Raw genomic sequence first — 144,179 nt, 5'->3', positions numbered from 1 at the left:
TTTTTTAGTATGTTTATTTAAAAAAGAGAAAATATAATGCCTCACTTTGAACTTCTGCTTATGCTGCTATTCAACATACCCTATGTATGCCATTTATGTTGATATAATTTTTGATAAATTTTGAATCTTGGCCCTCTTTGCCCTTATGCTTCCTATTTTATCTCCATTTCTTCCTCACCTGCTCCCTTCTCACTGCCCTGTCTCTTTTCCTCTCCTTATTTTTCCATTCAAAAATATGCAGTGAGTGCCTGTTATGTTTCAGTCCCTTTACCACGTGTTACATAATAGGTATATAAATATAGGTTACAGGATGTCAAATGGAACTTTTTTGATGTCTTGAAATTTTGGCTGAAGCCACAAAGCTGAGAAAGAATATGGATGGTAAGTACTTTTATGTTCTTAAAAAACGGTGCTGGCCGGGCACGATGGCTCATGCCTGTAATCCCAGCACTTTGAGAGGCTGAGGCAGATGGATCATGAGGTCAGGAGTTCGAGACCAGCCTGATCAATGTGGTGAAACCCCATCTCTACTAAAAATACAAAAATTAGCCGGGCGTGGTGGCATGTACCTGTAATCCCAGCTGCTCAGGAGGCTGAGGCAGGAGAATCGCTTGAACCCAGGAGATAGAGGTTGCCGTGAGCCAAAATCGCGCCACTGCACTCCAGCCTGGGCGACAGAGCAAAAACTCTGTCTCAAAAAAAAAAAAAAAAAAGTCCTAGACATATCTGTGAAAGGACAATAAAAATCTGAGGACCCCAAACTCTGCCAAAAGGAAAGTTAAGCTTGATAACTGAGTCATGCAAAAACCGTCTTCCTTTTGTTCCCAAACAGCTGTGATTTCACATGCTTACTTTATCTAACCTAAAATATAGATCTACTGAGTGCAAGATGAATGTGTAATTGACACCCCCCTCCCAACTCCATTCTTTTCACATGTAAACTGTAGGTCCATTGAGTGTTAATCAGAGCCTCACAAGAATGCAATCATTGACGTCATTGCCTACTCACCTCTTTTTTCCTTTCCTCCTTCCCCTCTGCTCACTCTTCCCCCTTTAAATATTGAAGTCCTCAAAACTCTCTTTGGAAAAAGCCCAGGACACAGATCGTGCTGTGTGTGTTTCTTTTTCCTGGTTGCATTCTCAACCTGGGCAGAATAAATTTCTAAATCGACTGAGGTTTGCTTCAGTCACCTTTGGGTTACTTACCTGTGTAGAGCTTGTGAAAAACATATCAAAACCAGACTTCGGATTTCATTTCCAACATGTAAAGGACTTGAAAGTCCCACTCCTTTCCTTACAGTAATAAAAAGCTGAATAAATGGAAAATAAATCACTTTTCTTGGACCCATCAGAGAATAGAGGCCATAGGACAAACTGCCAACCAAAAAAATCTGGGGAAACAGGCTTGTTTAGAAACACACAGCCAAGATTTGCTCATCTGGAGCAGAAGCTGCCTGGAGCTCTTGACTGGTGGGAGCCTTGACATGAAGATTTCAACAAATTGCTGGAGGAGTGTGAATTAGCATAAGAGTGAGAAGCTCTTGGGGATCAAAGTCTTAGTAGGACCTCCACAAAAATGTGGGCTTCACATCCAGGAATCCCAGCAGGTTCTCACAGGAAAGCTCTGAGAAAGATCCCCTCCTGGCTCTGGAGCAATCACTGTGAAATAGGGCCAGAACCTTCCCCATGCAAAGGTTTACCCTCCAGGAAAAAGGAGTCTGCCAGCCTTAGCCCAGCTGCAGGAAGGGTATTCCTCCCTGCTGGCTCTCTCCAGCCCTGCTGTCTCACCTAAGGGGAAACAAGATTCAAAATGGGCCAGGGCTTCAGGAGAGGAAGAGGAGATGGGAAAAGCTATACACCTGGACAAACACTTGTGAATGTCAGCTCTCAGAAGCAGGGCCTCCAAGGCTAAGGTTTAAACAAAAGATAATACAATATTATCCCTCCCCCTGCACCTTGCCTCTTCACCAACAGAGCTCCAGTATAACAGTGGATCGCAGCTGCAAAAGCTACAAGACATAGGCTGTCTCTGAAAAGAAACACTTACGGAAACCCAAAGACAATACAGGAGGCACAAACAAGTACCCAAGAGGAATTTGAAGCCTCTGGCATTTAAAGCTACAGCAAACATTAAATATCGCCCAACTCCTAGCCAGATTAACATAAATCCCCACACCAAGGGCCTATTTACCTCAGTTCCTATAACCCAATAAAACATGTTCAGCTTTCAAGAAAAAGTTACAAAGCATACCAAAACCAAGGAAAAGTACAGCCTCAAGAGATAAATTGTCAGAACCAAACTCAGATATGACACAATTGTTTGATTTGTCAGACAGGAAATTTAAAATAACTATGATTTGTATTTTAAGGACTGTAATGGAAAAAGTAAATAATATTCACAAGCATATGGATAATGAAAACAGGGCAATGGCAATGCTAAGAAAAAAATCTAGAAATCGAAAATGCCATAACAAAAATGAAGAATACCTTTGATGATATTCTCATCAATAGACTAGATACAGCTGAGGAAAAATTTTAAACTCAGTGAGAGTGAAGACAGGTCAATAGAAATTTCCCAGAGTGAAACACAAGAGAAAAACATAATGAAATTTTTTTTAAAAAGAAGCAGAACAGAACATCTAAGAACTGTACTTCAAAAGCTGTGTCAGATGTGTAATTAGAATATCAAAAGATAAAATAAGGCAGAAGGAAGCAGAAGAAATACTTAAAGTAATTATAGCTGAGAACTTTACAAAATTAATGGCATACACCAAATCCTTACTACAGTAGAATCGGACTAGAAACAAATAACAGAAAAATAGCTGGAAAGACCCTAAATATTTGGAAGTTAGCCTCACACTTCTAAATAACTGATGGATCAAAGACCTCTCAAAAGAAACTTAAAAATATTTCAAACTAAATAAAAATGGAAATACAACTTACCAAAATGTATGAAATCCAAGAAAAGCAGTGCTTAAAAGGAAATTTATCTCATTAAATGTACTGAATAGAAAAGAAAAAAGCTCACAAAGCAATAACCTAAGCCTCCACCTTAAGAAACCATACAAAGAGAGCCATTTAAGCCTAAAGCAAACAGAAAAAAAAAATAATAAAAATTATAACAGAAATCAATGAAATTGAAAACAGGAAAACAATTTTTTAAAATCAATGAAATGCTAAGTGATAAAATCGTATCATATAAAATGCTCAATTAAAACCAGAGAAGGCAGAAAAAGTGATCAATAAAATTGATTGTCCTCTAGCCAGATTAAGGGAAAAAAAGGAAGACACAAATTACCAATGTCAGAAATGAAAAAGGAGTCATCACTACTAATCCTGTGGAAATTAAAAGGATAATCAAAGACAGCAAAGCCAGTTCAGCAACTACTCTTCTCAGCAACCACAAAAGAGAACTGGAGTTTTAAAAGGAGCTTGAATGAAGAGGCACTTTGAAGTGTGAGTTCCTGAGATCAGAGAGCACTTTACATTTCTCCTCCCCACCACTTCCTCCACTGTCCTTCCCCACCACCACGTTCTGACGGCATATTCTCCAAACAGGTTATTGGTGGCAAACTAGGAGATGTCCATGAAGATAGGGAATTTACAATTTCATGGTCCAGCTGGAGGCTTGCTAAGCTGCCAGGATCGTAGGCAGCATTTGGGTAGAAATGCTATTGAGAGAACTTGACATGTGTCCACAGGGGTTTCAGGCCTACATGAAAAAGGTTCTTGCCTCTTGGTTGAAGAATTCTAACTCCAGAAGACTGATTAGAGCTGCTCAGTATGGCAGGATCCTGGGAAGCGATTCAGCAGTTGGTCAAGCAGAAATGTAATGTGGTGGGTCAAGAAGCACAAATGGATGTTTAAGCCTCCTTAAAGCAAAGAGGGTTGCCAGCCAGGTAAAAGAGACCCCTGCAGAAAGAATTTGTAAACATTTACTACTGGTGTACAGGAGGTGGGATATGCATGCAACTCAATGAGAAATCTTACCTCATTGGATAATGGTGGCATAAAGGGGCAGGGCTTCCCAAGACTGCCAAAATCGAGCCCCTAAGAGAGAGAGCATTTGGACACCTTTTATTGCAGACATTGACAGCTGCATCACATCAGCAGCCATCCCACCGTTCTTATGACTTTATTCCTGCCTGTTTCTTTCCTCCTCACCACTGAAGCGTGCATGGAAAGCATCAACAGAACAAGATATAAGAAGAGAAAAAGTAGATCATACCTCCCCACCCATCCTTTCCAGGACAGATCTTAAAGAGTCTTTGATTTAGAGTGGATTCAACTTTAAAATCTCCAAAAATGAGATTTAAAATGACTGCAAACCATGAGATCTGCTAATTATGCTATTAAAAGTTGGGAAAGGGTGCTCTGGCAGAACACAGGAGTGAGAAGAAAAGGCAGCTGTCTGCTGACCTGTCCCACTGAGTGGAGCCACTGAATAATCACGTTACCAATCATTGCTTAAAGAATAGTAGAGGGAGTTGGACATCTGAAAACCAAGGGCTGTAGCTATCACATAGTTGATTCTCATTATTCACAGTAGTTAAGTTCTAGAAAACTGTACAAACCCTGAATTTGTGAATACTGAACCATCGCTCCCAACAGGAAATACAAGTTTAGGTTCCTAAAAGCCTCTGGTGATACTTTTGTCAACCCATCAGTACTCAACCTTGTTTTATGTGTGTTTCGGTTTAAAGGTACCTTATTTTATATTATATATGTATATATGTATACACATAAACACACACATGCACACATATATATGTATAGTTGATACATATACACTGTAACTCATTCCTGAAGGAAGCTTATGTAACACACATATTTTCTCCGCAAGGCACATCACAGTCTCTTGGCTTAGCAATATTAGACAGCACTTCACCTGGAGGCCATTTTAAACACCAAAATCACCAAACAAACATTCCAAAAATGCAAAAAATGTGATACTAAATGGATTGTAAAAAGGACAGTTGTTTACAGTATGGGAGCACAAACAAGAAAGCACAGAGTTCAATCTTGTTCAACCTCAGCTAAAAACATGCATGTTGGGAGACTCAAATTTTTCATTGCTTTTAGCATGTCCACAAATGACCATGAAAGCACCACAAGTGTTGATTTGGGAGTTATAGATAAATTTTAGCAAGTAGGCAAATTCACAAATATGAAATTCATGAATAATGAGGATGAACTGTACATGCTGGATCTGGGGTGTGGGAGGAGACCTGAAACCCCACACTTGCCATTATCCTGGTTTTCAGTATTACTCTGTCTAATAATGGTCAAGTCATATCATTGTTTAAATAAATTAACATTTTCTCTAATTTTTTAGCATCTCTGATATGCTTATTAGCCCTTGGTGATTCCTCTTCTGTAAATTGCCAGTTCATATTCTTTCCCTTTTTGTCTGCTAGGATTGTTCATTTGCAGTTCCTTCTCTACGCCAGGCACTAACTGCTTATTGATATTACATACAGCCACCTATGACCATACCAGCCTGAATGCACCCTATCTCATCTGATATTGCATACAGCAAATATCTTCTCCCAGCTTACCATCTTCTTGATTCTGTCGTTTTGATGGAATCAAGCCACTAGTTTGTTTTCTAAGTTTTGATTAAGAAGTTCCTCCCTCTTTGGGAGGCCGAGGCAGGCAGATCACCTGAAGTTGGGAGTTCGAGACAAGCCTGACCAACATGGAGAAACTCCAACTCTACTAAAAATACAAAATTAGCCGGGCATGGTGGCGCATGCCTGTAATCCCAGCTACTTAGGAGACTGAGGCAGGAGAATCACTTGAACCCGGGAGGCGGAGGTTGCGGTGAGCCAAGATCATGCCGTTGCACTCCAACCTGGGCAACAAGAGTGAAACTCCATCTCAAAAAAAAAAGAAGTTCCACCCTGCCCATAGGTTATAATAATATATTTTTCTGCTTTTAATTTATATTTCATGTAGGCTTTTAATCCATCCAGATTCCACTTTTATATGTGGCATTGAGTACTAATCTATTTTTTATATTCTCCACATGTTGAGCCTATCTGTTTGTTCCTCATTAGTCCTCCTTCATCATATTTTAAGTTGTTGTATCTACGTGAGTCTGTCTCTGGACTCACTATTTTGTTCCATTGGTCTTGTCTGTCCATGCACCAGTACTAATGGTTTTTCTAAGTAGAGCTTTGTAGTTTTATTAATGCCTCATAGCAAAGGCATTGTTTTTAAGATTGAGTTAAACGGACTTTAGACTTTAATTCCATCATATAATTTTTACATGTATGAAAGTTCACTTAAAAATCTGGGTTTTAGGGGTATTGAACACATTTATGGGTTCTTTCAAGAAGATTTGACATCTTTATGATATTAAATCACCCCCTCATCCTATGCAAAAGAATAGAGTGATAATTTATTTGAATGATTTTTAATGTCTTTTAATAGTTTTAAATTTTTTCTCCATAGAGGTCTTGTGCATTCTTGGTTAATTCCTAGATATCTTTACAGTTTTTGCTGCTATTGTGAGTACAATCTTATTAACCATTTTTTTCAAGTTGATTATTACTTATTAGAGAAATACTTTTGATTTTTATAGGCTGTTCTCGTATCTGAGAAAGTTGCTGATTTTTCATTAGTTCTGATAGTTTATCTGTTGAATATGTCAGGTTTTCTAGGTAGGTGATCATATCATCTGCATCACCTCCAATCTTTACATCTCTCTTTTTGTTTTGTTTTGTTTGCTTTGAGACGGAGTTTCACTCTTGTTGCCCAGGCTGGAGTGCAACGGCGTGATCTCGGCTCATGGCAACCTCCGCCTCCTGGGTTCAAGCGATTCTTCTGCCTCAGCCTCCTGAGTAGCTGAGATTACAGGCATGCACCACCATGCCCGGCAAATTTTGTATTTTTAGTAGAGACGGGGTTTCTCCATGTTGGCCAGACTGGTCTCAAACTCCCGACCTCAGGTGATCCGCCAGCGTCAGCCTCCCAAGGTGCTGGGATTCCAGGAATGAGCCACCGCACCTTTACATCTCTTATTTCACTTTCTTTACATCTTTACATCTCTTTACATCTCTTATTTCACTTTCTTTACATCTTTACATCTCTTTACATCTCTTATTTCACTTTCCTTTCAATATTGGTTAGGATCTTCACTAGTGGTAATAGTGAGCATATGTATCTTCTTGTTTTTAAAAGAAATGTGCATAAAGCTTCTTAATTAAGTTTAAACTTTATTATAGGTCTTTTGCTATATAAACTTTATCAAATGAAGAAAGTTTCCTCCCAGTCCAAATTTTCCAAGGGTTTCTAAACTTATAAATACGATTTTTCAACTTTGTGATATAACTTGTATAAAACTGGAATTGGGACAAATTTACCAAATTTGTACATAAAAAGTTTGGCAAACTTTACTGCATGGGCTTGTAGGCTTTTGAGAGGGAGGTACTTTGATCATTATTTTCACTCATTTAATTCACATTGGTTGATTCAAGTTCTCTATTTTCTCTTGCATAAATTTTATTTTTTAATTTTAGACTCAGGGGTTACATGTGCATGTTTGTTATGTAGGTATATTGCCTGATGCTGAAGTTTGGGCTTCTAAATGATTCTGTTGCAAAATAGCGAACATAGTACCTGATAGTTTTTCAACCTTTACCCCTTCTCTGCCTCCCCCTTTTTGGAATCCCCAGTGTTTATTATTCCCATTTTTGTGTGCTTATGTACCTTATGTTTAGCTCCCACTTATAAGTGAGAACATGAAGTATTTGGTTTTCTGTTTCTGCATTAATTTGCTTAAAATAATGGCGTCCAGCTGCAAAGTACGTGATTTTGCTCTTTTTTATGGCTGCGTAGTATTGCATGGTGTATAGGTACGACAGTTTCTTTATCCAATCCACTGTTAATGGACACCTGGGTTGATTGTATGTATTTGCTATTGTGAATAGTGCTGCCATAAACATATGAGTGCATGTGTCTTTTTGATAGACTGATTTATTTTCCTTTGAGTATATACTCAGTAATGGGATTACTGGGTCAAATAGCAGTTCTATTTTTAGTTATTGAGAAATCTCAGAACTTGTTTCCACAATGGCTGAATTAATTTGCATTCCCACCAACTGTGTATAGGTGTTCCCTTTTCTCTGCAATCTCACCAACATCTGTTTTTTGCTGACTAATAATAGCCATTCTGACTGGTATGAGATAGTATCTCATTGTGATTTTGATTTGCATCTCTCTGATGATTAGTGATGTTGAGTATTTTTTCATGTTTGTTGGCCACTTGTATGTCTTCTTTTGAGAAGCGTCTTTTCATCTTTTGCTCACTTTTAGTGAGGTTATTTGTTTTTTTCCTGTCGATTTGTTTAAGTTCTTTATAGATTCTGGATATTAGTTCTTTGCTGGACACATGGCTTGCAAATATTTTCTCTCATTCTGTAGGTTGTCTGTTTACTCTGTTGATAGTTTCTTTTGTTGTCTTGCATTAATTTTTAAACTGTATATTTTTCTAGGAATGTAGTAATTTCATTCCAGTTTTCAGTTATCATATAGCTATTTATAATACTCTTTTATTAATTTTAAATCTCTTTTTTTCTGTAATTGTTTCCCCTTCTTCTGTATTGAAAATGATGGCTAATGCAGCTCTTTCTTCTACACTATATTGCCCTTATTAGAAGTTGACGTTCCCGTATTTATTTTAACATGTACATAGTTTTTTTCTAGAAAAAAAAATAAAGCTTGACCTTGTTAAAGAGGCTGCCTTTTCAACAGGGATGTTCACTGTTGACCCTCCCAAGGCAAGTAGCGTAGCCAGGTCCTGAGACTTAATTTGAAGCTGAGGTAAGGGCTAAGGCTGCTGCAAGAATGATTCGATAGGGCCAAAATTCAGAAAGTACTGAGATTAAAAGATTAGAGACCCAGATGCTGTGATTGTACAACCTGATTTCTTAATCTATCACCTGCATGCAGCATATGAGGCTTCTGAGTGTGAGGACAGCATTCTGTGACTGCTCCCAAACAGCACAGAGTTCAGTGCACACATCTGAACTGAGGCTGCCACTCACTGCTGAATGTGACCTGAACCCTGTCTGAAGAAAATGGGCCAATCCTTAAAACTCAAGAGGTTTCATACACATCACATACACAATTCTTACTCAGGTCATCAGAAGGCACTGCATGGCAGTATTTGCTTCAGCAACTATCCTTTTGGGGCATCTTTCCTTTCTGTTGGTATGACATCGCACCTGTTAGGGAGGAGTCTCTCTTTTTCTATTGTTTGGATTCATTTCAGAGGAATGGTACAAGCTCCTCTTTGTACCTCTGGTAGAATTCAGCTGTGAATCTGTCTGGTCCTGGGCTTTTTTTGGTTGGTAGGCTATTAATTACTGTCTCAATTTCAGAACTTGTTATTGGTCTATTCAGGGATTCGACTTCTTCCTGGTTTAGTCGTGGGAGTGCATATGCGTCCAGGAATTTATCCATTACTTCTAGATTTTCTTTTTCTTTTTTGGGGGGGAGCGGGGCAGACAGAGTTTCCCTCTTGTTGCCCAGGCTGGAGTGCAATGGCACGATCTCGGCTCACCGCAAACTCCGACTCCCGGGTTCAAGTGATTCTCCTGCCTAAGCCTCCCGAGTAGCTGGGATTACAGACATGTGCTACCATGCCTGGCTAATTTTGTATTTTTTAGTAGAGACAGGGTTTCTCCATGTTGGTCAGGCTGGTCTTGAACTCCCAACCTCACGTGATTCGCCCATCTCGGCCTCCCAAAGTGCTGGGATTACAGGTGTGAGCCACCATGCCTGGCCAATTTTCTAGTTTATTTGCATAGAGGTGTTTATAGTATTCTCTGATGGTAGATTGTATTTCTGTGGGATCAGTGGTGATATCTCCTTTATCATTTTTTATTGTGTCTATTTGATTTTTTTCTCTTGTCTTTTTTATTAGTCTGGCTAGTGGTCTATCTATTTTGTTAATCTTTTCAAAAAACCAGCTCCTGGATTGATTGATTTTTTAAAGGGTTTTTCATGTCTCTGTCTTCTTCAGTTCCACTCTGATCTTAGTTATTTCTTGTCTTCTGCTAGCTTTTGAATTTGTTTGCTCTTCCTTCTCTAGTTCTTTTAATTGTGATTTTCGGATGTTGATATTAGAGCTTTCCCGCTTTCTGATGTGAGCATTTAGTGCTATAAATTTCCCTCTAAACACTGCTTTAGCTTTGTCCCAGAGATTACGGTAAGTTGTCTCTTTGTTCTCATTGGTTTCAAAGAATTTCATTATTTCTGCCTTAATTTCGTTATTTACCCAGTAGTCATCCAGAAGCAGGTTGTTCAGTTTCCATGTAGTTGTACAGTTTTGAGTGAGTTTCCTAATCCTGAGTTCTAATTTTATTGCACTGTGGTCTGAGAGACTGTCTGTTAGGATTTCCATTCTTTTGCATTTGCTGAGGAGTGTTTTACTTCCAATTTTGTGGCCGATTTTAGAATAAGTGCAATGTGGTGCTGAGAAGAATGTATATTCTCTTGATTTGGGGTGGAGAGTTCTGTAGATATCTATTAGGTCTGCTTGGTCCAGAGCTGAGTTCAAGTCCTGAATATCCTTGTTAATTTTCTGTCTCATTGATCTGTCTAATATTGACAGTGGGACGTTAAAGTCTCCCACTATTATTGTGTGGGAGTCTAAGTCTCTTTGTAGGTCTCTAAGAACTTGTTTTATGCATCTGGGTGCTCCTGTATTGGGTGCATGTATATTTAGGATAGTTAGCTCTTTTTGTTGCATTGATCCCTTTACCATTATGTAATGTCCTTCTTTGTCTTTTTTGATCTTTGTTGGTTTAAAATACGTTTTATCAGAGACTAGGATTGCAACTCCTGCTTTTTTTTGCTTTCCATTTGCTTGGTAAATATTCCTCCATCTGCTTATTTTGAGCCTATGTGTGTCTTTGCACATGAGATGAGTCTCCTGAATACAGCACAGCAATGGGTCTTGATTTTTTATTCAATTTGCCACTGTGCCTTTTAATTGGGGCATTTAGCCCATTTACATTTAAGGTTAATATTGTTATGTGTGAATTTGATCCTGTCATCATGATACTAGCTGGTTATTTTGCAATTCATTTATGCAGTTTCTTCATAGTGTCGGTAGTCATTATATTTTGGTGTGTTTTTGCAGTGGCTGGTACCAGTTTTTCCTTTCCATATTTAGTGCTTCCTTCAGGAGTTCTTGTAAGGCAGGCCTGGTGGTGACAAAATCCCTCAGCATTTGCTCGCCTGTAATGGCTTTTATTTCTCCTTCGCTTATGAAGCTTAGTTTGGCTGGATATGAAATTCTGGTTTGAAAAATTCTTTTCTTTAAGAATGTTGAATATTGGCCCCCACTCTCTTCTGGCTTGTATGGTTTCTGCAGAGAGACCCACTGCTAGTCTGATGGGCTTCCCTTTATGGGTAACCTGACCTTTCTCTCTGGCTGCCCTTAACATTTTTTCCTCCGTTTTAACCTTGGAGAACCTGATGATTATGTGTCTTGGGGTTGCTCTTCTCGAGGAGTATCTTGGTGTTCTCTGTATTTCCTGAATTTGAATGTTGGCCTGTCTTCCTAGGTTGGAGAAGTTTTTCTGGATAATGTCCTGATATGTGTTTTCCAACTTGGTTCCATTCTCCCTGTCACTTTCAGGGACCCCAATCAATTGTAGGTTTGGTCTTTTCACATAGTCCCATATTTTTTGGAGGCTTTGTACATTCCTTTTCATTCTTTTTTCTCTAGTCTTGTCTTCACACCTTATTTCAGTAAGTTGGTCTTAAAACTCTGATATCCTTTCTTCTGTTTGATCAATTCATCTATTGATACTGTGTATGCTTCATGAAGTTCTTGTGCTGTGTTTTTCAGCTCCATCGGATCATTTATGTTCTTCTCTAAACTAGTTATTCTAGTTAGCAGTTCCTGTAACCTTTTGTCAAGGTTCTTAGCTTCCCTGCAATGGGTTAGAACATGCTCCTTTAGCTCAGAGGTATCAGGGGAACCAGCCCCCAATATTTCAATATAGGTTCCTTCTATTTTTCCCTAAGCGCCAGCTTGTCTGAGACATAAAGAGAAAGAGTACAAAGAGAGAAATTTTACAGCTGGGCCTCCTAAGGTGTCATCACATATTGGTAGGACCGTGATGGTGACCTCGAGCCGTAAAACCAGTAAGACGTTTTTAGGGATTTTAAAAGGGGAGGGGGTGTACAAACAGGGAGTAGGTCACAAGGATCACATGCTTCAAAGGGTTATAAAGATCACAAGGCAAAGGCAAAATTAGAATTACTGATGAGGGTCTATGTCCTGCTGTGCATGCATTGTCCTGATAAACATCTTAACAGGAAACAGGGTTTGAGAGCAGAAAACTGGTCTGACTTGAGAGCAGACAACTGGTCTGACTAGAATTTACCAGGCTGGAATTTCCCAATCCTAGTAAGCCTGAGGGTACTGCAGGAGACCAGGGCATATTTCAGTCCTAATCTCAACTGCATAAGACAGACACTCCCAGAGCGACTGTCTACAGACCTACCCCCAGGAATGCATTCCTTCCCCCAGAGTCTCAATTATTAACATTCCTTGCTGGGAAAAGAATTCAGCGATATTTCTTCTACTTGCACATCCATTTATAGGCTCCCTGCAAGAAGAAAAATATGGCATTATTCTGCCCGACCCCACAGGCAGTCAGACCTTATGGTTATCTTCCCTTGTTCCCTGAAAATTGCTGTTATTCTGTTCTTTTTCAGGGTGTACTGATTTCATATTGTTCAAACACACGTTTTACAGTCAGATTTCATATTGTTCAAACACACATGTTCTACAATCAGTTTGTGCAATAGTGGTCCTGAGGCAACATACATTCTCAGCTTACAAAGATAACAGGATTAAGAGATTAAAGTAAAGACAGGCATAAGAAATTATAAGAGTATTGATTGGGGAAGTGATAAACATCCATGAAATCTTCACAATTTATGTTCAGAGATTGCAGTAAAGACAGGTGTAAGAAATTATAAAAGTATTAATTTTGGGAACTGATAAATATCCACAAAATCTTCACAATTTATGTTCTTCTGCCTCGGCTCCAGCCGGTCCCTCCATTCAGGGTCCCTGACTTCCTGCAACACAGAGGAGTTTGTTATTACCCACCTTCTGAAGCCTACTTCTGTCAATTTGTCAAACTCATTCTCTGTCCAGTTTTATGCCCTTGCTGGAGAAGAGTTGTGATCATTTGAAGAAGAGGCATTTTGATTTTAGGAATTTTCAGCCTTTTTGCACTAGTTTTTCCTCATCTTCCTGGATTCATCTACCTTTGATTTTTAAGGCTGATGATCTTTGGATGGGGTTTCTGTGTAGGGGTCTTTTTTGTTAATGTTGATGTTATTGCTTTCTGTTCGTTAGTTTTTCTTGTAGCAGTCAGGCCCCTCTTCTGCAGTTTGCTGGAGGTCCACTCCAGACCCTATTTGCCTAGGTATCACCAGCAGAGGCTGCAGAACAGCAAAGATTGCTGCCTGCTCCTTCCTCTGAAAGCTTCATCCCAGAGGGGCGCTGACCTGATGACAGCCAGAGCTCTCCTCTGTGATGTGTCTGTCGACTCCTGTTGGGAGGTCTCTCCCAGTCAGGAGGCACTGGGGTCAGGGACCCACTTGAGGAGGCAGTCTGTTCCTTAGCAGTGCTCAAGCACTGTACTGGGAGAACCCTCCTTGTTAGGATCCACTGTTCTCTTCAGAGCACAAAGGCAGGGACGTTTAAGTCCACTGAAGCTGCACCTTCCCCCAGGTGCTCTGTCCCAGGGAGATGTGAGTTTTATCTTTAAGCCCCTGACTGGGGCTGCTGCTTTCTTTCAGAGATGCCCTGCCCATTGAGGAGGAATCTAGAGAGGCAGTCTGGCCACAGCCACTTTGCTGCGCTGTGTTGAGTTCTGCCCAGTCCGAACTTCCAGGCCTCCTTAGTGCTATCAGGGGAAAACTGCCTACTCAAGCCTCAGTAATGGTGGATGTGCCCCTCCCCCACCATGCTTGATTGTACCAGGTGAACTTCAGACTGCTGTGCTGATAGCGAGAATTTCAAGCCAGTGGTTCTTAGTTTGGTCAGCTCCATGGGAGTGGGACCTGCTGAGAAAGACCACTTGGCTCACTGGCTTCAGCCCCCTTTCCAGGGCAGTGAACGGCTCTGTCTCACTGGGGTTCCAGGCATCACTGGAAACTCCTGCAGCTAGCTCAGTGGCTGCCTGAACAGCTGCCCAGCTTTATGCTTGAAACCAGGGCCCTGGTGGTGTAGACACATGAGGGAATCTCCTGGTCTGTGGATTGCAAAAGCCATGGGGAAAGTGTAGTATCTGGGCTATATAGCACAGTCCCTCACAGCTTCCCTTGGCTGGGAAAGGGAGACACCCCTACCCCACTTCTTGCTCTTCCCGGGCAAGGTGACACCCCACCCTGCTTCTGCTCACCCTCCGTGGGCTGCACCCACTGCCTAACCGGTCCCGACGAGATGAAGAGGGTACCTCAGTTGGAAATATAGAAATCACCTGCCTTCTGTGTTGGTCTTCCTGGGAGCTACAGGCTGGAGCTGTGCCTATTCAGCCATCTTTCCCAGCAATTCAAGAATGTATTAAATGTGATCTGGGTACAATGGTGTGAGCCTGTAATCTCAGCTACTTGGGAGCCTAAGGTGGAAGGATCACCCTTATTTGCTCACCCTCATCCTTATAAGGATCACCCTTGCTATGTTTGAGTCCAGCCTCACAACATAGCAAGACCCCTTCTCGAACCAATAAAATCATGTCATATATTAAATGTGAAAGCAAGGAATACTATATTCACTTTTTTAAAGGTAAAAATTGGGGTTTCTCAGGCATCTTCATTACAGTTAGAACAAGTTTCAGATTAAAAGACAACTCTTCTGAATTGTGCTGTTGAAAATGTTCTCCACTCTGAGCTTCAGCACTGTGAAGGATTAAACTACTATTCAGCAAATATTCATTCCCTTGCTCTTTGAGGTTCAGGCAGAGTATAATTCCATGCTTCATTGACCTTGGACTTGGTTAGGTAAGGTGTCTTGCTTTTGCTTTGGACAGAGGAGCTTCAGTGAAAATGATGTAAGCAGATGTCTTAAGCGGCATGGCAATAGGCTGACTCACACCCTAAAGCAAAGCCTCTCCTGTAAGCAAAAAAATGAATACATAAACAAATGCTTATCTTTGTAATCCCTAGAGCTTTGGGGTGGTTCCTTGTGCAATGTTATTGGGCAATAGCTGGCAATTACAAATATTATTTACATTGTCTAAGTATGATTCTAGGTAAGTATTTACATTGTCTAAGTATGATTCTACCTGAAAGTAGCTGAACTGTCAAACCAGAAGATGTGGAGCTCCACCTTGAAAAGACTTGGATGAGATTATTCACCTAGAGAATGACCTGTTTTGTAAGCCTGGAATTATATAGATTACACTGAATCTTATGAAACTGAAGGCTCCATAGATTACCATTGGCCTAGCTTGATTTTTTTTTTATTAGTGTACTTTAAGTTTTAGGGTACATGTGCACAATGTACAGGTTTGTTACATATGTATCCATGTGCCATATTGATTTCCTGCACCCATTAACTCATCATTTAGCATTAGGTGTATCTCCTAATGCTATCCCTCCCCCCTCCCCCCACCCCACAACAGTCCCCGGAGTGTGATGTTCCCCTTCCTGTGTCCATGTGTTCTCATTGTTCAATTCCCACCCATGAGTGAAAACATGCGGTGTTTGGTTTTTTGTCCTTGAGATAGTTTACTGAGAATGATGATTTCCAGTTTCATCCATGTCCCTACAAAGGACATGAACTCATAATTTTTATGGCTGCATAGTATTCCATGGGGTATATATGCCACATTTTCTTAATCCAGTCTATCATTGTTGGACATTTGGGTTGGTTCCAACTCTTTGCTGTTGTGAATAGTGCCGCAATAAACATAGTGTGCATGTGCCTTTATAGCAGCATGATTTATAGTCCTTTGGGTATATACCCAGTAATGGGATGGCTGGGTCAAATGGTATTTCTAGTTCTAGATCCCTGAGGAATCGCCACACTGACTTCCACAATGGTTGAACTAGTTTACAGTCCCACCAACAGTGTAAAAGTGTTCCTATTTCTCCACATCCTCTCCAGCACCTGCTGTTTCCTGACTTTTTAATGATGGCCATTCTAACTGGTGTGAGATGGCATCTCATTGTGGTTTTGATTTGCATTTCTCTGATAGCCAGTGATGATGAACATTCTTGCATATGTTTTTTGGCTGCATAAATGTCTTCTTTTGAGAAGTGTCTGTTCATGTCTTTCGCCCACTTTTTGATGGGGTTGTTTGTTTTTTTCTTGTAAATTTGTTTGAGTTCATTGTAGATTCTGGATGTTAGCCCTTTGTCAGATGAGTAGGTTGCAAAAATTTTCTCCCATTCTGTAGGTTGCCTGTTCACTCTGATGGTAGTTTCTTTTGCTGTGCAGAAGCTCTTTAGTTTAATTAGATCCCATTTGTCAATTTTGGCTTTTGTTGCCATTGCTTTTGGTGTTTTAGACATGAAGTCCTTGCCCATGCTTATGTCCTGAATGGTAATGCCTAGGTTTTCTTCTAGGGTTTTTATGGTTTTAGGTCTAACATGTAAGTCTTTAATCCATCTTGAATAATTTTTGTATAAGGTGTAAGGAAGGGATCCAGTTTCAGCTTTCTACATATGGCTAGCCAGTTTTCCCAGCACCATTTATTAAATAGGGAATCCTTTCCCCATTTCTTGTTTTTGTCAGGTTTGTCAAAGATCAGATAGTTGTAGATATGCAGCGTTATTTCTGAGGGCTCTGTTCTGTTCCATTGATCTATATCTCTGTTTTGGTACCAGTACCATGCTGTTTTGGTTACTGTAGCCTTGTAGTTTAGTTTGAAGTCAGGTAGCGTGATGCCTCCAGCTTTGTTCTTTTGGCTTAGGGTTGACTTGGCGATGCAGGCTCTTTTTTGGTTCCATATGAACTTTAAAATAGTTTTATCCAATTGTGTGAAGAAAGTCATTGGTAGCTTGATGGGGATGGCACTGAATCTATAAATTACCTTGGGCAGTATGGCCATTTTCACGATATTGATTCTTCCTACCCATGAGCATGGAATGTTCTTCCATTTGTTTGTATCCTCTTTTATTTCATTGAGCAGTGGTTTGTAGTTCTCCTTGAAGAGGTCCTTCACATCCCTTGTAAGTTGGATTCCTAGGTATTTTATTCTCAGCAGGTTGTTCAGTTTCCATGTAGTTGAGCGGTTTTGAGTGAGTTTCTTAATCCTGAGTTCTAGTTTGATTGCACTGTGGTCTGAGAGGCAGTTTGTTATAATTTCTGTTCTTTTACATTTGCTGAGAAGAGCTTTACTTCCAATTACGTGGTCAATTTTGGAATAGGTGTGGTGTGGTGCTGAAAAAAATGTATATTCTGTTTATTTGGGGTGGAGAGTTCTGTAGGTGTCTGTTAGGTCCACTTGGTGCAGAGCTGAGTTCAATTCCTGGGTATCCTTGTTAATTTTCTGTCTCGTTGTCTAATGTCTAATGTTGACAGTGGGGTGTTAAAGTCTCCCATTATTATTGTGTGAGGGTTTAAGTCTCTTTGTAGGTCTCTAAGGACTTGCTTTATGAATAATCTCAAGCACAGTAAATAAAATAAATCCACACTTAGACATGTCGTGGTAAATGTACTAAAAACTAATGACAAAAGTAATCTGCATCGTAACTTGAAAAAAGATACCTAAACAGAAATGACAATTAGTCTGGACAATTGAACTCTCAAAGGCAGTAACTGAAGTCTGAAAGAGTGAAATAGGATATTCAACATGAGAAAAATTAACTGTCAATATGAAACTATACAAAATATGTTTGCAATCTACTCATCTGACAAAGGGCTAATATCCAGAATCTACAATGAACTCAAACAAATTTACAAGAAAAACACAAACAACCCCATCAAAAAGTGGGCAAAGGACATGAACAGACACTTCTCAAAAGAAGACATTTATGCAGCCAAAAGACACATGAAAAAATGCTCATCATCACTGGCCATCAGAGAAATGCAAATCAAAACCACAATGAGATACCATCTCACACCAGTTAGAATGGCCATCATTAAAAAGTCAGGGAACAACAGGTGCTGGAGAGGATGTGGAGAAATAGAACACTTTTACACTGTTGGTGGGACTGTAAACTAGTTCAACCATTGTGGAAGTCAGTGTGGCGATTCCTCAGGGATCTAGAACTAGAAATACCATTTGACCCAGCCATCCCATTACTGGGTATATACCCAAAGGATTATAAAACATGCTGCTATAAAGGCACATGCACACGTATGTTTATTGCGGCACTATTCACAATAGCAAAGACTTGGAACCAACCCAAATGTCCAACAGTGATAGACTGGATTGAGAAAATGTGGCATATATATACCATGGAATACTCTGAAGCCATAAAAAAAGATGAGTTCATGTCCTTTGTAGGGACATGGATGAAGCTGGAAACCATCATTCTCAGCAAACTATCGCAAGGACAAAAAACCAAACACTGCATGTTCTCACTCATAGGTGGGAATTGAACAATGAGAACATATGGACACAGGAAGGGGAACATCACACACCGGGGACTGTTATGGGGTTGGGGGAGAGGGGAGGGATAGCATTAGGAGATATACCTAATGCTAAATGACCAGTTAAAGGGTGCAGCACACCAACATGGCACGTGTATATATATGTAACAAACCTGCACGTTGTGCACATGTACCCTAAAACTTAAAGTATAATAATAAAAAAAATTTACAGGAGAAAAGCAGTAGAAAATAAGAGATGAAAAAGGTCCAGGTGAAAGAGATGAGAGGAAGAAAAAGTCAGGAAATCTTGGAAAGAAAGCTACTAATTTTTAAACACTCCAAAAAAAAAAAACAAACACGAAAAGGAAAGTTTGGTATTTAGAAGAGCTACCCTGAACATCACCACCTTCTAATATGCAAGAAATATACTTTCTCATAAAAAAAAAAAATACAGGAGAAAACTCTCAAAGTTAAATCTCATGCAAAGTTATTTTAAGAAAAAAAAAGGGAACAAAACAACACCTTTAACACAATTAAAAGAAGCATGGCAAAAGAATTGCCCATAGAACAGGTCAAACTGTAACTTTCTATTTTAAAATTAGTCAAAAACAACCAGGCATGGTGGCTCAATGCCTGTAATCCCAGCACTTTGGGAGGCTGAGGCAGATGGATAACCTGAGTTCAGGAGTTTGAGACCAGCCTGACCAACATGGTGAAACCCCGCTTTACTAAAAATACAAAAATTAGCTGGGTATGGTGGTGCATGACTATAGTCCCAGCTACTTGGGAGGCTGAGGCAGGAGAATCGCTTGAACCCAGGAGGCAGAGGTTGCAGTGAACCGACATCATGCCACTGTACTCTAGCCTGGGTGACAGCGTGAGACTCTTATCTCAAAAAAAAAAAAAAAGAAGAAGAAGAAAATAATACAAGAAGGAACATGACCCAGAAACTAGAACTAGAAAAAGTCAGACATAAGTTGACATAACTAAGGAAAGAATCCAAAATAAAAGGAAAACTGATTTCAGAAGTGAAGATTAAGCTAGAAGTAACACAAGAGTGAATAAGCACAACAGGTAATACCTTAAAAGAGATAGTTAAAAGGGGGAAATCATAAAAATCAAAGCTAAATGAAAAATTTTACATGAGTATTTATAACAGCATATTCATCATAACCAAAAAGTGGAAACACCACAAATGTCTAGCAACTGATGGAAGGATAAATAAAAAATAGCATACCCAAGGAAACATTATTCAGCAATAAAAACAAATAAGTGCATGCCATGATATGAATGTATCTTGAAAACATACTAGGTGCAAGAAGCCAGTCACAAATGCCCACATATTGTATTATTCCATTTATATTAAATGGTCAGACTAGGCAAACTCATAGAGAGAAAAGTTACTGATTGCTGGGGACTAAGAGAGTTGGGAGGAAATGGGGTATGATTACTTATGGGTATGGATACCTATAGTATGGGGCTATTAGAGTGTTCTAAAATTGATTGTGGTGATGGTAGCACAACTCTGAATATGCTAAAAACCATTGACCTGTCCTCTTTAAGTGGGTTAGTTACATTATATAAAAGTTATATATCAATTTTAAAAGTAAGTAAATGAAAAAAGGGATTTGAGAGAAATTGAGACTAATATTGAAGATAGGCTAAGAAGATTCAACATATTACATGAAAGGAGATTGTGAAGAAAACCAAAACAAGGGAGCAGAATATTTAAACTAAAATTCTAGAAAACTCTCCTAAAATATAAAATAGATTTGAAAATGTATGTTGAAATAGCATGCCATATACCTGATAATATTTATCCAGAAGACTTGACACCAATAATTATTCTAGAAAAAAAATTGCTGGGCTTTCAGAAAACTAAAAAATTATTTGAATATCTAGACAAAAATATCAAGAAACTTACACGGAAACAAAAATGAATTATCTCGACTTTTCTACAGCAACATTTATGCAGGCAGTAATTATGTAACATATTCAAGATACCAAAGGAAAGAAAGTGTGAGCCAAGGATTTTTATATTGAGAAGAATATTAAGTATATAAAGCACAGATAAATATGCAATCAACATTCTCAGGGAATACTGTTCCTATGAATCCTTCTTGTGGAACTACTAGAGCACAAGCTTCAGTCCAGGCGTGGTGGGCTCACGCCTGTAATCCCAGCGCTTTGGGAGGCCAAAGCAGGCAGCTCACTTGAGGTCAGAAGTTCAAGACCAGCCTGGCCAACATGGAGAAACCCTGTCTCTACTAAAAATACAAACTTAGACAGTTGTGGCGGCATGTACCTGTAGACCTAGCTACTCAGGAGGCTGAGGCACTTGAATCACTTGAACCCAGGAGGCAGAGGTTGCAGTGAGCTGAGATCGCACCACTGCACTCCAGCCTGGGCAATACAGCAAGTCTTGGTCTTGAAAAAAAAAAAAAAGGAACACAAGCTTCAGACAAGCAAAAAAAAGGCTATTAAAAACTGTGTAGTAAAGAATTTAGTCTTGCCCAAAAAGAGGTCTGGTCCTTGCCCTCACATTCTAGGAAGCAATATCTAGGCCCTTGGCTATCATGCCTGATGGTAGTATCTTTGTTTTCCTGGGGGGATGGGGTCACACTGGATTGTCTAGCAATATGACTTAGAGGGTGGGTTGGGCCTAAACTTAGGGTAGGAGCTGGCCACTCCAGAAAGAACAACAATGTGATTTAAGGTAAGGGCTTTGAGTCATCTGGTATCAGTTAAACTGGAGATCAATCACATGGGCAATCAATCAGTGATACCCTCGTGGTGGAGCACCGATAAGTACTCTGAACACCAAGGTTGGGTGAGCCTCCCTGGCTGACAAAACTGCATCTCGTCACACATCAATGCCAGAAAAGTAACACATCCTGACACCATGAAGAGAGGCCAATGGGAGCTCCATTTTTGTTACTTCCACAGATTCCACCCCGTGTGCTTCTTCTCTTGAGTGACTTTAATCCATATTCTTTCCCTATAATAATGATAATTGTAAGTATAATAGCTTTAGTGAGTTTTATGGGCCCTTATACCAAATCATTGAACATGAGTATGGTTTGGGAAACTCTTCTACATTTGCAGTTGGTGTCAGAAGTGAGGGAGGTCTTGTGTGAACCATGTACTCTCTAACAATTGTAGCTGGCCAAGCCCTTGCAGACCACAACATAAGGATTTGTCAGGCCAGGCACAGTGACTCACTCCTGTAATCCTAACACTTTGGGAGGCTGAGGTGGGAGGATCACTCGAGGCTAGGAGTCCAAGACCAGCCTGGTCAACATTGTGAGACCCTGTCTCTACTAAAAATACAAAAATTAGCCAGGCATGGTGGCACACATCTGTGGTGCCAGCTACTTGGGAGGCTGAGATACAAGATGGTGCCACTGCACTCCAGCCTGGGCGACAGAGTGAGACTCTGTCTCAAGAAAAAAAAAAAGGATTCGTGGTAAGCATTAGAAATATAATTACTATTAGAAGATTAAGTAGGAGTTAAAAGGGAAAAAGTCTGGTTCGTAATGTCTGTTTGCTCAATTTAGATATTGTATAATTATAAAAATAAGGGGAAATGGGAAGAGCATATACCAAAAATGTTCACTCTTGTCAGTAGATATATTGAGATTGGTAATATTATTATTATTCTAAAACTTGTGTGTGTGATGTGTGATTTGAAAAGAATGAGTAATTATCATTTCAATTCTATAATCTTCTGTGTCCCTTAGAACCAGGATTCTGAGTGTGAAGAAAGGACATGCAGATATAACAAAGAAGAAATTTCTGGAAATATTTTCTAGTCCTATTTGAATGAGTGTGTGAGGCCTAGAAAAAGTAGCCCAGTAGCAATGAATATCCCAAGTCCCCAGAAGGTGGTCTTATGTGGTCTTAAAATACCATTCACCTAGTTACTAAAGGAAACAAGGGTTTCTTGGAGCTGATTGCAAGACTGGAATATGAAATACATAAGATGTGCCTGGAAAAGTTATCATACCAGATAGCAGGGAAGCTATTTATTAAAGACTGCTAGAGTTGTGTCAAAGGACTTGAGAGACAACTTGAAGAGGCTCCCATTGGCCAGATTAAGCTTTAAAAAGCTCAAATTCATCAATAATTTATCAATTAATAATTCATCAATAGTTTAAATCCATGAGTTCATGATAACACTGTTTTGAACAAATGTGTTTTCCTTAGAGGAATGATATAGAAGAAATTATTGGCCGGGCGTGGTGGCTCACGCTTGTAATCCCAGCACTTTGGGAGGCCGAGGCGGGCGGATCATGAGGTCAGGAGATCGAGACCACGGTGAAACCCCGTCTCTACTAAAAATACAAAAAATTAGCCGGGCGTGGTGGCGGGCGCCTGTAGTCCCAGCTACTCGGAGAGGCTGAGGCAGGAGAATGGCGTGAACCCGGGAGGCGGAGCTTGCAGTGAGCCGAGATTGCGCCACTGCACTCCAGCCTGGGCGACAGAGCAAGACTCCATCTCAAAAAAAAAAAAAAAAAAAAGAAGAAGAAATTATTATCTTGAAAACTAGTTCAGAAAGAGAAAGAATCAATAATTTCTCCTGCATTTTCAATATGAACTATACCGCTGAGAAACCACAGAGTAAATGGAGAAATTGATAGGCTAATCCTTGTATTTACTTAATAATGTATTCTCAAAATAGGTAAAGCTAATAAACAAAGTTATAAGTAACAGAACTAAAAGGAGCAATACACAAATTTATAATCATAAGAGATTTAACACACCCCATTCAATAATTAATTCCTTAAGGAAACAAAAATTAATGAGTAGTAATCAGTAGTCCTGAAGAAAAAATAAATAAGCTTAATCTCCTGGTTGTTTCTAAAGCATTGCAACCAACAAGTGGTATATTAATTATGTATTGCCATGTAACAAATTATCCCCAAATTTAGCAGCTTAAAATAACAAACATTTCTTATCTCACCATTTCTATGGGTCAAGAATCCAGAAGCAATTTAACTTGTTGGGTAATTTCATCTGAAGGCTCAACTGGGGAGGATCTGCTCACTCACAGGGTTGTTAGAACTTTGGTAGGCCAGAGACTTTGCTTTCTCACCATCTGGGCCTCTCATAGCCTAGCAGCTTGCTTCCCCCAGACCAAGCAGTCTAAAAAAAGGTGGGGAGTGGGTGAGAACAAGTGAGAGCATCCAAGATTGAAGCCATTTTCTTGGTAATAGCTTTAGTGATATATAATTCACATACCATTCCAGTCACCCATTTAAATGTACCATTTAATGGTTTTTAGTATATTCACTATTCATAGAGTTGTGCAATAATTACCACAATCAATGTCAGAACATTTTCATTACCTCAGTATATTACCCCACATACCCTTTCATTGCCATCCCGTTAGCCCATCCCTCTTCTCCATTCCTAGATAACAACCAATCTACTTTCTGTCTCTGTAGATTTTCCTATTCTGGACATTTTCATATAAATGGAATCATATAATGCATGGTCACTTGTGACTGGCTTCTTTCCCTTAGTATAATGATTTTAAGTTTCATATATGTTGTAGTACGTATCAACACTTCATTTCTTTTTAAGGCTACACAATATTCCACATTTTGCTTATCCATTCATCAGCTGATGGACTTTCAGTTGTTTCCACTTTTTAGCTATTATGAATACTGCTGCTATGAACATTCAGGTACAAGTTTTTATGCGAACATATGTTATTGTTTCTCTATCTGGGTATATGGCTATAATAGAATTTCTGTGTTGAATTGTAACTCTAATCATTTGAAGAAATGGCAGACTGTTTTTCAAAGCAGCTGTATCATCTTACATTTCCATCAACAATGTATTAGTGTTTCAATTTCTCCACATCCTAACCAACACTTACTATCTGACTTTTTTATTATAGCTACCCTAGTGGGTGTGAAGTGGCATTTCATTGTGGTTTTTATTTGCATTTTTATGATGACTAATAATGTTGAACAGGTTTTCACAAGCCTATGGCCATTTGTGTAGTCTTCTTTGGAAAAATAGACATTTTTCAGATCCTTTACCATGTTTTAATTGGATTATTATTTTTCTTGTTATTATTGAATTATAAGAGTTTTTTTTCAGAGCTAGTCAATAAAGAGGAAGAAGTTCTCTATGTAATCTAAATGGAAGTTCCTTATCAGATATATCATTTGCAAATACTTTCTCCCATTTTTTGAGTTGTCTTCTCACTTTATTAATAATGTCTTTTGAAATGCAAAAGCTTTTAAATTTTGGTGAAGTTTAATTATTTTTTCTTTTGTTGTTTGTGTTTTTGATGTCAGATATAAAAATACTTTGCCTACTCCAAGGACACAAAGATTTACTCCTATGTTTTCTTTTAAGTAGCTCTTACATTTAAGTCTTTCATCCATTTTGAGTTAGTTTTTGTATTTGGTATGAGATAAGGGTCCAACTTCATTTTTTTGCATTTGGATATTCAGTTGTCACAACATTTATTGAAATGACTATTCTTTCCCCTGTTGTATGGTCTTAGCATCCTTGTCCAAAATTAATTGACCACAAATACATGGGTTTATTTCTGGATTCCCAATTACTTCAATAATAAATATGTCTATCCTTATACTATTACCACCTCATCTTGAGTAGCTTTTTAGTATATTTTGAAATTGGAAATTGTGCATCTTCCAAATTTGTTCCACCTTTAAAATTGTTTTGGCAATTCTGGATCCCTTGAGTTTTCATATGGATTTTAGTATCAGCTTGTCAATTTCTACAAAGAATACAAGTAAAGAGCCAGAATTGGTGGTGGACTACTGTAATCCTAGCTACTCGGGGGGGTGAGGTGAGAGGGTCACTTGAGGCCAGGAGTTCAAGACTAGCCTGGGCAACACAGCAAGATCTCCATCTCTACAAAAAAAAAAAAATGCAACTGGGTTTCTGACAGGGATTGCATTGAATCTATAATTCAACTTGAGAGGTATTTCCATCTTAACTATATTAAGTTTTTTGACCTGTTAACATGAGATAGAGAAATTATAAGAAAATAAAGAAGTTTAATTCTTTTCTACAATATTTTGCAGCTTTCCTAGTACAAGTGTTGCACTCCTTTGTTAAGTTTGTTCCTAGGTATTTATTTTTATGCTATTGCAAATTTTTTCTTAAATCCATTTTGAGATTGTTCGTTGCTAGTGTATAGAAATACAATTGAGTTTTTTTTTTTTTTTTTCTGAGATGGAGTCTCGCTCTGTCGCCCAGGCTGGAGTGCAGTGGCGTAATCTCGGCTCACTGCAAGCTCCGCCCCCCCGGGTTCACGCCATTCTCCTGCCTCAGCCTCTCCGAGTAGCTGGGACTACAGGCGCCCGCCACCACGCCCGGCTAATTTTTTGTATTTTTAGTAGAGACGGGGTTTCACCGTGGTCTCGATCTCCTGACCTCGTGATCCGCCCGCCTCGGCCTCCCAAAGTGCTGGGATTACAAGCGTGAGCCACCACGCCCGGCCACAATTGAGTTTTATATGCTGAGCTTCTATACTGCAACCTTGCTGAACTCATTTATAAATTAGTTCTGATAGGTTTTTTAGTGACTTTTATTCTATTTTCTTGCCTAATTGTCCGTGATAGAACCTTGAGTACAATACTTAATAGAAGCAGTAAGAGTGGGCATCCTTGTCTTGTTCCTAATCTCAGAGGAAACCATCTGTTCTTTCGCCATTAAGTACAATGTTAACAGTGAGATGTTTGTAGATGCCCTTTATCAGGTTAAGAAAATTTCCGTCTTTTCGGAGTTTGTTGAGTATTTTATCATAAAATGTTGTAGGTTCATCTATGCCACAAGGCAGCACTGTCCTTCACACAGTTCTTTGTGCTGTTGCTGTGGAGCCAAAGGAAGTTGAGGAGGCTGGGGTGCCACCACAGAGGCCTGGAGAGGCATCTTTTCAAACTGGAAGGAAAAGCCCACAGCAGCCTGGCATGCTTCAGAAGTGATACAGGTGTCAAATATGGCTTGACGGGAATGGAGCCCACCAAGGTGGCCCTGGATATGGAGCACTTCAGGGAGCGGGCAGTGGTGCTGGCAGACACTGTGGTCTCCAGTGGCAGATGCTACTGGGAGGTGGCAGTTCTGGTGCACGGGAGCCGGGTCTTTGTGGTCCACATGCTACAGATTTCCAGGGTCCAGTGGTGTCTGCCTTTGCACTTTAGGATGGAGAGCTGCTGACCCATTCAGGGCTCAAGGCACCCAAGGACCTCTAGTATGTCAATGACTGGAGTCCCTAATTATGCTCTTGGCCAGCCACCTTTTGAAAGGGTCAGAAGCCTTTTTACTTTGCCCCAAGCAACCTCTAACTCCCGCAATTCAATGCCGGGCCCCCTGTGCAGTATCCTAGTCATCTTCCTCTTTCTCACCCTGTGAAATTAGGGATACAGCCAGGCCTTCCTCCCCTCGTTTCCCAACTACTGAAAATTTCCTAGGCTATAATGAGTGTATCTTCCCTGACGTGCTTCCTTCGGTGCCTCTGCCCAGGCCTTTCTCAGAGCGTATTCAGTCCTGGGGTCTTATCCTCCAGCTTTGTTTGAATTTATTCATTATTTTGATATCTCTTCCTCCTTTTGTCCACATGTAACTTGCTTGTTCTTGGAGCTCTACCAAATCTCTCCAGAGTAAATTCTGTCTACCTCTGGGTCAAGTAGTGGTGCACTCAATGACTTGGCCCTTTCTCTATAGTACAGAGTCAGGGCTCTGGCTTCCTCCAAGAGCACTCTATTGACTCTAGGTCAGAATGAAAACAGAGCCCCGCTTCCGCAGTACCTCAGTGCCACAGACCCTCAGCCCCACACAGCTGCAGCTATCCTCATCCCGAGTCCACCTACCTTACTCTATACCTCTGACAGACACCTAGGGGATCTGTCATGATCAATATCCCAGTTATAATCATGACCAAAGGGGAAGGGATACTTGGGGGATATGTAGGGGATTCATGCTAGAAGCTGTTGATTCTTGAGAAGTTCCATCTTCATTTCTTCCACAGTTGGAACTTCCAGAGGAAGGAGGGAGGCCTGAGGTTTTGCACAATCCATTTTGGAGCCTGTTCAGACTCAAACCTTCACTTCCCTTGGCAGCCAAATACCTAAAGCAGTATTTTGGGTTGAGAAAAACCTAGTGCAATAAGTGAACATGTATGTGAAGTATGTGTTGTTGAGGCTCACTCTGGCCCTGTGGTTCCACCTTATTCTACCTTCTGTGATGAGACTGGATACCCCTAGGGGAGAAGGAGAAGGACTGGATTTAGCAAAAATGATTTGTGTCATTAAATTTTATTTGAGCATATGCACACACATAAAGCTGTCATATACTGTAATATTGTAACATGCTTTTCAGTATTCTATTGAAATGCTCGTATGGGTTTTTTGTTTTTTATTCTATTGATAGGGGACAACACTTGCTGATATTCATGTTTAAACAATCACGCATTTCTGGCATAAACTCCACTTGGTCATGGTGTATAATTCTTTTTATATGTTTCTGTATTTAGTTTGCTAGTATTTTACTAAGTACTTTTGCATTTGTATTCATAAGAGATATTGGTTTATAGTTTTCTTTTCTTACGATATTTTTGGTTTGGGTATCAAGAAATATTGGTCCCATAAAATGAGTTGGGCAGTACTTTCTTCCCCTCTATTTTTTGGAAGAATGTGTGAATAATTGATATTAATTCTTCTTTAAGTGTTTATTAGAATCCACCAGTAAAGCCATCTGGGCCTGGGCTTTTTTTCATGGGAGTTCTTGATTGCTAATTCAATTTTATTATAAGTCTATTCACTATTTCTTCTTGATTCAGTTTCAGTAGTTTCTGTCTTTTAGGAATATATTCATTTCAACTAAGCTGTCTACTTTATGGGCACACAATTGTTTATAGCATTTCTTTATAAATCTTCCAATTTCTATAAAGTTGGTAGTAATGTCCCCTGTTTCCTCTCTGATTTTATTATTTGAGGCTTCTCTCTTTTCTTCCTAGTTAATTTAGCTAACAGTTTGTCAGTTTTGTTGATAGTTTCAAAGATCCAATTTTTGGTCTCATTGTTTGTCTCTATTTTCCATTCTCTATTTTATCTCCTCTGTAGGCTGGAGAGAGATCTGCTGAGCTGAGGTGGCAGATGTAGGGGGGTGGGAGGGGTCATGCTTCAAATGCTACAGACTCTCACTGTTCTCAGCAAGTTTTAGTGATTTTTATTGGATAAATGTTTCTTCAGTTGTAGTATATCCTTAGGATCATTTTTAGAGACTTTAGTTAGAGTTTTTATTATAATTTCCATTCATTTCACTGGGAAGTTGGTCTACAGAGCTCCTCACGTTGTCTTGCTGGAAGCAGAAGTCCTTCAGTCTATTCATGAGCTAATACTGAAATGATGTGCTGTTTTGCATATTGCCATACTTATACTCATAGAAGTAAGTCACTAAGTCCAGCTCACACTTAAGGGGAAGGGGTTACACAAAGGTATGAATACAGAAGTTGGGGATTATTGGAACATACTTTAGAGGCTGGGGAATATAGATTAATTGTAGTATCATGAAATATCTCTGAAAATTTTCCACTAGCTAGACCATAAATTTAAGATTCAATGTATTTCAAAAGACTGGGTCTTATACAAATCATATTCTCAAACCAGAGGTAGTTAAGTTAGAGATAATAACAAAAAGATTGCAAGGAAAACTTTGTTTGAAAATTACAAAACATATTTATAAATAATATGTTGGTCAAAGACAATTATAATAGGAATAGGAAATTACCTATACCTGAACATTAATGAAAATATAAAGATTGCAACCTATATATGTATCCAAAGAAAGTCCTGGATGGAAATGCATAGACATCAGTAATTATGATAGGAAAGAGAAGATTAAATAAAAATTAGTAAGATAATTATCTAACTTACCAAGTTAGAAAATAATTTATAGAATGAACATAAAAACAGCAAAAGGAAGAAAATTATAAGGATAAGAGCAGAAATTCAAGAAATAGAAAACCTAAAATTGAAAGGATAAAAAATATCAGGAGTTGGTTATTCAGAAAGTCTAATAAAAAGTGGAATGTAACTGCCAGATCCTGCAAAGACTTAAAAATTACTCAGAGAATATTTTGAGCAACCTCATGTCAATAAACTTGAAAACTTAGATGAGACAGCCAAACGATTAGGAAAATATAACCTGCCAAACAGTACTTCAAGATGAAATGGAAATCTTAAGTGTACCTATAACCCTTAAGGAAAATAAACTAGCTAAAAATTTTCCCATAAAGCAAACATTAGGCACACATGGTTTTACAGGTGAGTTTGACTAATCATTTAAGAAATATAAAAGAAAAGAAGATTCCACAACTCATTTCTTGAGGTTAACACAACTTTTATAACAAAACTGACAAGTACATTCTGAAAAAGGAAAATTATAGGCCATTATCACTGATTAGCACAGATGCAAAAATCCTGAATAAAGTGATGGCAAACTGCATCCAGCAATACACAGAAGAAGAAGGAGAAGGAGAAAGAAGAAGAAGAAGGAGAAGGAGAAGGAGAAGGGGAGGAAGAGGAAGAGGAAGAGGAAGAAGAAGAAGAAGAATCAATCAAGACTAACTTAAAGTTTCTAGGAAAGCAAATTTAAAGGATTTATGGTTGTCTCAATATATGCAGAAGAAGTATTTAATTATAATAAAATATCAAAGAAAATCAGAAAACTATGGACAGAATGGTATCTTCTTTTTTTTTGAGATGAATTCTTGCTCTATCAAACAGGCTGAAGTGCAGTGGTGCTATCTCGGCTCACTGTAACCTCCACCTCCCGGGTTCAAGTGATTCTCCTGCCTCAGCCTCCTGAGTGCTGGGATTACAGGCATGTGCCACCACACCCGGCTAATTTTTTGTATTTTTAGTAGAGACGGGGTTTCTCCATGTTGATCAGGCTGGTCTTGAACTCCTGACCTTGTAACCCACCTGCCTCGGCCTCCCAAAGTGCTGGGATTACAGGCGTTAGCCACCACGCCCGGCCAAGAATGATATCTTCTTAATAATCTGCTAGTTATGTTTCTGTTTCCTCCAAACAAGTTCAGAGCTCTTTAAAGGCAAAGACCATAACTCATGCATCTTTACATCCTTTGAGCTTAACAAAGACTAGCACACAGTAGGTACTGATTGAATGATTGTTGACTGATTATTATTATTATTCTGCCATTACTTTTAATAGCAAAACTGCAATTACTTTTGCACCAACCTAATGAATGAATGAATGAAAAAGTGAAGGCTTGATCTTCTTGATAAAATAGTAGATGGGTCATCTGCCTAGAGTAAGAGATCTAGTAAGTCAGCATGTTGGAAAGAAGAGAATATTTAGGAATGCGGCTGCAAGTCATCAAGGGATAGACGAATCAAATTTTGCAAACACTAAAGTAAAATACAGGAGTAAACCTCTTTACTGTAGTTGAAATATTGACTTACCCATGCATTTCGTTGTTTGTGCAAGGTGTAGGTGCTGTATAGGGCTGCAATTAATTAGCTAATTCCCAAAGAGGATTTAATAACTGTTGTAATGGATTATCAGCCCTTTACACCTTAGTGTAAATAAAAGCTCTGAAGGTAGGGGAAGAGTGCCATCTACTGAGAAAATGGAGCATAACAGAGCAGTGAAAGCTGAAATTTCCCATTTTTAAATTGTTTCTAGGAGTTGCCCTATCTAATTTCTTGCTCTGTCCACTACATATTTTATTAAGTATTTTCTTCCAGATTATTTTAAAGCATTAATGTTTAAGAAAACTATGTCTCTTCAATAAATATTTCATGCACTTTGCAAATACATCACACTTTGTTCATATCTTTCCTAAAATTTGTAAGGTGCTTTGTCTAAATATCTGTAATTAAAAATTTAAAAATAAAAACTAGTGAATACTACATCTCCAAAGTCCAGACTATTATTTATTAACAAACAAAACTACCACTTGTTTTGTTAATAAATTCAGGAAAAGTTTTGTTAATGCGAGGAAAACATTTTCACACAAAGTGAGGACAAGGTATGTTCACATTATTTAATGCAAAATGCAAACAAGGTGCAATTATTAACAAATGCCGAGGTGGAGGCTTTGGCAAAAAGGCATGATTGGCACTGCCGTAGACACAGGAAAGCAGATGAAATCACCAGATCAGACAAATGAGTTATCAGTCTGAACAGACAAATAAACAATGCCACTTAAAACACACTTTAGTTCCTAAAGGCACAGCATGGACAATACTCTCTTTAAGTTGCATGAGATATTTTGTCAAGATCCTTCCTTGTACACAGAGACTCAGTTATTATTCACCTAGGGGCTGAGCCAAACACACAGACTTTGGCTCCATGGCATTCAAGCTGATCTCCCCTGAAAGCCCAAACATAGCAGAAATTATATTTATTGAGCACTTTCTATATGCCAGTCACTCAGCTTTTCACCTTATATATGGTGTATCATTTACTCAAGTAACTCTATGAGGCGGGTTTTACACTGAATTTAATGATGAAGTAAGAGACTCAAAGAAACTGAAGAAACTTACCCAAGTTCTTACATTTAGTAAATGGTTGAAATTCTAAGGCTAACCTCTTTGATTCTTAAACCTCTAATATTGTTTTGCACTTGTCCAGGCTGCTTAATAAGGAAAAAGTAGACAATCTAGCCAAGAAAAGTAGAGTAGGCAACATCAAAGTAGACACTCTAATTCTTACATTGGGGAGATAGAGTTGAGTGAATCCCCATTAATTGGAACTCTTTGCAATATACACAAGGTAGTGTTTCTCAAAGAGTTTCCATTGAAATGCTAATTCCTCACAGTGCCCCATGAAAAAGGAATTCTGCATGTTCAGTTGGGTTTGAGAAATGCTGCATCTGGTATCCTCTCTTAAAGAGCCAAAATGGGGCTACTCTGGGCACACTGCCTGTGGGGTAGCTCTGCTCCGTGAGGAGCAGAAAAAAAAAAAAAAAAAGCAGCCAAAATGTACATTCATGTGTTAAGAAGTCCAAGAGGTAAAGAACTCTGTCTAAATGTGTTTATCCAAAGTTTCATGCAGAATTTTCCTGTAGCACATCTAACATCCCAGTGATCACCGGGTAGAAAATGCTGCCCTGGCCAGAAAGGAGTCATTGATGGGTTGAAGGTAGGGGAGTGCTAAGGTTAGATTTTTGTAATTTTTTAAGACACAGGGTCTTGCTCTGTCACCCAAGCTGGAGTGCAGTGGCACAACCATAGCTCACTGCAGCCTCAAATTCCCAGGCTCAAGCAATCCTCTCACCTCAGCCACCCAAGTAGCTGCCACCACAGGTACACACTATCATGCCCAGCCTAGCTTTTCATGTTTGACATAGGATTCTGGCAGCTTGGGTTTGAGGATAGAAAAGATTGAATGTGAAGGGAAGCCAGAACCTGAAATAGGGATATTTAGGGGAATAGAGATGGAGAGAGAGGGACAAATGAAGAAATGATTAAGAGATGGAATCGATAGCACTTGGAGATGGATCAGACATAAGAGAGAAATAAATAAACTCACAAATTGCTAGATTGGGCAACTGAATAAATGTTGTAACATATGAGATAGAGAAATTGGTTTAACTTTTTTTTTTTTCTTAGATGGAGTCTTGTTCTGTTGCCCAGGCTGGAGTGCAGTGGCGTAATCTCAGCTCACTGCAACCTCCTTGTCCCAGGTTCAAACGATTCTCCTGTCTCAGCCTCCCAAGTAGCTGGGATTACAGGTGTGCACCACCATGCATGGCCAATTTTTGTATTATTGGTAGAGACGGGGTTTCACCGTGTTGGACATGCTGGTCTTGAACTTTTGACCTCGTGATCTGCCCACCTTGGCCTCCCAAAGTGCTGGGATTACAGGCATAAGCCACTGCCCCTGGCCTAATTTGACATTTTAAACGCATTGTTTTCCAAATGTGTTTACCCTTTTTTCCCCCCGATGAGATATCCCATGGAACTAGTGTTCTATAGAACACACTTCTGAAAACACTGCTGTGGGAGGATCATGCATCAGAAAGCCAACTGCACCATATCATCCAACTCCTATTGGGAAAATCCTAAGAAAAACTGTGTGGTGACAAAGGAATTTTGCTGTGAAAGGAACAATGTAAACATGATTTAAAGGGATATACACAGCTATCCCTTAGTATTCATAAGGGATTGGTTCCAGAACTGCCCAAAGATACCAAAATATGCACATACTCAAGTCCCAAGGTGGGACTTAAGTACATAAAGTATCTATATGCAGGTTTCAGATCCCAGAAATACTGTATTTTCCATCCACAATGTTTGATTGTGGATGTGGAACTCACTGATAAGGAGGGCCAACTTTATTTATTGAAAAAAAATCCATGCATAAGTTAGGTCCTTGTGGTTAAAATCCATGTTATTCAAGAGTCAACTGTACATCTAACTTAAAACAAAAACCTAACTTTTTTTTTTGAGACAGAGTCTCACTCTGTTACCCAGACTGAAATGCAGTGCTGTGATCATAGTTCACTGCTGCCTCGAATCCTTTGTCAGCCTCTCAAGTAGCTGGGACTACAGGTGGGCACCACCACACCCAGCTAATGCTTTATTTTTATTTTTTAGAGATGAGGACTCACTATGTTGCCCAGGCTGGTTTCAAACTTCTAGTCTCAAGTGATCTTCCTACCTCAGCTTCCCAAAGTGCTGGGATTACAGGTGTGAGCCACCACGCCCAACCCTAACTTTTTTGTTGTTGATGGTGGTGCCACTATAAGATCTGCAGCAAAGGGTTGGCAAATAGTTCTCACACCAAATCCAGGCTGCGGGCTGTTTTTGTAACCTTTTATTGGAACACAGCCATCCTTCTTTCTGTAGATATTGTCTGTGGTTGCTTTCATGCAACAATGACAGCATTGAGTGGTTGGGGCAGAGACTGAATGGTGAGCAGAGCCCAAAATATTTACTATCTAGACTTTTATAGAAAAGGTTTGCCAAACCCTGATCTAGTGAACTGTTAAGCACATAGTGGATTCTTGGAAAGAAATGAGCTGGCTGGATGCAGTGGCTCACAACTATAATCCCAGCACTTTGGGAGGCTGAGGCCAGCAGATGACCTGAGGTCAGGAGTTTGAGACCAACCTGGCCAACATGGTGAAACCCCTTCTATACTAAAAATACATATTAGCCAGGTGTGGTGGCACATGCCTATAGTCCCAGCTACTTGGGAGGCTGAGGCAGGAGAATCGCTTGAACCTGGGAGGCAGAGGTTGCAGTGAGGTGGGATTGTGCCACTGCACTACAGCCTGGGTGACAGAGTGAGACTCCAAAACAAAACAAAACAAAACAAAACCTAATTGATACATTAAAATTCATAAATGTGAACACCAAAAAATTTGCAACTCAAGTTTCCTCAGGCTATACCAGCTGATGAGTACAAAGGAATCCCAACAAAAACAAAAACCCAACGTGTAAATCTCTGGTTCAGCCTCCCACTCCACTTGCAGAAATTAGGAACTCCATCCCTCCTAAACCTACTAAAGTTTCTAATTATGGCGCTTCTGGTGGCTACCACTTGGCCTCCTTCAGTTCTCCCCTCTGCAACTCCCAATGTTTCCTCCTGAATCTCTGGCTCCCACTCCCCAAAATGGGCTAGTCCAGCTAGTACCAACACCACTCCTGTGCTCATCAGCAAACACTTAGGTTTCTCAGAGCTTTCATGAGTTAGAAATGCATTCAGTGGCAAATAACAGAAATTCATACTAAAGAGGCCTAAACAAAATAGGTGTTTGTTTATCCATTCAAAAAGAAGTCTAGTCATAGGTGTCCAGGGCTGATTCTGAGAAGGAAGGAAAAAGAAGGAAGGGCAAAGTGCTAAAGGAAGCATTCCAGCCAAAGTTGCCTTTTTTCAAAAACTTCACTGGTAGCCCAATCTAGTGGCTTCCACTTCTATCTTGTTGTCCAGAACTAGCTCACCTGGCAACCTCTGCCTGTAAGAGCATCTGGAAAAGTTAGTGTGTGAGCTTTCCAGACCCCCAGTAGAGGACGGGAAAGGACATTGGCAATGGCTTTTGGAGCAGCCAAACTCCAGTATGTGACTCAGAGCTTTGGCTGTGTTCTCCATCGTGCCCTCACCGCTGTTTGGCCAAGTGAAGACAGTGCCCCCAACTCTTGTTGGTGCCCTACTTGGATATGGACCCCACCCAACCCTGCTGGCTGTGTTCAGTGGCTCAGTGAGGTGTGGAAGCTGTGGCCTCATGTGTGTCACAGCCTCAATTCATCCCAGAGCTAGACATGGGACATAGCAAGCCATGACATACTTGGAGCAATGCCACCTTACCAAACCAACTTTGCCATGATGTGTCTCCCATCTTATTCTGAAGCTGGTCATTGAAAGAAACTTTGTAGGTATGCCAGGCATCTTAAAGAAAATTCCTATGCCCTCTTTAGCATTTCATGTTCACTCATCTTTGGGAGGTCTTCTATATATCTCCAGACATGGCTGCGTCTGTAGAGTGCATGCAGCTTGGGATCTGACTCTGGAATCTTCACAGATCTAAAAGGGGGAATGAAAGAAAGTGGAAGGAAATGGAGTTTCAGGAATGCCAGTGCTCAGGGCTTAGGTGGGGCCACAGAAGGGAGTATTGAACACCTACCACTTGCCATAAGCTTAAAGTCTACATTTTAATTATAAATGTGTTGTCTATTTACAAAACAGATCAGAAAAAAAGTCTTGGAAATACAGTGACTAGTATAACACTATATTCATAAGTTTCATAAGAATTTGTATTTGATTGGTTAGATATTGGTTTGCTGGTTGGCTATTACTTTTAGTTACATTATATGCTAAGAAATAAAATATGTAATTTTTATTGTGTATTCTAGAAATAGCCTCACTTTAAAATCAATCATAGAGAGTTCTAAATTTTTCAAATCAGAGAAGTTGTACCCAACTCAAATGCATCATGAAAACCATACTTACCCCTCTACTGAATATGTTAAATTGGTCATGTGTGAACATTAACTAGGAATATGGCTAACATTATTGCACAGTAATAATTAATTTGGGTGCAGAACATCCAAATCTCATTCATGTGCATTCTCATTTGACTTTTACAATTACTAAGTCACTCCAATTTTTCTAGATTTGTCAGCCACTCAGAAAAGCGACTGCCTTTATAGGCAGATTTTAAGGGGCACTGGTTGAGGGCCCCAGATATCCCAAAATATTTTTGCAACCTGCTCACTAAAGCTTGACATAAGAGATAAACTTTGATTCCACAATTAGAAGTGAGACCCAACAAAATTTCCACGGGATCGACCATATATTCTTCAGTGTCACACGGAGGTCCAAAGGCAATGTAGTGATTAGGAATTCAAGCTCTAGACAGACCAGCCAGTGATCAACATTGGCTCAATTATTGTTAACTATGTAAAATGAAAAAATAATTTTCTCTTCCCCCGTGTGTTTGTTTCCAGGATTGAAGAAAATAATATTTAGAAAGCACTCGGTGAGTCTGGCAGCTAGGAGGATTCAATAAATTTAGTCATTTTCTTGTTTTTCTTTTTGTTTTTTATTTTTGTTGTTGTTGTTGCTGTTTGATGGGGAAAGGAAAGACGATAAAAAAGGCACCAAGTTATCTGAAGGGAAGGGGTTACATATTCCACAGAGGAGCAGAGAAAAGGACACCAAAACAAGAGGGAACCCTCTGTGGCACATAATGAACAAACAACCCAGTTTTTCTCTTTGGTCCACAGGGGCCAGCCAAGAGTCCATGGGCTGGAGACTAGGACTTACTGGGGGAGGCAATGCAGCAGTATACCACCAGATGGCAGCATGGAGCCACTGCTGTTTTCACCCTTCGGCAGCATTGCGGCTTCATCATGCTGAACTCCACAAGGTTCCAAAGAATTGGTTCACAGCAATGGAAATAGCAAATGTCCCAGCCAAACACCCCCCCTTGCACCATCTAATCCCTGAACATTGGTGTTCCTGAAATGCTATTTCTATCCACTTTCCCTCACTCAATCTTGTTGTTCTTGGGAATGTAAAATGACTAGCAAATCTGATTTACTGCAAATTCTCTTAAAAGAGAAACATTTCACACCCAAAGGAAAGAATTGCAAGGCCCACTCTGCAGCAAGTATTTGGCCTGTTTCTTTCAAACCCACAGTGGCTCAGCTACGGCTAAAATGTTATTAAAACAAAACAGCTCACATGCTTATAGGCAAATCACATTTTGACATGATTAGTTCAAAAGCAAAAATGCCAGAGAGATCCAATGGCTTTTTCGCAGAAAAGTCAAGCATTAGTCTATCAACATCTTTGAAGAAAATTTTCAGATACTGAGTAGCTTATAAATGGATTCATACAAATAAAGTATATTTCTTCCAAAAACTCAAAAGATTTTATAAAATTTCAGCATGGATCTAAAGAAATGGGTCATTTTCCTTTATAGCTACCAATAGGAATGACTATGAAGTGATCCATCATAGATTAAAGTATACATTATTGTCTACAACAGTCATCCTACAGTGGTACAGAACACTAGCATTTATTCCTCCTATCTAGCTGCAATTTTATAACCTTTAACGAATCTCTCCCTATTCCTCCCTACCCTCTACCCTTCCCAGCCTCTAGTATCCTCTGTTCTACTTTTGAATGTATTCTTTTTTAATTTTTAATTTAATGTTTTAAATTGATAAATGATAATTGTACATATTCTGGGGTACCTAATGATGTTTTGAGACAAATAATGGTGTTCAGATCAGGGGATTTTACATATCCATCACCTCAAAGATTCATCATTTCTTTGTGCTAAAAACACTCAATATCCTCTTTCTAGCTCTTGCAACTATCTAATTAATACATTATTGTCTACAACAGTCATCCTACAGTGGTACAGAACACTAGCATTTATTCCTCCTATCTAGCCGTAATTTTATAACCTTTAACAAATCTCTCCCTATCCCTCCCTTCCCTCTACTCTTCCCAGCCTCTAGTATCCTCTGTTCTACTTTTTACTTCTGTGACATCAACCATTTTCTAGTTTACACATATAAATGAGAAGATGTGGTGGTCAACTTTCCATTCTTGGCTTATTTCACTTAACATAATGTTATCCAGGCTCAACTTTGTTGCTGCAAAAGACAGGATTTCATTCTTTGTATGGCTGAATAGTATTCCATGGCATATATATCCATATTTTCTTTATCCATTTACCTGTTGTTGGACACCTAGGTTGATTCCCTATCTTGGCTGTTGTGAATAGTGCTGCAATAAACAGAGGTGCAGATGTTTCTTCAATATACTGATTTCTTTTCCTTTGGATAAGTTTCCAATAGTGAGATGGCTGGATCATATGGTAGTCCCATTTGTAGTTTTTTGAGGGACCTTCATATTGTTCTTCATAGTGGCTGTACTAGTTTGTATTCCCACCAACAGTGGATAAGAGTTCCCTTTTCTTTGCACCCTTGCCAAAGTTTGTTATTTTTGGTCTTTTTGATAAAGAGAAGGTCGAAAGTGTACATAATATCCCCAAATGCTACAACTTACATTTGGCTCATAGATTTAGTCAACAAATGAGAAAAATATCCAAATAACTCCCTAGAAAATAAGCATATCCAGAATCTGAAAACAAATTATCCCTGCTTATGCCAGGATTGATTTATACTTAACCTGCTTTTGTATTGTAATAACCTAGCCTGACATAGCAATTATGTGCACACCCCTTTTCCCTGGAGATCTGTGTAACTTACTGTGGGGTAAATGTGAGCCCATATTAATTTAAATAGATAATTTTAAAACACTGCTTAACAGTGACACTACTTTGAGCCAAAGAAAACAAAAGAAACTACCATTTAAAATATGTAGTCTTACCTTAAAATTATTACCACCGGTAATTAACTTTATCAGTGATATTAACATACCATATCATGTGCCTGTAGATACAGTGCACTGGGAAGGACACAACAGCATTTAGATTGTACTATGGCCAAAAAACTCCAGGTTAAATAACTCCAGGTTATTTAAACCTAGATCCAATGATGAGGAAATCACAGATAAACTCAAATTAATGGAAATTCTACAAATAAATGACCTGTACTCTGCAAAATTGCCAAACATGAAAGGCAAAAAAAAGAAAAAATGAGAACGTGATCCAGAATAAAGGAAATGAAAAAGACGTGAAAACTAAATGCAATATGTGATCCTGGACTGGCTCATTGACCAGAAAAATAAATTGCTATACAGGACATTACTGAGACAGTTGGCAAAATTCTCATAAAGACTATTAGACAATACTAATGTATCAATATAAAACTTCCTGATTTTGATCATTGTACATAGTTACATAAGCCAAGTGTCCTTGTTCCTAGGAAATATACACTTCAAGTATTTAGGAGTAAAGTGCAATGTACTCTCAAGTGGTCCAGAAAAAATATATAATTATATGTGTAGGAGGAGAGGAAAAAAAGAAAAAGAATGTGCAAATGTAGCAAAATGTTAACAACTGGTGGATCACAGCAGAGTGTATTTGAAAGTCCTTTGCACTATTCTTGCAACACTTCTATAAATTTAAAATTGTTTCAAAACAAAAAATAATCCATTTAAAAAATCGTAGCAACATCATTCCAGGCCAAAATCCTGTTATTACTTTATTAACAAAGCACCACTGTGCACAAAAAACAAGAAAATTTTTAAAAGAAAATGAAATCACCCATAATCCTCCTCCCTGTTATCCAGGTATCACCTGTCTACAGGTTTCCTCCCCTGTCTCTAAGTCACGTGTCTCTTGCACCCTCTGCTCTAAGCCTCTATCGTCTCTTGACTGGAGACTGGGTTCTCCACTTTTTCTGGTCCCCTTTCCATCTGATCTCAGCAGATGTGTGCCCCTCATGCTTGGCACTTGGTAGGGGCTCAACAAACATTTGTTGAATTAATGAGTGAATGAATCATAGTAAAAACATTCTGTCATTTGCTTTTTTAGGTAAAGCAAATTGAAATGATGTTGTACACATTCACATTTTTTTAAAAAACAGAAGTAGAGATTTGGGCAAAATGCATTCTAAAGTGCCTGCCTGAATATTTTAGCATTTGCAAAACATCCAAATGTTTAATCTCAGTTAAATTCCTTCTACTGTAGCTCATCCCTAGAGTAACAAGTGCCCCTGACTTTACCTTTATGCCCCCTTTTCCACACCATCTTTAGCTGGCTGCCCACATTCTATTGTACACTGTGGTTCTCTACCTGGGCATTATAAATCCAGGTGGCTACATCCAAATCTCTCAGATCAGATTAGATTGGGTTCTGCCTTCTGATTGAACTAGAACCTCCTGGGCCTCACTGAAATCGTGGCCCTCACGGAAATGCAAATCTGTAGGCATTTCCATAACCTGCAGGGTTGAGCACCTGATAGTAAGCATGACTCCATCACTAACCAGCTGTAGGCCTTTCTAAATTTTTAAATCTTTCCCATTCTCAATTTTCAATAGAGTAAAAGGGAGGTGAGATTAAATAATATTTAAAATTACCTTTAGTTCTGAAACACTATGATTCTATTATTCTAATGCCAGGAAAAGTAGAAATCAGATAACAGAAAATCAGGAGCGGAAAATTTTTTAAACTCAACAGAATGTAAGTATGATGATCATGATTTATTTTAGGGTTTGGATGCAGAGGACAAAAGAACAGGACTCCCTTCACACAAACTGGTGGAATAGAATTAAGGTAATTACAACTGGTAGTTGCTGAAGACGATAAATGACTTAATAAAACAGTTGACCATGACTCTTAACAGCTATGGTTGAATGACACATGCCCAAATGCTATAATTAAATTCCTCTGTAACCAAATTCTGGCAGTGAGTAAGCTTTTCTTCCTTTATACTTTCAAAGGCTTGGGAAATTAAGTACAGTCAGTTTTTTAGATTACTATGTCAATGGTTCTCAAAGCATGGTCTACAAATCTATTTGACAGATTAGAACAGAGATCAGAGTACTTCAGAGTGAGACAGGAAAGGTTGATGAACAAGTCCCACTTGAGAAAAGTAAAGGCCAGATTAGTTAAGTGGCTTGTCAAAGGTCACACAAAATGACACAAGAGACTCACTTCCTGAATGTCTGACTGGGTATATCACCACCATGCATCTCATCCATAAAACACTTCTAACCAGTCATTCATGAGCTGGTATCTGTTGCTGTTATTGAAGTCATGGGCATATTTCACTTCTGACATTGATTCACACACTTCATCCTTGTTCATACCTCTGGGACTGCCTGTAAGCTTAGGTAGGTCTTGTACAATGAGACTCTTTGCAGTCCTGGAGTCATTGCACCACTCTGGAATGGGGGCCAAGATGGATATCCCCTGCCTCCCTGATGTGCGTCCTTCTCTAAACTGCCTGGTGAATACAATCTCAGACAACTCTTCAGGCACAACCATTCCATTCAACTGTTTTTGCAATGGTAGTAGAAGAACAAGGCTGCATATTCTTCTGGGGGCTATATTTCCACCAGAGTGCATTCTGGAAATTTGGACAGTTAGAAAGCCATTGCATCACAGCACCTTGTACATGTTTTGAATTCAAACTTATGTTATGTTAAATTAAAAAGCCAGTTCTTTTCTATAGATACTCAGCATGTCTCTTTTCTAGATTTGCCCAGATAGACAAGATGGAATTAAGAGGTACTCTCATGATAGAAGATAATTTTCTTCATTGTAACTATTGGCAAGAATGAAGATCACCTTTGCTATCTGACATGGTGATAGTAGTTTCCACTTTACCATGTGGTGGAGAAGAATGAGCACATGATCACGCCCGTGCCAGCCTTGCTGTGAGCCACCTTCAGCACCTGGGTAATCCCTTTACCCTGCCAAAGCTAGATGAGAACTAAGCTTTCGCAGGTCCCTCCTGCTCTGTGTAAAGACTCCTCTCTTCAAAGGCTTGGGATCCAGAGGGACAGCAAAAGAATCAGTCACAGAGCCCCTTGCAATATTTTCTCACAAAAACCATATGAGGTTTTTTTAAATCAGGTCCAAAGCATCCTTACGACAAACAAGAATGTGATTTTCTGAATCTCATGGTCTCAGGCTTCTGCACCATCAGTAAGCCTTTCATAATCATTGGGAAGTTTCCGTATATGTGGCTCCAGCCTTTCCAGGTCTCTCAAGCTCTTCTGTCATTCATAAGAGTCCCATGAAACGAAAGTGATTCCTTGTCAATTCAAAAGTTTGAGCATTCCTGAGCAGGAAATTTGGATTTGGGAGGATATAATATCTAAGTCCCTTTTTCTAGAGAATTGAGACCTGTAACTTAATTTGTGAGATCATTCACAGGAAGGGGAAGTGATCAAATCATGGGGTTCCACTCCCCTTTTTTGGGAATCAGACTGTATGAATTTGTATCCCTATTCATTGTTGTTGGTTTTATTCACATAAAGAAAATGTTCTTTTCTTCATCTTTCTGGTGGATGGAGAAGAAAAAGAATTCCCAAAAAATGTAAAATTACCAATAGGCCCTCTTATAGATGTGTTTCTCAAGTTCCCATTATCAACGTTTCCCTAAAAATTAATAGCCAATAATTCATATTAAATGTTCCCAAATTATTAAAAAGCACATCCTCTCTAGAGAAATGTATTTACAAAGAAGTCTTACAGATAAAGTTCTAAAGAACATATTCATAATCAAAAACCACCAAACACAAACTAGAACAGGACACCACTGCATGCAAACCACATGCAATAGGCAAGAGAATAAGATCTGCAGAAATATTAAATACTGGGACCTTCATACATGGAATCACATATATATGTGTGATTAATAGATTTAAATTAAAGATCTACATGATGTTCTATGTACAGCAGCAATCCCCAACCTTTTTGGCACCAGGAATCGGTTTCATGGAAGAAAATTTTTCCATGGACCGGGGTAGGGGATGGTTTTAGGACAATCCAAGCACATTATATTTATTGTGAACTTTATTTATATTATTATTACATTATAATATATAATGAAATAATTATACAACTCACCATTATGTAGAATCAGTGGGAGCCCTGACCTTGTTTTCCTGCAACCAGACGGTCCCATCTGGGGGTGATGGGAGACAGTGACAGATCATCAGCCATTGGATTTTTATAAGGAGCATGCAACCTAGATCCCTCACACACACAGCACTCCTGTGAGAATCTAATGCCACCTCCGATCTGACAGGAGGCGGAGCTCAGGCAATAATGCAAGTGATGGAGAGCAGCTGTAAATACAGATGAAGCTTTGCTCACTCGCCCTCTGCTCACCTCCTGCTGTGTGGCCCAGTTTCCAACAAGCCACAGACCGGTACCAGTTCGTGGCACAGGGATTGAGGACCCCTGATCTACAGGATTGAACATATGAATAAAGAATGGGAGATTATTAAATAATCAAGAATATCAAGCAAAGAATCAAAGAAAACTTCCAGTAGTTAAAATGTGGAATAATTACAAGTAATAATTAAATGGACAATTTAAAAAGCAGATTAGCCACAGATGAGGAAAAAAGCAAATTGGAAGGTAGAGTTGAAGAAATACCAAAACTGCATCTATTGAAGAAATACCAAGACCACATCTCAGAGACATAAGGAATAGGGAAATATGAGAAGTTAAAACACTTGAGGATAGAGAACTTTCTACATTTCTAGAAGCAAAATAAAGACTGAATAAGGGATGGACAATATGTTAAAGGATAACGATGAAGTTTAATTTTTAAAAATTAATGTAAAATACAAATTTTCAAATTCAAGAAGCCTAAAGAAATACATACCTAGACAAATCAACAAGAAACTAAAAACACAAAATACAAAAAAAAAGAGTCTAAATACATCCCAAGAAATAATACAGGGTACTCATAAAGGAATAACAGCTAGACAGACAGATTTCTCCTAAACAAGAAGAGCAAAATTCTGAAACTATTGTATAACAACTTCACAGTACCAAAACAATAAAAAACAAAAAGACCCTCAACCTAGAACGATTTATCCAGAATAAGCAGCTTATAAAGAGGAGGACCCCAAAAAAGGATAATTTTGTATAGGTAAAAATGAAGATAATTTCTAAAAATTATATTATAACTAAATAAAATTATAATTAAAATTCTTTAGAAATATGAAAGATAGAAGAAATTATCATGTTTAAGTACATTCATTTTGTTTTTAAAAAGTAGATATTAATGTCTTATTAAAATATAGTGTTAACAAGATGAATTAAAAACTTAAACATAAGACCTGAAATTATAAAATCCTAGAAGAAAACCTAGGAAAAACTTTCTGGACATTAGCCCAAGCAAAGAAGGTATGATGAAGACCCCAAAAGCAAATGCAACAAAGACAAAAATAAAGAAATGGGATGTAATTAAGGACTCTGCATGGCATAAGAAATAATCAACAGAGTAAACAGACAACTTACAGAATGAGAGAAAATATTTGCAGGTTGGGTGCGATGGCTCATATCTGAAATCCCAGAACTTTTGGAGGCCAAGACAGGTGGATCGCTTGAGGTCAGGAGGTTGAGACCAACCTGGCCAACATGGTGAAACCCCATATCTACTAAAAATACAAAAATTAGCTGGGCCTGGTGGCATGCGCCTATAATCCCAGCTACTCCGGGGGCTGAGGCAGGAGAATCGCTTGAACTTGGGAGGAGGAGGTTGCAGTGAGCCGATATCACACCACTGACCTCCAGCCTGGGTGACATAGTGAGACTCCATCTCAAAAAAAAAAAAAAAAGAAAATATTTGCAAATTATGCCTCTGACAAAGGACTAATATCCAAACTCTACGAGGAACTTAAACAACTCAACAAGAAAAAAACAACTCCATTAAAATCTAGGCAAAGGACATGAACGGACATTTCTCACGAGAAGAAATTCATGCAGCCAACAATCAGATGAAAAAATGCTCAATATCATCAGAGAAATGCAGATTAAAACCACAATGAAATACCATCTTACACCAGTCAGAATGGCTATTATTAAAAAGTCAAAACACAACAGATGTTGGCGTGGATGCAGAGAAAAGGAAATACTTATACATTGTTGGTGGAAATGTAAATTAGTTCAACCTTTATGGAAAACAGTATGGAGATTTTTCAAATAACTAAAAATAGAACTACCATTCAACCCAGCAATCCCACTACCAGGTATCTACCCAAAGGAAAAGAAATCATTGTACAAAAGACATCTGTACTCGTATGTTCATCACAGCACTATTCACAATAACAAAGTCATGGAACCAACCTTACTTAGTGTCTATCAAAGTTGGCTGGATAAAGAAAAATGTGGTACATACATATCATGGAATACTATGCAGCCATAAAAAAGAATGAAATAATGTCCTTTGCAGCAACATGGATGGAGCTGGAGGCCATTATCCTAAATGAAGTAACTCGGAAATAGTCAAATACTGTATGTTCTCACTTGTAAGTGGGGTCTAAACAATGGGCATGGGCATAAAGATGGAAATAATAGACACTGGGGACTCCAAAAGTGGGGAGGATGAGAGGAAGTTGAGGGTTGAAAAATTACCTATTGGGTACAATGTTCCCTATTTGAGTAATGGGTACACTAGAAGCCAGTTTTGCAATATACTTATGTAGCAAACACACACACATACTCCCAAACCTAAATTTTTTTAAATAAAGTATAGAGTTAAGATATCATATAACAATCATTAAAACTGAATGGTGGATAAAGTATTCTAGACGGATCCCTATTTTCTAATTTACTAGCCTTGTGAACTTGAGCAAGTCACTTCACCTCTTCAAATCTCCTTTATTTGTGAAAACAAGTTTGATAACCAGTTTGACCATAAACAATTAATACATTTCAACTTTTATTATAAATTCTGCTGGGAAGGTAATGTCAAATTACATTTATACTCATGGGTTCTGGAATTATATTGTTTGAGTTCAAATCCTGGCTCCATCCCATACTACTTATATGACTGTGGGCAAATTATTTAACCTCAAGTCACAGGTTTTTCTCCTGTAATATGAGAATGAGAGCTGTCATGAAGAATAAATGAGAAGGAAAAGCAATGTATCCACAGAAAGCGCATGGCATGGTGCTTGGTGCATACTAAGCATTTATAAAATATTGGTAATTGTTAGCCGGGCGCAGTGACTCACACCTATAATCCCAGCACTTTGGGAGGCAGAGCCGGTGGATCACTTGAGGCCAGCCTGACCAACGTGGTGAAATCCCATCTCTACTAAAAATACAAAATTAGCCAGGTGTGGTGGTACACACCTGTAATCCGAGCTACTTGGGAGGCTGAGGCAGGAGAATCACTTGAACCTGGGAGGCAGAGGTTGCAGTGAGCCAAGATCGCACCATTGCACTCCAGCCTGAGCAACAAGAGCAAAATTCCATCTCAAAAAATATATATATAGGTAATTGTTATCATTAATATTAATGTAGTAGCAGCGACAGTCATGGTAGCAATATTGCTCTATTTGGGAGACAACTTATAATTATTAACTGTGGAATGTCTTTGAAAAATGTTCTTGGCAAAAGTAATGTTCCCATTCCTGACTGGAGCTCATTATAAATACCCATCTTCTCTGAATACCACAAGGACCTTTGAAAAAGTGTTCTGAGTAAACTAAAAGTGCTCAGCATCCAGGAACATTCTAGATGGGGAACATTCTAGATGGGGAAAAAATTTTTCCCCCTGGAGGTTCCATTTAATTCATTTAAAATCTTTCTTGTGCCATTTTAACTGACAATCGGCATAATTAAAAACAACAAAACAAAAATTGCTGCCAATATTTCTAACATAAAAATTTTAAATGGCCTAACATTATGAACGTTATTTTACTTGAAGTGAACTTACTTTTTTTTTTTGAGACAGAGTCTCACTCTCTCGCACTGGCTGGAGTGCAGTGGCGTGATCTTGACTCACTGCAACCTCTGCCTCCCAGATTCAACTGATTCTCCTGCCTCAGCCTCCTGAGTAGCTGGGATTACAGGCGCCGGCACAACACTCAGCTAATTTTTTTTTTCTTTTTTCCGAGACAGAGTCTTGCTCTGTTGCCCAGACTGGAGTGCAGTGGCATGATCTTGACTCACTGCAACCTCTGCCTCCCGGGTTCAAGAGATTCTCTTGCCTCAGCCTCCCAAGTAGCTGGGATTACAGGTGCCCGCTACCACGCCCGGCTAATTTTTGTATTCTTAGTAGAGTCGGGAGTTTCACAGTGTTGGCCAGGCTGGTCTCAAACTCTTGACCACGTGATCTGCCCGCCTCGGCCTCCCAAAGTGCTGGGATTACAGGCGTGACCCACCATGCCTGGCCGTGAATTTACTTTCAAGAGGCTTTATATTATATAATGGATGTGCACTGGATTTGAAGTTAAAACCAAACCAAACATGCATATTTAAATGATTCTTCATCTACTGTATTAGCAAGAATATTGTGGCCCTGGACATCGCTGATTAATATTTAATCTCAATTTTCCTCAACTGTGAAAATAGAGACTTTAGAATCTGGCTTGTTTTACAAAGTTGTTATTGGATGTCAGCTGATAAAAACTTGGATTAAGTTGTAATTGAAATCATTGTACAAATTTAAGTTTTTCTTATTTTTAGAATGTGAGCTCACTTACCCATACAGATGCTGGTTCTTGAATTTTGTTTGTACTAATTGAAAAACAACTTATTTGGTTGGTTGACACATTTATCCCACTGGGGCCTGAATTCAGCTCTCTTTTAGGAGGGACAGTTTCAGAATACGCCATGAGGTGTCTGCGATGTAGATCCACGCTCTCTGCAAACAGGGCTGCGCCTCTGTAGCTGAGTCCTTTCACAGACTCCTTTAAGGAATTTCCACAGGCTTTCGCAGAGCTGTGCATGCTCCAAAATATACATTGACATGATAAACCACAGTGGATTTAAGTGTTTAAAATCAGAAATACAATTTTCAAAATAAGTACTTCAGTTGGCCGGTAGAGCAGTAATACCTGGATGCTGAATTGAATTTGTTTAGAATAAACCACAGAGTAAACTTTTTCATTTTAACATTTTGCAATGAAGCAAGGAAAAACAAAGGGAAAAATACAATTCCATGAAATGCTTCCTTCTTTCTACAATATGAAACAATTGCAACTCGTAGCCAACTTATGCAGCCAAGCCAGAAACCCTGAAGTCTCCATAAAAATGTTTAGATTCGAATTAAAATTAAATATGCTTTCTATGCCTCCAGCTCTGTCTGCTTCTTTCTGTCTTTCACTTGTTTCTTACATCTCCTGTAATCCCTTTCTGGTGCCCAGAAAATCTGCTGCAAAAGAATCCCCCAAGCTTGAAAAAAAATTGCAAAAACATTCAAGTGCCTATTTTTCCCTTATTTATTCTGTATTTTCCTGTCAGTGTTAAGAAACTTTCTCGTCCTTTGTTTATGTATAGTTCCTATATCACTGTCTAGTTGTCTCCATTGTTTTAATTTGGGTGGAATATTGTGAAATATTTTGATGTAAGCAGCATCTTGTGTGGCTGGGCTACCCAGAGTGAACTCCAGTGTTCTGTAGCGTGGAGGTGATTTTGTCTCATTCATTCCATTCACTCAGACATCACTGCCCCCAGCATATCCTGAGAAGTGATATATTGTTTTATTATTTTGGAAGCATTCAAGCCCCAACTTGGAGCGTCAGAGGCTAAAAACCCTGTTTAACTAGATAGGTGGTTCAGCGAACACTCACCCCATATCGTGTCTTCCAATCTGTGTGGTGTTCAGACGAAAGGCTGAGCTCACCCTGGGGGTAGCCCTGGGAAGGTCAGAGAACTTGGCACAAGGGCCCTTGCTCCTCTGTTTCTCCTAAATTGGTTCTCTAGTGAAGAGGTGGGAATTGGAAAACAGTACTCCCACTGTGGCATCAATTTATAACAGAGTAGAGGTTGGCAAATTCTCCCTGTGGCTTAGAGGGGCCCTCCACATTTAGAAACATGGACTCACTGTGCTTGCCTCTGTCAGAAATAAAGGTCCACCACTAAACAACATGGTTAGGATAGCATGGCCTCCAGCAGCCAGGACAACAAACGGAACATTTTCTAAAAGAGGGGAAAATGTTTCTTCCTTCTACCTAAGATTGCACTGCTCCAGTCTCACACAGGTATCTTATACCAGCCCCCTGATCCCAGCTCCAGGCTTGACCCTGAGTACACAGTGCAATGTCCTGGAGAAGTAAGAAATTGAGGCAATCATCTAGGAGCTTGGCATTATAATAGCAAAGGACTAACTGAATTTTCCACCTAGGACCTTAGAATCCCCTGTGCTAAGGGATTTTTCTTCAAAGATGTTTGGCATATTTTTTTTAACCTTGCAAGGATGCAACAGACAGCACAGCAGAGAAGGAGCTGTCTGCCAAAGATGTTTGGCATTCTATACATTCAAAATTGAAAGTATTTTTGAACTTCATGCACAGCCTTCATTTATTTTTTATATGACAATACACAAACTCACTCCCTGCTGTCTGTGGATTCAAAGTTCATTTCACTGTCTTTGTCCTGGCATCCCTAGAGTCCTTTGTTGCCTGAACCCTAGAAAGCTTTGACACTACTATTCACTGCTGCATTTTCATTACCTCAATAAACATTATTTCTAAGTTCCTTAAATGCCCACTCCTGCTCTCATAGGGACACTCATGTGACCTCTTTTATTAGCACATTCTAAAACCCAGGAGAGGTTCAATAGAGAAACAGTCAGATAGGATAGCAAGAAGCTAAGTCACCCATTTGGGTGGTAGCCAGGAAGGAACAAGCTTTGCTGCCCCTGCCGCTTGTCACGTTCAGTACAGTCACACTCCCTCCTCCCCAGAATCCCTTTATTCCCCACCCCTAACCCTCTAGGCACACACCTCCAGCCCCTCTTATCTTGCCTTATGGATCCTTTTGTTCACAGCATTTATAACTTCCTGATATTGTATCTAGTTCATTTATTGCGCTTATTGCAAATTGTCCATCTCTCTCCACTATCATATAGGTTCCATGAGGGTAGGGATCTTGCCTATTTTGTTCAGTTATGAACCTCCAGTTCCAAGGACAGTGTAACACATGGCAAGTACTCAATATTTATTGTACAAATGAACGAATGCTGAAAGATAGCTATGTCTCTAATGCTCAAGTCATTATGTATACCCCGCTCATCTCTAAATCTTTTCCTTGCTTGCTTTCCTCATTTCTAGGTGCAAAGCCTTGGCAAAATTTCAAATTAAACATTGTTCATGTCATTCTCCTCTCTCTCTTTTTTTTTTTTTTTTGAGACAGAGTCTTGCTCTGTCACCCAGGCTAGGGTGTAAGAGCACGATCTCGGCTCACCGCAACCTCTGCCTCCCAGGTTCAAGCGATTCTCCTGCCTCAGCCTCCTGAGTAGCTGGGATTACAGGCACCCGCCACCACGCCCAGCTAGTTTTTGTATTTTTAGTACAGACAGGGTTTCACCATGTTGGTCAGGCTGGTCTCGAACTCCTGACCTTGTGATCCACCTGCCTTGGCCTCCCAAAGGCTGGGATTACAGGTGTGAGCCACCGTGCCTGGCCTCTTCTCTCTTTTGTTACCTTCTTCCCACATTCCCCATTGCCCAGAACTTTTATTTAATCTAAACGCATCCTTTCCTTGTCCCACCCTAGCCTATATTCTTCAGAGTGCCCAATGTTTCATTATATGATGCAGTCCCTCTTTTGGTTACTCACCCCTTCTAAGAAATCCCATCCCACCATTTATTTTATAGTTTAGGAGGAAGGTCTCTATTCCAATTAATTGCTATAATATGCTCTGGCTATCTTTGGAAATATGTTACTGTCTTCTTGAAGATTAATGACTTGCAACACCATGCAATTTTATCGAGCTTGCCCTCTCCCTTAGAGATATCCAGATACTAAAATAACTATAATTAGTTTTGTAATCATTCAGCAATAACGAATTCTTACTCAAGACTAGGATGCAATTTTGAGAACATCAGGAGCTCAACAGCATGGCGGTTAGGGAATATTGATCTATTATTTCAGCAGATAAAAACCAAAATATAACCCCATTGTTTCAACAGAGATTTCATAAGTGTCTTTTTACTTTCCCTTCTCTTCAAAAGGTAGCAATAGAGAATAATAAAAGTAGCCAATATTTATTGGTGCTTCCTATGAACCAGTCACGGTGCTAAGTTTTTTACAGACATTGTCTTACTCAATATCCACAGGTCACTCTTTGAGGTTGGCATTTTACAGTTACAGAACTTAAGACTTTTAAATCTAAGAATGTATCCAAAGCTCCCAGTTAAAAATAAGTAAGGAGAATTATAAATCCAGCCAGCGAAGAGACCATGCCTCTCTAATCACCAGTGGCACACCTCCCATTGTATACCCTCTCTCCTCAGCTTTTCATATCTTCTCTTCCATCCCCATACAACAATTAAAAATAAATAAGCAAATAATTAATGAGATTTAAAAAGGAAACATAGGAAACTGACCCAAACACTAGTCTAACACCCTTGTACTAGGCATGAGAAGTCATAACGCTGAGAAGGCTGGAGATGTACAGCCTCAGCTTAGCAGGGTTGCAGGAGTATTCACCAGTCTGGGTTTTCTGCTGCAGTGGTGGTCCTTTGGTTTTGTTTTCCAGAGAGGGAGACAAATGCAATCTATTAAAGTTATGAAAGACATTCTTCGAAAGTAGGAATTATATACAGAAGCTGTCAAGGGTTTGGAATTCTGTTCTACAAGATGACATACATGTACATATGAAGTGAAAGAAACAGGGAGATGACACTCTGGTTGCCCAGGGTGTGTACCATAAATTCAAAACACCCCATGCCAGTCCACAACTCCCAAGTCTTTAAGGAGTCCACATATGTGTCAGGAAACTCCAGTACAAGAAAATGACAAAACCAGCCTACTTATCCGGGGGGGAGAAGTCCACTTTGCAGATGATCAAGTCTTTTTGCTTTATTCTTCCTTTTGACTTTATGACAAGGGGCATGTTATCATCTCTCACCAATGTCATCTCTCACTGTTATCAGAGGATAACAGTGGATGGGATGAGGATGTGATGAGGTTGGCAGGGTATACAGAATCAAACATTTTGAAAGACTTCTTAGAGTTCATGAGAAGGTTTAGTAGAGAATCAGTTATCCAATCAATGGTGTTTGTTAATTTGTAATTTTCTCCTACAGTATAAACATCCTCATTCACTTTTACATCTTCTACAGAAGCATTTTGTGTGTGCGTGTACCACTCAGTAAGTATGAAATGGTGAAATGAATAGTAATTTGAGTAAGAGTCACAGTCAGGAGCTGCAAAGGAAATGAACGACACTGAGCAGGTGGAGTTCACCACAGGAGAAACTGGGGACAGGGGGCAACACAGAACCCCGTTCAGTAGGCAGGTCACTTAAACTTTGTGAGTTTCCATCTTGCACCTACAAAGTAGGACAAATACTGATTTCATTGGGTTGTATTGCATCTTAAAGGTGATTATGTTTCTGACAATATCTTATAAACTGCAAAGGGCTGTGCAAATATGAAGGACCCCAGTGGTCTCTGCTTCTGCGTTTTCATGCAGGCCGTGACAGATAAAACCTATGTGTACAATGTGGGATAAAATGATAGACACCAACATATAATCATGTACAGAGCCATGTAGAGCTGTACTCAGCACTACAGCACAGGGAAGGTGGAAAGCCAGGAAGCTGCAGGTGAGGTTGAAGAGGTGCTTTAGGAACAGGACTAGGAGAGGCACAATTAGCACACAGATTTCAGTGGAAGTGAGAAGAGACTAGAGCAGTTCTTGAAGGAAATGAAGCATAGCTTTGGAAGCAAGAGAAAGGAGAGGACTTCTGGTTATAGTTACTGGGACCATCTGGCTGACAGTCAGCTTTACCTATATACGTCATGCTCTAAATGTTGATGGATGCTATTAAGTTTCTTCTCAATGATTTGGTACATAGGTCCAATTCCTTTTATAATCTCCCCACCTCCCCGCAATAAAATGTTTTTGTACTCCTTGCTTATTGGAAATTCCAGGTATATATTAAGGAACTATGATCGTGGTAGGATGTGAAGGAGAAGAAAATTATCGAGAGAGAACATTCTGGACCAAGTCATATAATAAAACTAAAAGTAAAGGAGTGAAATAAAAGAAAAAACAATTTGGCTTTTTGTAACTTTTCATAGGAGAGGTGGAGAAGTTTTTTAAATTGTCATTTTGGATTTTTGGGGGGTGAATGGGAGAGAAGTTTAAGAGGTGGCTGAGTAAGAAGAGTAAAGTAAGTAAGAAGTAGTAGTTGATATTATGGCTTTACCAGAGTCAATCAAGAATTAGCTGAGGCTTTTACTTATTACAAATACATCAAGTATCTATGTAGATGCATTTCAAATATTAATAATGTCTACTTGCACAACATGGGAACCTTCTTTGGGTTTCACAACAACCTATAGATTATTCTTTTAAATATATATTTCACAGAAGGAAAGGTGCTGAAGATGAAGCAAGCTACTCAAGACCATCCAGGTGATAAGAGGCAAGGCCAGAACTCACACCCAGATATTTGGACTCTGAATGCAACGTTCTTTCCACACCCTGCTGTGTTTTACTTCTGTGTGTGCAGCAGGATTTGTGGTTGAGATTCTGGCATGAGGATCTTCATGTTTATGGTAGATGAACTTTTATCCTCAGGACCTACTGCAATCCACAGCCCCCATCCTGTACTCAGTGAGCCATTCTCTTCTCTTGCAAGTGCCTCATCAGTCTCTATCACTTCCTCTCTTCCTGCTTAAACTTCCTTATATTATAACTGGCCCTGTTTCCTTCAGCCCACCAATACTGAAGTACGAGGCTTTGCAATGAACCTGATTTTCCTTTAGTTTCCTTTAGTTTCTTACCAGGACTGGTGGGAGGAATCTGAGTCTATCTCAAGCCTATTCATTTGTGGTCACTAAACAATGACAAAAGAAGCAGAAAATAGAGTGTACAGTCACCTAAAGTTTTTGTAGGTGAACAGTTTTTTAAATGTAATTTAAGAGTTTTCCTGGAAAAAAGCACGTGTTCTGAAACAGACTTTGCATTTCGTTGCACAATAGCACCATCCAGTTGTCAGAGGAAAAGCCCAGCAGCTCTGAGAGAAACCGTGGGCTCTGAATGGGGCAGGAGGCCTGGCTTCGGACCTCACCAACACCACATTTGAGACTTGCAGGGCTGTCACGTGCTGACGGACACAAGCAATGACAGACACCACTCATAATATGGAAGATTATGAGTGAAAATTGTTCTTGTGTTTATAACTGAAAAGCAAAACAAATCTGCCTCTTTTAGTCTCCTTTTTGGAATAAAGCAACTGATGCTTAAACTACATTTTATTCTTTTATTTTTCCTCTGCAAAATACAAACTGAAGGTGAAATAATTAGAGTGCATTTAGGTGACTTGATTTGCCTAATTTTACCACGTTCAGTAATGTACCCAGCTACCCAGAGTACACAAAGTAAATATTACAGTAGAGATGAGGGGGAATTAAGAGGAGGTGAGAAGAATTCTGACCTGGCATATGAGGAAGGACTTAGAGAGATTTCATATGAGGTGAGCCTGAACAGACAGGTGAAATTTTAACTGGAGCAGTCAAGAGATGGCCATTCAAGTTCAGAAAATAGGATACATCGGGAGTGGTGAGTGTGCATGGAAGGAATGCACAGGTTGAGCATCCCAAATTTGAAAATCTGAAATCTAAAATGTGCTGAAATCCCAAATTTGACGCTCATACAAAATGCTTATTAGAGCATACCAATTTCGGATTTTCAGATTTGGGATTCTCAACTGATAAGTATAATGCAAGTACTCCAAAATTTCTTTAAAAATCAAAATAAAAAACATTTCCAGTCCTAAGTATTTCAGATAAGGGATGCTCAGCCTGTAGTTAGATATTTTTATGTCTGTCTATCTAACTAAAATCTAAGGTCACTGAGGACATGGGCTGGGTCTTATGTGTCCAAAACCAAATCTCTTTCTAACTTCCTCAAGCTGCTCCCTTCATAAACGTGCCAGCTCTCAGAGGATTTTGTAAACCAAGGGAAGAAATGTGAACGTGTGCCTGAGGTGGTGAGCAAGTCTTGGGAATTTTTTCCCAAGAAGAGGAATTATTTCATTTGTGTTTTAGAAAGATTTGCCTGGCCATAGTATAGAGAAGGAATGGCGGTGGGAGGTCGGGGGTAAGATTTGATGGGAGAAAAGTTAAGACAGCTGCAGTATGATTCAGAATCACTGTAATAACCTGTCTGCCTCAATGCCTCTAGAGCTTTCTAAACACAAACTAGATTTGATCCTCTCCATCTCAAAATGCTTCATAGCTTTCTCTTGCATACAGAATAAGGTCTAAAATACCAAGCATGGCATTCAAGGCCCTTCATAATCTACACCCATTTTACCTTTCTAGACTTTTTCTCTTGCTACCTCCCTTCACACACCCTGGCTCCTGTAAGAACTCCTCCTCCAACATGCTATGTGTTTATTGCCCCTTTGTATTTATTGAGGCTCCCCTCTTAGAAGTTTGCTCTTATTCCTATTATGGTGCTCATTTCATTTTCCCTTACAGCAGAGTGGAATTCTTTGAGGGCCAGGATAGTGTTATCCATCCATGCTCCTCCACAATGTTAGCCTAGCATTTTGCACATTATAGACACCTGGCAAATATCTGTTGAGCAGAATTGAACGGTAACAGCAGTACTGGTACTTGGAGTCACTTAATATTTATTGAGCTCCAGAAATCATAAATAAAAAAACTGATCCACTTAATTACATTGAAATGTAAAACACTGTACAGAAATATCTTTACAAGGAAAAAATAAAGTTAAAAGACAAACTAGGGAAAACACATAGAATACATATGACAGAAAGGTAATTTCTTTGATAGACCAAGGGTCCCCAAATCATTCACACCAACATTTTTTAAATGGGCAAGGGAAAACCAATAACCTGCAATTCCATTTTTCACTGATTAGATTGGTAAGGATGAAAGTTTTAAAGTATCCAGTGGGACTGAGGGTGTCAGGTAAGAAACACTCACAGGCTTTGTTTATGAGCGTATAAACTGGTGTGGTCCTTTTTGGAGGCTAATTGATTTGCAGTATCTACACATTTTTAAATGCAGAAAGCTTTAACCTAGAAATTCCACTCTTAGAAATTTTACAGATAAAAACATGCACAGACAAAGACCCAAGAACAAAGATGTTGCAACCTTGTTTATAGCACACTCATCAACAGGAGATTGCTTCAATAATGGTATATCATAAAACAGAAACTGAAGCCACTGAAAGAAATAAAGTAAATCTATAATCACAGATAGAAAATCATTCCAAACTTAATATCACTTAATATCATTAAGTGAAAAAAGCAAGGTATCCTATAGCTCATGTACTATGATGTTCTTTTTATGTAATAGATAAGCTTTTATATGCATGGAAAATCTTGAAAATTCTTGACACGGGCTGCTTCTGGGGCAGATTTATTGTATACTGTATACCCTTTTGCATTGTTTGAACCTGCATGTTTTTCAGTGTGGTCAATTTTAAAAGCCACCACCTCCTCAAACACACACATTTGTTGACCATTTACTATATAATAGAAGCAGAGCAGGCATTATGGCTACAACCGTGAATGATATTATGTCCTCCAGGAGCTTACAGATACTAGATCTGATTCTCAAAAAGGAAAAAAAAAAAAAAAGATGCTTTTCCATGCTACAGACACAGTGCACCATCCTCCCCCAACCCACTGAGAATCTGTAATAAGACGGTTCCTGCAGGACAGAGATGCACATGAACACAGTAAAATGCCTTCTCTATATTTTGTTAGTTGATAATTGATATCAAAGGCTTGCCTGACGCCAAAATTTCTCATGGCACCCACTGACACAATTTATCAAATTAATTAGCTTCACCTCTCCCAAAGTAGAATCTTGGAAAGGGAGATAAATACAATAGAGGCAAATTTAACAGTGGTGATGAGAAAAACTCCCAAGACGGCCACTCAAAAGTGGTGCCATGAGATCTTGAACAACCAGGTTATAAGAAGAGTATACTGAAGTTTTCAGGGTAGGTGTAAAGAGGCAAACTAGGAATTAGGGAATTAGTGAAGACAAATTTTAAACTGAACAAGTTTTGCCTGGACAGAGTCATTACATATATGTTAAGGATTTGCCGATTAAAAATCCCAAAACAATTAGTTTGTCATTGAAAGTACTTTATAAAAAACACACTTATAGAAACCAATCATCAAAGAGCTGTGCCATTACTACAAAGCTACAGTAATCAAGACAGTGTGGTGCTGGCATAAGGATAGACCTATACAGATCAATGGAATAGAATTTCAGGCCAGAAATAAACTCTCACATGTACAGTCAACAAATTTGCAACAAAGGTGCTAAGACAATTCAATGAAGAATAGTCTTTGTCAATAAACGGTGCTGGGAACACTAAATAGCCATATGCAGAAGAATGAAGCCTGACTCCTACCTCATAATGTACAAAAATTAACTCAAAATATACAAAGACCTAAATGTAAGAGCTAAAACCATAACACTCTACGAAAAAAGGTGGAAATCTTTGTGACCTTGGATTAGGCAATGCTTTCTTAGATGATACCAAAAGCAACGAAAGATAATAAAAAATTGGAGTTCATCAAAATCAAAAACTTTTGTGCTTCAAAGTACACCATAAAGTGAAAATGCAACTCACGGAATGGGAGAAAAAAATTGCAAACCACATATCTGATAAGAAATTTGTATCTGGTATATATAGAACTCTTAAAACTCAGTAATTAAGACAACTCAATTTAAAAATGGGCAAGGGATCCAAATAAACATTTCTCCAAAGAAGAGATACAAACTGCCAATATACACATTAAATTTTGGTCAACATCATTAGCCATCAAGGAAATGCAAAGCCATAAGGAGATACCAGTTCACACCCACTAGGATGGCTGTAATTCAGAGCAGATAACAAGTGTTAATGAGGAAGTTGAGAAATTTGGAACTCTCATACACAGTGCAGCCACTTTGAAAAACTGTTTGTGCCTCAAAAGGTACCACCTGACCCAGCAATTCAACTCCTAGGTATATATCTTAAGGAGAAATTAGTGTCCACATAAAAACTTGTACAAAATGTTCAAAAAACAGCATGACTCATAATAGGCAAGAAGTGGAAATCCGAATACCCATCAGCTGATTCATGGATAAATAAAATGTGGTATAACCATACAATGGAATGCTAAAGCACTGATACATGGAACAACATAAATGAACCTTGAAAACATCAGGTTGTCAAAGAGGCCAGTCACAAAAGACCACATATTATATGATTCCATTTATATAAATGTCTATAAATAGGCAATAAGATAAACAGAAAGTAGATTACCAGTTGCCTAAGTGTTGAAGGTTGGCATTAGGAGAAAATGGGAGCCAGGCACGCAGATACTACTCCAGCTACTCAGGAGGCTGAGGCAGGAGGATGCCTTGAGGCCAGGAGCTAAAGGCTGCAGTAAGCTATGATGACGCCAACGCACTGAAGCCTGGGCAACAGAGTGAGATCTCATCTCTAAAAAATAAAATGAGCCAGGCGCGGTGGCTCACGCCTGTAATCCCAGCACTTTGGGAGGCTGAGGAGGGTGGATTACCTGAGGTCAGCAGTTCGAGACAGCCTGGCCAACATGGTGAAAGCCCGTCACTACTAAAAACACAAAAATTAGCCAGACGTGGTGGCTCATGCCTGTAATCCCAGGTACTTGGGAGTCTGAGGCACAAGAATCGCTTGAGCCTGGCAGGCAGAGGTTGCAGTGAGTCTAGATTGTGCCACTGCACTGCAGCCTGGGCGATACAGCAAGTCTCTCTCAAAAAAACATAAAATAAAAAGTAAAATGAAAAGGGGAGTGAGTGCTAACGGGTACAGGGTTTCAGTTTGGGGTAATGAAATTATTACTTTCTAAAATCGATTGTGGTGATAGCTGCACAACTTCATGAATATACAAGATCACTGAATTGCATACTTTAAAGAGTTGATATACATGACATATCTCAATAAGGCTGTTATCTTTTTAAAGTCTTTCAGGAAGTCAAGTAATAGACCTGTCTTTGTGTGGACTCCATATGCCACAGTCCTAGGAGGGAGGCTCTGGTGATCACTCGAACCCTGCAGGCTAGTTCTGCCCCCACATCCAGCTTTGGACTGAGCTACCCCTTGGTCCTGAGCATTTAAACATTTCTCCCTTGGGCCAGGTGCAGTGGCTCATGCCTGTAATACCAGCACTTTAGGAGGCTGAGGCAGGTGGATCACTTGAGGCCAGGAGTTTGAGACCAGCCTGGCAACATGGTGAAACCCCATCTCTACTAAAAATACAAAAATTAGCTGGGCGTGGTGATGGGTGCCTGTAATCCCAGCTACTTGGGAGGCTGAGGCATGAGAATCACTTCAACCTGGCAGGCAGAGGTTCCGTGAGCCAAGATCACACCACTGCACTCCAGCCTCGGCAACAGAGCGGAACTCATCTCAAAAAAAAGTTTCTTCCCCAATATCCAGAACTATAGCTCCCTACAGAGTGACACTGGTAAGCCAACGGCAGTTTTTTTTTTTTTTTATGACGGAGTCTCGCTCTGTCGCCCAGGCTGGAGTGCAGTGGCGTCATCGTGGCTCACTGCAAGCTCCACCTCCCAGGTTCACACCATTCTCCTGCCTCAGCCTCCCGAGTAGCTGGGACTACAGGCGCCCACCACCACACCCAGCTAATTTTTTTTTTTTTTGTATTTTTAGTAGAGACAGGGTTTCACCATGTTAGCAAGGATGGTCTTGATCTTCTGACCTCGTGATCCGCCTGCCTTGGCCTCCCAAAGTGCTGGGATTACAGGCGTAAGCCACTGCGCCTGGCAGCCAACTGCAGTTCTTGAACCTACATCAACCTCAACTCAGAGGCCCAACGGGCAGGAGGGCCTGGTGGGAAGGCGGGTGTCCAAGTCTTTACCTGAAGTGCTCAGCAATAAGGCAAAGGTACTGAAAATAAAGACTCAACAAGAGTGGCATCAGGACAACTAGTTACAAGATGAATGTTGATATTGGTATGTACATTCAAAGAAGTGACATTAAAATTCCAAGCCCTTTAACAAGTGTGCTTAAAAGTACAAAAATACTTCTTACACAGGTATGCATTCATTCTTTTCTGGTCCTATTTTAATCCATCATTTTTATAGCAGTCAATACAAATCAAAAGAATTTTGGAAATGATCCATTTTTTATTCAAATATAACTACATTTAACAGTCAAGGTCATGTGGCTTAAAAACCTGAGCTTGGTTTTAGACTCAGACAGACAGTTCGTTGTCGGCAGCCATTAAAACAATGTTCTTGACCCAAGACCACATGAAGAGAAGGGACAAAAGCAATGTTCTCAAGTACACACTAAATTTCATTCAATAATAGTATGTCTTCATAAAACTACCATGAATGAAACAAACAATTCTAAAAGGCAGTGGGCACAAGGAGGGCTGCTTCACAATCTACCCCAGTCACCACACTGAATAATCGTATTGTGTTTATATCATAAAGTGAAGTTCTAGTCTCATCCCAGTGTTGAGTTCACCTGATGAACCCTGACCCTTTTCCCTGCCCAACTCATCCTGCAAATAGAAATCCTACTTCTAAGGGAATCCATTTCTTTCTTCCCATTACTGTGGTTCAAAAACTGATACTACAGCTGCAGAAGGCTACTCAATATTTAAGGATTTCAATCACAGAATCCTGTAACTAAGCCTTTCTTTAAAGAAAGACAACCAGTTCTTTTTTATGCCATTTATTTAGAAAAACCCATTTGCCCCTAGTGAATGTACTAACCTTATTTAAACAAAAATAAGTGAGGGAAGTAAGAACTGATTTGAGGAATGAGCCTGGGATCTGAGGCCTGCCACACATTCCTTACCTTCAACTTACCTTTCCAGTCTTCTCCCACCACTGCTCCACCCGAGATTCTAGGTGGAACAATCTACAGGATACTCTCTGAATGTGGTTCCAGCTTCCCTTGCCTCATACTCTTGCTCACAACATTTCCTTTCCTTGGAAACACTGCCTTCATCTCAGCCCCATTCAGTCTTTACTTGTTCACATCATACTCTTCTTTCAAAACCCAGTGGAAAAGCTCAATTTCTCATGTAGCCTTACCTAACTCCATGCCTCCAGAAAGTCATACAAACTCATGCCACAGCACAGCCAGCAGCAACATACCATTGGCATGGCACTGAGAGCAAGCAAAAAGGACACGGGGTGATTTCACTGTCTCCACTTGAAGAACGTAAGGTCTGTCTGGGTAAGGGGTGTACAGTCTTAAATGTTACAGCAATCATTTATTAGAAATATTCACCTGCTTCTAAGTTATATAAACACTTTTAATGCAAACATTCAATAGGGCATCTTTCCCACTGCTCTCAAAATTTCATCTCTTTCTGCTGCCGTAGGCATAAATGGCTTCACTCCATTCTTTCTTCTCTGCATCACGATAGAATTCTGTGTACAGGCATTAAAATAAAAAGAAGAAGCCAAAATCAGTCATGTATTAAATGCTAATCATTTGCCAGTAATTTGCTATTGCTTCCTCAAAAACGAAATTCTAAAAACCAAGTTTAAGGAAAAAAAAAAAAAAAACCCAAAACCTAATTATAGGACTCCAGATAAAGGTATTTAAATTATTAACAATCAAATAGAAGTAGTCATTCCCACAGGAATACATTAACAGCAATTGGGATAGGAATATACAAAGTACAAAAGTATATACAGTCCATCAAGAAGAGCTACTGAATAATCGTGAAATAAAACCAACAGTGCATTTAGCAAAGGGAAAGGAAATAGCTGGATCCAGTGGTTCAAGGAAACAGAAATTATATACCTATGTTTTCAGAAAAATGGACCATTTTAACTTCCATGGATAGCAGTGAGAGAGAAAAAGGCAGAAATGGAAGCCTAACATGATGTGTTATGATAAGCGAAGTTAAACATTCTGTTCATCTCCAGGAAAACTAAATTTATAACAAAGACATTGTTTTAGGGCTGCAGATACTTAAATGCCTATGAAGACCCACCTATATTAAAATTGCATTCTTATAGCTTAGAGGACGACGAGGCAGCTATCAAGAGCTCTCAAGGATCTTTCAGGGCTAAAGTAGCACACAGAGGATAAAGTTGAAAAGTTAAGTTTCCCTACAGCCATCAGTGGGAAAGGATTGTGGGTACTGACTAATTTTAGGCTTCAGTTTCAAGCCTAGGAGATGGGTTTTAACACAAAGCTAACCAATCTAGGCTTACCCAGAATCTCCGGCAGTTTTTGTACCTCAAGAAGTAAGTGGAACACCTTTCCTTGTCATAGTTATTTTCATCCAGACATCTGGTGGAAGCATCAGATTCCTTACAGACATAAGAGAGGCATCATTTAAAAGGTAGAATAGGATCAAAAAGCAAACAAACAAACAAACAAAAGCTGCTTCCCCAGAAGCAAATAATGTGAAATAGTTCGTCTGTGTTCATTTTGATGGGTAGACTAATAAAAACTGGACAATCTCGCCAACTATCCCAGTACGCACTCTGCTCAGGCTAACACCTTCCTTTTTATAATGTGGGCCAGTTTTCTGAATATGTGATCACAGGAATTTGAGCCAAATAACTGTGATCAATTAATCCAGTAACCATTTTAGTAAGAAACTGAGGCAAGGTGCAATGTGTTAAATGACTACTGCACAACTGGAATCAGAATCTATCTCCTGACTCACAGTACAACTCTCCTGCTTTTCCAGATTTTCACTTTGGCTTGAATGTTTGATCATAATGTTGGTTTCAAGATTCCAAGTAAATCACTAATAACTGGTCTACATCAAGGCAACCTAAATTAACACCATTCATCTCAATGCATTTTTGGCTACCATTTACTCCATTATACAAATACACTATTATATAAGCAATTTTAATAGATATTACTTCAAAACCAAAGTCAACAACACAAGCTATAAATTCAAAGGAAAGTAGGTGCCACATGGGGATTAAATTTAAGCTGTGTGAACTGGAAGTAGATTGAATAACAAACTTAAAAGTGAAAGGTGGCCGGGCGCGGTGGCTCACGCTTGTAATCCCAGCACTTTGGGAGGCCGAGGCGGGCGGATCACGAGGTCAGGAGATCGAGACCACGGTGAAACCCCGTCTCTACTAACAATACAAAAAACTAGCCGGGCGTGGTGGCGGGCGCCTGTAGTCCCAGCTACTCGGAGAGGCTGAGGCAGGAGAATGGCGCGAACCTGGGAGGCGGAGCTTGCAGTGAGCCGAGATCGCGCCACTGCACTCCAGCCTGGGCGACAGAGCGAGACTCCGTCTCAAAAAAAAAAAAAAAAAAAAAAAGTGAAAGGTATGATTCTGTGAAGTCACCTAAAGCAGGGGTCCCCAACCCCCAGGCCACAAAGTGGTACTGGTCTGTGGTCTGTTAGGAACCCGGCCAGATAGCAGGAGATGAGCAGTGGGCAAGTGAGCCTTACCGCCTGAGCTCCCCTTCCGGTCACATCAGTGGCAGCATTAGATTCTCATAGGAGCATAAACCCTATTGTGAATTGCGTGCATGTGAGGGATCTAGGCTGCAAGCCCCTTATGAGAATCTAATGCCTGTTGACACCCACCCCCTTCCCCGTCCGTGGAAAAATTGTCTTTCACAGCACCGGTCCTTGGTGCCCAAAAGGTTGGGGACCACAGATCTAAAGGAAAGCTTTAGCTATATGGGTAGATAGTTTGCAACACATATCTAAGAAACATATTCTACCTAAACAGAACAAAGCTGAATTTCTATGCCAAATATTTAATGTATATATTTGGAAAATGCATATAACTAAACAGTATAATTTTCATGGCATAGGTATGATAACTACATTATTCAAACGTAGCAAAGCCACAAGTATAGCAAATCATACCAAATAAATGCCAATAAAAGCTTACTCTTAAAACATTTTGTTTATCAGATACCTTTGTGAAAACCTTTAAACTTTAAATAGGCTAATTCTATTATCAGCCCATTACTCTCAGCCAGGTTGTCAAGGACATGATGATATTATTGCTAGTGAAACAATAAATGTCAGTGACAGCTTAAAAATATCATACCTTCCAGTTTTCCATGTTTGGACTAAATATTCTCAGTGTTACAGTTTCCTGTCTAGTTTTACAGTGACAACCAAATGCTTGCATATTATACAAATAAGGAAAACTAAAGAAAAGATGAATGTTTGTTAGAGAAATTATAAACATCTAAAAATGCTCTAGTTAAATAGGATATGCTGGCCAGCAATATTTTTCTAGAGAAACAACTTTATTCAACAACTGCAGAAAACAAAGGCCCACAAAACTAAAAGCAGCCTGTTTTTCCAACTTAACACCCATGAAAATTAAAGCAAACCATCCTACCGACAAGCAAGGATTTACGTCAGGATCTCTCAGCCTCTGTGTTACCAAGGGCATTCTAAGTCTTCTTACTGAGGGCAGACAGAAAAAAAAATAATTATACAGTAGTTGACAGAAAATAAATCAATACATCTCAATAGCACTAAAAGTACCTGAAATTTTGATTTTGGCATAATGATCACTTAGTGAGGAACTTCATGTATTCTCTGTATTTTGTGAATAAAAACTTGAACGTGTTTTTCCTTTCTATTGCCATGCCTCAACACAAAGGCCATATATTGGATTGAAATGCATCTACAGGCCAAGTGCGGTGTCTCGCGCCTGTAACCCCAGCACTTTGGGAGGCTGGAGCGGGAGGGCTGCTTAAGCTCAGCAGTTCGAGATCAACCTAGGCGACACAGAGAAACCCCATTTCTACCAAAAATACAAAAATTAGCCTGGTGTCGTGCCGTGTGCCTGTGGTCCCAGCTACTTGGAAGGCTAAGGCGGGATAGCCCAGGAAGTCAAGGCTACAGTGAGCTGTGATTGCACCAGTGCACTCCAGCCTGGGTGACAGAGAGAGACCCTGTCTCAAAAACACAAAAAAGAAAGATAGTTCAATTATAATTCAGTTGTTTTTTACCCTTTTTTCTTAAGTTTAAGCAACCAAATGTACTAATAAAACCTAAGAATACAGTATGCATTCCAACAATTACTTCCTATTTTAAACCAATTAACGTACAAAATAAAAGTGAAATTCAGTACAGTCCAACTTTGGCAAAAACATTCAACAACTGAAGTACCAGACTGCCTATTTTATGGCCAATAGTAGGGTAGCCAACACACCAAAAAGCCAAGTTATTGCTTAGTTGACATTATGAAAAGCTATACTGTTTCAAAAACAAAAGAGTTGAAATTTTACTTCCAGTGGCATCTTCTTTTTAAGTGATTATTTCCCTGCGTTGCAGGAAGTCAGGGAATGCTACTGTGCTTCAGTAATCTTCCAATTCAATTCCTAGAGATACAGCTTTGCAAAAGTTTAGGAGGCCAAGTCGGGCGGATCACGAGGTCAGGAGTTCAAGACTAGCCTGGCCAACATGGTGAAACCCCCTCTCTACTAAAAATACAAAAATTAGCTGAGCGTGGTGGCATGCGCCTGTAATCCCAGCTACTCAGGAGGCTGAGGCAAGAGAATCGCTTGAACCTGGGAAGCAGAGGTTGCAGTGAGCCGAGATCGGGCCACTGCACTCCAGCCCAAGCGACAGTGGGAGATGCCGTATCAGAAAAAAAAAAAAACAAAAAAAGAGTCACCCAGCCCAGTTCTACTATGGGAAAGATCAGGATGTCCAGGCCAAAGGAGACCAGCCTTTGCAAAAAAAGAATGGAAAAGGGTTTGGTTATTCTGGTGTCCATTAAGTAATCGCTGAATAATTTTATGATTTTCATTGAACAATACAAGAAAATATCAAGCCAACAGTAACATCTTAGCAAAAAAGAAATCAAGATGCTGTTCAATTAAATCTACAAGCTTCTTCCTCTCCTGAAGACAATTTTTTTCACACTTGACTTCTTCCTAAGAGAGATGATGATAGTAAATAAGTTCACAGCTTTCTTTTTTACATCTATCCTATGATGTGAGAACACAGAACTCTTCTTAGCTATTCATACACCTTAGACTTAATAATCTCAACAAGGATCAGATAACCTTGCATTAAATTTAAGTTTCGTGCCTTACATGAAAGTATCCTACTCTATATTTTATTGTCAGTCAGAAATTCTTCAAAAATAATACCTAGGTAACATCACATATACCCAGTTCGAGTTTGGTGCATGAGTTTCTTCACATTTCATTTCCTTTTCCTTCCGGATTCTAAATACAAGGCACTCTAAGTTTGGATTTCCGAAAGTCCCCTCCTTTGCATGAGTTCCTCGTGTATTAACTGGAATTGAAGAGGAAATGTCAATTTACAGTGAGAAGCGGGGCTGAAGTGCAACATCGAGTGCTCCGCTAAAGGGGCCTTATCTATTACTTTTTGAATGTACTAAACAAATGTTACAAGGCTCTCCTACTTGCAGAGGATAGCCGGAAAGAAAAACCAAGCAAAGATATGAAGGAGGGGCCACAAAACCATAGCACATTCGGAGAATAACTCTAAAATCCACTCCGAAGGGCGAACTGCTTAATAAAGCAGTTCCTGATTTCCCATCCAGTGGTTCACGTCCCCCCTCTCTAAGTAACTTTGAAAGGGCAGGGGGAAGGAAACGTTTCTGAACACGTTCATGCCCACACGCCCCGTGGTCGGAGCCCGGGCAGGGTCCGCGGCTCTGCTAAACCCGGAAGCTGCACACGCCGTGCCGTTAACCCACTGCCAGGTGCAGAGGGGAAGGGGGCAAGAAGTCATGGGTGGCCTGCCGGAGGTGGGAGGGCAGGGCGAGGAGAAACGAGGGGCGAACCCGAGGCCTCGCCGCCTTCTGCGATGTAGCCCGTCAGCGCCTGATCCTGGACGGCGCGCACAGGTGAACACACCTTGCTGTGCCCTGAGACCATGCCAAGAGAGGCAAGGGGCGAGGAAAACGCAGGGAACTGGGGGTGGGGCCGGCAACTGCGCTTCAGAGGCTACACAGGAGAGTGGAAGAAGAGCTGGGGTTGCCCGGACTAGGCAGGGGTCATCTTCCTCGCCCCCGGAGCGAACAGACCCGTGTGGCGGGAGGAAGAGCAACGGGAAGAGGTCCGCGCCACGGCGAAGCCTGGCAGGAGCGCCTCTGCGCCGCAGAAGTGGATTTGGGCCCCGCTACGGCCCAAGGGCACCCCTCTCTTCCCGCTTTTCTGCGGCCGCCGCGGAGGTAGGGCGGGGGACCACTCACCTCGGGCCTCCGCTTCGCCAGCACCCAGGCCGTCTCCAGCTCCAAACACGTCAATGGCTCACGCAGCAGGACCTTAAGTAGCGCGCATCCCAACTTGCTGCCCCCGCTCCCCGGCGGCAGCCCGCCCAATCGGCGCGCGCCGCCGCCAGACTGACAGCCGCGCGGGGCCCTGGGCCGCAGGGGCGGGCGGGCCTCGCCCCGCCCCCGCCTGGCGAAAGGAGGGCCGAGGCCGGAGGAGTGGGCGGGGCGGTGAGCGCGACCCCGCCCCCTCTTCCCCCGCCCCACCGCGCCCCCCAGCCGCGGCCCGTCTCTTAACACTTCGGCTTGACGGGCGGTGTCGCGGCCCAATGGGCGAGCCGGCTCCCGCCAGCGGCGGCTCCGAGTGGCCAGCTCCCGGGCGGAGCGCGCCCGGGGGGCGGGCGCAGCGGCGGGCGGGGATTGGGGGCGGGCCGACGGGAGGCGGGGGCGGTGGCCGAACAGGCAGGGGGAGGCAGCGGTGGGCGCGACGTCGGCGGCGGCGGCGGCGGCGGCGGCGGCAGCTGCAAGTTGGGCTGCAGGGGCAGCGCATACACTACAATGGCTGCTGGAAAGAGGCGTAAGGAAACAATTTCCAGGCCCGCCGCGTCCAGCCCGAAATATGAGAAAAAAATTATTAGAAATTCCGCGGGCGGTGTAGAGGCGGCGGACGGGCCGGAGGGAGGATGTTAAAGCCCCGCGGTGAGTTCTCCGGGGGTCCGGGGCGGCGGCGAGGCGTTTAGCGGGAGAAATATCAGGGTTATTTAAATTATGGGACTAGCCGAGGGGGCAGAGGAGCAGCGGCGGCGGCAGGAGGAGGAAAAGTTTGTGCTACTCTCAGCCCCTGCTCAGGACCCCAGAGAGAAAAATAATAATAAAAAAAATAAAATAAAATAATTACGCGGGGCTGCGAGGACTCCCGAAGTCGCTTCTGACAGGGCAGGGGGCGATGCGGCTGGGGACCCGAAGGTGAGGTCGGTGGGAAAAAAAAAAAAACCTTTATTCAGGGTCTGGAAAGTTTGAAAAGTTTTCCTCCTCCTCCTCCTCCTCCTCTCTGGTGCTGTGAATATTGTGACAGCGGCAGCGGCAGCAGCGAGAGCGGAAGACATTAGAGACCCGAAAAATAAGGGAAAAATTAATATAAATTCAGTTTTGAGAGTAAACTCTCCGCATTTTCCACCAAAACATCCCGGGAGAAGGTCGCTTCCCAAAGGGCCTGGCGGAAACCCGCAGTCGGCAATATTTGGGGGGCACTTTGAGTGACTTGGGGTAACTTTGCCCCTTTTCCAAAAGAGGTTTTTCTTTTCTGGAGAAATGAATTTGTTTTTGCCCTTTCCTCAGGTGGGCAAGCCGGGGTCGGGGTGCGGGGTCTGCAGGGAGGTGTGAGCCCGGGGTGTGTGGCTGCGAGGGGGGGTAGGGGGAGGGGGTGCTAAATGAAAGCAGGAGATCGGCACAGAGCAGGGACAGCTTGTTGTCAGTATCATAAACAACCAAAATGGAGGGAGAACTCAGGCATATAACCAAATAAAAATTTTTAAAAAATCGCAAAAAATCCCTAAAAATCCGGGATGCTCCCCCTTTTCTCGCTAAAGGTAAAAGTATGTACCGCCTTTCCCCTGAAGTCCATTTTGACTTTGCAGGGACCAAGGAGTTAATATTTATTTATTTTTTAAAACTTTCGAAGGGCAAAAGCCTTTTATAACTCAACCGACAATGAGAAAACGTGAAAATCCGATGCAAGAGAAGCAGGGGGAGCGAGGGGGGAGGTGGTAGTGCAGAAACTGCTAAACTTATTGGTAATGTGGACTGATCTGAGATAAGATAAACACTATATTTGCTATTTTATAACTCTCTTTTAATGATCTTTGCGGGGTTTTTTTGGGTGGAAAAAAAAGTGATGCCATTTTCTTAATAGAGTTAATATGTGTGATTGGAAGAATAAACCTTTCCGGCTTTAGATTGCATTTTCGTCGCATTTATGCTTCAGGTTTTGTTAGTGGCTCCCTCCTTTCTTTAAACTGGGCTCTGCAGAGGAGGGATAGAGAGGTGATGGTGCTCAGTGAGGCTGGAGTGCAAGGCTGGAGTACCTTTTGGGGAGGGGTGTGGAGTTGCTTGGTTTCCCCCTTCCTGACACGTTTGCTTCACCTGTTCATCCTTCCTAAAGAATGTTAAGCTGAGGTTTTCTGGTTTTATGTATATAAAAGGATGATGTCTCTTGCATCACATTGATGTTAATGGGAAAGTGCTGCTGATGTTGGTTCCACGTGGGATATGGGACAGAGCAGGGCATTTTAAAGGGACAGCTTCTCTTTTCTTATGGTTTTCATCACCTACACAGAATCACTGTCTGAGGACCAAAAGCAGAGGTGCTGGGAGGGTGTGGTGATGGAAGAGCCTTCCCTTTCTGTTACTCCAGTGCACCCACCCATAGGAGTGATGGAGGGACAGGAGGGATAAACAGCCTCAACCGAAGATGGATATGTGTATAGTTTGTATCCAAGCTGTTCCTTTGTGTAACAAGCCCTCCCAGGAACTTTTCATGTTACATTGCTTTGCTTTGGAAGCTGATTTTGGAAGGAATTGTGGAAAAATGGAAATAGTTTAAGGTGTGTGGTGTAATGGTATAGCATTATTGAACAGTTATGAATTCTGTGCAGTGAGATCAAAGAGCTGTGTATGCCCATAATGTGATTTTACAGCCATTTTGTAAAAACTGTAAAATACCTAATATTCAGTTTGGCTTAAGGTACATTGAGGACTTCTGGTTGAAAGTTACAGAGTGGTGAAGATTCTTTAAAATTGTAAGCAGTAGGCAATTCTTTAGGGGGAAGGAAAGCACACACACCAACACCATGGAAAAGTTTACACATCCATTTTTAAAGTCCATCCTATACATGGGCTGTAACTTTGCGCCTTTGAAATGAAAAGATTTTTAAAATCCTGAGCCCTATGAGTTTTCATTTTCTAAGTTGAATTTATTTGTGTTATTTAACAGAAAGTGTTTACTGACCATAAACTACTATCGGCTCTTATGTTTTAGATTTCCGCAATATTTTCAAAATTTAAAATATGTAAATTGTTAGCTGTGCTATAATGGGGATTAATGTTAATCTTCAGTAGAAATTACTTGTGTTCCATTTTCCACAGGTATATGGAGTTTCTGAAATAAATCCTTATTTCCTTTTGTTTTTATGATTTATAGACATGGATTAAAGTTAGAGCTGAATTTTTAGACTTCTTATATAGAATGTTTTTTCTTGCCCTACTGTATAAACAAGTTATTATTTTTGTAGTCTATTGTATGTTAACTTGTGTTTACAACTGAGTTCTTCCAACTTTCTGTAAATACCTCCATACAACATCACATCGGTAACGTGTTTGAGTACATCATCTTGTGGTTTCTGATTTTGGAAGCAATTACAACTTTCTAAGAACTCATTAAAAGATTAATCTCATCACCCACAGTTAAATCAAAATTGATTGGAAAAGGATTAAGCTATCAATAGAGAAGGGAAACTCCTCCATGCCCAGTGATCTTCTGTCCAGAGGTTTCAGAATGCCATTAAGACTTACAAAGCCTTTTCATTTTATCTTACGTTTTCATTGTATTTTGGCTCAAAACAGTTACATTGTCTATAAGTAGTCAGAATTATGCTGTGCATTTAAAATAAATCAGACTTAGATCTTGAATAATTGCCACTTTGACAAACCAGATACTAATATCAATAAATTCAATCTCTATAAAAAAATGAAGGAATTCAAGTTCTATTAGATCATCGTGTTATTCAGGTTGTTTGGACACTTTATGATTGGTTTATTGTCAATCTAAATAAAAGTGCTGGTATTGTGATTTTTTTCTTCCTCTCATATAGGGTGGTGTAAAACTTTCTTCATGTTTGTATTTTATGCAACTAGCTACTTGTCTGATTTAGAAAATGCACTCAGAGTGCACCAATCTAAAATCTGTAATCGCTTAGAGAGTCTTATTTAGATGGGGCACAGCACAATATTTAATTTGAAGTGATTGTACTGAGGTTTCGTGATGCCTTAGAAATACTACCTGTTCATCCTTTTCTGAAGCTACTATTAAATTACACCAATATACAGAAATAATGTCATGATATTGTGTACTCAAAATCTTTATTTCAGTTGGAATAGGAGAAACCTCATATATTGATAGTCTTATTTTAAATTTATATGCCTAATTTTGCTACTTGAAATTCTATAAAGAATTTAGCTGCTGTGGAAGATTTATAAGTGTGGGCTAATATTGACACATTCTATATCTGTATGTTATTACCAAAATATTTTAGTGAATAATAAATAGATATTTATAGCAAAATAAATTAGTGAATTTGCTTTATCAGTATAGTTTTAAAATTTGAAGGGTGCTATTTGTGTTTTAATAACATGCACAGGTGGGGGTTATTCCTTCATTTTTAATGTAATCCTGATTGTCACTATGTACATTTTGGTTTGATATTCTGCAAATTTTCCTTTCTAAGGATTAAATTTGTTGTTTCCTAAATTAAATGTGATGCTCCTGTCTTAAGTGAGATTTGGAAAGCCAGATAACTAAAACATATATCTATAGCTATCTTTGAAGTTTTGTTTCAGTAATCATTTGCCTCTTGAGCTGTGTAGTCAAAATAATTTTATCTAAGAATGTTTTAATATTTTTTCTTTAGAATCCTGTTCTTTGAAAAATTAAGATATATAAAAAATTACCAGTTACACACATCCCCAAGGAAAAAAAACTTTTACTGAAGAAACTTACTTACATTGCTTGGAATACATATTCTTTTTGGTGTGTTTGCAAGTGTATAAGAAATATTAATTTTTTCTCTTTATATTGATAACATCTTAGATTCTTTAATTATTTGAGTAAGGGAAGAGTTTCAAAAGGAGAAAACTGAATCTGTTCAACAAAATCCAAGGTAGTGAATATGATCAAGGTAAAAGGGCTATAAATCATCCCTTGAGCCATTTTTAAATGTCCTAAGAACCTGATAAACACCTTTTCTGAAACATTGAATACTTTGAAACTATATCAGTCACTTCTGAAAAACAAAGGTAGACCTTTAGTTTCTTTAGTTTTAGCAGGAATTAATATAGGTAGTATATTTAACCAATTAGTAAGTGTTTAGGTAGTCATGGAAAAGTATTTACAAATAAGTAAAATATGAATGCAGGATAAATCAGATTGATTAGCTGTAATGTTAACCTGATTTTAGAATTTATGCATGGGAATTCTTTTCTATTTTACCATAAGAATACTTTGGAGGTAACTAATTTTTGCTTTTTGTATTTTATTGCCTAAATTTTTTGAAATGCTCAAACCTGAAATCCACTGTTACTACTTTTCATTTATATTAGGTTAACTTTTATATCTTATTTGCAAATTTCATTGTAAAATATCATTTTAGAAATTAAATTAAGATTTTTAGATTATAACATTTCATGGAAGTATTGAGCTATTAACATTTGAAGTTATAAGAAATGTATGTGTATGAAAGCCTAGTAGAAATTATTACAGGGACATAATTTGATTTTTACTTTTAAATCGATTAGCCTGCTGCCCAGAGGTTTGCTTTATACTCACTGTTTATAGCTATCCCTGCCTCCTCTTTACAGGGTGGTACTGACAAGGATATGGTGGTGTGGAACTTCCAAGGGCACTTGGGTATTTTTGTTTTCTGATTTTGCGTATGTATTGGTGTTTGTTGTTAAGAATTTTGCTCTTTTAAAAAAATGCTTATCAGAACATTTAAAAATTTTATAAAACAGAAATATCCTATTTTTTTTAAAAGGTGGTGTGATACTGCATTAAAATTGTTAGTATTTAAAAGTCCCTGGATGTCTTGTAAACAGAGTTACTACAGGATCATGGTATTAAAACTAACCACAGTGTGTGTTGGGAATTTGAGATGAGTACCTAAAAACTGTGTGTGCATGTGTAGAATGAATGAACTTACGCAGTTGTGTCCTAGGTTAATAGGACAAGAAATTTGCTTAAAATATTTCCTTACATTTAAAAGTGGAATCTTCTTAATCTAAAAACATAGAAAACCTAGCAATGTGAAGATGTTAGGAAGCAAAAATTTTTTTTGGTGCCTTTTAAAAATAAGAATTTTAAAAAATGAAAGTATATAACAATAAGTATGAACTAAAATGTCCAAAATTCATGGTAAAGAATTTGGTAGATAAGAATTTCAGAGTAAAATAACGGTTGTGGTAAATTAAAAATTCATCTTATGTGAATAAATAATAACCAACTACAGGGCAAAAGTTATAATTTTGCCTTAAAAATTAGATAATTGGGGAGATCTACCAAAGAATATTTTTAATACCAATTGCTGGTTTGATAATGACCTTTTTAAAATAGATCCCCAAAGCCTGCCTTCCTTCTCTTCTTAGATTTGAATTAAACTAAATTAAATTCTAAGAATAATTTGTAATGGTTATTCAGAATTTTTTTAAATAAGAAAAATTACTTTCTGCTATTTTTATAAAAGATTTTAAAGATTATTTTAAATGTGTGTCTTCATGAAGTGTCCTGAGAAAGTTAGAAATTATTGAAAATCATTTTCTTCATTATTCATCAGAAAGCTTAAAACTTTAAGTTAATGAAATAAATTTTAAAACCTCAGTCTAAGAATAGTTTGCTTCATGGACTTTTTTAGAGCAATTTAAATAATTTGTTACAGACTTAGTCACATTTAAAAAGCCTTTCACAAGATAATGATAACATTTCACCAACAAAGTTCTTAATTTCTGGTATGTTTTTAGGTCTATGCTGCCGATTAAAGGAATTTTTTCTTTCCCATTTATTAATTAGCAATTGCTTTTCTGAAAGAGTATCTAAACTTTTGGTATTATCTTCTGGGATCGAAGTTGCCTTTAGTATTAGAAAATATTTTGAGAGTGGAGGGGGGCATCTTTTCTTAAAAGGCAACAGAATCCTTTAGAGATTGTGAAGGATGTGCCATTAGAGAGTCTTGAACTCTTCTTTTTTGAGAATGAGAGCCCCATTTTAGCCTTTCACTCATTAAATATTTGAATTATTATTGCAGACCAATATTGGAATTGCACATACACATATTGATTGTGATTTCCTATATTTTTGTTTCTGAATGTGATAGTATTCTCATAATAAGTGCTACATGTAAAAGGCTGCCATATCAGTTTTTAAAAAATTATTTCTCTTTAACCAATGGTTAGACATTAGAGCCCTTTAACTTTAAAATACATTTTTGGAGATTGTTAAACTAGAAATCAATTAGCAAATGTGGAATTTAGCCCCTTTGGCTCAAAGGCAAAATTGGAAAGTGTCATAATCAATTTTATTCCTTTGAAGATACATTAGTAAATATTTATTGAATTGTTCTTGATCATGAGAATTTTAAGAAATTAAACCTGGAAACTTAAGATAGTTCAAGTGTACAGGTTCAAAATAACACCGGTTGGATTTTAGTCTACCAGATTTTCTGAGTAACTTGATTTTTTCTTGTATTGTCTTAATGCTGGAGTTACATAGAGCTCACATCACTTTTCATCATACCCTGAAAGAGTTATAATAAGTAGGTTTTATTTTTATCAACTTTGGGCAATGAAGGGAAAATGCTGTTTTATTATATATGAGCACTTTCCTTTTCTTAAGCTATCTTCTGTATTTCCTAAACATAATTTATTTAAGCATTGCATTCCATTGAAGAGAAATTAGCTCCATTATTCTATGTTACACAATTGGAACTTATAGAACAGTTGTCACTTTATGTATTTGGATTGTTATGACCTTATAACCTATTATAAGCCTAAAAACAAATATTAATATGACCAGCATATCCTATTATAAATAAGCTACATCTCAAACATGAATTTGTTTTCCTTGCACCTTTAAAATTGTTTCTAAATAAATCTGAGAAAATGTTCTTCATGTGTTTTGCTAATTTGTCATAGACTGAGGTAATTTAATTGTATAAATTTCAATCTAGATTTTTCTCTTCTAATATTGGTAGCATTTTACTTGATGTTTACTATTCAATTTCATAGGATTTTAGCATTAGAATAGAAATAGATGTATAATAAAATAGATTAATTACACCAAGAGTGGTGGAAGCAGCTCTACTAGTTATTTGGAAGATTTTTAAAATGTTTCAAAGAAGGAAAGGTTCTGTGATGATCAGGCACACCAAACAGGAGTTAGTGACATTTTATGTTTTTCTTTATCTTGCTTCATAAAACATGAGCATTCTCAGAGCTACTGTCATACAAACAAATAACTGATTTAACTATACTGTATGTTAAGCACATCTATCAGGTCTAGCTTTTAATGTAATTTGCTCAGTTTATTTTTAAGAAAAAAGGTGTAAGACTTTTTTCAGCAATAATTTGGCATATATTACGTTTTGAAAGATGCTGTATTAAAATATATTGTCATATTTGCTTGCCCAAATCAAAATGACAGTAAACTATCAAGTAATAGGCTTAATTAGACATAGAATGAAAGCTTTAAATATTTAACTGAATAACGATTTACTGCTGAAATATACATAATTTTAATTCAAATAGTTGTTTTTGTATCTGAATCTACTTTTTATGCCTAGAAGTTTGTAAACAAAGTACAAAAAATACATATAAAATTCTGTAGAAGTTCGTAAGCAGCTAGTCTTTAACAGTTAATAAATTTATTAATATTTTTTTCAAATATATGGTCAAAATTACTTAAAGATCATGATATATTCAATTATTTTCATTATTTTTCAAAGAAAAGTAGTGACAAATAGGTCAGTACTTGGTTGAATGTCTGTTGTATTTAAATTCTTAATTATCAAGCATTTAATACTTTTAATAGTATTTCAATTTTTTAAGTACGGTTACAGATGTTTTTCTTAAAAGCCCTTCTTTTGGGAAAGTATAAACTAATGTCTGTACCTCCTATGTCACAATATTGCTGTTGAGAGATTGCTGATAGACAGTTATTTTAAAACTTTACTTCTGTAACTGCTTTTATTTAATATGTTCTCAAGATCATGTTATTCTTAAATTCCTATCTGGGAGCACTTTTAATCATAGCCTGGGTTATCTTTTCAGATGTATACCAGAGATACAGTTGCTCTACTTAAACATTAGATCTCATGTGGTGCTTGAATTTAATTGTTCTTAGTTCACCTTTTATCCGTCAGTGCAGGGAAAAGTAGAGAAAGCAGTTTGTTGTGGGAGAAGTGCAATTGATCACATTCAGAGGCTGACTCATAATAGCTTTTGTTCAATGCATGATACTTTTCCAGAATTAAAAGAAATTTTTTAATTAAAGCCAAAATACCCGCATGTCTAAGTTTGTCCTAATCAGATTTCAGGCACACTTGTGTGCTCCCATTGGCCCTTCCAAGTGTTCTTGCTGTTTGCATGTGTTTGGTTCTCAGTGCTGCCACCCTGTGTATGGCAGTGCCTTACGTAGACTAGTTTTCTGTGCTTTTTAAAATCAAGAAATAACATCCAAAATCACTTCTGGAAAATGAGCATGTGTATTAAAATTAATATAAAAATCATTGTGGTATACTCTGGTTCTATGTTTAATGCTGTACTAAAATCTAGATCTTTTTTAAGTTGCACAGTTCAGAAGTGTGGTCTTCAACTGCTAAGTATAAAATTCAGAAAATTTTAAAGATCAGTAACTTTATTTCATCCATCATTTCACTGAAATAAAGTAGAATTAGACGAGTATTTTAAATCTAGCTTGAAATTGATCAAATAAGAAAGCAGAGGTTCTGATCCTTTAAAGATGAGATGTTACAAAACTTTTTATTTCAGCCAAGTTTTAGTTAAAGGTTTTTCCTAGTAAAAACAAAAAAAAAATGAGCACAAAAAGAAACTGTTTATGTTTAAAAGAAAAAGAAATTCAACTTGATTGGTTGAATTATTCCCTGAATCGTTGGCAACATGACTTTTATAACTCTCAAAATATTTTGAGTATTAATGCTATGCTTCAGCCATAAAATACTTTGGCTACCTATCAGTCTTTGCTTTTACCTATATTATCTCATTTAGTTTTCATAGCAATCTCATGAGATAGGAATTACAGGGATAATGTGTATGCAAGAAGCAATAATGATTTCAGAAATTGGAATTCTGTTACTTTTTACAAGTAAATCTTTAGAATGGACAGACCTATAGCAGCTAATTATTATATGTTATTTGGGTAGTATAAACCTAACTTATGTCCATATTGAAGTTCATATATTTAAGAAAAATTGTACATTCTTACAAACTGAAGATTTCAGGCATAGAGTTGACAGAGTAATTCAAGTTAGAAAGTGCTAAATGTCAACTTATCTTTAAGCTGTACATAAGGAATTGGGGAAATTTATCAACTTATTAAGCTAAAGGAGATTTTTCTAAAGGTATAAGCATAAACTTTGTCTCATAGTAAGGATCTTAAATAGGTAGTTTTATTAATTTTGGCCTTAAACAAATTTGTTGCAAAGCTGTCTGATTTCAGAATAATGAATAAACATTTTTCCCCAAATTTTTGAATGGTCTTATTTCATTAAACAATGTAATTCTACATGATGACAATTGAAAATATTGCTTAGCTTAGTTAATTTTAGATGTTAGGCTTCCAAGCTAGAAATGCCACTGATGATCTTCCCACCCAGGAGAGTTAAAAGAATTTAATACAGTATATGGTATTGTCCCAATTACTAAAGAATTCCAAGTTTCACATCTCCATTTTGTTATTCATGTAATCTCCATGGGTTTGGGGGATTTGGGGATTTCTCTCTTCCTTTGTGTCTCCCCTATAATAAACACATAAATATTCCTTAAATTTATTTTAAAATAAAAATGTGATTGACACAGGAAATGTGGCTAAATGTTGAATTGGGAGAAAAAGAAAAATTTTTTTAACTTCTTGCTTTTATGCCTTTGGATGATGAGTTAATATATAAAGAGATCCCAGAGCATTATTTTTTAAAATGCTAAATGAATGGTAAAGACAGTAAAAATTATAGGTGCTCAAGGGAGGGAGAGGTGGAACTTGAGATGGGCTTTGAAAAAGGCATGAGTTAGGAATCGGCAGAAAGAAGCAGAGCTGTTCAGGTGAGAGGAATGGCTTTGGCAGAGGTTAGGAGACAGAGAAGACCAGTCTGACTGGAGAGGATGGTTTGCAAGGCGACCCGTTCAGGAGCAGCTAGAAAGGTGTGCTGAGATCTGATTGTGAAAAGCCTTTATTACCAGCCTGAGGAATGTGCACTATGTGCTGTGGAAGGCATTGTAGCTTTTTGAGCAGAGGAGGATGAATTAGGAAAGTTAAGTTGATCCTTAGTCCAGAATAAACTGACCCCATGGATGTAAGACTAGAGTTACAGAAATGTGAACATACTCCACATCGGAAGCAGGGCCCGCTGCATGCAGAGGTCTCAGGTCTTTACCACTAGGTCCATTCTGCTAGCAATTCAGACTTCAGCTATTCTGTGAATGGCTCTACCATTTTTTTAGTTCCCCAGTCATGGAACCACCTTTTTCTATATTCAGTTGGAACTTCCGTCATAGGTTTAATACTTGTGTTATAGAGACATTAACGAAGTGGACACATAGAAGAAGTTAATACCACCTGGGGGAATTAGACTCACAGAGGAGGTACCTGTAGAGCCGAGAATGTGGGGGAAGGCCAGGGAATCCAGGGAAGGATGCTTGGGCCCGCATATGCAGCACGTGCCCCATTCTTCTGCAGTTGAGTGTCAGGGTGTCAGGGGTGAGCACAATGATGGTGGAGAAAGCTAGAAAGGGAGACGGGCCAGGAGGCATCAGGTCCCGAAGGCCACACAGAAGGGGTTTTATTCCGTTGAGAGGGCACCCACTGAGGTTCAGAGCTGGGTCTTTCATGGTGTAAACCCACTCTTTCACCTGCGTCCCCATTCTCTCTCCTTTTGCTCATTCCTCTCACCAGTGATTCTCAACATCTAATGTTCTCCTGTAACCCTCTCACCAGATGTCTAGCTTAGCTCCCAGAGAAGACTGGGACTGTCAGTGCTGTCTTTACCTCTGGATTCCTCTGTAATGATGGCCAGCCCTCCTGTAGGGGAGGATCGGGGGGGTGGCAGAGATGTACTGCCTAGTGCCAGGAAGGGTTGGTCTAGCTGGGGAGGCTGGGCCCCAGGGCTGTATGCCGGGGCTACTGGAGCTAGCCGGTTACTCCAGCCCCTCGTAGGTGCTTGTATTGTCACTCACCCCTCCCATCTTGGAATTTCCCATCTCTTCCTCTCCACTTGCAAAATATGCTCAGATCTTCCCAAATCAAAAAAATAAAATACACCTTTGTCGTCGTCATCCCCCTTCCCTCAGTACCTTTCTCTTCATCAGTGCCAGACTTTCTGGAAGAGTGGTCCATGTACTGTCTGTTTCTTTCATCTCCCCTTACTCTTTAGCTATCCTGCCCCTTCATTTTGAGTCTGCATTTGAAGGGAACATCCATCAACAGCCTCCCAGGCACCAAAGCTGGTGGCATCATTTCCATTTTATCCCCACTTGCCTTTCTGCGGGATTCCACATGTTTGGCAAACTCCTGCATCTCTGACTTTTCTGGCTTTGCTGTTCCTTCTCTGGCATCTCCTTTGCACTTTGGTTGGGTGGCACCGTTTTTCCACCTGTCCCCCCAACCACCAGCATTTTGGCATTCCCCAGGGTTCGCAGCATTCCCCAGTCCACTTCTCTCAGTGTACACTTTTCCTGAGCACGCGTTCCCACTCCTGCGGTACCTTTAGCTTGCAGCTTCTTGCTAATGAAGCCTTAGTCTCTACCTCTCTCTAGGGCCTCCATGTCTCTTTTCTGTTTACACTAACATCTCCACATCTATGTGCAAGACACCTTTCCTTTCATATCTTATTCATTCAGCAAATTTTACAAAGCGCCTGCCACACAGGTCAAGTACCATGCTGGGTACTAAGCCAGGCCCCACCCTCAATGAGCAAAGGACACAGTAGTTAGTAGAGTTCCCTTGGGGTGCAGCAGGCAGCATGAAAGAATTGAGAAGGAGTTCAGAGGTGAGGAGTCCTGGGGGCCGGGGAAGAGGGACCCTAAGAGACAGTGATCAGGGGAGACCTCTTGATAAAAGTCCTTTATATAGAGGCCTGAATGATGAGAAGGGGTGGGCCACGAGTGACCTGGAGGGACGCTCCAGACAGAGGCCCTGAGGTCTGGAGGAGGAGCCCTATGTGCTGGAGGCAGGGGGAGCGAGATAGGGGACCGGGCAGAGAGCCATCTTGCTGGGCTGTCTTGTAACCTCTATGAGGACCACTGGCCCTGAGTGTAGCAGAACTCCAGAGCAGAGCGGGGGTTGTCCTTTGCAGGGTGGCTGTCACCTCCAGCCTCATCCTCATCTGTGCTGCCCTCTGCACATGGCTATAGGACCTGGATGCTCCCGTCATCTCCTTCCTCCCCTGCCCCTTTGACAGGCGTGTTGCTGGGGCACCCGCAGCCTGCCTGCCTCAGCTGTGGTGACCCCTCTGTGCCTGCACAGCCACGTCCTTCTCACTGGTCCTGGAGCACCGCTCCATACCATGCATGGGTATGCAGCTTCCTCTCGGGGCTGAGCCTTGGAGGGCAAGGACCGTGTGTTGTCCTCCACCCCGCTTTCTCTGTCTCAGAACCAGCACATGGTAAATTCCTGGAGAGGAGTGCTCTGTTTTCAGGGGCAGTCCAGAGGTTTGATTGTGGTGAAGGGAAGCTAGAGGAAGCCCTGAGCAGCAGTTAGAGGCTGTGTGATGTGGGTTGTCCATTCCAGAGGGTGTCTGGAACGACATGAATTCCAGGGAGAAGTCAGTAAGAGGAGGCCTGGGATCACTTCTTTGGAGTCACTCAGCCCCTTGTTAACTGTGAAGTGTGGAACAGCAAGGTTGGGAGAGAGGAGGTAGTTAAGTTTGTCTCTGCTGCTCCCTACCCACCCTGTTCCCTGCTCCCTCCATAGCTAAGCCCTGCCCAACAAGTACAGACAGACCTCCTGACCGCCACCAGGCCAGCCCTCACCTGCAGCAAGCTTTGTTACCGTGGGGGTGGCAGAGACAACTACACATGCTCCAAAGAAAGACACAGATGCATGAGGGAAAAGGATGCCTACCCCCCAGAATACCCAGAGCAGGGGAGACCCACAATCCCAGACAGAGAAACACGTGGACCTAAGCACAGTGGGCGTGGGAGGCTGTATCTGTCTGTGCAGGTATGTGTAAATTATGTTTATATTTATATTTCAGGAGAAAGCCAGTGGTAGAAAGACAAGCACAGAGAAAGAAGAGAGAAATACACCCAGTTCACACCCAGAGAGGGGAAAGAGATGCACCAGCAACTCTGACTCTGTCTTTCCCCTGCTTGAGGGGAGACCCCAAAGCAGGGAAAGACACTGCACGCTCACCAGGATAGGCTGGGAAGAGACACTGAGGACACCTGGACTGGGGGAGAAAGTGACACATCCAGAAGGTGGAGGTGGGAGAGACAGATTCCAGGATGGGCGGGAGAAAGAGTTACACTCACGCCAGGATGTGAGCAGAGACGCACTCACTCCCACGGTGGAGGGAGACACACAGTCCCGGATGTGAGGGCAGGACACCAGTCCCACCAGGATTTGGGGAGAGAGGCACACATGCTCAGACGGGGGTAGACACACAGAAGCATGCAGAGGTGGGAGAGAGACACAGACACCTGGTCTGCAGCAGGGAGAGAAAGACCCCCAGAGAGGAAGAGAGAGACAGACCCCCAGAGTTGGGGGGAGAGACAGAAATACACACCAGAGTGGGAGGGACCCAGAGATCCACAAACATACACAGCCCTGGAGGGGGGAGAGGAATGCACACACGCACGCACACACACACACACACACACACACACTAGGGAGGGAGAGGGTGCCTGCACCCCATGTGGGAACACAAGACAGAGCAACTCCAAAGGGAGGCGGCACATGTGTGCACACACATGCACACCCCCACGCATCTGGATGGGGTGAGGGGAGAGAGAGACATGCATAGAGGAGGACGCACACAAGTGTACGCATGCCAAGAGACAGGAGGGAGGCCCACACCCTTGCAGAGGAGTTAAGACAGGCCAGGTGAAGGACAGCACACCAAGGGCAGTGAGAGGAGACACACGGGTTCACGAGATGTGCGCACACTACTCGTCCATGCCTGTGGTACTTGCACCATCCCCGAGACTTGGGGCAGGAAACGCTTGCGGTGCCACCCAGTTCTGACTGACATGTCCTCACACCCCACTGGGAGTGCCCATAGAGCCAGGTCTGAATGGCAGTCAGCGCTTGGCCCCTGAAAGTACCTGAACTCTTCCTATCCTCCTCAGGTCACCCATATCCAGACAGAAGGTCACACTAAGTTCCTTTACCCTAATTAAAATGCTGGAAGTATACAGCGGAGGCATCACACACTCACATAGCCAGTTCTATCCTCTGAGTGTGATGTACACGCTTGAGAGTACAACAGTAGAGTGAAGAACCCCTTGGTTAAACCAATACAGTAAATGCTGGTGCATCACCAGGTTCAACAGTTAGTGCCTCCACAGCCAGGCTTGTTTCTTCTGTCCCGTACCCATGCCTGTCCCCATTCCCTCGGGCTTGTTTATTTTCCTGCGGGTGTGAAGTTATTTCATGTCATTTGTATATTTATGATCATGTGCCTTTGGCTCCCGAGCTCCTTCTACTAGAGATTCTCTTTTCCCCTGCTCCCTAGACAGCACCTTTCTGGCCAACTCTGGTTCCATGGCACTTCTGTGCCCCCCAGATTCCCCTGTGGTGCCCATGTTATAGCAGTGAGCAGGCAGCTGGCTTGCCTTGCAGTTAGGTGTGTCCTCCCACACCCGCGGGACTAGGTCCGTCATCTTGATGTCACTGCTCACCTGCACACAGCAAGCACTTGGGAGGTTTTGTGAGACAAGTGCCCCGAGCTGTAACAGCTCAAAGGAGAGACTTGTGTTGCCCATCTTGGGCCCTGTCTTCTCACCAACCCAGGATTCCCTGGGCACTGGCCCCCTCCCGGCTTGCACCGTCACCTGTTCTCCCACAAGAAGCCAGGTGCCTTGAGCTTCAGGACCTCCTGCCTCCTTAGATTTGGGCTGAGGTGGCCTCAGGCCAGGGAACCTGCTCAGTGCTCTCTCCAGCCGCTGGCTATGAACTTTGGGCCTCCTCACATCTGTCTCGCCCCCTGCAGTCTTCACCAGCCCTGGACGCTGGCTTTCTGGGTCGTGGCTCCACCACCACCCTACCCCAGCCTCTCTGGCATCTGCCCTCTGCATGTTCTCCCCTGTTGGCCCAAGAAGGCTGGTTAGCTTCCATGAAGAGTGTAGGTGGTGGGCCAGCTAGCTCTGTAACAGACCCCGTGAACTGGGAAGTGACTCCCTTACGTGGAATAATAGTGCTGTCTGACTGAAGTCCTTGCCCTGTGCTGACTGTTCAGGGCACCTACACATAGTGATGCCATTTATCCTGGTAATGGCTCCCTAACATGGGTATTGTCTTTATTCCCAGTTATAAAGGAAGAAAATGAGCAGAGATAATTTAAGTCACTAAGTATTAAATGAGATAATGCATGAAAAAAGTTCTCAGCTTAACACCTGGTTCCATTCAAGTGGTCAAATGGTTTTTGGTTGTTTGTTCTAAACAAGTTTATTCACTCTATTTCATGAAATTTTGGCTAATAATGATGATAATAATAGTCTCTAATAGAACTAGAAATCTCTGATAGTCATTAGGTAACTTTACCCCCCAAGTTCACTGAGAAAATTGAGTCTATCAGATGTGCACTCTCAGCAGCTTCTTCTCTCACCACCCACCTTATTTGCTTTCTAACCCCTCCTTTTCTTGGCTGCAGAGGAGCTCTGCTCTTCTGCCCAAGGCTCATCCACTCTTTCACTGTCCCATTGAATATGGGATTGTGTTTGGTCCCACTGACTTCTTCCCTTCAGCCAGTGGAGGTGTTCAAGATTCTCCAGACCAAAACGGTTCAGAGTCTTCACTTGTCTCTGCCATCTCCGTTCTCTTTCTCCTACAGGCCTTCACGTCTTTCTCAAACCACACCCGGCAGACTCCTGCCTCACCACTCCCCCAAAGCAACTTTGGCAAAGGTTTCATGATGGCCTCCTGCCGCACACGCACGCTGCACCCACATACACACACGCCACACACACACATACACACACACACACACACACACACCCGGTGCTGAGTCCAGCAGATGCTCTTCCAGTTCCTCCACCTGCCTGCTGCATGACCCAAGTCTCTTCCACTGTAGTGCACCCACTGCATGCATGAGCCACCATATTCTGCCACCTCAGCCTGACACAGCTCCTTGATCTTGCTACGCTTATTCATTCTCCACCTTTAATGACTAGTCATCATATGCTGAATAGTTGCTTGATAGCCTAACTGCAATATTTCTTTTTACTTTTTTTTTTTTTTTGAGACAGAGTTGTGCTGTCTCACCCAGGCTGCAGTGCAGTTGCATGATCTCAGCTCACTGCAGCCTCCACATCCTGGGTTCAGGTGATTCTCTTGCCTCAGCCTCCTGAGTAGCTGGGACTACAGGCGTGTGCCACCATACCCAGCACATTTTTTGTATTTTTTTAGTAGAGACGGGGTTTCGCTATGTTGGCCAGGCTGGTCTCAAACTACTAGCCTAAAGTGAACCAACAGTCTTAGCTTCTCAAAGTGCTGGGATTACAGGAATATTTATTTCTAAAAAATAGTTTAGCTAATGAAGGCTGGGCATGGTGGCTCACGCCTGTAATCCCAGCACTTTGGAAGGCCGAGGCGAGCAGATCACGGAGTCAGGAGATCGAGACCATCCTGGCTAACATGGTGAAACCCCATCTCTACTAAAAATACAAAAAATTACCCAGGTATGGTGGCAGGTGCCTGTAGTCCCAGCTACTCGGGAGGCTGAGGCAGGAGAATGGCGTGAACCCAGGAGGTGGAGCTTGCAGTGGGCGGGGATTGTGCCACTGCACTCCAGCCTGGGTGACAGAGTGAGACTCCGTCTCAAAAAAAAAAAAAAAAAAGTTTACCTAATGAAAGATCTGACTGTTAAACATTTGTTACTGTGTTACTTGTACATCAGTCTCGAATGCTTAGAAATAACCGTTTAGCCTCAGTAGAGTAGAATTATCTGTTGATTGGTCTGTGGCCTTTGTAGCCGGGTCAAGGATACAAATATGATCATGTGCATTCCTTAGGTTGGAGAAGATGTAAACATCATAAACTGTATAAATAACTTCTGACTTTGTCATTGTCAACCAGCTTTTTTTATGTACCCAGAGCTTGTGGTACATGTACATGTAGGTTTATTGTGTAGGGTGAAGTGTAGTGCTACGTTTAGGTATTTTTTAAAAACTTTTTATTGTAGAATATTTTAAAGAAATACAGAAGTACAGAGACCAGTAGAATGAATCCTCACACCCATCGCCAGTTTCAAGTCACCACACCTCAGCAGCCAATCTTGTTTCCTTCGTCCCCTACCCCTACCCATTGCCTCTCCTGCAGATTCTTTTGATGCAGTTATTTCATATCATTTGTATATTTCTTGGTGTTTCCAAAAAGTATAGACTCTTTTTAAAGGTGTAGTTACAATACAATTATCACACACCGAAAGAACAATAATTCCTTAATATCTAGTGAGTTTTCAAATCTGCCTACTTATCTTTTGTTTTTAAAGATTTCCATGATCCAAATCCAGTAAGGTCCATACCTGCTGTTAGCTGTTATATCTCTTAAGTCTTTTTTGACCCACAATTACTCATTTTTTTTTCTTCCTTAAAATGCATTTGTTAAAGAAATGGGTGTTTTGTCTTTTGTTTTTGTGTCTGTCTGTCTGTCCTGTAGTGTTTCCCCCAAGTCTGAGTTCTGCGGATTGCATCCCTGTTGTATTCTTTACATGCTCTATAAGGTTCAGGTTCTGCTTTTTGCCTCCAAACACGTTATAGTCTCTTAAAAAGGAAAGCTGGAAAGATTGAATGTGGAAGAAATACATATTGAATTAAGTGCCATAAGCAATCATGATAACATTGCTACCAATATAGTAAATATAGCTATTTATCATAGCTATAGTATTACAGTGTAGAATTAATGTTCCCATCATTTTAAAAAATGCATTAAAAACTAACAGATATTTCCTCCTGGAATGTTATTCTATAAAACTATGTAATACTTTAAAAAATTGAATTGGGATCTTTGGTTTGTATCTTACTTTTTACAAATGTAACATTGTATAAAGATTGTTTCCCATGTACTTGTATGTTACTTCTTTGTATTCCTTAAAAGCTAGACCACTTGAGAATGAATGACCACAGTTTATTTAGCCTTCCCTAGTTGTTGGCGAGTAGGTAGTTTCCAGTCCAGTCTTTAAATAATGCAGTAATGAATGACCTCATGCATGAATCTTTAGGGGTGTCTCAGGTTATTTCTTAAGTTAAACACTTAGGTGTAAAATGAGTGGGCGAAAAGATAACTGCCCACTTTCTTTGGCTTGGCAATTGCATGGCAGATTTGACCTCCAGGGAAGACTTACAGTCGCTGTCGCTGGTAGTACGCAGGAGTGCCCATTTCCTTCACTTTCCCCACCATGGGCCACAGCCACTTACAGCAACCTTCCCTCTCTCTACACTTGATTTCTTTTGTTTTAATTTGTCCTTCGTGTTTTCCGTTCTTAGCCGTCACCTACCTGCCATCATTGCATTTCCCTTTGATACCTGGGGCTGCTAATCTTCCCTGTACCAAAAATCCCAGTTAACCCCAACTTATTATGATTTTGCCTAAAAGATTGACACTGAGTAAGGGTGCACAGTACACGCCTCACTATGAAATGCTTGATATGTGTAGATTTGTAGTATCTACTTTGGCTGTTCAGAACCTGTGTTCCTCCTTTCTGGGTTTTTTTTTTTTTCCCTGTTTTAGATTATTGATGTTGCCAGATAAATGAAAGATCACCCTGTGTTAATACCACAGGTTCTGTTAAGGTGGAGAGAAAAACACACCTGCCAAACTCTGATTTAAATGGAATTTGTAAAGCAGATAAATTAAGGGAATAATTATTCACATTACCCAACAATTTGCCTTTAAAAAAAAAAGGATTGAAATTGGCACCTCTTTTGGTACCTTTAGTTATTATCTATCTGAGCAATGTCAGTTGAGAATCTTAAGTATTAGAACTCCAAAAGTCATCATCGAAGTGCTCTGAAATTACAGTGCATACTAAAAATACCTCACATTTGCATAATGCTTGTAAAGTCACATCATTGTCTGGAACACCCCACCCCTGTGAATTTGAACCCTAAAATGGCCATTGCTGACCACAGGCTCGCGTCTTCTGCCTCCACTTCCTTCCTTGCTCCTGCCGACTTTGTCTCTGCTGCTACAGTTTATGCTTCTGGGCCTCCTTCTCTCTAGCTCAGCTCTCATGTGCTCCCTGCCGCCACCACTGGCTCCTGCTAGTGCTCTAGAATGTTCTGCTTCTCCACTGCTCTCTACTTCACCTTCCTGCTCCCAACGCTGGGAGAATCCTCTCCTCTTGCCTTTTCCAGATGACTCAGGACAGTGACATTACTGGGTGATCTAAAAGCAGCGCGTGTAAAGCAGGCCCGCAGTGATGGCATGAGTCCAGGGCCTGTGGTCGTTTGGCCCTCCTTGGTCACTCTCCAGCCCTGTCATGGGAACATACCCCCATTCCCTTTAAATTCCGTAGCGCCGGGCTCCCACGTTCCTCCAGCACGTCAAGCCACATTTCCCATGCCTGCCCTTGCACGTGCTATTTCCTCTGCTGGAATGTTCTTACTACCCCTTTAGTTCACTGGACCAATACCTACTCATCCTTGAAAACTGCTCATGTGTCACCTACTCTATGAAGCAAAATTAATTACTGTCTGTGTCCTCCCCCTGTGCCTTGATGGTCTTTGGTTTGGCATCTGCACACACCCTGTCCTCCTCTATCTCTTCTTATGCCCTGGGTCCCGTCCCTTCTAATTCATTATCCTTTCTCTCCCTTTCCCTCTCCACCTGATCCTTCCCGTCAGCATTTAAACATGACAAATCTCTGCCATCTTTTAAAAAATAAAACAGTGACAGCTCACTCTCCTCTCTATACCTTCCCCTTCAGCTGATAGCATTTCTCCAAAGAGGGATGTGGACTTAGTGCCCTAGGTCCCTCATGCAGCACTCCTTCCTCACCCCAGGCCTCCATTCTGGTTCCCCAAAGTATAATAGTTATTTTCAAGATTAGTAAAAACCTGCATGTCACACAACCAGGAGGAAGTAGGGTTTAGTCCTTATCTTGGCTCTGCCTCCCTGAAACATTCTCTTCCCTTGGCTTCTGTGACCTTAGAGCATCCTGGCTTTCCCTGCTACGCAGTGGCATACCTTCGACCTGTTTGCTGGCTTCCCCACTCTGTCCATTCTCCAGGTAGTCCCTCTTTTCCTCTTTCCATGCCCCTTTCCACACCTTGCAGTGCCATGGTCTCTGCCGTATGCCATCTTCCCCCTAGTCCTTACCCTGCTCTTGAAAACCTTTGCTGGTATGCCACTTACTGTGTTATGTGCCTTACATGCAGTATCATTTATTCCTCACAACAACTCTGTAGGGCTTCATTATCTCACTTTATAGCTGAGGAAACTGAAACTAAAGAAAGATAAGTCATTTACCCAAGGCCGTGAGCTAGTCCACTTGACTTGCAGTCACCAGGTGAGATTGCTTCCACACCACTGGCTGAGTGACCTGTCCTGCAGCCCTTCCATCTCCAGTTACACTTGTTAAAGCAGTGGCTCTCAGCCTTCAGTCGGCTCCAGCCTTGCCTTTCTGCAGCCTCCCTTCCCGCTGCTTTCCTTAAAACATCATCAGCTCCAGTCACAGGAGGAATAAGCATTTCTACCCTAGTCTGCCCTTTTCTTTTTCTCCCCCTACTGGGACGCACTCCCCACCTCTCCAGCCTCACCTGTGCAGGCCCACATCTTACCTCCCCCCAGTCTCAGTTCAGTTGGCTCTTTCGTCCCAAATTCCTATCTCCAAAGCTTGGAAGGATCTTTTCTTTCTGTGAATTCCCACTGTACCTAATCTGTACTTACCTTGTGGCATCTTCTACCTTCTGTTTTGTATTATCAATAATTATAAATTATGAGTATCCTTTTGGGATACCTCCCCTACTAGGCCCCAAGCTCCTTGATGGTAGAACTGGTGACTGATTAATCTTTTTGTTCACCATGATACCTTGATAGTTAAATTAAATGATAAGGATTTGTTTATCTGTAAGTTTGTTCTTATATCCCTTACCCGGAGCTCTGTGCAGACAGGGGGACTATACTGGTCTGTTGGGGAAGACGAACTTTCTGGACATGACCACAAGATGGCAACAGTGACTGCAGCGTCCTGATATCTGTAGAGGGTGGGCCAAGTCAAGAAAGAGAACAATGTCTTCTTGATTGCAGGAGACTCAAGGGAAATCCAAGAGAATTTTCAAATTTAAAGCATGTCAATTCCTAGTTATTCACAGAGATGAGCAAATAGATCGGGCAACTGTTTTCTTCCGTGGGTTCATTTGGCCAACAGCATGGAAAGCTCTCCTCCTGCCCTTCCTCTCATCTTCCTTTTATTCATTCAACACATACTTGCATGCCCCCTGTGTGCATCCACTGTTCTAGGTACTAGACATACAGAAATGGGCAGTAAAAGGCAGGATCCTGTTCTGATGGAGCTTACATTTGGTGGCCTTCACTGGGACCCAGTGGAAGATACTGGAGACAGAACCAAGAATTTCCTTGCTATTTTTTGTTAACTTCTGGAGTCATCTTTTCCCCTTTCCCCTAGCATGGATCGATCCATAGTTTTATATTATCCACACACGTTTCATTTAAACAAGCAAAGGCAGCGAATCACAGTGACTGATTTTGTTTTAGCCATGATTATTGGTGGCCTTCTCCCCTGCTTCCCAGTTACCCAGTTAATCAAGAATTGACTGTGTTCTTCTTACAGTTGAAGATAGGGAAGTTAAAGAAAGGTAAAAAATCATGTCTACTGTTGCACAGGTAGATACATGAGAAAGTACATACTCAGGTCTTGGTATCATTCATTCCTTTCTGATCATTGTCAGTAAAGTTTTTTAAAGCAAAAGAAAGCAAACAAGTCCAGCATTGTGATAGGTGCCTATAGACAAATTTGACATACACTGTGTCCATGCTAAAGGTGACGATAAGGTGGACCTAATATAAGTTTACTTAAAGTTGCATCTAGTGTTTAGAAACATTCTTCGAGGGGTAAACAAGAGTGTAAGAAGAATACACATGTAATAATTTAGAAGCATCAACTATCACAGATTGCTTGTTTTAAGACTGAGAAGTTACTATCTGTTAGAGCAGCCTCCTTTGTGGTATGAATCTTAGTTGAGCATTCATTTTTTTCCAGTATCAGATCCCTGTCCCCTCCCTCCATCTTCCACACATACCGAATGGCTCTGCAAGATGGGATTCAGTTCCACACAACCTCTTGCCAAACCTTGCCTTCATTTCAAGAGGACAAGAGAAGGGGATTAATTTGAAAGGCTATGTGAAAGAGGCATCCTGTGTTGTAGAACTCACAGTATGGAATCTTGGCTCCTATGTACTTCAGTCGAGTCGACTTTTTTCTGACATGTGGCTATTTTCTCTGATTTTTAGCTATTATAATATTTTCATAGGTGCATTATCATCTTTTACCAGCCAAAGTTAAGCCATAAACAGGGGTCAGTCCATTGCTGAATAGTCAACAATTACATATTACCCAAGTTACTTTTCAATTTAACATGCAAACTGACTGCTGGCTTCCCGTGGATCAGTTTTACTTTAGCTGTGATTTGGGTTTATGTATGACCATGGCCACCATAAAATTTAAGGTGGACCCTGCCTATGCCACAGAGATGAGAAGATCAGAAGTATGCTACTTCACCAAATAATCACTTTTAATACAAATCTCATTATATATGAGCCTTCTTCTCAGGAAGTATTCCCATTGTTTGTCCTTCAAAGATTCCATTGACTGTGATTCTGTATAAGAGCCTGTGCCCAAAAAAAACAAACCCTTATTTTTTAAATCCACATCAGGCCAGGGCAGCACTTACTTCTGAGTAACACTCTGAATATAATAGCTTTGCATTTTGAGCCCTCAGAACTATGCTAGAGACTTTACATACATCACTTTAATTCACACACTACTGCAAGGTAAGTATTTTTCCCATCCTACAGAGGAAAATGCTGAAGAGAGACTAAATACATCATTTAGTCTCTCTTCACAGATAGTGAAGGTCAGACAGGATTCAAGCCTAGTTCTGATTCTTGCCTTCACCTCTCTGCTGCTATTCCCCTGCACTGCTTTAGGCTCTGAATCAGGACAAGGATTCATGTTTTGGGGCCCTCTCCAATTCAGAGTTTTAAAGTAGCATTGCAAAGGTGATTTTCAGAACTATACTGCCTGAGATAGCGGAAAGACCTACTCTCTGTAACACATCTGTGTATCGCAGTAGGGAAGGAGACCAGGGGAATGGGGGCAAACTCAGGAGTGTGTCATCATGCAGTGTAGGGGCCACCCCAGATCCTGGTGCTGAAGCTTCAAGAAAGAGGACCCTGGGACTTTGCATTGATGGATTTGAACCCCGTTTTGTTAATTAACTGTCAGCAAACACTGCAAAGGCTTAAGTGAGTTTATAATTTAGGAAGGTCAGGCCAGGCACAGTGGCTTATGCCTGTAATCCCAACACTTTGGGAGGCTGAGGCAGGTGGATTACCTGAGGTCAAGAGTTCGAGACCAGCCTGACGAACATGGTGAAACCCCATCTCTACTAAAAATACAAAATTAGCCAGGCATGGTAGTGCATGCCTGTAATCCCAGCTACTCAGGAGGCTGAGGCAGGAGAATTGCTTGAATACGGGAGGCGGAGGTTGCAATGAGCTAAGATTGCGCCGTTGCACTCCAGCCTGAGCAACAAGAGCGAAACTTGGTCTCAAAATAATGTAATAATAGTAATTTTCGAAGGTCACTTTTTTTTTTTTTAATGGTAACCAGCTGGGCACAGTGGCTCACGCCTATAATCCCAACACTTTAGGAGGCCAAGGCTGGCAGATCGCTTGAGGTCAGGAGTTCAAGACCAGCCTGGGCAACATGGCAAAACCCCGTCTCTACCAAAAATACAAAAAATTAGCTGGGCGTGGTGACATGCACCTGTGGTCCTACCTACTCAGGAGGCTGAGGTAGGAGGATCACTTGAGCCCAGGAGGCGGAGATTGCGGTGAGCCAAGATTGTGCCACTGTACTCCAGCCTGATGACAGAGTGAGATCCCATCTCAAAAAAAAAATAAAAATAAATAAAAATGAATAAAATAACCTAATTAGAAACTGAAAGGAGAATGACCACTTAATTGTTTTGGAGAGCAACAAAGGCACACAAAGATTGGTTGCTTTCTGAAGAATCTAAAAATGGCATTGGGTATAGGAGTTGGGGAAGCAAGTTGTATAGGCACCTACGCTTAAGATAATTTGTAAATTATACAAATAATTTTTAAAGTTTAAGCCCCTTCTGACATGAAACGTACATGGCTCCTTCACCCTTCTTGTCTCTTGCAGAGCTCCAGTCTGCCTCTCTTGCTCTTAGCTCCAAAAACAGTGAATCTCCTGAAGTTACCTAGACCCACCATACAGTTTGTGACTCCCTCTACCTGGAGTACCTGCCCATGCCTGGCTAATACTTGTTCTTTTGTTATCTTGGCCTCTGTGTTACTTCATTTGTTTTATTGAATTAATCAAAGGCAAGCCTATCAATTAGCATGGCACTTCTTTCTTTTAAAGCAACTGCTAATGAACATTTTTTAAAAGGCTATGCAGAGGCTGAATTGAAACACTTCAGGGGGTACTTCCTTTGGTATTTGATAAATGGAATGTATCCCAGAACTATTTATCATCCATAGGTCTCAGTTCCAGTTAGATGTATTCTTGGAGCCTTTAAATCATGTAGTGTGATACGCCAGCCCATAACGCAACAGGTGAACCGAACTGGCTTCCTCCAAGTTTGACAGCTGAGAATGTGGCTCTAAAACCTGCCTAGATATATATCCTTTTCTAGTAAGGACTGAATGCAACTCACATTTAAGCCAGTATTCCTTTCCTCTTTTTTCCCTCCCTCTGAATGGGAAGGAGAGATTTTAGTCATTTTGAGTCATTGCACTTAAAGGATTTTAGTTTATCAGTTTGCAGAAAGTTTTATTTTCATACTTCTGTAAATTTATATGATGATGAGTTTCTCATCCTCATTAATTTTGTTTTTTATAATATGAAAACTCTACCATTTTGTTGTTTTTTAACAGTTTTGGGGGGTATAATTGCTGTTGTACAAACTGCCCATATGTAAAGGGTGCTTACAGTTTTCACATATATATGCATACATCCCTGAAACCATCACCATTATCAACATAGTGAGCATATCCGTCATTCCTAAAAGTTTGCTCATGCCCTTTTGTGATGGATCCCTCTCTATCCTACCTCCTGTCCCTAGACAACCACTGATCTGCTTCCTGTCCCTTATGGATAAGCTTGCATTTCCTAGACATTTGTATAGATGGAATCGTGCAGTATGTACTCTTTGTTTTGCCCAATTTCTTTCATTCAGCTTACTTATTTTGAGGTTCATCCATGTTACTGTATGTATCAATAGCTTATTCCTTTTTGCTGCTGATTAGTAGCCCATTATAGGAATATACTACAACTTGTTTATTTGTTTTGGGGTTTTTGTTTTTGTTTTTCTGAGACAGTCACACTCTGTCACCCAGACTGGAGTGCAGTGGCATGATCTTGGCTCACTGCAACCTCCAACTCCCAGGTTCAAGCATCCCAGGTTCAAGCCTCCCAGGTTCAAGTGATTCTCGTGCCTCAGCCTCCCGAGTAGCTGGGATTACAGGCACCCGCCACCACACCCAGCTAATTTTTGTATTTTCAGTAGTTTCACCATGTTGCCCAGGCAGGTCTCAAACTCCTGACCTCAAATGATCCACTCACCTTGGCCGCTCACTCACCTTGGCCTCCCAGAGTGCTGGGATTACAGACATGAGCTACCATGCCCAGCTGAAACCTGATTTTATCCATTCACACAAGGATAGACCTTTGGGTTGCATCTAGTTTTGACTGTTATAAACAAAGCTACTATAAATATTCATGAACAAGTCTTTGTGAAGACCTATGTTTTCAGATCTCTTGGTAAATAGCTAGATGTGAAATGCTGTGTCACATGGTAGACACATGTTCAACTTTTAAATAAATTGCCAAACTTTTTTAAAACAATTGTACCATTTTTACCTTCCTGTCCATGGTAGATAGGAATTCTATTTGTTTCACATTCTCAGCAGCTCTTGATACTGTCCAGCGTTTTTAATTTTGGTCATTCTAATGGGTAGATAGCATTATCTCGCTATGGTATTAATTTGCATTTCCCTAATGATCAGTGATCCTTTCATGTGCTCCTTTACCATTCATATATTTTCATTGGTGAAATGTCTGATCAGACCATTTGCTCATTTGTTAACTGAGTTGTTTTTTTATTGTTGAGTTTTGGAAGTTCTTTATATATTCTGGATACAAGTAATTTATCAAGTTACAGCTGATCTCTGCAGAGATGATGTTCTCTTAACATTGTCTTTTGAGGAGAAGTTTTATGTTTTGATGAAATCTGATTTATCAGTGTGTTTATTTTATGGGTTGTGCTTTTGGTGTTGTGACCAAGGACTTTTTGACTAAATGAATGCCACAGAAATTTTTCTGTTTTCTTCCAGAAGTTTTATAGTTTTAGGTTTTACATTTAGGTTCATGATCTGTTTAGAGTTAAGTTTTCTATATGGTGTGAGATGTGATTCCAATTTCATTTTCTTGATGTATAGATATCAAACTTTTCCAGCAGCATTTGTTAAAAAAAATTATTTTTGGTGAAATAATTTTTTTTGATTATAAAGACATTTGTAAAGATTGTAAAGACATTGTGAAGATTATAAAGACATTTGTATAATGTAGAAAAGTATAAAGCTTATATCTTCCTAATCTTCTGTTTGTAATTTACCTAGGTACATTTAACAATATTGGGAGAAGGAGAGCTAGTTTTAAGTGCATACTTTTAAAAAATTGGAATCATAGTGTAAATACTTACTGTATGTCCTGCTTTTTACAATTTTAACATTATAACTTTCCCCATGTAACTTAGTACTCTTTAACTGCTCTTTCCCATAGGATTTAATATTCCTTAACTGCATGGTTTTTAATGGCTGCATAGCTGTTCTATCACATGCATATCACACTTCACTCCTTTTGACATTATCAATTTTTAATCTTAAAATATACTTTGAACATCTTTATACTTAAATATTTTTTATTTTTGCTTAAATTTTTCTAAATGAATTATCAGGTCACCATATATTAACTTTTATATGGCTTTGATTACATAGTTGCACAATATATTCCAGAAAGGTTTCAACAATTTACACTCCCATCAGCAGTAACTAAGCAATTTAATCCTTTATTGCAAAGTTTTGTTCGTTTGTTTTTGTAAAACCCTCAAGGATACCCTGGACACTCCTGTGCTTCTCTTAAAGGCAAATATTTTCCCCTAGCCAAGTGCCATTCTCCTTTCTCATTCTTCCCAGACATAGGACCCTTCTACTCAGCACTGGCCAAGGTGAGCAAACTCCATGCATTTCTTGCCTTTGCTACCAAAAAACTTAGCAGGATGAACATACCTCCCTCCTAAGTCTAGTTTGATAAAGAAGCCCCTTTTCTTATCCAGGGCAAAAGCCTCTCCATCTTCTCTAGATCCCCTTCTACCCTGATTCTTCCAAGAATGCCCCACTTGCTTCCCCACCTCTTTATCCTCAGCATGGAAGCATTCTCTAGTCTCTCCCTCTGGGATCTTGAGTTTCCCCCTACCTTGTTTTTCTCTTCTCTTTAGGTGCAAAGCTCCTAGAAAGAAAACATCCTCTTGTTGGATGTCATTTCCTTATCACCCAATGAGCTATCCTTATTTACACATTCTCATTCTCCCTCCCCCAATTATCTCACTCCCTCCCGCCCCACCCAATAACTTCTCTTGCTGAAGTTTGGCGTCCTCATGCCTAAGTGGTGAACCTATGGGCCAGTTCTGTAGCTCTTAGCATTTTTATCTTTATATGGTTTCTGCCACATTTTTCTTCCTTCTCCTTAAAGTTCTATCTCTGCTCTTTCTCCCCTTAAATTACCTGATTTTGCCTCATAGAGGTGATCTTTAGGCTGTATCAGCAATTAACCAGTAACTTGGCTTGAATCTGTCTCTGTAAGAGTTGGCTGTACAATTATCATTGTCTTTCTTCCTCATATCTCTTTTTGTTAATACTATTAGGCACATAAGTGGACTTTCTTCTAGTAAATCTTGTTTTTGCTGGTTTTCATCTCTGCTTTGGATAACTCCAACACATATCTTCTGTGTCTCATTCAAACAAGCACTTCCTTTCCTCCCTCTCCCGTCCTACCTCCCCAAGCATTTGCTGTTCTCAGTGCTTTCGATCCATCTCATAATGAGTACATGAGTGTGAACAGTCCAGCCCATTGGGCACTTTTCTCATCTGAATTCGTACAGTATGTATAAATTACGCTGCACGGTAGCCAGAAGGTCATCTTAGAATCTAATCATCTGTGGTTCTAATCTCTGACTTCTTTTTTGGCAGTCATGCCCACCCCTACAACCACACACACACTTTTTTCTTTGTCTTTCTTAATTGTACATTTTTTAAGGCAAAAATCATCAAATATCCATAGTACTCTTTTCCTTTTCTGACCTTCTGTGGTACTTTTTTATACCATATAATATTGTTTTTAAATGTTGATTTGTCACTCTGATACCGCCTTATGGCAGATTTTATTTAACATTTATATTTCTTAACTTGACAAAAGTATATATTCTTTTTTTATATACATACTTTAAGTTCTGGGATACATGTGCAGAACGTGCAGGTTTGTTACATAGGTATACACGTGCCATGGTGATTTGTTGCACCCATCAACCCATCATCTATATTAGGTATTTCTCCTAATGCTATCCCTCCCCTACCCCCACCCCCCACCCAGCGACAGGCCCTGGTGTGTGATGTTCCCCTCCCTGTGTCCATGTGTTCTCATTGTTCAACTCCTACTTATGAGTGAGAACATGGGGTATTTGGTTTTCCATTCTTGTGGTAGTTTGCTAAGAATGATGGTTTCCAGCTTCATGCATGTCTCTGCAAAGGACATGAACTCATCCTTTTTTATGGCGGCATAGTATTCCATGGTGTATGTGTGCCACATTTTCTTAATCCAGTCTATCACTGATGGACATTTGGGTTGGTTCCAAGTCTTTGCTATTGTGAACAGTGCCACAGTAAACATACGTGTGCATGTGTCTTTATAGTAGAATGATTTATAATCCTTTGGGTATATACCCAGTAATGGGATTGCTGGGTCAAATGGTATTTCTAGTTCTAGATCCTTGAGGAATCACCAAACTGTCTTCCACAGTGGTTGAACTAATTTACACTCTCACCAACAGTGTAAAAGCATTCCTATTTCTCCACATCCTCTCCAGCATCTGTTGTTTCCTGACTATTTAATGATTGCCATTCTAACTGGCGTGACATGGTATCTCATTGTGGTTTTGATTTGCATTTCTCTAATGACCAGTGATGATGAGCTTTTTTTCGTATGTTTGTTTGAAATATTTCATATGTTTCAGATGTCTTCCTTTGAGAAGTGTCTGTTTATATCCTTCGCCCACTTTTTGATTGGGTTTTTTCTTGTAAATTTGTTTAAGTTCCTTATAGATTCTGGATATTATCCGTTTGTCAGATGGATAGATTGCAAAAATTTTCTCCCGTTCTATAGGTTGCCTGTTCACTCTTTGATAAACCTGACAAAAACAAGCAGTGGGGAAAGGATTCCCTATTTAATAAATGGTGTTGGGAAAACTGGGTAGCCATGTGCAGAAAACTGAAACTGGACACCTTCCTTACACCTTATACAAAAATTAACTCAAGATGGATTTAAGACTTAAACGTAAGACCTAAAGCCATAAAAACCCTAGAAGAAAACCTAGGCAATACCATTCAGGACACAGGCATGGGCAAAGACTTCATGACTAAAACACCAAAAGCAATGGCAACAAAAGCCAAAATTGACAAATGGGATCTAATTAAACTAAAGAGCTTCTGCACGACAAAAGGTATATATTCTGCAGCCACAACTAACTTGTGTGCTCCTACGGAACAAGGATCATGTCTGTCTATACCCACAGTAATTCAGATTGGTACCATACATAATAGGTGTTGGTAATGTTTATTCTATCATTGTCAGATATTCGTCTTAGTAGAGTGGTAACCATGTATAATTGAGCCTTGACCCTCTGTTGTAGGGAAATGAAGCAGGTGATTTTCTGCATAGAACTTGTGGCTTCTTTTTCTCTCTTAGTTAATATCCCTAGAGATCAGTCTTCATAACCTGCACCAACAGACGGATGCAAACATTGAATACTTGAGAATACATTTTGCATTTTCTTTGTATGTTGTTGAGGATGGACATGACCTGGGAATTTAATTGAAAACAAGCAATAATCACATCATAAAGACTAATTCAAGAGCTCAGAAATTGTCCCTGGCTCTTTATTCTGCCTCTGCTTGAGGGTGCTCAGTGGCTTGCACCCTTCTCTGTGGACAGGTGGCCTGGTCTCTGACTGAGGAAAGCACTCATGGGGCAAGATTTCTCCCATAGCGATTGTTAAGGACAAGATAGACACCACAAAAGGTTTTTCTGAAAACTGTGTTGCAGAGAAGATAATGGGTGTGTTTAGAACATAAGGAAAATAAGCAGCAGTTTTGAGAAATGACAGTAAACTTGAAGTAATTTATCAAAATAAAACTGTGAGTAATCTAGATAACTGTGATTCGGGAGGAAATATATAAATCTAGGGATATTAATTTGTGTACTTTACATTTTTCCATGTACTATACGTTTTTAACAGGATTTAAGATACATTTTTCAATAAAGTGCAAAGAATGTGAATAAATGATAATGAATTAAAAGCAGTTTGGTTCATATGCCATTAACCAGATTGGCCTGACTTTTGGAATTTAAAACTAACTCTTCTTTTCTTTTTAGGTTGCCTCTTGGTGCTGCCTTGGCCGTATTTGGCACCCAGAATGCTTCATTCTGTGACGGTCTATTAATAAGGTTGCCTTGCTAGAGTTTGGAGCAGGGCCTCAGGTAGGTGGCTTTTATCATTATATGGCATGACTTTCAAAGTGATTAATTATTCCAGTTCCTAAATACTATAAGATATAATATTAAAAGCTTTGAAAAGCATGCCACATAATAAGCATGCCACTTACGATCTTAGGGTCTATCAATATGGACTGTGATCAGGACTTCAGTAATAATTATGATCGAATGGGAGGCTTTAAATACTAGCAAGGAGCAATCTTCCTCACTCTTTGCACAAAACACATAGCTGCTGTAAAAACTTAATTTGTTCCTGTTCCCCAGATAGCCCACAGATGTACTCTTAAGCTCTTCTTTCTCTAAATCTTGCACAGTGATACACTATCCCATGTTGCCTTTATGTCTCCTTTTTTTTTTTTTTTTTTTTTTTTGTCTCCTGGGCGGGATCCTATTACCTATGGGCAGGTGGAGAGGGGGATTAGACTTGCTCACAGGGGTGGGGCAGATGCTAGAATAAGGAACTCAATGCAACAATAGCAATTTGCCAGCATTGTTGGGAAGAGGACACACACAAGCATCTAGATTTCCCAACCTGTAGGCGCAGCTCAGTGTCACAGAATCAAGGTGTAGCAATACTTGGAAATCCAGACACACGTGGATTTGGTACCAGGTAAGTCTGTCAGTACGACCTTCAAGATAGGGTAGAGGTTGAGAGGCCAGGACCCCCAGCCCTAGGACTGGGAGACTGGAAAAAAACCAATGGTGGCTGTGACAGATACCAGGGGATGGGCTCCTGAACTCTTCACTGATGGCAGATGGGGGAAAGGAGGCCTTGGGCAGGGTTTCACAAGATACATGAACAGAGCTTAACAATCAAATCAAAGATACACAAATTAATCAGGCTAAAATTTTCTGTAAGAACAACATTCTATGGGTTTAAGCATCAACACTGTTAGCATTAAAATTTTAGCTATCTGTATACTATAAATATTTTAGCTATCTGTATACTATAAAAATTTTAGCTATCTGTATACTATACAAATCTTTAGTGTTAGGGGTTATGGATTTTTTTTTCTTTTTCTACGTTACTGTAGTTTTTAAACTTGTTTTCAATGAAGTTGTTTTTTAGTAGCTAGAAAAAGGAAGAATGACTAGTTTTTACTTAGCCAAACTAAATTTATGCAGGTTTTCTTCTTTTTTATTCTCCTATATCTGTAATCAGTTGAAAATTTTCTCTGGTATTTTAAACATGATCCTCACATTTTATTTTCACATGAAGGATACCCTCTTTTAAAGATTTTGAATTTTACTTTGTTCCTTTTTCCTTCCCATAGAACTTCACTGGCTATCTGTAAATGATAAATCATGATCAATACAGGTTCCATGTGCTTAAGGAGCTATGGAACAGGACATTTAAAGCAGAAGTGTTCTAAACATCCAGGCTGGCTGAGTGCTACCCAGGTTTGTATCCGTGCTTGGCGGGCTCTGGGTAGCACATGCCTGAGGCTCCCTGGCTTTTGAGGTCTGCCGAAGCAGGTGACGCCTCTCCTGGGGACACAGAAGCAGTACGGACTCCCAGGTGGTGGTGGTGCTTTCCCTAAGTTCCTACCTCTCTGCCAAAACAAACTAACCATGTATTTCTCTGGGGCTTGTCTTCTGAGCTTGCTTTATAACCAATTTGAAATTTCAGGAGACCTGAAACATATTTACCTGCTAGCTTTGATTCCTGAAATTTCCTTAAAGGGACCACAGTTCTGTTCAGCAAATGTCTATCAAATGTCTGCTACATGCTAGGGTGCTGAGCAGGTGCTAGGGATACGAGGATGAATGATAGCATCCCTGCAGATGAATTTACTCTCGCTGGGGGAGAGACATGTCAGACAGGTCATTTCAAGAAGAGCTTTCCAGTCCATATTAAGAGTGAAAGGTTCAGAGAGGTAAGGTTTTCAAGGTCATTCTTGATCAAATAGAATTGGTCAAGGAATATAGATAACAAATCTCTTCTAATTGTTCCAGCCCAGAGAGTACATGGGGTCCTCTGGAGGCAGAGGAGAGCGCGGCTACCCTTGACATGACGGTTTTGCCTAGAACTGATCCTGTTTACCCTTAACTATGTGGGAATAAATAGAAATGGTTGTTTCTAGAAGTGATTTTATCCTGGACATCCACATGAGCATAACTTAGGGAGGACAGATGGATGGTATGTGCAGACCTGAACCAGGCCATGAATTCTGTTTTCATTACATTTTTTAATGCTACTCAAGCATCAGCACATACACAACATTTATGCCATAGCACAAGCCCGTCTTTAAAGTACACTTTACTTTGAGATGGCTTAAAACTAATTTCTGCTTGAGCTTTTATAGAAAAGTAAAGCTTATATTTATAGCTAAGTAAAACTTTACTTTCTTTAGCACTTTTCTTATAAAGTGTGTGATGTCTGCCTTTTTGTTTGAATTTATAGACAGATTCAGTATGGGTGCTTGACAGTTCAGACATGAAATCTGGATTATTCTGTATTTGCGATTTTAATAGCATTAGGCAATTTGCTATACATGAATGGAGGCATGTTCTCCAGATGTTTAGGGTTCTTCATTGTGAACATTTTTATAGTTGGTGTCAAACATTTTTGTTGTACCCCCAGAAACCTAAGCAGTTACTGGTAATAAGATCAGTAACTTACCACAATTTGGGATACATGCAGTTTTCAGATTGAGCTGACCTGTGGGCTACCTACTTTGTAATCAGACCCAGATCACCAATATTTTGGGACTGTTTTATAGAAAAAAAAAAAGCACAGGAAATTATCTAAAAATAGAGTATTGATTAAGCAATCTTACTTTGCATTCAGATGTAATTGTCCTTCTTTGCTCTCTGAGGCATCATTGCTTCCCTTTTGCACAATTTCTTTTTCATTTCCTCTTTGAAAATACTAATAGCCCTATGTGAAGAAAATGAAAATATCTCAGTGTTATACCACCCATTGTATTTTTAAGTCTTTTTATTTTGATAAAAATACACAATCATAGGGAACCCCCCACCCCCACCCCACATAGCAGTTAAAATGAAGTGCTTCTAAGTTATGTATCATTAGAAGGGAGCTTTCAGTTGGGCATGGTGGCTCACGCCTGTAATCCCAGCACTTTGGGAGGCCAAGGCGGGTGGATCACTTGAGGCCAGCAGTTCAAGACCAGCCTGGCCAACATAGCAAAACCCCCAACTCTACTGAAGATACAAAAAATTAGCCTGGTATGATGGTATGTGCCTGTAATCCCAGCTGTTGCGGAGGCTGAGGCACGAGAATCGCTTATACCTGGGAGTTGGAGGTTTCAGTGAGCCAAGATTGCACCACTGTACGCCAGCCCAGGTGACAGAGTGAGACCCTGCCTCAAAAAAAAAAAAAAAAAAAAAGAAAAGAAAAGAAAAGGGAGTTTTCAAAAGAGAAAAAAAAATTTAACTTAACATGGCATTTTTGCTCTATAAAATAAATAACCAAGGAAAATATGTCTGAATTGGGAGATAAAATTTACTTGATACTCCTTCTTCATTGGGTTATCTGTTCATCCTCTCTGGCTACTCTAGAAAATGAGTGGCCTGAAAAGGAACATCCTACTTGTACAGATTAGAGAACTGATAATTGGGATTTTCTGATTCCACTTTGGAATTCATTGACTTTTTCCTGTTGGTTCTTACAGACAAAAAGTTATGCCATTTTTCCCCTCACTTCTCACTTCTCAATTAGTTTTTATTATCTGTGTACTAAATATGAGACATTTCTAAACATCAGTAAGGCTAATTTTTGTGGTAAATTTCAAAAAGATGTCCTAGAACTATATTTTAATGATTGCTCAAAATGAGTTAAAAATATAAAACACAGTAATTCAAAAAGGGCATCCTTATTTTTGATTAACTTTAGTTAACTATAACATCTAATTTAGGAAAGTAAATACTGTAGTTTTCCACAATCCAGTTATAAAATGCATTTTTGGGGACCTGCTGTAATTCAGGAGAGTTAGGTGCATGTCTTGGCTATGTCTCCTGCTTCACAGTAGTTGCTCCAGCTCCTTTCTGTTCCCCTCTGTAGGGACCAGCAGCCCCAACTGAGAGTCTCGTCCTTCCTGCACCATACCAAGGACTAATGCAGGCATCAGGCATGTTTTCACTTTGGAAATTTTTATTAGGAATGGGAGCCAGACTGATGTTATCTACTTTGTATTAGTTGATTTCTTAGTATTAAGATTAGAGAATGCTTGTTTTCTGAGGCAAAATAAGTATTTTTAGAAAACCTTTTATTACAGTTGGTATTGTTTTAATCTTAAGACTTTTCAAATAGCTGCTTAGTTTCAAAAAAGTACTGTTCTATTAGCTTATTCAATTTGTTGGACCAAATGGTGTGCATACTACATTATCTTTGACTTGAATATAGATATATACAGTTGTCCCTTGCTATCCATGAGGGATTAGTTTCAGGACTTCCCTGGGATACCAAAATTCACAGATGCTCAAGTCCCTGATATAAAATGGCACAGTATTTGCATATAACCTATGCACATCCTGCCATGAACTCTTCACATCATCTCTAAATTACTTACAATACTTAACACAATGTAAATACTATGTAAATAGTTGTTATACTGTACTGCGTATGGAATAATGACCAAAAAAATCTGTACATGTTCAATACAAATGCAGTTTTTAAAAAATATTTTCAATCCATGGTTGGCTGAGTCCATGGATTCAAAACCCACAAATACAGAGGGCCAACTGTAAATTCTGTCTTATGTCTATTACGATGACTAAGCAAGCCTGTAGGTCATTGTGATGCTGGTAAGCACTTGGCCCTGTTTTAATTTTTTTCATTCATTCAACAGTTATTTTAACTGCCTTTTGTGGGAAACAACAGTGAATAAAACTGGCACAACCTCTCTGCCCCTGTACCATCTGCAGTTGATTTTTCATTCTTAGGTTTTTATAAGATAGTTTTTTCCTGTTATTTTTCACTAATAAGTGATTTTACAGACCTGTGGAAAGTGAATGCTATAAAAATTTACAAATTATACAGAAACACTGAAGTTGTTTCTTAAAAATGTTCTAAGTATACTGTTGCCCTTACTTCAAAACTGACTGCCTTCAGTTGGGTTATCTTAGTAAGATTCTTTCACATTATTCAAAACTCTCTTGTGTTTCGTACATGTAAATTACAATATTAAGAACTGGTAAGTTTCCTTTTGCAACCTACTTTATTTACTCTATATGAAAAACCTGTTTTAAGGAAATTTTTTGACATCTTCTGAATTACTTACTAAAGGCATCTTGTAAGCATACAGGAGAATAAAGCTTTGATGCTTGAGGTATTTGCCCTTAATTAGCAAAATCTATGTTTGACTTTTAAATATGAAATAATTATTGATGCAGGTAAGTGAAAAAATTCACAGCTCTTAGCAAAATGATTATCAGAACTATGGAATTTAAAATAAAGAAGCAGTTTTAATACAGGCCTATTCTTTTGCTGGCATCTCATAGGAACTGATTTTAGTAGACCCTCTGATGTATGACTCATTTTTGCTTGTTAGTTTTTTATATGAGTCACTGTTTTCGAATAATGTAAAACATTGGAAGATAAACCTGGGTGTGTGTGCACAAACACGCCATACTCTCTCTATTGTTTGTGTATGCAAAGTTGCCCTGGAAAAAATTGCTTCTTCTGGTACCAACAAAACATAGAAGGGTATTCTGAACTGCTGTTCATCTTAGAGTGATTTGAAATGGGTGTATGTATTTTCTACTTTGGTTCACAGTTCATCAGACCAAGGCAAAGAAGAATTTTCATCACTTGAAAAGCACAATAACCAATCTTTGATGAGTTTTGTTTTTTTTTTTTTTAAGTAGAAAAGAAAAACATGAGTACAAAACCAAGTTTTGTTGCACTTTTCAGAATAGTACTCCTGGTGCTTTTTAAGTTTTTCTTAATCCTATACAAGAGAATATACAGATAATTTTATCTAACTTTTCAGTTAGGATTACATAAATACAAACTGTATGTTTTTTATTATATCAGTCCAAAGAATAATTTCTAACCAGTCCTGCTTTCTTTTTTGGGGGGAAATATTTAGCAGAACTTTGAAATTATTTGGCAGCTCATAAGAACTCAAAATAGGTTCAATTTAGGGAAATTAAGAAATTCAAGATTATGTTTTGGGATAAAATAACGTAAAATGATTGGCTGTGTTATTTTAGACTGTAAAATACGTAGCATGGGTGATTTCTAGACTATTGGAATATGTCACAATATACATAATTTTAAACTGTATTGAAATACTTAGATGCTAAAGATTTTTATTGTAAAATGCCATTGAATAATAAGCATAAATAAAGATTTTATGAATGTATTTGAGAATGCAATGAAATTTATATGGATTGGAGAATAAAGGAAAAAATACGTAAACTTATTGTTTACTAGTTAACTTGGGTTTTCAATTTGTTTCTACCCAAATCGTTTTCCACTCAGACAGATGTATTAGCTATTACTTTACATTAACAGTTGTTTAAATTATTTAAAACTGCCTTTATAAACTATCTTTTAAACTTTTTAAGTCTTAAATTTATTTCCTTTTGGATATTTGGCAGCTCTAAAAGAGAAAATAGGCACTATCCCCTCTTTTGATCTTTTAAGTATAGTGACAGGATTTATCCACTTGCAAGTTGGTTTGCTAACCTGCCTTGTCATAGAAAACAGTAGAATAAAAGTGAAGTCACGGTTTTAGGGCATTCATCCCTTCTTTATCACACATATGCTGTCAAGTTGTTCATCTTCTGTGGGCCTCTCACCTTAAAATGGCAATGATGGTAAACACATCCACCTCTCAGATTCATTGAATTCCAGGGAGATAATAGAGATGAAAACACTCCACACGTGTCAGGTATTTATATTCTTAAAATAACTTAATACACAGAATGGTCTTTCATATTCTTAATTACCCTACAAAAAACTCAGTATGTGCCCTGGGCAAGTAAGTATGTACAAAGTTAATGTTATTGTTTTGTAATTTTGATGTGCAGAATTCCATTCTTCCATTTATGCATGTCCTGTGCTTTACAAAACAATGGAGCTTTTGCTTTAATGTTTAAAATATCTTTTATAGGTCTAAATTTTTGCTTTTCTTGTCTTTTAAACTATAAAAAAATGCTGCTTTCAGATATACCCTTGGCATTTTTATAATGATGCTTGAATGCCCTCTATTAAATACTTTATTGAGACATCATCAAATTCTTTAAGTGTGAAAGTTTTATTACAGGGGACATTTTTAGATTTGTGTTAAGAATCTGAAAGTTATTTTTATTTAACCTGTCATTAACATATCTGTTATTTTAACTGTTTGATTTAATTATCCCTTTATAATCATGATTTCTGAATGTTCATCTTTAAAATACTCTGAGTTTACTGATCTCACATGCCTTGTGCTCTCTACAATAGGTGATTCTAGATTATTCTGCCTTTTGACCATTATTCTTTTCATGTTTACTTGTACGATCAAGAATTAACAGATTTTTTTCTGTGTGTGATCTCAGTCTACTAATGATCATACTACTGATAGACATTATAAGCTACTTTAAGAGTTTTCAACAATGACCTCTTAAATCAAATGATGCTCTCTTCCTAACACCCCTTTCTTCTGTAGCAAATCTATATTTAACTTCTCTTGCATGCTTTTGAAATCTAAGGAGTGCAGAGTTGTTGCTACATTTCAGCCATCCTTGCAGCATCCTGAAAAATAAATTGGCAGGTGTTGCAGATAGCAAAAGTGTAGCTCTGAAAAGCCCCCATTGTGCTAGTGTGCACAGTATGGGCATGAGTGCTTTCACCAGGAGCCTGTTGTTCTTTGGGTGGCTCCAGATGTACCCTCCGAAAGGGGCCTAAGATTGTCACTTCCATAATATTAATAAACTTAATAAAATTTTGATCATTTGATTTATAAACAGTAGCCCTAATATCCGTTTCAGTAGGTAAGTCAGATTTTAGAAATAAATAAATTTGGGAAAGAAGTGGGGAGTCATTCAGCATCACAAATTGCTATTTATCTAGGTAATACTTTTTATTTATGCATTTATTTGGTCATGTAAACGTGATTAGACCTAATAAACATATGTAGTTGGTGAAAATTAATGCATGACTCGTAAGCAGAGTATGGAATGTAAGCATGTGCCATGAAACTGCAATTCTTTTATCCTGTATTTTCCATCATTTACATACCAGTTCCATTTAGAGGATAGTCCATTTTCACTTTTTTTTCATAGATTGGCCAAAATGGGAAGGATTGGATTCCACTCTCTTCCACGAAGAGTCAATGGGACTGGCTAAGATCAAAGTCTGAGGCTTTTTCCATCTGTAATCAGGTATGCATTGAACTAAAAATCACTATAATTCTATGCATGCACCTTTAAAGTATTTGACTGATATGCATATTATGAATGTGGTCTTTTATTAGATTTTGAGCTCACAACCTTATCCTATAGTTTGAAATGCACCTATGATAATTAATTTGAGTTTTGTAATATGCTAAAATAAAAAGGTATTATCAGCCATGAAAAAATTTCAGCTGGTCTTAGAAAAGTGTAATATTTGAAATCAGTGCAATCTTCATTGCTCAGTATGTACATCCAAAGATAACAGAATTCATTTGTTACTCCATATTGACTATCACCAATTTTAATAACAATCAAATGTTTGTATATTGCATATTGGTGCACTTCTAATAATTTTTTTTAATAACTTAGAAGTTGTTTTTCTTAACTGGAATTCTTTGCCCATTATGGTTGGATTTTATAACACAATGGCAAATATGACCAGTCTTTGAAGTATTTTCAGATATTAGTTATATGCAGGGATTTAGATACTTTGCATTCCATGTAGATTCTGCAATTGGGAAATGATCAACTTGTTTCCCACGATGTTCTAAATAGATGCATAAAAGTATCAGGTTAGGAAATCAAATAATGAAAATTAAGGTTTGTTTCCTGCCTTGGTAGAATGCTTTATACCAGTTTACAGTGTCATTACTGGTCACAGCAGAATAGCTATTTAGATATTTCCGAGGAAGGCAGAGGAGCTAGCTTTTGAATGAGAACATAACAGAAATAGAGCAAGAAGTCCTTGAGATCCAGAAAATCTAAAACAAAAAGAACATATGTTACTGTTGGTAATGTCAGTTGCACTGTGTTAATGTCACTTTTAAACAGCAAGGCAGATTTTTAGACCATTTGAATAGCACAAAGGCCTTGCCTGTTATCTACCCAATAAAGACACTTGAAGCAAGTGCTGATGAACTTACCCATATGCCTTACTATGTTAATCAAGTGAGTGGATAATTGCTGTATTTTGCCTGTTTAGAAACAGCCTTTACATAAAATACAGTTAGACCTATTGTAACATACAGTTAATTTTACAAAAATGTAGGTATTTAGAGCTCCTGGGAAAGTATAACTGGAATCTGTGAAAGTCAGTCTAATAGTAGCTTGGTAGTAGCTTGGGACAGCAAGTGTCAGTGTCAGTCTGGTGCCAAAACACAGGTGATATAAGGAAGTTGGTTTTAAAAGAGGTTGCAGGTATTATTTCTATGGTTTCTTAAAAGTACATCACAGGCCAGGTGTGGTAGCTCACGCCTATAATCCCAGCACGTTGGGAGGCTGAGACTGGAGGACTGCTTGAGCCCTGGAGTTCAAGACCAGCCTGGGCAACATAGTGAGACCCTGTGTCTACAAAAAATAAAAAATAATTAGCCAGGCATAATGGCATGTACCTGCAGTCCCAGCTACTCGGGAGGCTGAGGCACTTGAAGATAGCTTGAGCCTGGGGAAGTCAAGGCTGCAGTGGGCCATGATTGCCTCACTGCACTCCAGCCTGGGTGACAGAGTGAGACTCTGTCTCAAAAGAAAAAAAGTACATCACTCAACTAGCCTTTATAAACGTTGAGGAATTGGATCTTTGAGGAGCTGGTTTTCTTACCCTAGAAACAGAGTCGATAATATTTACTATGTTTTGTCGATGAATTTTTAAAGGTTTTAATTCATTTTTAAATTTTTTGTTTAAAAAGATATACGCCTTGCTGTACAATATGTACATTTCATTCTTTTTCGCAGCACCAATAACAAATTGAAACTCTGACACACCTTTTTACCAACCTTAAACACCTCTTTGATGATGTGTTGTGTGCCATGTCAGAAGTCCACACAGGTCTGCTGCACACAGGTTGCAGGTGTGTCCAAAGGCCAATGCCCTCAGCTCTCGGGGATGCCTGCTGACGCGTTTACCTACTAACCTCAGTGAGCCTAAAATTTTTGTGATGTGAAAAACGATGAGGAAAATTACATTAACCATGTCTTTCTCCCAAAATGACAAAGAGCCATGCTCTTCACCTAATAAAACATCAAAAGGTTTTACTATTTGAAGAATTTGTATTTGTTAGGAAGATGAATCATTTCTATTCTTGACTCAGGAATCCCTCAGAGTATGATGACACTGGTATAATGCATCACTTCGGGTGGTGCATTCAACTCTTTCAGGCCTCTAGTGTCTCTCCGTGAAGTACCTCTTCCACAGACTCAATGGTTCACAAGGTGCCTAAAAGAGTTTTCAGTTGCTTATCTCTGTTTTCCTATAATGCAGTCTGACTAGAGCTGACATGCACAAATCAAACTGATTTTTAGAGACTGAAATATTTGCTGAAACGTTTTTAGTCAGATTTATGTTCTCTCATCTTTTGTAAAAATTGAAGCTTAATAATGCCACTTTTTAGAGTCATGTTTTGATGCTTCATGAGAGTTCCTGAAATCACTACTACTATGCCTAAGTAAAACATGTGTCAAGTGGAATTTCAGGGTATGTATGAACTGTTCATTCTGAGCAATGCATTTCTATGTATTCTGACAAATATAAAGAAACCTATGGGGTTTCTAATGTAATGTGATGATATTACATTAGACCAGCTGAATCCATTTTATTGGTTTCTTTTTTAATTCAAAAGCATCACATAGCAAATAAAATTTTTAAAAATTGAGTTTAGTTACAAACTAGTTGTTTCTTATTTTTTTTTTCCAGTCCCTTTTTGCTTTCTTTTACGACCACATGAAACTTGAGAAGCCACCTAAAGCTATATCATTTAGTGGAGTTGGGCAGTTCCCAAGTGTCCAACAAGAAGGCCTGGTTTAGGCTGCGATGGCCACTGTCATTCCTGGTGATTTGTCAGAAGTAAGAGATACCCAGAAAGTCCCTTCAGGGAAACGTAAGCGTGGTGAAACCAAACCAAGAAAAAACTTTCCTTGCCAACTGTGTGACAAGGCCTTTAACAGTGTTGAGAAATTAAAGGTTCACTCCTACTCTCACACAGGAGAGAGGCCCTACAAGTGCATACAACAAGACTGCACCAAGGCCTTTGTTTCTAAGTACAAATTACAAAGGTATTAAACTCTATTTGTCTTTCAGATTATATTTTCTCTTATGTTGGCTGTTTGAAGCCATTGTAAACGTATGTATTTGTATACACATTTTTCAGCTAATTTGCAAAGAGGAAATGTTAAGTAGATTAGACATTGGTTAGTTTTTAGTATTCTAAATCACATACTTTTATGTGTTAGTGTCTTTGGACTTTTTAAAATAAAATGCTTAATGAGTAGAATTTCCATTTGTAGAAAGAAATTACAACAAGAAAAGGATAAGGACGTTTACGTGAGTATATTCAGTCTTGCTCATTTGCTTTTGTAATGATAGCTGGAAACCAGCAAAAACTAAAGTGGCAACTTAAATGGCTCAAGTTTTGCAGTAATTAGGTATATTAACTATCCTTGTGGTATATATTAAGTTAAACAGTTTCCATTACTAAGGGAATTCTGTGTTAGCATAGTAGTTTAGCTTCCATTTGAAAAGTGAATACATGCCATTTTTGTCATAATAACTACTTATAGATTATATCTGTGTTTCAAGGCACATGGCTACTCATTCTCCTGAGAAAACCCACAAGTGTAATTATTGTGAGAAAATGTTTCACCGGAAAGATCATCTGAAGAATCACCTCCATACGCACGACCCTAACAAAGAGACGTTTAAGTGCGAAGAATGTGGCAAGAACTACAATACCAAGCTTGGATTTAAACGTCACTTGGCCTTGCATGCCGCAACAAGTGGTGACCTCACCTGTAAGGTATGTTTGCAAACTTTTGAAAGCACGGGAGTGCTTTTGGAGCACCTTAAATCTCATGCAGGCAAGTCGTCTGGTGGGGTTAAAGAAAAAAAGCACCAGTGCGAACATTGTGATCGCCGGTTCTACACCCGAAAGGATGTCCGGAGACACATGGTGGTGCACACTGGAAGAAAGGACTTCCTCTGTCAGTATTGTGCACAGAGATTCGGGCGAAAGGATCACCTGACTCGACATATGAAGAAGAGTCACAATCAAGAGCTTCTGAAGGTCAAAACAGAACCAGTGGATTTCCTCGACCCATTTACCTGCAATGTGTCTGTGCCTATAAAAGACGAGCTCCTTCCGGTGATGTCCTTACCTTCCAGTGAACTCTTATCAAAGCCATTCACAAACACTTTGCAGTTAAACCTCTACAACACTCCATTTCAGTCCATGCAGAGCTCGGGATCTGCCCACCAAATGATCACAACTTTACCGTTGGGAATGACATGCCCAATAGATATGGACACTGTTCATCCCTCTCACCACCTTTCTTTCAAATATCCGTTCAGTTCTACCTCATATGCAATTTCTATTCCTGAAAAAGAACAGCCATTAAAGGGGGAAATTGAGAGTTACCTGATGGAGTTACAAGGTGGCGTGCCCTCTTCATCCCAAGATTCTCAAGCATCGTCATCATCTAAGCTAGGGTTGGATCCTCAGATTGGGTCCCTAGATGATGGTGCAGGAGACCTCTCCCTATCCAAAAGCTCTATCTCCATCAGTGACCCCCTAAACACACCAGCATTGGATTTTTCTCAGTTGTTTAATTTCATACCTTTAAACGGTCCTCCCTATAATCCTCTATCAGTGGGGAGCCTTGGAATGAGCTATTCCCAGGAAGAAGCACATTCTTCTGTTTCCCAGCTCCCCCCACAAACACAGGATCTTCAGGATCCTGCAAACACTATAGGGCTTGGGTCTCTGCACTCACTGTCAGCAGCTTTCACCAGCAGTTTAAGCACAAGTACCACCCTCCCACGTTTCCATCAAGCTTTTCAGTAGGATTCTGGGACATGGATTCATTACAGAAATGTATGTGTAGCCGTGCCCTAGATGACCATTTTTATTTTAGTGCCTACTTTAAAACAGTATAAAAATTTCTGCTTTTGTATAATACAAATTTTCATTAAGCCAGTATAAAATAGAAACTAGCTTTTAAAATGAGCTTTGGAACCATTTGTGTTCAGTTAAGTTTACCTGGGTATTTTGTCCTGATTCACTGCCAATTGTCATATTTTAAGACTTTTTTTTTCATGTAGGAAAGCCATTATTAGTAGTAAACTTTTACAAATCCCATTTTCAAATTACTTTTAGATCTTAAAATTTTCATTTTTGTCTAATAACAGTGGCTCTACCTTTTGACATCTGGCTCATTAAAAAATTTAGCAATAGAATGTAAATTGTATAAAATGTTTGTGAATAACTCAAGGGTTTAAATTTTCTTACTAGCTTCTAAATGGATTAATAATCAAGTGCTTCAAATGAATTAAGAGTCCAGTTTGGGAAGATAATAAATGTTTGTTAGATACACCATAATTTCAGATCAGTATATTCTGAAGACTCACTATTGTCTGGCTAAAATATTTGCCATCTTTATTATGAGCCTTTAAGGAAAACAAACCCTAAACACAAAGCATCAGTATTTATAGCAAAAAGAGACTCTTTGTTAGGTGACATGGCATTTCGTGTCACTTAATAGTTGGCCCTAAATTAGTACACAGGATGTTTTGTTGTGTTTCATCCTTCCTAACATGTTATCTTTTCATTTAATAATAGTAGTAGCGTATGGCATTGGGGTCTTCAGAGTCGAAATATAGGTAGATCTCTTTAATCTTTTCCACCTTTCACATCCAAGGGGTGGGTCAAGTGCAGCCAGCAATTTATTTTCATTGTTGGTCCACAGTTAGTCCATCATCTGGAGCCACTGTGGAACTGCAGCCATGAGGTGTGTTTATCCCACAGTGGATTGACTCAGCCTCTGTGGGTGACAGACTTCTAAGCAGGAAGATAGACGTGAAGCACATGGTTACATTTGGGAACTTGTCTAGGGATCATGGCCCCTGTAGCCAGGGTTAAAAACTGGACTTTTTAGAAGTAAAGTAAAAGCATATCGCTTATGTCATTTCTTGCTGAATGTGATACATTTTTCTTTCCCTTAAGAACCAAAAGCAGAAAACAAAAACAACAGTCCTACTCCCATGTTATCTTCCTGATTCAATGTGAATCCATCTGTCTTTGCAATATTTTGGATGGAGAATTTGAAGTGAAATGCATTAGAAAACTACCTGAGGAACTACCACAAAGTTTTAAGTGACTAGAAATATATACAGTAAAATCCCACTTTCATGCATCTCTGGGAAATGATAGGAGTGTTGCAAATAAGTTGAGTTTCTAGAGAGTAACAAAGTAAAGTAAAACAAACCTGTCTTGGTTAACATGGAAATAACAATTGAGAATATATTATATTCACTGAATAATTATAGGCTTTTCCTCACGTTAGACAACCAACATAATCTTCTTAAAGGTCTAATTAATATATTTTTCTAAGGGTCAGTTGGGACATTAACCTAAGAAACATATCTATTAAGCACTTGTTAACACCTTATTTTGGGACCGTCTCCACTGGGGATGGGGGCAAGGGTGGGAGGTTTTTAGAAGAGTATATATCTCTTTAAAAAAAAACAAAAATATTTCTGAGCACTCATTAGCCCTATATGGAAACTTCTTTCCTTTTTGTAGGGCCAGTTATCACTGCAGATTGCAATGTTTACCAAGAATTTCTAAAAATGAGTGCAGATTACTGAATATAATACGTTATTTAAAATATTTGGGAGTAGTATAATTTGTGGAGAAATGTAAATTGTAATAATGTAAATGGGGGCTTCAATATATATATATATAATACACACACACACATACCGCACTTCATAGAATCAAAGTTGCTCTCTGAAGGAGCTTTGGCTCCTGATATTTTATCATGCTCCTATATTTTTTTAATCCTAGGAGCAGTAGTTTTTATACTTATGTATTTAAATTTTATTATGAAAAATTACATTTATTAAAAAAGTGTGTTCCAAAGGCATTAAAATTATATATGTTAATAAGGAAGTACATTTTTAAATTTCTCAAACTGCTCCTAGCTTTTAGTTAGGAGAATATTTGTTCTGAAAGTAGGCTTTTCGCTCTGCTTCATTACTGCTTCCTTTAGTTTCTATGAAACAGATTGCTTACCTAAATCTTTAGTTGAATGATTAGTGTTCAATATTGCTTTAATCACCATATAAAAGGAAAAAAATTGGTGACAGAGCACAAATAGAAAACCTATTTTTAAATAGAAATCACAAATAGCAAGTGTGGAAGCACTACTTTATTCTGTTTAAAATATACTTAAGAAGTTATCAAATTAGTGAACTGAGACATTGGCCTTAGTAGGCTGTATTCACTGCTAATTTAAAAAAGGGAGTACCAGGATTTATTAAGTAAAGCATTTTGGAAATGGGGAATAGCGCCATATATGTATATATATGTATGTATGTGTGTGTATATGTATATATATGTGTGTGTGTGTGTGTATATATATATATATATATACACACACATACACACACACACACACACACACATACTTAAATCTTGCCCTGCATGAAATTCAAATACATGGAGGCACATCTTTCAGGGCACCAGTGTTAAAATTGTGGAGTCTTAATTTTCATGTGTACACCTCTTTGCCTGTTCCCGCCCCCACAGACTTGAAATAACACTTCAGAGTAAGAGGGAATTCAGCTAATTTGTTTTTAAAATTGACTGTAGTGGTCACTAAACCCTTTTTGAGAGAATTTCTATTAAAGATGAGGCAGACTCGCTTATTTGAATTGCACAATGTTCTAACAAGGATGTAACACAGAATTGGCTTCTTTTCCTAGAAAAAGATTGTTTATTTCTATGTCAACAAGATATGATTAAAAATAAATATTGCCAATGCTGTTTTCATTCTCTAGTGGCCAGAATCATTATCCTTGAAATTTCTGGTAGTGCCTTAGCTTGGTTAAAAAAAAAAAAAAAAAAAAAAAAGGGATTAACATTAAATAAAAGTAGTTTAGAATTTGGACCTCAGACAAGATATTGAACCTCATTCAGTTTCACTTCCACATGTGTGTACAAATTAGGTCACCAAACACGGAAGTGTGAGTGTGGAAGGATCTTGGCACTGTAAGCAATGCTATCCATTGATGTATACAAGTACCTTTATAGTTATCGATCACTGTCAAAACTTTCATTTTAAAATCCTATTACCACGTTCAGTTTTTTAAAACTTCAATTGTCCTGGCTGATTATGCATCACTCTGTGTGCAACTTTTTTATTTCATTTAATGTTTCTTTCAAGATGTGTATTTTTGCCTATTTGTTGCTTGTGCTTTATTTTTCTTAGTCATTTGTGGAATATAGTGATATATTGTGTTAATTTGGACAGTAGCGGTTTTTAAAAACCATATACTGACTGAAACATGAGCCAGAGCCGATTGCTTTATTAAGCTAATAATGAATGTTAAAGAGTACATATTTTCAGGATCGTTCATCTAGTGAGCAATACACATATTATAGGCCAATTTTTTTAAAAAAATAGAGCTTGGTCAACCTCTATACTACACATATTACAAGATATAGCACTTTCAAAATGAATCTAAACCTTTACAGAAACTTTCTTATAGGTTATGCCTTTTATTTTAAGACTTATTATAATTCAAGTGCCATTAGATGATATATATGTAGGCCTTTGATATATAATGCTTTGTGTACAAAAATGGTAGATGGTATTTTAAACAGGTACATTTTTACAGTGTTTTCTTATCAATTTGCTATATTGCACAGAATCAGTGTGTGTCTTTTCATAAGGTTTTACAATGGTTTATTTTTTTACAAGGTTTACGCGTCTCAAAGCACACTGTCTTCCCAGTACGTAAGTTAAAAAATACCAGTTCACCCGAGTTGCTTCTAGCCTACTGAGATCCATGTGACATTGGAGGAGATCTTTTAAATGTTTAGTATTCGTCATTAGTGATGGCTGGCTGTTAGTTCTGGTAAACGTGTGCCTAAGTTGAATTTGTCTTGTTTTTCTCACACTGTGTCAGCAGCCATGTCTACAACACAGATAGTCTGTTGTGATCACACAGATCTACATAAGTTGTGTAGTTTTGTGCTAAAAGCCCATAGGCAGCTCCTTTGGGATCATAGAAAAGAAGATCATGTGAGCAGCATTGGTGAAGGCACACTCAGATTGCACTTAGGGCCTTTCTATGATGTTGTCAACCCTCTGAGGATGGAAGGCAGTGTCTTTTGATGTTATCTAGCCTAGAAATAACACAGAACTATTGCTAATGTATAAAACACTTCATTGTATAAGCTTCAGTGGTACAGATGAACCAGAATGAATGTTTATGTTCTCAGAAACACTCCTTCAATATTATGTTGGATCATGCTGCTAATGTAACTTGGGCTACAACTCTTCATGGTGCTACAAACTTCTCTGTCTCATGCAGTCGTATTTTTTTATCCATAGAAAAAGGACTACATTAGGTGTAAAAGTGTACAATATATTTTTATACTGTGACTTAATTTGTCTTTAAACTTTTACACCACCACAATGTATTCATGTGCACTTGCAAAAGGAGATCTCGGACATGCAAATGTTACCAGAACAAACCCAGCATTTGTCCACAAGGTGACTGTAACTCAGAATGGAAAGTGGGCTTTGTAATAGGGTGTGGAGTGAAGAACATGCTGTATGTTACTAACAGCCCTTTGAATTTAACAAAAACTGGGAATCCATTAGGAAACGGATTGCATCATATCTGAACATAAGCTGGACTGCTGAAATTGTATTTTTAGCTAATGAAAAAGTGTTTGGACTAGTATTCTAAAAATGTTCTAATGATAAAGTTTTGAGTCAAAATAGAAAAGAAAAAAAATCTGCATTCCAGGCCGAATTTTGTATATTTTTATTGCATTTAAAATTGCTATTCTGTAATATTGGGAAATCAAGTGGCTTATCATGTATATCATGTACTTAAAATGTATTCACAAACTACTGTTGTATTTGTATAAAATATAGACAAAGATCATATTTTTTGTGTGTGTATAAGCTCTGTAAAATAGCAATCACATTATGAAGCTGCAGTGATACTACATTTTAAACATTCACATCCAAAGAAGCAGACTATTTATTGTCCATATACCAGATTTAAAATATTAATTTGCTGCTAATTAAACAATAGTACTGCAGCTTCTTGTGGCCTACAGTGTTATGTTTGCTGTAAGAATAAGATATGTGAATTCCACAAAATATATGAATAAAATTATAGAATGGCTTTAGATAATGTAGATCTTCCTGAAATCTTAATAGATGATAATTTTCTATTTGCTATCACATTTTTTCTTCAAATTATAAGTATTTTCTTATTTGATTAATAGTCTAATAGCTGGTTCTAGGACAATATTATTGAAATGTAAAATCTAGGTTTTTGGTTTTAAAACTTTTGTATCTTTAGAGGAAGGATAGAAATTTTAAATAAAAAAGTCAAAAGATGATGCATCAAAACTTGAATCCAGGTGAGTTTAGAATTCAAGAAAGGATATTAGTTGCTTGTTTCTGGGAGAAAAAATTGGTATTTAGCATTTATTTAAGACTTACGTTTGTCAGTACTAAAATTATTCTTTCAGAGTTCCCTTTGGGCTATTTGCCTAAAATTTTGCTGAAGAAAGCTCCCTTGACAATTTATGTGGACCAAAATGGCAATCACACACATATTTCAGCTAAAACTCATCTGCTAAATGGTCAGCAACACAGCTTCCGAGACAGGTATTAATTCTAAAAATTCGGTTAATACCTTTCCAGGAACCAACTGTAGAAATAATTTGTTATGTATCTCATAGCACCTCTTTCAGTATAATAGGAAAAATTCTTCCCTTACCTTTTTGACTTTCCTATTTTCAGAGGGGTAAAGAAAATGAACATAATTCCAGTGTGGCAAGTCCTTCCTCTTTTCACTTGTTTAATTTCTGCAAATTAATGCAGTATTTCTATATTCTTAGAATTAACACTAAATATGTTTTAAATTCGTATGAAATCGTTCAAGGACTTCACAGAAGGAAAACACTTGTGCCTTTTTGCCTTTTTCAGAATACGTCTGCCATTCTTTGGAGGAGCTAGTTTTACCTTAAAGGAAATGAAAACACTTTTCTCCCTGATACACTGTTAACAGCATAGCACATAAATTCCCAGGTTCTGTCTGCTTGAGAAAAGGAGTGGGAAAAGAGCACGGTGCTTGATGGAGACTGTATCCATGAAGGAGTGCACAGAATATCTTCTTTACTGTAGTCTTTGACTGCCATTATTGCAGATGAAAATTAACAATTTTTTTATGTAAACAGGCTAACTTTGCTTTACTCAATAGATAACTTTAAATGTAAACCAATGTGTATTATAAGTGCACAAGTGGAAAATTCTATAAATTTGAATCTTTTTTTTAAACAGGCAGATAGTCCCTTTAAAATAACACCTGAGTCAAGGTCTTAGGGTTTTGAGAGAATGAGAGTGGGAAGAGTAAAGGCCCCTCACGTAAGATTTTCTGCTTTATGGTATTAGAATTATTGGAAAGGTATTACTTTTGGTTTATTCTATTTGTCATTAGAGAACTTTAATAATTTCTTGAGGCTCCTTTCAAAGTGTTGCTAGTGCAGCTAGTAGTCTTACTGGAATAATGTTAGTAAACTGCTGTTTCTAACAATAATTGATCTGTTATTAGGATTCACACACACCTGATATTTTTAAGCAGGTTCCTGTAAACAGATTCTCATGACCTAGGAATGTTCATTGTGTAAGGAAGTTAATAACCTAAGCCATGATGCCCTATTTAAAGATTTTTAAGTTAAGTCGGCTTTTCCCACCCCAGAATTAATGGTGATCAGTGGCTGTAACAAATATAAACCCTGTAAGTGTCTTGAAGACCATATTGTTTAATAACTTCCAGCCAGTAAGTTCAACTCATCCCCAGCTTTCTGAGTTAAATTATTTTTTTTGCAGTGGTAAAGTGCTACTTTTTTATTTTGTCATAAATTCTTTTATATATGTCCATATTTATTCCTATATGCTAGCTTTATTGAGTTAGTCAGTGACCCTGAAAATGTTCCTCCATCTTTAATAGTACCTGCCCATTTCCTCCTCTGCCTTTTTCCATCATTATCTTATGGAGTCACCCTCTTATGGGATCACCCTCCTGACCTCAGGTGATCAGTCCGCCTCCACCTCCCAAAGTGCCGGGATTACAGGTGTGAGCCACCACGTCCGGCCTTCCCCTGCTTTTTTTTTATTAATTTTTTTTTTTTGCACACAAAACAATAAACATTTTCTAAAAATACATACAAACAAAAAGATGCATATCAAACATATTAGGAAGGTTGCACATGGGAAGACAGGGAATAGAAATGGGGGGTGGGAATTAAAGAAAATAAATTAGAGAAGGACTTTGTATGGATCAATGATAATAACTCAATCCTCTATTTGACAAAGAAGAAGGAGAAGGAAGAGGAAGAAAAAGAAAGTGGGATAAAGGATCAGAAAGGGAGGAAAATAGAAAAAATTAAGAGTATGACTCCAGGGTAGACCTGTTTTGTTGTTGCTGGGTTGGTTGGTTGGTTTGTCTGTTGTATTTTTCATATGTTTCACTATGTTGGCCAGGCTGGTCTCAAACTCCTAGCCCCAAGTGATCAACCCTCCTCGGCCTTCTAGAGTGCTGGGACTACAGGCGTGAGCCACCACATCGAGCCCCCACATTGTGTCTGGCGTCCGTGGTACACTTCCCAGACGGGAAGGCCGGGCAGAGGTGCTCCTCCCTTCCCAGACAGGGCGGCCAGGCAGAGGCATTCCTCACTTCTTCCCAGACGGGGCGGCCGGGCAGAGGCGCTTCTCACATCCCAGACGATGGGCGGCCGGGCAGAGGCGCTCCTCACTTCCCAGACGGGGCGGCCGGGCAGAGGCGCTCCTCACTTCCCAGACTGGGCGGCCGGGCAGAGGCGCTCCTCACTTCCCAGACGGGGCGGCGGGGCAGAGAGGCTCCTCACTTCTTCCCAGACGGGGCGGCCGGGCAGAGGCGCTCCTCACTTCTTCCCAGACGGGCGGCCGGGCAGAGGCGCTCCTCACTTCCCAGATGATGGGCGGCCAGGCAGAGACGCACCTCACTTCCTAGACGGGGTGGCGGCTGGGCAGAGGCGCTCCTCACCTCCCAGATGGGGCGGCCAGGCAGAAGCGCTCCTCACATCCCAGACGGGGCGGCGGCCGGGCAGAGGCTGCAATCCCAGCACCCTGGGAGGCCAAGGCAGGCGGCTGGGAGGCGGAGGCTGCAGCGAGCCAAGACCACGCCACCGCACTCCAGCCCGGGCAACACCGAGCACCGAGTGAGCGAGACTCCGTCTGCAGTCCCAGCACCTCGGGAGGCCAAGGCGGGCAGAGCACTCAAGGTCAGGAGCTGGAGACCAGGCTGGCCAACATGGCGAAACCGCGCCTCCAGCCAAAGGAGAAAAACCAGGCAGGGGTGGTGGCGCGCGCCGGCAATTCCAGGTAGGCCACAGGCCAAGGCAGGAGAATCATGGGAGCTGGAGGCAGGGAGTCTGCAGCGAGCCGACTATACTCCAGCCTGGGCCACAGAGGGAAAAAAAGAAAGAAGAAGGGAAGGAGGGAAGGAGGGAAGGAGGGAAGGAGGGAAGGAAGGAAGGAAGGAAGGAAGGAAGGAAGGAAGGAAGGAAGGAAGGAAGGAAGGAGGCGTTCCCCTGCTTTTTAAGTCTTATCACACATGACTGTTTTTTTCGGTTTTTTTTTTTTTTTTTTTTTTTTTTTTTGAGACGGAGTCTCGCTCTGTCACCCAGGCTGGAGTGCAGTGGCGCGATCTCGGCTCACTGCAAGCTCCGCCTCCCGGGTTCACGCCATTCTCCTGCCTCAGCCTCTCCAAGTAGGTGGGACTACAGGTGCCCGCCACCACGCCCGGCTAATTTTTTGTATTTTTAGTAGAGACGGGGTTTCACCGTGGTCTCGATCTCCTGACCTCGTGATCCGCCCGCCTCGGCCTCCCAAAGTGCTGGGATTACAAGCATGAGCCACCGCGCCCGGCTCACACATGACTCTTATTTGTAGACGAAAATACGAACTATTTTCCTCCATTGAGAACGCCCCATAACACACTAATTCTTCCGTACTCCTTTTCCTGTTCCTTATACTGGAGCCTGTGCTTATCTGTCCCTTCACCTCCAGTTGTCCACCATCTCTGGAATGCTGGATTTCTCCTTCTGCACAAGAATTCCACATGCCAAAATCTTACTCATTATCCATCCTCCACCCCTTTTTAAATTACCTCTCTTCCACAAAGCCTTCTGGTCTCATTCACTGAACAGTAATTTATTTTCCCTCTAAACATATATTACAGTTGATTAGATCATCTCAGAATAATATATTTTCTAGTACTTGAGGGCAAAACCCTGTCCACATACAGTTGATTAGATCATCTCAGAATAATATTTTTTCTAGTACTTGAGGGCAAAGCCCTATCCACATAGTTCCAAGCAAAGGGCAGATAATCAAGTATTTGTTGGATGAATGACAAACAGTGCTTCCCTGAAAGACTCAACCATTTAAGATTTAGGAGACTTTTAAAAAACTTTTTCGAAATTTGACACTAGAAATTAGTAAAATAATTTTGACATGGGACATCCCTGTTCTGTGGAAAAGTTTGTTATACCCTGAAGAGTGTGTAATCATCCTTAAACTTCCTTTTGTTCTGGTTTTCTGCATCAGCGTGAGGAGATAGTACACGTGTACTGTCTCTTCACAAGTACATCATCACTAAATGCTTTCCCTACAATGGACCAAAACTAGGGAGCCATTGAAGATTCTAATCATCCTTTGAACTTCAAAGGCTCATTAAGCTCTGAATTAGACGGATAAAAAGAAAAAATACACAGGTCCCAGCGACCTACAATTTGAAAGAGAATGAGACTTACCTGAAACACAAAGAAGTCAGTGGAGCCAGGTGTGGAAGTTATCAACCAGGTGTTGAAGCAAAAGACGAGTTCTGATACGTAAGGATTCAGAAAGTATACTTTGTATTTTTTTAATTACAAATAACCCAGAGAAGTAAAAATCGAATCAATATGGACATCTCCAGAAAGCAGAAGATAAACGTAGTGATAAGGAGTCACCAATAACTTGGTTAAATCTAAATTATTGATAATTTGCTAGTGAATAAGTGTTTTTGAAAGTGATTGATGCTAATGTAATATAAATGTTCTCAATGGCTATTTGATAAACATAAAAGTGGCTAGGGTTGACATATCAAGTTCCTATCTCCCTCTCCCTCTCCCTGCTCTGCCCCCACCCCCACCCCCACCCCCACCCACAGAAAGGAATAAAAGACTCCTGTTAACCCTTTGGAAACATACATGGAACCACAGAACAAGGTGCTATGGAGTTCAAGTTGGAAAATCCAGTTTGGGGAGCAATTTAGAGCAAAAGTAATACAGTATTTTTATAGTGTCCATGCCAGTTATTTCATGTTCTTGTTTTATTACATTTACTAAAACCTCCAAGAAAATACAATGGCGATAGGCATTGGTGTCTCATTCCCCACGTTAAGTGAAATGAATTTTTTTTTGATAGTTAAGATACTGTCTGATAGTTTGGGGAAAATCCAGGCGTTTCTCCTATAACATCGTTTCCTGAAGAAACTTATATTCTGTAAACACTGCGCACGAAATAACGGGGCTTACCAGCGAGGAGTGCCAGAACCCGCCGGGCGGATGCCGGGCCAGGGGCTAAGAGTCGGCGGCACCTGGACCCTCCTCCCTCAGGGGGTTGGGCCGGGGCGCTCCGCTCAGGGGCGGAGCAAGGCGGCCTGGCGCCCCCACCGCAGTTCTCTGCGGTGCGCAGCTCGCCCTGCGTGGGCGCTCCGGCCCGGGGGCAGTCTGTACCCACCAGCCTTCTCCGGCGTCCGCTGCGCCGCTTTCCGGGCGCGCGGGTCTCGGCCGCAGCTGGCTGCGGGCTCCGCGCCGAGGACGCGGACGGTGCGGGGCCTGCGGCTCTGGGACAGCCCGGACGGCCTAGGTGTACGACCTGGGGCGGCGTGGATGTGACGCCTGCATCCGGCCCCTCCTGTTAGGAAACCCCCTCCGAGCAGAACAGACGGTCGCCTTTATCACATGCAAGAATTACCAAGTTTGGCTGCCGACTTCTAGGAAATGCCTTTTCAGCATCTGTTGACGCGTCTATATAGGTTTTTCTACTTTTCGTTTATTGGTGTTTCCATCTTTGTTGAAACAGGTTGGCATTCCGGGAACTATCTGCTTCTTGTCGACACATTACTGGATTCTCTATGCTAATACTTTGTTTAAACATTTGACTCCGTATCAATATGTGAAATCGGTCCCTAGTTTCCTTTTTCCTGAATTTATTGGCCTTTGGAACTCAAGTTATTCTAGCTTTAGAAAGACTGGCTGGGTGGGGAGGAGGGTGGAGGATGGGGCTCATTTTCTTGCCGTTCTGGAAGAGCTTAACTATGGGGAGTTCAACCTGCTCTCTAAAAGGCGGATGGTGCTTGAGGCGCCCCTTCCTCTGGGCAGTTCCTCCTTCCCATCTTTACTCAGGCAATCACTCACTTCAAATGCTCCAGTTGTTCTTGGATCCATTTGGGGACTTGGAATTGCCAGGAAATCGCCTATTCCCTGCAGAGTCTCACCTGTGCTGCCACAGGATTTGCATGCTGGGAGTCTTTCATCTCCACTGAAAGGAGACTCCCTTATGTCTGTCGCCCTTCTAGTCTGACTTCACCAAGCTGACACTCAAAAAATTAAACCATCATTTGTGATGTGGTCACCCTTTGTTTGCTTTAATTTTGTGTTTGTAATAGTTTACTATTGGTTTTCAGTTTTTCACCTAATCAGTCTTTGTCTTTAATGAGTTTATTCAGTTCATTCATAGTTAAGACTGTTTGATTTTATTCCTCTTACTCTGTGCTTATTACTTTAAGGATGGTTTCTCTTTTTCGTTTACCTTATTTTTCTGAGTTTGATAAGAGTTGTTAATCATTCCACTTCTTCCCCTTTTTAACTTTGATGTTCCTTTGTATGTTTTAGTCTCTTTAATCACTACAGTCCCTTTTCCCCTGCTTTTTATTTTTTGTTTGTTTTGTTTTTGTGTTTTTGAGATGGAGTCTCGCTCTGTTGCCCAGGCTGGAGTGCAGTGGCACGATCTCACTCACTGCAACCTTCCCCTCCCGGGTTAAAGCCATTCTCCTGTCTCAGCCTCCCGAGTAACTGGTATTACAGGTGAGTGCCATCACGCCGGGCTAATTTTTTGTATTTTTAGTGGAGACGGGGTTTCGCCATGTTGGCCAGGCTGGTCTCAAACTCCTGACCTCAGGTAATCAGTCCGCCTCCACCTCCCAAAGTGCCGGGATTACAGGTGTGAGCCACCACGTCTGGCCTTCCCCTGCTTTTTAAGTCTTATCACACATGACTCTTATTTGTAGACGAAAATACGAACTATTTTCCTCCATTGAGAACACCCCATAACACACTAATTCTTCTCTACTCCTTTTCTCTACCCTGTTCCTCACAAATGGACCCATTTACCACCCCCACCTACACACACCCCCATGGCACTTCTCGGACAACTCCAATACTTTGCAAGCAAACTTTCGCATTATTATTTTCCGTAACTCTGGATGACCATTTAATTAAATGTATTCTGATGGCAGATTAAGTGCTATAATCTTTATTTGGTTCTTTATTATCATTTCTCTTTCTCTACTGAGATTTCATATGTGTTCATTCAGTGAGCATGTACTTTTATGTCTTTCAGTATCACCTTCAAATCCTTTTCTGCTGATCCCAGCCATTGCTCCTTCCCAAGGTCTTCCCACGGATCGCTTTTTCTCTTGTCTATGGCTCACATGTTCCTGTTCGTTATTGTTGTTGTTGTTTTGTTTTGTTCTGAGACAGAGTCTTGCTCCATCACCCAGGCTGGAGTGCAGTGGCACTGTCTTCGCTCACTGCAACATCCGCCTCCCAGGTTTAAATGATTCTCCTGCCTCAGTCTCCTGAGTAGCTGCGATTACAGGTGCGTGCCACCACACCCAGCTAATTTTTGTATTTTTAGTAGAGACGGGGTTTCACCATGTTGGCCAGGCTGGTCTCGAACTCCTGACCTCAGGTGATCCACCTGCCTGGGCTTCCCAAAGTGCTTGGGATTACAGGCATGAGCCGCCTCACCCAACCTCTGATATAGAGATTCTTTTAGCCTAAATTTGGCCCCTTGGGGTCTGCCCGTTGTATGGGTACAAGAGTCAGACAGAAATGTGGGCAAAGTTTATATACAGAATTTGGCTCCTGTTCTGGGTCTCTCTGCTTTCTGGGATTCTCATCTCCTCCTCCACTTTCCAGCTGCTGTTTTCCCTCCAAACTCTATTGTCTGATTTTTCAAGTCAGTAAGACTACAAAGTTCTATCTGAGATTTAGTTGCCCCGGGAGTGTGATACACTTGGAAAGTGAATTTTATTTGCCTTGGTTTATAATACCTGCATCTGAAAAAGCTATGAAATCTGTTAATTCTCAGAAAAAGTTCCCAGTTTTTATGGGTTTATGGCCTTTATATACAATAGGAATGAAGGATTGTGTGTGTGTGTGTGTGTGTGTGTGTGTGTGATCTTTGTAGGTAGCAAAGATTCTGTGTGATGCCTAGGTCAGATAAGTCTATGATTAACTTTATAACAAACTTTCATACTGTCTTCCAAAATGGCTGTACCAGATTTTTATTCCCATGAATAATGAATGAGAATTTCTGTTGCCCCACATTCTTAAGCTGTTTTGATATTGGTCTCAGGGGGTTTTAGCTAATTGTTTTAATTTACATTTCCCAATAATAAATGATGGTGAGAACCTTTATATGTTTATTTTCCAACTGCATAAAACATTTTTAGTAAAATATCTGTTCAGATCCTTTGTCTATTTTGTATTGGATTAATTTTGTATTAGGTTGATTTTTTTATTGTTGAGTTTTAAGAATTCCTTATGCATTCTAGATATGAATGCTTTATCAGATAAATGATTTGCAAACATTTTCTCCCAGTCTGTGGCTGGTCTTTTCGCTGTTTCAACAGTATCCAAAAAAGCAAAAGTTTTCCATTTTTGTAAAGTCCAATTTATGTATTTTTTTCTTTTGTGGATTGGGCTTTTGAAATTGTATCTAAAAATTTATAACCAAAATTAAGGTCATGAAGATATTCTAGATTTTTTTCTATAGGTTGTGTAGTGTTATGTTTTACATGTAGGCCATGATTTAATTTTTGTATAAGATGTAAAGTATATTAGGTTTAAGGTTTGTGTGATTTGGGTTTTTTTTTTTTTTTTTGCAAATGTATGGTCATTTGTTTTAGGACCACTTGTTCATTTCTGGCTTATCTATTCTGTTCTATTGATGTATGTATTTATCATTTCACCAGTCTCACACTATCATAATTACTGTAATAGTCTTGAAATCAGGACACATGCATCTTCCGAGTATATTTTCCTTTTTAAGAGTTGCCTTGGCTATTCCTTTGGTTCTGTGTACATTACATAGATTGTATATATTTTATAATCTACATATTGATACCCATTAAAAAGTTTCTTTGGATTTTTATTTGGGTTGTGTTGCATATATAATTTGGGAAACATGAACACCTTTCAATATTAAGTCTTTCAATCCATGAACTTAGTATCTTTCTTCAGTCATTTAGATCTTTGTTTCATTGGTATTGTATGGTTTTCTACATACAAATCTTCCACATATATTATAAGACTTATATCTAAGTACTCCTTTAGTGTTATTGTAAATGGTATTTTTTTAAATTTCAGATTCCAGTTTTTATTGGTGATGTATAAGAATAAAATTGACTTTTGTATATTAACCTTATATCCTGTGACCTTGCTAAATTCACTTATTAGTTCCAGGTGGGTGTGTGTGTGTGTGTGTGTGTCTGTGTTTCTTTCTTGCTTTCCACTGTATATGCCTTTTATTCCTTTTTCTTGCCTTATTGAACTAGCTAGAAATTCTAAGATGATGTTAAGTAAAGGTGTTAATTAAAAACACCTTTGCATTTTTCTGTATTTTTATAGCGAAAGTATTCAGTCTCTCACCATGAAGTATGACGTTAGTTGGAAGTTTTTCATAAACATCTTTTATTAAGTTAAGGAAATTCCTTTCAACTTCTAATTTGTATGAGTTTTTTAAAATTATGAGTAGATGTTGAATTTTGTTGAATGTTTTTTCTTCATTCACTGATATGTTTTTTCTTATCTAGTCTACTCATATAGTGAGTTGCACTGATTGATTTTGAATGCTGAACCAGCCCTATATTCCTGAGATTAGCCCAACTTCGTTGTGCAGTATTATCCTTTTTTATGGACTACTGGATTTTATTTGCTAATATTTTGTTAGGGATTTTCATGTCTGTGTTCATGAGCAATGTTGATCTGAAGTTTTCTTGTGAATATATGAGAAAACGTGTGTATATATGTGTGTGTGTATCTATCTCTATAGATACAGAGATACATACATACATACAGATAGATATATCTCTACCAGTCCATAGTTATGCATCAGCAAATTTTAATACAACAATTCAGAGTTCAGTCTAACCTTCCCCCTTTTCATATATTAACTCTCTTCTCCTGGTTTTTATTATCCACAATATATTTACTTACTTACCCAGTTTTATAATATACATAAAAGTACTTCATAATTGCTAACCCATATCTACTCACAAGAGCATAATATTTGTTTACAGTTCTTTTGGTCTTTACCCTGAAGACATGTAGTCAAAATACTGTGTTCACAGTTACCCCCCATCACTTTCAGTTTAGTCATGTTATCTGTTTAAAATATAGCTGGGTTTGCGAGAGGTTCCAAGATGGCCGAATAGGAACAGCTCCAGTCTACAGCTCCCAGCATGAGCGATGCAGAGTATGGATGATTTCTGCGTTTCCAACTGAGGTACTGGGTTCATCTCACTGGGACTTGATGGACAGTGGGTGCAGCCCACGGACCATGAGCCAAAGCAGGACAGGGCATCACCTCACTCGGGAAACACAAGGGGTCAGGGAATTCCCTTTCCTAGCCAAAGGAAGCCGTGACAGACAGTACCTGGAAAATCGGGACACTCCCACCCTAATACTGTGCTTTTCCAATGGCCTTAGCAAACGGCACACCAGGAGATTATATCCCATGCCTGGCTCGGAGGATCCTATGCCCACAGAGCCTCACTCACTGCTAGCAAAACAGTCTGAGATCGAACTGCAAGGTGGCAGCAAGTCTGGGGTAGGGGCATCTGTCATTGCTGGGGCTTGAGTAGGTAAATAAAGTGGCTCAGAAGCTCGAACTGGGTGGAGCCCATTGCAGTTCAAGGAGGCCTGCATGCCTCTGTAGACTCCACTTCTAGGGGCAGGGCATAGCTGAACAAAAGGCTATGTAGAAACTTCTGCAGACTTAAACATCCCTGTCTGACAGCTTTGAAGAGAGTAGTGGTTCTCCCAGCATGGAGTTTGAGATCTGAGAACGGACAGACTGCCTCCTTAAGTGGATCCCTGACCCCAGAGTAGCCTAACTGGGAGGCACCTCCCAGTAGGGACCAACTGACACCTCATAGGTGCCCCTCTAAGACAAAGCTTCCAGAGGAAGGATCAGGCAGCAACATTTGCCATTCCACAATATTTGCTGTTCGGCAGCCTCCGCTGGTGATACCCAGGTAAACAGGGCCTGGAATGGGCCTCCAACAGACTCCAAGAGACTTGCAGCTGAGGGTCCTGACTGTTAGAAGGAAAACTAACAAACAGAAAGGACATCCACATCAAAACCCCATCTGTACGTCACCATCATCAAAGACCAAAGGTAGATAAAACCACAAAGATGGGGAGAAACCAGAACAGAAAAGCTGAAAATTCTAAAAATCAGAGTGCCTCTTCTCCAAAGGAATGCAGCTCCTCACCAGCAATGGAACAAAGCTGGATGGAGAATGACTCTGAGGAGTTGAGAGAAGAAGGCTTCAGACATTCAGTAATAACAAACTTCTCCAAGCTAAAGGAGGATGTTTGAACCCATTGCAAAGAAGCTAAAAACCTTGAAAAAAGATTAGACCAATGGCTAACTAGAATAAACAGCCTAGAGAAGACCTTAAATGACCTGATAGAGCTGAAAACCTTGGCAAGAGAACTACATGATGCATGCACAAGCTTCAGTAGCCGATTTGATCAAGTGGAAGAAAGGGTATCAGTGATTGAAGATCAAATGAATGAAATGAAGAGAGAAGAGAAGTTTAGAGAAAAAATAGTAAAAAGAAACAAACAAAGCCTCTAAGAAATATGGGGCTATGTGAAAAGACTGAATCTACTTCTGATTGGTGTACCTGAAAGTGACAGGGAGAATGGAACCAAGTTGGAAAACAGTCTGCATGATATTATCCGGGAGAACGTCCCCAACCTAGCAAGGCAGGCCAACATTCAAATTCAGGAAATACAGAGAATGCCACAAAGATACTCCTCAAGAAGAGCAACTCTAAGACACATAATTGTCAGATTCAACAAAGTTGAAATGAAGGAAAAAATGTTAAGGGCAGAGAGAGAGAAAGGTCGGGTTACCCACAAAGGGAAGCCCATCAGACTAACAGCAGATCTCTCTGCAGAAACTCTACCAGCCAGAAGAGAGTGGGGGCCAATATTCAACATTCTTAAAGTAAAGAATTTTCAACCCAGAATTTCATATCCAGCCAAACTAAGCTTCATAAGTGAAGGAGAAATAAAATCCCTTACAGACAAGCAAATTCTGAGAGATTTTGTCTCCATCAGGCCTGCCTTACAAGAGCTCCTGAAGGAAGCACTAACCATGGAAAGGAACAACCAGTACCAGCCACTGCAAAAACATGCCAAATTGTAAAGACCATTGATGCTAGGAAGAAACTGCATCAACTAATGAGCAAAATAACCAGCTAACATCATAATGATAGGATCAAATTCACACGTAACAATATTAACCTTAAATGTAAATTGGCTAAATGCTCCAATTAAAAGACACAGACTGGCAAATTGGATAGAGTAGAGACCCATCAGTGTGCTGTATTCAGGAGACCCATCTCACGTGCAGAGAAACAGATTGGCTCAAAATAAAGGGATGGAGGAAGATCTACCAAGCAAATGGAAAACAAAAAAAAAGAGGGGTTGCAATCCTACTCTCTGATAAAACAGACTTTAAACCAACAAAGATCAAAAGAGACAAAGAAGGCCATTACATAATGGTAAAGGGATCAATTCAACAAGAAGAGCTAACTATCCTAAATATATATGCACCCAATACAGGAGCACCCAGATTCATAAAGCAAGTCCTTAGAGACCTAAAAAGAGACCTAGACTCCCACACAATAATAATGGTAGACTTTAACACTCCACTGTCAACATTAGACAGATCAATGAGACAGAAAGTTAACAAGGATATCCAGGAATTGAACTCAGCTCTGCACCAAGTGCACTTAATAGACATCTACAGGAGTCTTGACCCCAAATCAACAGAATATACATTCTTCTCAGCACCACATCACACTTATTCCAAAATTGACCACATAGGTGGAAGTAAAGTACTCCTCAGCAAATGTAAAAGAACAGAAATTATAACAAACCATCTTCCAGACCACAGTGCAATCAAACTAGAACTCAGGATTAAGAAACTCACTCAAAATCGCTCAACTACATGGAAACTGAACAACCTGCTCCTGAATGACTACTGGGTACATAATGAAATGAAGGCAGAAATAAAGTTCTTTGAAAGCTATGAGAACAAAGACACAACATACCAGAATCTCTGGGACACATTTAAAGCACTGCATAGAGGGAAATTTATAGCACTAAATGCCCATAAGAGAAAGCAGAAAAGATCTAAAATTGACACCCTAACATCACAATTAAAAGAACTAGAGAAGCAAGAGCAAACACATGCAGAAGGCTAGAAATAACTAAAATCAGAGCAGAACTGAAGGAGATAGAGACACAAAAAAAAACCTTCAAAAAATCAATGAATCCAGGAGGTGGTTTTTTGAAAAGATCAACAAAATTGATAGACCTCTAGCAATACTAATGAAGAAAAGAGAGAAGAATCAAATAGACGCAATAAAAAATGATAAAGGGGATATCACCACTGATCCCACAGAAATACACACTACCATCAGAGAATACTATAAACACCTCTACACAAATAAACTAGAAAATCTAGAAGAAATGGATAAATTCGTGGACACATACACCCTCCCAAGACTAAACCAGGAAGAAGGTGAATCCCTGAATAGACCAATAACAGGCTCTGAAATTGAGGCAATAATTAATAGCCTACCAACCAAAAAAAGTCCAGGACGAGACGGATTCACAGCTGAATTCTACCAGAGGTACAACGACAACCTGGTACCATTCCTTCTGAAACTATTCCAATCAATAGAAAAAGGGGGAATCCTCCCTAACTCATTTTATGAGGCCAGCATCATCCTGATACCAAAGCCTGGCAGAGACACAACAAAAAAAGAGAATTTTAGACGAATATCCCTGATGAACATCGATGCAAAACTCCTCGATAAAATACTGGCAAACTGAATCCAGCAGCACATCAAAAAGCTTATCCACCATGATCAAGTTGGCTTCATCCCTGGGATGCAAGGCTGGTTCAACATACACAAATCAATAAACGTAATCCATCATATAAACAGAACCAAAGACAAAAACCACATGATTATCTCAATAGATGCAGAAAAGGCCTTCGACAAAATTCAACAGTGCTTCATGTTAAAACTCTCAATAAACTAGGTATTGATGGGACATATCTCAAAATAATAAGAGCTATCTATGACAAACCCACAGCCAATATCATACTGAATGGGCAAAAACTAGAAGCATTCCCTTTGAAAACTGGCCCAAGACAGGGATGCCCTCTCTCACCACTCCTATTCAACACAGTGTTGGAAGTTCTGGCCACAGCAATCAGGCAAGAGAAAGAAATAAAGGGTATTCAATTAGGAAAAGAGGAAGTCAAATTGTCCCTGTTTGCAGATGACATGATTGTATATTTAGAAAACCCCATCGTCTTAGCTCAAAATCTCCTTAAGCTGATAAGCAACTTCAGCAAAGTCTCAGGATACAAAATCAATGTGCAAAAATCACAAGCATTCCTATACACCAACAACAGACAAACAGAGAACCAAATCATGAGTGAACTCCCATTCACAATTGCTTCAAAGAGAATAAAATACCTAGGAATCCAACTTACAAGGGATGTGAAGGACCTCTTCAAGGAGAACTACAAACCACTGCTCAACGAAATAAAAGAGGACACAAACAAATGGAAGAACATTCCATGCACCTGGGTAGGAAGAATCAATATCATGAAAACGGCCATAGTGCCCAAGGTAATTTATAGATTCAATGCCATCCCCATCAAGCTACCAATGACTTTCTTCACAGAATTGGAAAAAACTACTTTCAAGTTCATATGGAACCAAAAAAGAGCCTGCATTGCCAAGACAATTCCAAGCCAAAAGAACAAAGCTGGAGGGATCACACTACCTGACTTCAAACTATACTACAAGGCTACCGTAACCAAAACAGCATGGTACTGGTACCAAAACAGAGATATAGACCAATGGAACAGAACAGAGGCCTCAGAAATAATACCGTACATCTACAACCATCTGATCTTTGACAAACCTGACAAAAAGAAGAAATGGGGAAAGGATTCCCTATTTAATAAATGGTGCTGGGAAAACTGGCTAGGCATACATAGAAAGCTGAAACTGGATCCCTTCTTTACACCTTATACAAAAATTAATTCAAGATGGATTAAAGACTTAAATGTTAGACCTAAAACCATAGAAACCCTAGAAGAAAACCTAGGCAATACCATTCAGGACATAGGCATTGGCAAGGACTTCATGTCTAAAACACCAAAAGCAATGGCAACAAAAGCCAAAATTGACAAATGGTATCTAATTAAATTAAAGAGCTTCTGCACAGCAAAAGAAACCACCATCAGAGTGAACAGGCAACCTACAGAATGGGAGAAAATTTTTACAATCTACCCATCTGACAAACAGCTAATATCCAGAATCTACAAAGAACTTAAACAAATTTACAAGAAAAAATCAACCCCATCAAAAAGTGGGCGAAGGATATGAACAGACACTACTCAAAAGAAGACATTTATGCAGCCAACAGACACATGAAAAAATGCTCATCATCACTGGCCATCAGAGAAATGCAAATCAAAACCACAATGAGATACCATCTCACACCAGTTAGAATGGCCATCATTAAAAAGTCAGGGAACAACAGGTGCTGGAGAGGATGTGGAGAAATAGGAACACTTTTACACTGTTGGTGGGACTGTAAACTAGTTCAACCATTGTAGAAGACAGTGTGGCGATTCCTCAAGGATCTAGAACTAGAAATACCATTTGACCCAGCCATCCCATTACTGGGTACATACCCAAAGGATTATAAATCATGTTGTTATAAAGACACATGCACACATATGTTTATTGTGGCACTATTCACAATAGCAAAGACTTGGAACCAACCCAAATGTCCATCAATGATAGACTGGATGAAGAAAATGTGGCACATATACACCATGGAATACTCTGCAGCCATAAAAAAGGATGAGTTCATGTCCTTTGTAGGAACATGGATGAAGCTGGAAACCATCATTCTGAGCAAACTATCACAAGGACAAAAAACCAAACACCACATGTTCTCACTCATAGGTGGGAATTGAACAATGAGAACACTTGGACACAGGAAGGGGAACATCACATACCGGGGACTGTTATGGGGTTGGGGGAGAGGGGAGGGATAGCATTAGGAGATATACCTAATGCTAAATGACCAGTTAAAGGGTGCAGCACACCAACATGGCACATGTATACATATGTAACAAACCTGCACGTTGTGCACATGTGCCCTAGAACTTAAAGTATAATAAAAAATAAATAAAAATAAAATAAAATAAAATATAGCTGAGTTCATTTGTTTTTGTGTTCTACTTTTTTTTAATTCCCTGCCCTCGCTGATGTTTTCTTTAAGTATATTTTCTTTAATTAAGTATGTGAAACATTAACATGGTTCTAACATTCAGAATATATTTTTAAACTATGTCAAAGAAATGCCACTTCTTCATCATTTTTATCCTATTCTCATACTCTCACATTTTCTACACATCTTACCCATCAGCTTTGGTAAGCAATCTCATTAGTTTCCAGTCTATTCTTCCTAAATTTCTTTCTTTTTTTTTTTCCACAAATAAGCAAAACATATATATTTTCTTATTCCCCTCCCCCACTTTTTATACAAAAGATGTATTATGGGATATATATTATTCTATGTTTTGCTTTTTCATGTAACAATATATCCTGGAAATCACTTCAAGTCAGTCCATAGAACTCTTCCTTGTTATTTATTTTGCTGCATCATTTTATCTTCTGTGGATGTAGCATAGCTTATTTAACCACTCTCCTATGTATGGACACTTAGATTGTTTCACATATTTTGCAATTGCAAATAATGCTGCAATTAATAACTGCATATGCATTTTCACATTGTTAGCAATGTATCTTCAGGGTAAATTCTAGATGCTGGATTGCTGAGTCAAAAGGTAAGTGCATATGTAGTTTTGTTGATTCTCCAAGTTTCCCTCCAAAATAGTTATATGAATGTATATTCCCATTTATGTTGCTTTTAAGAAGTCATTTTTCTCTTTATACATTCCCCCAACATCTGTAGTTGTTTTCATGGAAAGGTGGGTCTAAATAAACTATTTCAGCATTATAGGGAATAATCCCTTGTGCATCACTCTTTTTTCTTTTTTCTTTTTTTCTTTTTGAGATAGAGTCTCACTCTGTCGCCAGGCTGGAGTGCAGTGGGACAATCTCGGCTCACTGCAACCTCTGCCTCCCAGGGTTCAAGCAATTCTCCTGCCTCAGACTCCTGAGTAGCTGGGACTACTGGCACATGCCATCACACCCGGCTAATTTTTGTATTTTTAGTAGAGACAGGGTTTCACCATGTTGGCCAGGATGGTCTCGATCTCTTGACATCATGAACCGCCCACCTTGGTCTCCCAAAGTGCTGAGATTACAGGCGTGGGCCATCATGCCCGGCTGTGCATCACTCTTAAATATGAAATCAGTCAGTGACCACTGGATGTTTCAGGCAACATTCCACATGAAGGAGACAGAGACCTAAATGGCAAAAAAGAAAAGTGGAAGCACAGATGAAACAAAGGCAATGAGGAATAGAAAATAATTTTTAAATCTTCTAATTAATATTCTGTATAAGAAAGGATATTTTGTCCACAAAGAAAAAAACCTTATTTTTTTAAAAAAGCAATGTTTGTATATATGTGACATAGAGATATATGTATATATACACACACACAAGCATGCATATGTGTATTTCCTAACTCTGCCATCTGAGCAGGCTTAGAAGCAGTGATAGCTAGTAGTAATGAGCACACTAAATACCCAAATCTTGGTTTCCAAGTACCATTCTCCACTAAAACATTCAGGGCTGCTTCTAGGAGTGGGGCAAGTAAAGTACAAGACAATCCTCTAACATATTGTTATACTAGAAAGTAAGGAAATCCTTAAAGAATGATGGGAGAACATGTGAAAAAGGACACAGAAACCAACTTCAAGGGGCACCCACTGGCTTCGCTTGGGCAAAAATAAATATAAATAGTGATGGTAATGGATTAAAACCCATAGAATAAGACAAGAATATATGAAGCCATGGTCATAAAAATAAAATGATCAATTAGCTGGGCACAGTGGTGTGCACATGTAATCCCAGCTACTCAGGAGGCTGAGACATGAGAATCACTTGAACCTGGGAGGTGGAGGTTGCAGTGAGCTGAGATCACGCCACTGCCCTTCAGCCAGGGCGACAGAGCGAGACTCTGTCTCAATAAATAAATAAATAAACAAACAAACAAACAAATATGTATTGAAGTAGAATTCCAACTAATAATTGTAGAAAGAATGATGAAATTGCAAAGCCAGGAATTGGCAACTATGAATCATCAGTGGATACCTGCTAAGGGGCAAAACTATGTTGTTGAAAAGCAGGTTATTTATATAAGATTGAAGTCTAGAAGTGAAATAGGAAGCCTATGAAATCTAGAAGTGAAATAGGAAGCCTATTAAATTCTTACCTGATAGCAAAAAAGTTATAGGTCGCCTGAATAAAAGTCTAAACTGAATTATAAAACAGACAGTCACAACCCCTCAGTCAGTTCCCAGACTTACAGATCCAGTTTACAGGCCCAGAACCGCTTGAATGAAGAGGCTGAGTCTCCTTGAAGAAGGACCCCAGACATTGCTAAGAATTTATATTGTTAATCTTTTTCCCAGCCTTCCCTAAAAAAACCTATGGCCTTCTATCAGGGTAACTGTGCATGAGGAAAAGGAAATAATTAGACTTTCCAGAGACTACTAGACATTGGCTTTGAGCTGACACTAATTTCAGGTAACCCAATATGTCACTATACTCCACCAGTCAGAGTATAGGCTTAGGTCCAGTGATCAATGGAGTTTTAGCTCAAGTCCAACTCACAGTTGGCTCAGTGTGTCACTGAACCCATGCTGTGGTTGTGTCACAGGATCCTTGGGGTATTGCTTCGCCAGCCAGAAACCTCTGTGGCTGGTGGCGCCTTTGCCCGAGTTTTGCTCAGGCCCACTGGGCTCATTCCACCCACTCAGCCTGGCAGGCTGCACTTGGCTTGTGCTACCAGCCCAGATTCCATGACTGCAAAAGGTGAGCCAGGCACAGAGTGGCAAGGGGTGTGTGAGTGAGTGTGGGGTCTGGCCACTGCACACAGCCAGGCATGCTGGCTGCAGTGAGGCAGGCAGGTCCAGGCACTGGCACAGGTGCCGGCTCCATGTAAGGCTGCAGCTGGACCAAGCGTACTGCAAGTGGCTTCCACTGTCGGCACCAGGGAACATGGTGGTGCCCAGAAGCTTGGAGATGCCAGGAACTGCACAGCCCCAAAGAGGGTATCACAATCCTGGCCCATGGAGCTCCTAGGTCTGGGCTCCTTGATGTTCTGCAGCTCTTCTCTCGTTCTTGTCACCTGCAACATGGCAAGTGATGGGGTGTGTTTCAGCCCTGTTTGTGTTACAGCTTTTTCAGTCCTGTCATTTGGCACGTCCCAAGTTCTTATCCTGCATCCAGGAAGAATGAGGGATGCAGAAAACTGGAGGGTAAGCAAGGCAAAGAGGTTCTTTATTGAGCAACATTAAAGCTCTCAGGAGACCTGGAATGCATAGCTCCTATCTGCAGGCAAGTCATCCCAACGAGTGTCAGCTCTCAGCAGAGGGGAGACCCACAGTGGGTAGCTCCTATCCACAGGGAGGTTGTCCTGACCAGTGTGCAGCCCTCAGCAGAGAGGAGACCTGGAGTGGGTAGCTTCTATCAGCAGGCAGGTCATCATGTTGTCTCTGTGAGTATGACTGAGTCTAGGGTTTTTATGGGGTTCAGAAGGGAGGAAGTGCATGCTGATTTGTCCATGGGCAGCCATGAGTGGGCCCAGAAGAAGCACCATAAGTTCTCACTCCAGGCTGCAGACTCCACTCAGAACTGAAAGCCCAACCCCCATGATTCAGGTGGTCTCTGGCTTGAAGGGACTTCACCAGAGACCTGCCTCCTTCCACCCAGGAGCCTGCCTGCCTCCTGCCACCATCTACATGTCATCCATGACACCCAGGCTGTTCGGGTCAAGGGGCACCTGCAGACCTGTGTGCACCCACCCTCAGCACTCCCTTGGCCTCCCTCCTGAGCTCATCAGTGACCGTCTGGAGAAGGCTGAGGCGGCAGGGGGCTGGCGTGTCAGTGCCACCCCAAGTGTGTGCACACCTAGCCGGGTCAGACAGCATCCAGGGCTCAGCCAGAACTTTGCTCCAAAATTGGAGCTGGCACCAGGAGCGGGGAGAGGCCAAGCAGCAGGACCAGGCACTTCTAAGCCTGTGGGGAAGGGGGGTTTCCTGGGCCCCAGAGAGTACAGGGATGCCCAGTATGCAGCCATGGCTGAGAGGCGGCAGCTGCACCCAGGAGGGCAGTGCTCTCACCTGCCGACTTGGAAGGGGGCAGGACTTCCGCCTGTTCCCCGGTCCCTGTGGCTCCATGGAGCGTGCAGCCCTAGCTGGGCCTCCCCTGCTGCAGCCAGTGTCATGGCAGCAGCTGCTCTAGACAGGCTGCTGCTGACATCAGGTGTACCTCTGTTCTGGAAGGCGTAATTGAAATAGATATACTCAGCAGTTGGCAGAATCTCCACATTAGTTCCCTAACCTGTGTAGTGAGGGTTATTATTGTGGGAAAGACCAAATGGAAGCCATTAGAGCTGACTTTACCTAGGAAAATAGTAAATCAAAAACAATACCACATCTCTGGTGCGACTGCAGCGATGGTGCCACCATCAAGGACTTGAAAACTGCAGAGTGAAAGACTGCTGCCTGGCCACTGGGGATCTCCATGCCTCTGAATCAATAGGCAAAAAGGGGAGTTACTGATCTGGCTAGAGTGATTGATCCTGATTACCAAAGGGAATTTGGACTACTACTCCACAATAGAGCTAAGGGAGAAAATGTCTGGTATACAGGAGATACCTTAGGGCTTCTTTTAGTATGACCATGCCCTGTGATTAAGGTCAATGTAAAATTGCAACAACCCCATACAGGCAGCACAGCTAATGGCCCAGACACTTCAGGAATGAAGGCTTCGTTCACCCCACCAGGTAAAGAATCACAACCAGCCAAAGCGCTTGCTGAAGGCACATGGCATACAGAATGGGTAGTGGTATTTGTAACTACTTACAAATACCAGCTACGATCATGTGATCAGTTACAGAAATGGGATTGTAATTATGAGTACTCCTCATCTTGCTATAAATATGTTTGTGCGCATTAACATACATATACACATATATGCAAAACCTTTGCTTTATTCCCTTTCTAATTCCCTTATGTAACATAACATGAATTAACTTTATATCATAATATTTAAATGTAGTTAAGTATTTCAATTATAATATTTAAGTTATGAGATATCAGGAGAAGGGTAAACATCATTCTAGGATTTTACCTCATCTTCTGGGGAAGGGGTTAGTGTGTTTCTGCTGGTATGCAGGATAGCTGTATCCTGTTAGCAGAATTATCACTTTGTTATTATATTTATTTGGAAATAAGCATGGTTTAAGGAGATGTATATGGGTGCCCAGTTGACAAGGGGCAGACTTGTGATGGTTAATTTTATATATCAACTTGACTGGGCCATGAGATGCCCAGTTGTTTGGTTAAACATTATTTCTGGATGTGTCTGTGAGGATGTTTTTGGGTAAGATTAACATTTGAATTGATAGACTGAAGAAACATTGTCCTCCCAATCGTGGGTGGGCCTCATCCAATCCATTGAAGACCTGAATAGAATAAAAGGATGAGTAAGAAAGAATTCTTTCTCTCTGCCTGACTGACTTTGAGCTGGGACAATGGGCTTCTTCTCCCTTTGGACTCAGCCAGACTCAGACTGGAACTTACACCATTGACTCTCCTGGGTCTCCAGTTTGACAACTGCAGATCTTGCAATTCTCAGCTTCCATAATCATATCAGTCAATTCCTTATGGCAGAGAGGGGTGTGTGTGTGTGTGTGTGTGTGTGTGTGTGTGTGTGTGTGTGTGTGTATTCCTGCTGGTTCTGTCTATCTGGAAAACCCAGACTAATATATATATTAAACATAAAGCTTAAGTACCAGTGTGAATGCAAATGTAGTAAATGAGTTGCATTTCCCTATAAAAAGATATACACTGTCATAATCGATTTTTTTTTAACTTAGCCAGTTGTTTACAAGAACCACACTTAAAGCTAAGAGATAAAATAAGATTTAAAATAAATGGATATTCCTGTTCTAATATCCAGAAGATTATTAAGAAACAAAGAAGGAATTAGATTGTGGACATAAAAAGAAGTGACTACTGACAAGGTGGAAACATGTTGGAGAAAAAAACAAGCTTTCAGGTCTGTAATTTTACGTTTTTTTAACCACATGGGAACCAGTGGAAGTTGTGCTAGAGGCATTTTGTCATGTGCCTGCTTGCAACTATAATTTTATTGTGATTTAAGAACGATTTTAAAATCCTGGCTCCCCTCCTATTCAACATAGTGTTGGAAGTTCTGGCCATGGTTATCCAGCAAGAGAAAGAAATAAAGGGTATTCAGATAGGAAGAGAGGAGGTCAAATTATGTTTGTTTGCCGATGACATGATCCTATATCTAGAAAACCCCATTGTCTCAGCCCAAAAGCTTCTTAAGCTGATAAGTAACTTCAGCAAAGTCTCAGGATACAAAAATCAATGTGCAAAAATCGCTAGCATTCCTATACATCAACAACAGACATGCAGAGAGCCAAATCATGAATGAACTCCCATTTATAATTGCTACAAATAGAGTAAAATACTTAGGAATACACCTAACAAGGGAAGTGAAGGACCTCTTCATGGAGAATGATAAACCACTGCTCAAGGAAATCAGAGAGGACCCACAAAAAAAAATGGGAAAACATTCCATGCTCATGGATAGGAAGATTAATATCGTGAAAATGGCCATAGTGCCCAAAGTAATTTATAGATTCAATGCTATTCCCATTTAACTACCATTGACATTGTTCACAGAGTTAGAAAAAAAAAAACATTTTAAAATTCATATGGAACCAAAAAAGAGTCCGTATAGCCAGGTCAATCCTAAACAAAAAGAACAAAGCTGGGGGCATCACCCTACCTGACTTCAAAGTATATTACAAGGCTACAGTAAACAAAACAGCATGGTACTGGTACAAAAACAGACAAATAGGCCAATGGAACAGAATAAAACACTCAGAAATAAGACTGCATACCTAAAACCATCTGATCTTCAACAAACCTGACAAAAACAAGCAATGGGGAAATGACTCCCTCTTTAATAAATATTGCTGAATGAACTGTCTAGCCATATGCAGAAAATTGAAACTGGAACTCCTCCTTATACCTTATACAAAAATTCACTCAAGATGGATTAAAGACTTAAATGTAAAACCCAAAGCAATAAAAACCCTAGAAGAAACTCTAGGCAATACCATTCAGGATATAGGCATGGGCAAAGATTTCATGACAAAAACACCAAAAACAATTGCAACAAAAGCAAAAACTGACAAATGAGATCTAATTAAACTAAAGAGCTTCTTCACAGCAAAAGAAACTATCAGAGTAAACAGACAACCTACGGAATGGGAGAAAATTTTTGCAATCTATCAGTCTGACAAAGGTCTAACATCCAGAGTCTACTAGGAACTTAAACAAATTTACAAGAAAAAAAATCCCATTAAAAAGTGGGCAAAGGACACGAACAGACACTTCTCAAAAGAAGACATTCATGCAGCCAACAAACATGAAAAAAAGTTCAATTAGAGAAATTTCTCATTAGAGATATGCAAATCAAAACAATAATGAGATACCATCACACCAGTCAGAATGATAGTTATTAAAAAGTCAAGAAACAACAGATGCTGGCGAGGTGCAGAGAAAAAGGAAATCTTTTATACTGTTAGTGGGGATGTAAATTACTCCAACCATTGTGGAAGACAGTGTCGTGATTCCTCAAAGATCTAGAAGCAGAAATACCATTTGACCCAGCAATCTCATTACTAGATACATACCTAAAGGAATATAATTCATTGTATTATAAAAATACATGCACATGTATGTTTATTGTAGCACTATTCACAATAGCAAAGACATGGAATCAATCCAAATGTCCATCAGTGATAGACTGGATAAAGAAACTGTGGTATATATACACCATGGAATACTATGCAGCAATAAAAAGGAATGAGATTGTGTCCTTTGCAGAGACATGAATGGAGCTGGAAGTCATTATCCTCAGGAAATTAACAAAGGAACAGAAAACCAGACACTGTATGTTCTCACTTATAAGTGGGAGCTGAAGGATGAGAACACATGGACATATGGGGAGGGAACAGCACACACTGGGCCCTGTCGGGGCTGCAGGGCAAGGGACAGCATCAGGAAGAATAGCTAATGGATGCTCGGCTTAATACCTAGGTGATGGGTTGATCTGTGCAGCAAATCACCATGGCACACGTTTACCTATGTAACAAACCTGCACATCCCGCACATGTACCCTGGAACTTAAAATAAACATTGATTAAAAAAAAAAAAAGTGCAGCCTCCCCACCTCAGCCCCCAACCAGAGTATTTCTTATTTGATGCTTCACAGTAGCTTGTTTTCTTGAAACACTGTATATGTTTTTAGATAACAATAGTAGGAAAATAAAAATAAACATACTTTTCACTCTATACTTTATGGGTTCCAAAATAATAATGGCATAAATATTCTATCTGGTATTGGCAATGAAAACGGGCAGGTGTGTGATATAGTTATGTTGGAATAGTAGATACAGCCCACTGCTAATGACTAAATTGGTTAGAATCATTAGATAGATGATGATAGATAGATAGATAGATAGATAGATATAGATAGATAGATAATAGATGGATAGATAGATAATGGATAGATTGATGATTGATTGATAGATAATTAATAGATAATAGATCTGATCTGCCCAGAAATGTATAATTGAAGTCAGAGAACAACTTAGGCAGGC

General features: G+C 39.7%; 2 protein-coding genes across 7 annotated transcripts; one reads left to right on the top strand and one right to left on the bottom strand.

Annotated features, from left to right (window-relative positions):
* Window positions 1-60,824: 60,824 nt before the first annotated feature.
* On the bottom strand, window positions 60,825-68,072 carry CHCHD7 (coiled-coil-helix-coiled-coil-helix domain containing 7). 5 transcript variants are annotated; one of them, XM_030795249.1, is made up of 6 exons: window positions 67,873-68,072; window positions 66,800-66,947; window positions 65,032-65,099; window positions 62,905-63,003; window positions 61,967-62,109; window positions 60,825-61,843 (listed from the first exon to the last, which is right to left on the bottom strand). In XM_030795249.1, the coding sequence occupies exons 3-5, from the start codon at window positions 65,083-65,085 to the stop codon at window positions 62,005-62,007; spliced, it is 258 nt and encodes an 85-aa protein (XP_030651109.1). In that variant the 5' UTR covers window positions 65,086-65,099; window positions 66,800-66,947; window positions 67,873-68,072; the 3' UTR covers window positions 60,825-61,843; window positions 61,967-62,004. The 5 variants fall into 5 exon arrangements, with proteins under 5 accessions (XP_030651109.1, XP_030651107.1, XP_003256039.1 ...); XM_030795247.1 differs by having other exon boundaries at window positions 60,825-62,109; XM_003255991.4 differs by having other exon boundaries at window positions 60,825-62,109; window positions 66,820-66,947; window positions 67,873-67,967.
* A 340-nt stretch (window positions 68,073-68,412) lies between these two features.
* PLAG1 (PLAG1 zinc finger) lies at window positions 68,413-118,744 on the top strand. Of its 2 annotated transcripts, XM_003255987.2 has the most exons (4): window positions 68,413-68,589; window positions 108,435-108,533; window positions 111,235-111,593; window positions 112,117-118,744. In XM_003255987.2, the coding sequence occupies exons 3-4, from the start codon at window positions 111,352-111,354 to the stop codon at window positions 113,375-113,377; spliced, it is 1,503 nt and encodes a 500-aa protein (XP_003256035.1). In that variant the 5' UTR covers window positions 68,413-68,589; window positions 108,435-108,533; window positions 111,235-111,351; the 3' UTR covers window positions 113,378-118,744. The 2 variants fall into 2 exon arrangements, with proteins under 2 accessions (XP_003256035.1, XP_003256037.1); XM_003255989.2 differs by lacking the exon at window positions 111,235-111,593 and having other exon boundaries at window positions 112,117-113,540.
* The last annotated feature ends 25,435 nt before the right edge of the window (window positions 118,745-144,179 follow it).

This window comes from Nomascus leucogenys, chromosome 16 (assembly GCF_006542625.1).
Source record: "Nomascus leucogenys isolate Asia chromosome 16, Asia_NLE_v1, whole genome shotgun sequence".
Classification (NCBI taxonomy): domain Eukaryota; kingdom Metazoa; phylum Chordata; class Mammalia; order Primates; family Hylobatidae; genus Nomascus; species Nomascus leucogenys.
This window is presented reverse-complemented; position numbering and strand designations above follow the sequence as displayed.

What these genes read in the sequence shown, in the direction of transcription:
- CHCHD7 (XM_030795247.1), bottom strand. Translation starts at nt 65,085, where the DNA reads ATGCCCTTGGTAACACAGAGGCTGAGAGATCCTGACGTAAATCCTTGC. An exon ending in ACGTAAATCCTTGCTTGTCG is followed by an intron (nt 63,004 to 65,031) that starts GTAGGATGGTTT and finishes TATGTCTGTAAG; the next exon opens with GAATCTGATGCTTCCACCAG. An exon ending in AAAACTGCCGGAGATTCTGG is followed by an intron (nt 62,110 to 62,904) that starts GTAAGCCTAGAT and finishes GCCTGTACACAG; the next exon opens with AATTCTATCGTGATGCAGAG.
- PLAG1 (XM_003255987.2), top strand. Translation starts at nt 111,352, where the DNA reads ATGGCCACTGTCATTCCTGGTGATTTGTCAGAAGTAAGAGATACCCAG. An exon ending in TCTAAGTACAAATTACAAAG is followed by an intron (nt 111,594 to 112,116) that starts GTATTAAACTCT and finishes CTGTGTTTCAAG; the next exon opens with GCACATGGCTACTCATTCTC.